Source organism: Myotis nattereri (genome assembly GCF_964212035.1).
Source record: "Myotis nattereri genome assembly, chromosome: 15".
Classification (NCBI taxonomy): Eukaryota; Metazoa; Chordata; class Mammalia; order Chiroptera; family Vespertilionidae; genus Myotis; species Myotis nattereri.
The window spans coordinates 29,702,181-29,837,304 of NC_138090.1; the positions used below are offsets into that span (position 1 = coordinate 29,702,181).

The window sequence follows — 135,124 nt, forward strand, 5'->3', positions numbered from 1 at the left end:
CACATACCTCGGTTGCAGGTTCAATCCCCGCCTCCAGTCAGGGAGCATGTGGGAGGCAACCAGTCGATGTATTTCTCTTACATCAATGTCTGTCTGTCTGTCTGTCTCTGTCCCCTCCCTCCCTCCCTTCTACTCTCAATGTAAAAGCAATGAATAAAATATCCTCAGGTGAGGATTAACAAAAAACAAATAACAACAAAAAACAAAAAACAAATAACAACAATAATATACCTTTATTAAGGTACTAGAGGCCCAGTGCAAGAAATTGGTGCATGGGGGAGGGAGGTGTCTCTCAGCCCAGCCTGCACCCTCTCCAATCTGGGACCCCCTTAAGGGATGTCCAACTACCCATTTAGGCCCAATCCCACTGGTCAGACATCCCTCTCACAATCCAGGACTGCTGGCTCCAAACCACTCGCCTGCCTGCCAGCCTGATCACCCCCTAACCACTCCTCTGCCAGCCTGATCAACGCCTAACTGCCCTCCCCTGCCGGCCTGCTCACCCCTAACTGCCCTCCCCTGCTGGCCTGGTCGCCAATAACTGTCCTCCCTGCAGGCCTAGTCCCCCCCAACTGCTCCCCACCCCCTGCAGACCTGGTCACCCCTAACTGCCCTCCCCTGCAGGCCTGGTTGCCCCTAACTGCCCTCCCCTGCTGGCCTGGTCCCACCCCCCAACTGCCCTCCTCTGCAGGCCTGGTTGCCCCCAACTGCCCTCCCCTGCTGGCCTGGTCCCCCCAACTGCCCTCCCCTGCAGGCCTGGTTGCCCCTAACTGCCCTCCCCTGCTGGCCTGGTCCCACCCCCCAACTGCCCTCCCCTGCAGGCATGGTTGCCCCCAACTGCCCCCCCCCTGCTGGCCTGGTCCCCCCAGCAACTGCCCTCCCCTGCCAGCCATCTTGTGTCCACATGGGGGCGGCCATCTCGTGGGTTGGAGTGATGGTCAATTTGCATATTACTCTTTTATTAGATAGGACTAGAGACCTGGTGTACAAAAATTTGTGCACTCAGGGGGTCCCTCAGCCAGGCCTGTTTCCTCTCACAGTCTGGGACCCCTCAAGGGATGACCACCTGCTGCCTTAGGCCCACTCCCTAGGGGATTGGACCTAAGTTGGCAGTCAGACATCTCTCAGGTAGCCCAGGAGCCCTCGGGGGATATCCACTTGCCAGCGGGGAGCAGGCCTAAGCTGCAGTCGGACATCCTTAGTGCTGCTGAGGAGGAGGGAGAGGCTCCCACCACCACCGCTGTACTGGCAGCCATCAGCCTGGCTTGTAGCTGAGCAGATCTCCGGCTGTGGGAGAGAACTGACCACCAGGGGGAAGCTCCTGCATTGAGTGTCTGGCCCCTGCTGGTCAGTGTGTGTCATAGTGACCAGTCATTCCCAGTCATTCTGCTGTTAGGGTTAATTTGCATATTACCCTTTTATTATATAAGATAATTGAGATGCCACAAAATTCACCCTTTTTTAAAAGTACACACTTCAGCGAGTTTTAGTATATTCACAAAGCTGTACAGCCATCACCACTACCTAATTCCAGAATGCTTTCCTCACTCCTAAAAGAAACTGTACCCGCCCTAACCTGTTTGGTTCAGTGGATAGAGTGTTGGCCTGTGGACTGAAGGGTCCCAGGTTTCGATTCCGGTCAAGGGCATGTACCTTGGTTGCGGGCATATCCCCAGTAGGGGGTGTGCAGGAGGCAGCTGATCGATGTTTCTCTCTCATCGATGTTTCTAACTCTCTATCCCTCTCCCTTCCTCTCTGTAAAAAAACCAATAAAATACATTTAAAAAGAAAGAAAGAGACTGTACCCATTTAGTGGTTACTCCCTATTCTCCCTCCTTCAAGCCCTGGTAACCACTAATCTACTTTGTGACTCTATGGATTTACCTCTTCTGGATAGTCCATGTAAATGGAATGTGTCAGTCAGCTTAGGCTGCCATAACAAAATACCATAGACTAGGGACCTTAAACAATAGGAATTGATTTTCTCCTAGTTCTGGAACTTGGAAGTCCAAGATCAGGATGCTAGCATGATTGGGTTCTGGTCAGAGCCCCCTCTTGGCTTGCAGACTCCGCCTTCTTGTGTCCTCAAGGGAGAGATAGAGGGAGAGGGGTCTCCCTCTGATATCTCTTCTTGAGAGACTTCATTTCTTTATATGGCTGAATAATATTACACTGAATGCATATACCACATTTTACTTACCCATCATCAGTTAAGAGACATCTAGGTTGTTTCTACTTTTGAGCTATTGTGAATAATGCTGCTATGAACAACTGCATACAAGTTTTTATGTGCACGTTTCATTTATCTTGGGTTAGCTACCCAGAAGTGGCACTGAAGAATCATATGGTAATTCTATGTTAATATCCTCATTTCTTCCCTTGCTCCTTCATTCATTCAGATAACCTGGGGCAAACATCTATGCGTTCATTCAATTTTACTGTGGGCCAGACACTCATATTTGTGGGTGGAATAGTGGCAGGCTGCGCCAAGGAAGAGTTTTCCTGGAGGAGGAAGATGGGGTGAGGAAAGGCCTGCTCTGCTCACCATACCCCAAAATCCTGTTACCCCCAGAACCACCTTTATAATTTGCAGTGTCTATTGCAAAATGAAAACCTGGGCACCTTCAAAAAAATGATTAAGAATTTTAAGGCAGAAAGGTACTAGGTGATTCCACGTGAATGGTCTGGACTGCAGGAAAGTTGATGGAAGCGGGCCACCTATGTTCTACCAGCCTGCGAGAGGCCACCTGAAGTGGGGAGACCTGGCTACCTGGGGTTCGCAGTCCTGAGACACAGACATTGGGGCTGGGGGGCTGGGAACTGAACTTAAATCTCAACTGGAGGTCTTCGGGCCTGGGAGATTCTTGATGTTCTGGAAAGCTATAAAAAGATTCTTGAAGTTGGAAAGCTGTAAAAATACTCCAAATACATTATACCCTTCTGATCATGAAGAGGTTACATAGCATTAAGCTGATCACATGTAAAAGACACAGAGCTATGGAACCTGACAGAAATAGTTTAAAATGTTAAGCTTTGATATTTGAACTCATTATCTCAAAAATGATTAATTTTGTTAAAGTGATTATATTTAATACAGCAGAAGCCTATTTAATACCGTTCAGGAAGTATTTTTAAATGTTTAGTCTTTGATATTTAACCTCAATATCTCAAAAATGATTACTTTTTGTTGGGTGCTTACGTTTAACAGAACGAAAGCTCTTGAGTCTGACGGAAGCAGTTGAACTCCAATGGCGAAACCACCCTCCCTCTGCAAAGTCCCTCTGCAAAGGGCGGCCCGCCCACCCAGTACGCAAATCCGCGGTGCGTCACGTGACCACGCGTCGTGGGGCGACCGCCACGCACAGGCTCAGACTCGCCCCCGGGGGCGGGGCCTCCTGAGGCGCTTGCGCAGTGAAAGGCTCGGGCGTCCGCCGCGCGGAGGCGGGGAGGCGCGGAGCGACCGCGCGGAGGCCGGAAGGATGGGGGCGAAGGGCGGGGCACGCGAGGGAAGCGAGGGAAACCCACTTGCCCGTAGAACGACCGTCGCTGCCTGATGACGTCGCACAATGGCCGGCCCCCGCGGGTAGTGGAGCCCGTTTGTTCCGCTCGCGTCGCGCCTCAAGTCGGAGTCTGTAAGGAGCGGAAGGGCCGAGGGACGCCTTCCCCGCGCCGCCCCCTCCCCAGCGGAACCGTGGCCCCCTCCCCGTCCTCGCGCTGAGGTAGGCGGCGGGGCGGGTGGGCCGGCGGGAAGGAGGCCGAGGCGGCCAGGCGGGGATCGTGGTGGCGGCGCGGAGTCCAGGCCCGGGGAACCCGCCGCCTCCGCCTCCGGGCAGCGCCCCGGACTGCCCGCCCCCGGCCGAAGCGTGGCTCATGGACCCGGGGTAGAGGACGCTGAGACAGGCACGATCCCGCGTTCCGTCCGCGGCAAGCTGGCTCGGGGGGGCCCTGGAACCCCTCAGAGCCCGAGCTCCCCGCGGCTGCCTCCGCGCCCGGCGGCGGGGTTGATTCTCCTAAACCTGTCATTTCTCTTCCGGGACATTCGCGTGGCACGTGTGTGTCGCCCACAAAGGTGTGTGGGGGGGAGCACGTAGGTTCTCCTTGCAGAGGCGGCCTTCCCGGCCCGGGGATGAGCTCTTGGGAACTTTGAGCTTTCTGAGCCTCCTGGAACTTGCTCTCAGCTGCCCAGTGTGCACAGGCTGGAGGCATTGGCTGTGCCCGAGACGCGCACCGCTCTTCAGAATAAGTCACTTCCTTGCCCCTTTGGTTTGGAGCTCAAAGAATGCCCGTCCTTGGTAGAAACTAACTACAACCACGATGCTGGAAGGACCTACTGCCAGGCTTGCTCCTGCTGAAACTTAAGTTTTCCTAAACACTTAATGACAGCCGAGTTTGCTGGGTAGAGTGGTTGATCATTTTAAATACCAGCAAACTCAATTGCAAGAGTAGATCAGTCTTCGCATCCATTTGGGGAAAAGAGAAGAGGGTGTTTGACGTTTCAGGTACTGTTCCGAGGCATAGCAAGGGCTCTCATCATTTCTCCCTTGAGACCTTCTCCATGTATATCCCTCGGAGTGGTCCTTGCCCGGAGCAGAGGTTGCGATTATCAGGGTGAGCCTGGATGCAGGCTGATTCCCACTTCCAAGCCCTGAGAAGGGATCTTTGCCTGATAATTTTACAGACTGTTATGTGTGGAGCCCAGTCGGCTCTGGTAACCAAATGTGTCCCTAAAGCTGGAACTCTTCTCTGATTTGGGGTGGGAAATGCTCCAACTCTGTAAGAAAGCTTTGTGGAATCATTCCAGAGAGCAAACAGGTAAGCTGTGGCCTTGCTCATGTTTAAAAGGTTTTTGCTTTTGTTTTACTTTTTCAACAGCTATAGATCATTTTAAGGTGAGTGCTTCCTCCCTGAGTTTTTTTGGTGGTCAAGCTTACTTTGGGGGTGGTGTTTTTCCGCAACCTTGCCAGCCTTCCTTTAGATGTTGTATGTACATGACGTTATGAAGCAGAATTTTAACCAGATGTACCAGAACTTAGGCATTCAAATAGGGGCTCTTCTATGTAAAATTGTTAGCCTGAAAGGTTATGCTTGTATGTCATTGGTGTTCCTTTACCAAAACCTCCTGTTTTGGTAGTAAAATAGGTAAGCCATATGAGAAAATGTATCTTATTTAATAGTCACACCCCATGTTTGACCCAAAATTGTCTTACCTTGGTAACTCACCTCACTTATCAGACCAGGCTCTGAATGTCTTCCTGCAGTTTCTCAAAGTGACCCACCTTCAGAAGAGGAAGATTTGCTGCCACTAAAAGCTCCAGGAGAGGGTTCTGCAGGTTCTAAAGGTTACTCAAAAGAGAAGTTCCCAAAATGTTCTGTACTTTAGCAGTACCGTTGGAATTGGTGTGCAGCCTCCAGGGTGATTGCTGGGAAATGAGACAGCAGCTGCAATGCCTGAGTTCTGGTATAGTCTTCTAAAAATTAGACACTTATTTCAAATTTATTTCTGGTATGCAACAGGTAGTTTATCAAGTAAAGAGATTTTTGTCATTCCTCATCACTCACCATCTGCCAAATGCAGTAGTCAGTGGGAACACAGTGATGAATACTTGTTATTCTGTTCTCTAGGCAAGTTCACCATTTTATGGATAAAAGAACAAAAGAATTCGTTCTTTTTTAAAAAAATACATTTTATTGATTTTTCTTACAGAGAGGAAGGGAGAGGGATAGAGAGAAACATCAATGAGAGAGAAACATCGATCAGCTGCCTCCTGCACACCCCCTACTGGGGATGTGCCTGCAACCAAGGTACATGCCCTTGACTGGAATTGAACCTGGGACCCTTCAGTCTGCAGGCCGACACTCTATCCACTGAGCCAAACCAGTCAGGGCCAAAAGAATTAGTTCTAAACTTTACCAAGAATCCTCTATTACAGGATGATTGTGTGAGAACAAACAAAAATCTGTGCACCTGGCAGTTAGTGAAGACGTGACCAGAGGACCCTCCATTTCATTGTCTACACTTAATATACCACATGGTTTTCCTAGCACCCGAAAGAGAGCATGCACTTAAAAGAGTTTTGCCAAATTGAATTAATCTCAAATTAACTTAGGACACAGACGCCTAGAGAGATGGTTAACCTGCCCAGAGCAGACCGTGGAACACAAGCCATCTTCTGACCCCCAGTGACTCTCCTCTTCATTGCAGCCAGATTGACTCAGGTTGCTTCTAATAACAGGGAGATAGATTCTTTGGCACATTTCTCTCTGCAAGATGTTCACCTGTGAGCAGCCTCAGATTATAACTCCCAGATGACCCCACAGGGCCTCCTAGGGTGACTAGATATCCCCATGTGCCTTGGACAGCCCCTGTTCATGCTTTTTTTAATTAACAGTGCCCCCTTCCAGTCTCAAACATGTTCCAACTTAGACAGTAAATTACATGGGAGCTCTGCTACTAAGTGTCAGATGTTTGCTGAGCCCAGAAACTACAGAAATGAGTGTGACCCCTTCCGTTCAGACCCTTCATGGGGTACAGGAGGGCCTTCCTACAGACTTTGCACATAGTCTCAGTACAGTATGGTAAGTATGGATACATAACAGAATAATGTACAATATACTTAGGGCAAGAGTTCTTAATCTGTGGGTCATGGGTGGACCTCAGGAGGTTTTGAATTCCCTAAAATAGAAGATGTATTGTGTGTGTCCAGATTTTTCTAGGGAGGGAAGCTGACCCTTCATCTTATTAAAGTAATCCTTGCTCCCAAAGGCTAAGCACCGCTGACATAGAGAGCACCGAGCCTTGCCTGATAGTAGCAGGTGCACTCAGGACCTTTGGCCACTCCTGTCTGTTCCGTGCTGAGAACTACCTTTTGAGAGTTGGGAAGTTATCTTTGCATCTTTAGAATGTTGAAGTAATTCCCATAGTTCAAACTGTGGAGGGCATTCCTATGTAGTTTAAGTATCTTAAGATTCAAACTTCAGCCAAATTTAAAATCATAAAACGGTGTCATAGATTGGATCTCCATGTGGTCATCACTATTTTTTAACTAGTAGTCTGTATCAATATGTTAACTTTTACTTTTATATGAAAAGGTGTGTTTTGGTTCAAGAAGGGCTAAGATAGGAGTATAGTTGGATCAGCACAAAACTTTGGAAGAAAGAAAAGAAAAGCAGGCAAGATCTACTGGTGCAGAAGTCCCCAGCTAATGCTGAGCTGTGTTCCAAAAAAGAATTTATAAAATCAGTTTGGAACTCAGGTCCCATTTTCCTATAGGAACAATGGCAAAAAAATGGGAGTTAGTTCCCAGGCAGGGAGCAGAAACTCATTTCCTGCAGAGGCTAGGGCTCTGGGACTGAGTACTTGCTTGAGGTGCAGCTCTAAGTTGCAGTCTTGGAATAGCCATTCAGTGGCTAGGTAGCCTTGGTTTCCTTATCTATGAAGGGGACCATCACTTATTTGGAAGGTTGATGTGAGGAAATTGATCAAGCGCCTGACACAGAGTAGTGGGGTCTCAGTGGACAGTGGTAGCTGTTGAATTTTTGCAGAAGTTTTTTTAAATAATAGAGTCTTGCATTAAGTAGATTCTCAGATATTTGCTGCATGAAATAGTGAATGAATTACTCCTGAGTGTAAGAGACCTGAACTGTACCTGACAGGGGTGAAAGGAGTGTGGCTATTGGAAGTTGAGGATTGCCTTTACTCATCTTCACATTAATTCAGTTTAAATTAAAACATGCTGGGCAGCCCTGGCTGGGTGGCTCAGTTGGAGTGTTGTCCCGTATACAAAAAGTTTGGGAGTTCAGTTCCTGGTCAGATTGCATACAGGAGGCAACTGTTTCTTTTTCTCCCTTCCTCTCTACAAAATAATCAATAAAAACATATCCTCAGGTAAGGATTAAGAAGAAAAAAATGTGCCAGGCACATCATCAGGCTCATGTCATCTAATTGTTGCAATGGTCTTGTACAGTAGATACCGTTATCCCCTTATTTGAGATGAAGAAACTGGGGCCTGTCGAGTTTACATAATTTCCCCCAAGATCCTTAAAGCTAGGAAACAATATAGCTGGGGGCTCAAGTTCTACCTCAGAAGTGCACACTGTTTGCACTAGCCCATGTACCCCTGCAAAGATACAGTGTACCAAGAGATAAAGTCCCATGTTACTTGCTCACTTCTTGGATTATTTGAAGTTTGGCCCTCTTTTTTCATTTCTTACTCTAATGTAAAAAGCAATTTGGATTGGATCTAATCAAACAATGAAACCAGAACAAACCAATTTGCACCTGGGCCCAGGAAGAGGGCTGTTATCAGGTTATGAGAGTTTGTGGCTGTGAACAGATAGTATGTTGCAAGGCCAATCACAGGCTTGGGGCGGGAGGAGGTTCTGCAGAGTATTAGTTGTGTGTTTTTTAAAAAAAACTATAGTTTGAAAAGACATTCAGTTTTGGTTGATTATGAGGTAGATTTGTGTCAAGGTCGCCATTAGACTATAAAGTATGAAAATCAGGATTTGGTTTCAAGTAGTGATGTATAGGTTCAGTAATCAGTTTCATGTGACTGCCTGCCTACAAGGTACCAGGTGCTAGCTTAAGCAGCTGGGGAGTTGAAAGTCCCTGCCCTTCTGTGAAGATTTCTTATATACAGTGTAACAAAAAGTATACAGATAGGCATAGGGTATCATGCACAAAGGAAAATCTTATGTGTTTTATTAATATCATTAAACAAGGGACCAGCTGCCTGCCACCCCACCCCCACCTCCTCCCCCCCTCCCCATCTAGAACAGTTAAGAGTATAGGGGGGCTTTAACAGCCAGCCCTCTCCTTGGTAGCTTTCTCGTCTTTGCTGATGCCCTGGACTATGGAAGTGTGCTGTGTGCAGTGACAGGCTCTGTCTGCACAAGGAGGCCGGGAAGTCACAGGAGTAGTCTTGTATTTTCATTTTCAGCAGAATATATCATACAAGGACTAACTTTTTAATAATTTTTTCCAAAGTTCTACCTCTGGGTAGTGTAGTTTGAAGACTAAAAATTGAATCATTTTCAAAACTACATATTTAAATGACTGAATGAATTGATTGGTTCATAAATTTCTATTACTGCTAATCACATAGTTTATTTATAAAGTGATGAATTATAAGTGATTTGCCCTGATGTGTGCTTACAATATTTTACATTAACAGCCCAAAAGGGGGAACAAGAGGGGAGCATCTGTAATACTCTCGACCATAAAGAATTTCTTAAGAAATCAATAGGAAAAGATTTTCCTGATAAATGCAAAAAAAAAAAAAAATAGCCCCCAGAAAAACAACTGTAGGTTTAGTTATGTAATTACATATAATAATTATATATTTAAGGTTTGCAAATATATTTGTGTGTATGTTTCCAGATCTTGCTGAGATGTCAAGCTGCATGGCTGTGACATACATTATTTTTTTATTGATTTCAGAGATGAAGGGGGAGAGAGAGAGAGAGAGAGAGAGAGAGAGAGAGAGAGAAAGAAAGAAACAGAGAAACATCAGTGATGAGAGAGAATCATTGATTTGCTGCCTCCTGCATGCCCCACACTGGAGATCGAGCCTGCAACCCAGGCATGTTCCCTGTCCGGGAATCAAACCATTGTCTCCTGGTTTATAAGTTGACACTCAACCACTGAGCTACGCTGGCTGGGCCATACATTATTTTAAATTAAAAAATTTGAAGAATCAAGTGACCATTTAACCTTTCACTATTACTAATATTTCAAACTAACTCAGTGGTGGTGACTAGCTATACCTTTCATTGGTGAATGGTGGTTGCTTATAGACTGTTTGGTGTTGGTTTCATGCACTCACACTCTTACTCCACTTTGTACAATCTGTGTTTAAAACAAATGGAATAGCCCGGCGGTATGGCTCAGCAGTTGAACATCAACCACAGGAACTAAGAAGTTGCTGGTTCGATTCCCAGTCAGGGCACTTGCCCAGGTTGTGGGCTTGATCCCCAGTAGGGATGTGTGCAGGAGGCAGCTGATCGATGACGTTCTTGTCTCATCAATGTTTCTCTCTATCTCTCTTCCTCTCAAAAATATGTTTTAACAAAAATGGAACAATGAAGTGGGAAAACCAGAAAATATTCACTTTATAATTAAATCTAGATTAGTAAAATAGAAATGAAATCTAAAAATGACATGTTAGTCTTTTGACAGAAAATACAGTTGACCCTTGAACAACTCTGGGGTCAGAGGTGCTGACCTCCTGAGCAGTCTAAAAGCCAGGGATAACTACTTTATATGCTCAGATTCCCAACCGAAGAGTTAATCCTTGAACAATGTGGGTTTGAACTCCATGGGCCAGTTGAAAAAACCCACATATAAGTAGACCTCTGCAGTTCAAAACCATGTTATTCAAGAGTCAACTGTTCTTAAATATATAAAATGTTCTGCCAGAGTTCTTTTCCACAACATATCTGTATTAGAACACTGGATCTTGACTTTACTGTGAGAATCACAGGGTACATAAATACCTTCCGGGGCCTCCATTGGCAGCTCCAACATATAGGTCTGTGGTGAGGCCCAAGATCATGCCGAATGTATCTGATGAGGAAATCAAGGCCATATTTAGAGACTTGCATTTAGGAACAGGAGACAGCCTACAACCTGGGGACTCTTATTAAAGATAGGCTGGGTTTCTGTTATAGACCCTTCTGTTATAGACTCCAGAAAAAATGGTTAGATGCATGCCTTCAGCTTCGCTGCCTTATTCCATAATGCACATTTTCTTGAATTTCATCAGCAGTCTAAGAATCCAAAAGGCTATCCCCTTGCAATGCATATCTTATCACTCATTTTCTATACTTTCTATTAACTGTTTGAGTTGCACTAGTGAGAAGAAGTACATCAGGTACCTTCCTGCCAGATTGCTGCAGATGTGAGGTACTTAGCTCACAGCTTAGCAAGCACAGTTCATCCTCGTTAAGATGCTGTGTGTGATAGAACAGCTAACAGTAGTGGTCTGTGAAGTGGGGATGGGTTTGGAGGAGTTGTGCAGGACCAAGCAAAATGCAGATCCTGGTCCCCCCTGCAGGTCAGGAGTAAGTGTGGGGGCGGAAAACCAAGGCAAGACTCACTTTACGTTTTGATAAATGATATGAATTCATCTCCCCTCTCTCTCTTTTTTTTTTTTCCTCCCAGAACTGTGGGTACCGATGGATGTGGCTGAGAGCCCTGAACGGGACCCTCGCTCTCCAGAGGACGAAGAGGAGGAGCAGCAAGGGCTCTCGGACGATGACATTCTGAGAGAAAGTGGGTCTGATCAGGATTTGGACAAAGCTGCAGGGAGGGCTTCTGATTTGGAGGATGAGGAAAATGCTGTTCTAGGACTGAGCCAGGAGGAAGAGGAAAGTCGCTCTGATGAGGAGGATCAGGACCAGGACTCTGAGCCTCAGGAGCTGAACAGGGGCCCTACGAGCCCCCCTCATGCAGAGGAAGTGGATGGGGGGGAGGAAGACCGTACAAGTGATCTGAGGGACGAGGCCTCCTCAGTCACCAGGGAACTGGACGAGCATGAGTTAGACTATGATGAGGAGGTCCCTGAAGAGCCAGCCCCCACTGGGCAGGAGGACGAAGCAGAGAAGGCTGGGGCAGAGGAGGATGAGGAAAAGGGAGAAGGAGCTCCCGAGGAGGAGGGAAAGGCCGATGTCCACAATGTGGAAGAAAAGGAGCCCCTGGAGGCAGCCAAGGAGAAAAAAAAAGAGGATGACGACGGAGAGATTGATGATGGGGAGATCGATGTGAGTATCCCTGGGTTGCAAGTGCGTGTAGATAGAGCCCAGAAGGACTTCTTGCCACCAGCCACACCTTGGCCTGGTGCCAGGAGGAGAGCTCTTCATAGGATTAACTTAGCCTCATTTCAGAACAAGGAGGTGGGATGGAGGAGTGCAGGGAAATGAGAGGATTGTCTGGGAGCAGTCGCCATGGTAATTAGGAAGTGCTAAATTCAAAGAGAAGTGGTCTAGATTCAGAAAACTTCTGCCAGTTGGTAGCTGGCAGAATTTCCATGGACCCTCACTCATCTATCTGGTGCTATTGTATTAGAATGCCTGGCCCAAATGTTTTAAGTTTTGGATTTTTTATTATTATTATTCATTTCAGAGAGGAAGGTAGAGGGAGAGAGAGAGAGAGAAACATCAATGATGAGAGAGAATCATTAATTGGCTGCCTTCTGCACCCTCCCTCCCCCGCCCCACTGGGGATCAAGCCCACAAACCAGGCATGTGCCCTTGACCGGAATCGAGCCCTGGACTCTTCGTTCCATAGGTTGACGCTCTATCCATGGAGCCAAATCAGCCAGGGCAGTTTTGGATTTTTTTTAACAAGTGAAGAGGAAATTTCTCCTTTTCTCTTTGCTATCTTTAAATCCTATTTGAGTTGACATTCAACCAGAACCATCATGAATCTTTGGTCCTAATCAGGTTCTTGAGACTGATGAAAAGACTCGAGAGGCTTCCTTCAGTTCTGTCTAGGCATTTTTCTTTGTCCCACAGCTTGTCCTCTGGTGAGGGTCCCAGCTGGGCCAAATAAGACCCTCAGGATTGGATAAAATGGGGTTCTACACCAGAACACCTCAGGTTTTGATCAGGCTATCACACTTTTTTATAACTTATTTAAATCTAGCCTTCAGGTTCAGGAAAAGGTAAGATTGGTAATATATCTTAGATATGGGTAGTTTGGGGTTTTATCACAGATAAGCCTTTTGAAAGAACTTTAATCATGATATTTAAGAAGTTGAGTTTTGGGGCAAAGAGTCTGAAGTTTTTAAAGTTCCCCAGGGAAGGAAATTCTGCTTATCTAAGAGTCATCACAGTGACAGGTGTGTAGAATATCTCAGAAATGTTTTGGGTTGGGAGGGAAAAGGTTACTCGTTAAATACTTAACCACAGGTTTACTGTAAGTACCACACTTCTCTAATAGCGTGTGGTGGTGACCATGGAGTGCCTAGTGAATTTGTAGGGTTTTAGACATTGCTTATCTGACTTTAGTTCATAAGAACAGAACTTTACAGGGCATGTGTGGGGTTATAAGCTTAGAATTTTAGATTTTTTTTTATCATCTCATAACTAAGTGTAATCTCCTGAGTTAATAATAATCTTTGTTTAATCTTTATTTTATTTTAATCTTTATATTATTTATTAAATAAATAATCTTTATTTTTTTTCATCTTACCCAAGGACATGTTCACTGATTTTTAGAGAGAGAGGAAGAGAGAGAGAAACATCGATTCAGCTGCTTCCCTCACATGCCCCAACAGGGAATCGAACCCACAACCCAGGTATGTGCGGTTGGCTGGGAATATAACCACAACTCTTTGGTGTACAGGACAGTGTTCCAACTAACTGAACCAGCTGGCCAGGGCTATTATCTTATTTAAAAGGGTGTTGTTGGAACATTATCATGCAGGTTCCCTTAGGTTTTGCCAGCTATACTTCCCTTCCACTTTGGGAAACTTCAGTTCTGTCACGGAGTTGGCAAAGGGGAACATGGTGTCATGACACTCAAGTTATCAATGTGGATGAACTTTTGACCAGTAAATGGTCATTGGTTGAGATTGCTTGTGAATTTGGTGTTTTAGCCACTAGGGAATGTTGGAGAGCTCTAGATTGTGGCCTAAGGGTTCTGGACAGTTCATTTCCCATTAAGAGAGGACCAGTCATGAACTCGCTTTGCTTCAACTGTTGAATAAGTTTTTTTTTTTTTAATCTTTATTGTTGAGATTATTATAGATGTCCCTCTTTTTTCCCCCCATTGCCTCCATCCACCCAGTTCCTGCCCCAGGTCTTTGCCACCCTATTGTCTGTGTCCATAAGTAATGCATATATGCACATAAGATCTTTGTTTAACCTCTTCCTGCCCACCACCCGCCTCCCTCATCAGTCTGTTCCATTTCCATGCCTCTGATTCTATTTTATGCACCAGTTTATTCTGTTCATTAGATTTCTCATTCATTTATTTTGATTTTTAGATTCAGTTGTTGATAGGTATGTATTAGTTGCCATTTTATTGTTCATATTTTTTTTTCTTCTTCTTCCTCTTCTTAAAGAATATCCTTCAACGTTTTATATAATACTGGTTTGGTGGTGATGAACTCCTTTAGCTTTTTCTTGTCTGAAGCTCTTCATCTGATCTTCCATTCTAAATGATAGCTTTGCTGAGTAGAATAATCTTGGTTGTATGTCCTTACTGTTCATCACTTTGAATATTTCTTGCCACTCCCTTTGGGCCTGCATAGTTTCTGTTGAGAAATCAGCTGACAGTCAGATGGGCATTTTCTTGTATGTAACTAACTGCTTTTCTCTTGCTGCTTTTAAGATTCTCTCTTTGTCTTTAGCCCTTGTCATTTTAATTATGATGTGTCTTGGTGTGGTCCTCTTTGGGTTTCTCTTGTTTGGCATTCTCTGTGCTTCCTGGACTTGTAAGTCTATTTCTTTCACCAGGTAGGGAAAGTTTTCTGTCATTATTTCTTCAGATAGGTTTTCAATATATTGGTTTCTCTCTTCTTACACCCCCATAATGTAAATGTTGGTATGTTCGAAGTTGTCCCAGAGACTCTTTACACTATCTTCATATTTTTGGATTTTTTTTCTTTTTGCTTTTCTTGTTGGGTATTCTTTGCTTACTCATATTTCAAATCATTGATTTGATTTTCAGAATCCTCTAGTCTACTGTTGAATCCCTCTAAATTATTCTTTATTTCAGCCAGTGTATGTTTAATTTCTTAATTTCTTTTTCATTTTTTTTGGAGGTTTCTAGAAGATTCTTGAGTAACCTTATAACTGTGGTTTTGAACTCTATATCCAGTAATTTGTTTTCTTCCATTTCTTGCACTTGTGACATGTTTCTTTGTCTCCACATTTTGGCTGCTTCCCTGTGTTTGTTTCTGTGTATTGGGTGAAGCTGCTATGTCTCCTTCAGTTGGTGGAATAGTCTTGTGTAGTAGGTGTTCTATAGGGTCCAGTGGCTCAGCCTCCTCAGTCATCTGATCTAGGCACTCTAGATGTGCCCCTTTGTGGGCTGTGTGCACGGTCTTATTGTAGTTGAGCTTTGATTGCTGTTGGTGTCACTGGGAGGAATTGACCTCCAGGCCAATTGGCTGTGAGGACCAGCTGCGACTACAGTGGAAGAGCTATTGTGCAGGAGACACCTCTGTGGAGCAGGACTTGCTTCAGTGGGGCTTTGGTGCTCACTGAGTCTGCCCCTTGACTGTGTTGCTTATGGATGTGTAGAGTTGTAATCTGGTATGGTCTGGTACTAACTGCTAGGTACACGGGCTCTTAGGTTTCCAGGACGTACAAAGTCAGCTTCCTGACCCAGCTGCAGCGAGAGATTTTAGCCTGGGTGACTAAAATCTATTCATATGCAAAAGGGGCTGGACAGGCTTGGGTGGGGTTGTAAGTTGGATGAGGCAGGGTCTTAGGGAATCACCAGGGCGGAGCAAACAGAAATGGCTGCCAGTCAACTCTGTGACTGGGGAAGTCCCAGCAGAGGAACAATGATCCCTGTGAACACCTCTGTCTAGGACAGTGATGGCGAACCTTTTGAGCTCGGCGTGTCAGCATTTTGAAAAACCCTAACTTAACTCTGGTGCCGTGTCACATATAGACATTTTTTGATATTTGGAACCATAGTAAAACAAAGATTTATATTTTTGATATTTATTTTATATATTTAAATGCCATTTAACAAAGAAAAATCAACCCAAAAAATGAGTTCGCGTGTCACCTCTGAAACGCGTGTCATAGGTTCGCCATCACTGGTCTAGGAGAAGGTCGACCCGGAGTTCCTGCCCCGATGCCAGATAATCCAGTCCTCGTCATATGTGTCTGTGTTCCCCAGAGCCTCGCCCTGGTCCTGGAGCTCAGAGGAAGCAGGACTTTGTAAGTTCAGTTCATGGTGCCAGCCTTTTTGAGAGGAACAACTGGGTCTCCAGCAGCCTTTGTGTCACTGAGCCCCAATCCACACTGGTTTTTACAGCCCAGAGTTCTTACAGCCCTGAGCTGGTGGTCTGGTGTGGGGCTGGGACCCCTTGCTCCTCTGGGCGGCCTCCCTCCACAGAGAAGATCTCCCTCCCAGTTAAAAAAGCTACACACGTGGGTGTCAGACCAGCCCATTGCGCACCTTCTACCAGTCTCCACGTGCTTCCTTCTTTACTTCTCTAGTTGTAGGACTTCCATTCAGCCAGCTTTCCAGCAGTTCTGGATGATGGTTGTTCTGTATTTTAGTTGTAATTTTGATGTGGTTGTGGGAGGCAGCTAGTACAGGCATTTACCTACACCACCATCTTGTCCTTCTGAGTAAGTTTTAAGAGGAAATTTATCTACTCTTCTGTCTTTCCATGGCCGTATGGGGTCAAGTGTCTCCCTGCTGGTCCCAGGGGACTTTGGCGTCATCCCACCAATGGGTTTTTCTACTGCACTTAGATGTGGTGGTGTGGGACATTGAGTTGAATTGAGCTGTCCCTGAAAAACACCCATCCTCTGGAGATTTGTTTGTTTCTCCTAGAAACAGCATGTGAAATAAAAATTCAGTTTGGTTTCTTACCCACTCAGATCCCATGGTTGATGGGTTGGTTTGGCTTGTTTTGCCCTGCATGACACCCTCTCGTAAGTGGCCCTACACGTGGAAATAGTCTGCTGCTGAGGAGACCTTGAGAACATAGTTTCTTTCAGTCGCAGGAGGCAGTTTCCTTCCCACACCCCAGACTGTGCCTCCTACTCAAGTCACCCCTGCAGGTCTGTTTTCTTGAGCACAGCACTAGTAGGCCCAACTGTGTGCCAGCCTTTTCCCAATGCACTGAGGATATTGACAGGTTAGAGCAGAGTCTCCCCCCAACTCAGGGACAGGCAGACCTCACCATGGGGAGGCACTGATGACGTGGGCCCTCACAACAGCACACCTGGCCTGCAGTTGCCCAGCTTCTTTCCAGGATCCTCCCTATTCTTTAAGTGTTGGTGTAAATGTCACCTCCTTACCATAGGCTCTACCTCCTGCCCCTGCCTCTCTGTTGCACCTGGCACCTTTATTGTACTGCTACAGTTAAATTAACTGGGTCATTAGTATGTTTGTTCCTGTCACTTCCCACCTCTCTCTTCCCACCTCCAGGAACACAGTTCCCTATTTCTGAGACCTACTGGGGTGGCTTCCTCAGTATCCCCAGGACCTGGTACATTAGGGGCAGCCAGTAACTGCCTTCTGAGCAAATAGAGAAACCTGCTGCTTAGGGATATGTTTAGTTTGAGTGCCGTTGAGATGTAGAGTGGCAGTGGGCAGAAGGTTTACACTGGAGAGCCATTCTCATAGAGAGGGCAGTTTAAGCGCTGGTTGTGGGTGACCAGCACCAGCCCTAACCACCATTGGGAAACCCAGTGTTAGACACCTATCAGCTTGTACATCAGAATGACTATTGCTGATTCGTTTTTCCTGCTCTCTCTCTCTGCCAGTTCTAATCCTTCATTTCCTGTCAGATCTCTGCTTGAATGTGTGCCCTGTGTCCCTACAAGCACACTATCCTCTTTCTTTCCCAACATGCCCTGTCCCCAGCCCCAGCTACATTTCTCTGACAGAACAGGGAACAAAGGTGTGTACTTGGGTCCATGAACAGCCTACTTCTGGCAGGTCTTTGGTCTGGTCCCCTTTAGTTTTAAATCTCTACAAAAAGTAACTTCTGGTCCTAATGGAAACTATACATTACAGAGGGCTTTTTCCTGGTGGCTTTCAAGCGCAGCTCTGCTATCAGGGTGAGCCACCTGGATATTATGGGGAGGAAATGTGCATTCAAAGAGGCCCCTGAGAGGTTCCGTGCACAGTAGGCGTCCTGCCAGCAGGCTGAATCGAGATGTTCACTCATGGTTCAGAAGGCCCCTTCTGCACATGTGGCTGCTCCGTCTCCTCCCTCAGTGTCTGGCCCTGCGTTGCTGGCAGCAGCTGGGTTTGAAGAGTCTAGAACACCATGCCACTATCCTCCTATAACTGAGAAGCTCTTCCCTCTGTCAGGTGCATCGTCCTGCTTTTCTCCCTTTACATTGTGGGTCACTGGGACAAGGTGAACTGATTTGGGGGGAATCACCCCCACCCTCCCCAACTTTTCCACTCTTGGAAGCTTCCTTGATAGTGCTATGAATTTGTACAATAAACCCTTCTGCATCTCTGGTTATTCTCTCACCAGAATCATTTCGTCCTTTTGGGTTTGATGAATGGATCAAATGACCTTTGTGGGTCGTTGATTCACCTCTACAGACGTGTCTTCCCACCTATAGTCTGTCCATCCTCTCCTTGGCTTGTTTATGTGGTTCTGTTTTTATATCTTACTTGTCATTCAGTTAATAGAACTTTGATGATCTGGAATATATCATCTCCTTGGGGTGTATGTTTTGTTCTTTTTATCCAAGATTCTCATACTGGTGGGGTGGCCTCTCACAGACAGCAGGACATGTCCTGAGTGGATAGTCCACGTGACTCCTTGGTCAGAAGTGTTAGCTCTCAATCTACCCACATACAAAAAATACCCCCCCTTGTGACGCATCTCCCCACAGAAAGATTACTGTGACTGTTCAGGTGCTGCTTCAGGCCATGCTGTATCATCTTCCTAAAATCAAAACATTTTGAATTCCCAAATCATCTGGCTGTGAGGTTTTGGGGTAAGGGATTATAGACCTGTGTTGTTACCCCATTTTACAGATGCAGGATCCAAGGTGTAAGGACTTGCGAGTGACAGTGTCCAGGTGGTGCCTACATCTCTGTTCTGGTGCGTGTGTGCGAATGCCAAATCTGCTTCTGCGCACAGCAGCACCATGCGGTGACCATGTCCTTTTCTTCCATTGCTATGGGAGCTGCCCTGTTGGAAACCAGTTTTTACATGAGTAATGTATAGGCTTTTTTTTAAAAAAAGGAAAATAAAAACCTGCTCTAAGAAGCAAGCAGAAACAACTTATGCTACCATTGCTTAGAGATAATTGTATTTTGGCACATTGTCTCTGAGGTATTTTTCCATTAAAATAGTGATTGCTAATTAAGTACGCACTGTTCATGTTTTATATAAGGCACGTGAGCTCTCTGAATGCATCCCTGTTCTGCTAGAGGAAATTGCCATACCATCAGAATTTGAGCGCGGGCCTTTCATCCAGTCATACGTATTTTATAAAGGCGTTAAAGTTGAATGTGCCCTGTGCATATTGACCCTGAGAAAGTGCAGATAGAGGTATGCCAATGAGCCATGGAAGTTCCTTAGATTTGTAAACTGTAGAGGGCTTTGCACATTCCCCCAAGTTAGAGATCTGTACCATTTTAGCCATGGGGGTGATGTTTGCTGAGAACTTCACAGGCACTGTCCTTCTCATTGACCCACCAATTTGCTTCTGGCTGGACCACTAAGACCTCTCCTTGTCCTCTGCTATCTGCTGCCTCTGCTCTAGGTCACGTGCTCAGGAGGCCTGAAGTAATTCACAGACATTATTTGATGTAACAGCCCTCAAACAATGAACATTGTGAGTTTGTCTGTAGAGATCCCTTTCTTGAGTTGTATTTGCATGAAACTCTATAAGATTAAGAACTCGTTTTAATCATCTGTCACTTGGAAAAGTCATGTTAAATGAATGGTTGGTTGAAAATTCAGGATTTTATATTGTTGAGTGATTTATTGATTGTTTTTTGTTTTTTAATTAAAATAGAGACCATAAATGCAGCAAACTAGTGTGTACAGCCCTTTGTTTATCCTGGCAGGTGTGGGGATTAGATGACAGTGTTCTCTATTCATTGGTTTGACATTATATTGTGTGCTTTACTGTGCATTTCTAGGTCTGTTTACTGATCGTTTTTAGAAGCTGCATATACTCCTTATGGTTCATGTGACTGCTTACCAATCTTAAGTTGGGTAGATGGTTCTTCTTTTTGCTCTTGCAAATATTAAAAGTAACGCCTTTGCAGAAATACATACCTCTTTAAATCTGATCTAGTATACTACTATGATCCTGACTTTGAAAAACTATTATTCTATACTCATTATTTCACTTCCATGCATTAATTTTTAGAAGATTTGAATGGGTTCTAACCTATCAAAAGGGCTTTGTATTTTTAATGAGAATAGAGAGAATCTGCTTTAAACTTAGAGTTCATGTGAAATACCACATTAAGGCAGGATAGTAATCATTACTATGAGAAAATAATAAGCAAATATTAAGACTTAAAGAAATTCTAGGGTTGGAGAAGATGGGGAGATGTTCAGAGGGTACAAACTTGCAATTATAAGGTAAATTCTAGGGACCTTAAAAAAGTGAATGTGAATAAATTTAATCTTTCCAAAAAAATCATTCTGTTGGCTCTCTTATGGGATATAACAAGTATCTGTTCTTTTTGTTACAAGATGCTTTTTAATAACTCAGATTTTCAAGGCAGAAATTATATATCTCTTATTTAAGCTTTAAAAATAGTCATCCTTGCCCTGGCCGGTTTGGCTCGGTGGATAGAGCATCGGCCTGAGGACGGAAGGGTCCTGGGTTTGATTCTGGTCAAGGGCACATGCCCGGGTTGTGGTCTCGATCCCCAGTGGGGGGTGTGAGAGAGGCAGCCAGTCAATGATTCTCTCTTATCATCGATGTTTCTCTTTCCCTCTCCCTTCCTCTCTAAAATCAATAAAAATATTTTAAAAAAATAGTCATCATAAATCCAGGGTTTGACTTTAGCATTTCTGCATTCAACAAATACTTTTTATTTACTATGAGCCCAGCACTATGCTTGGACCAGCAACACATAGTGAGCAGACAGACACAGTCCTGTGAGCTCCATTGAGCGGGCCATGATGGTGGTGACCAGTGCTACAGGAGGGGGTTGTGGGGACCATTGTGAAGGGAGATGGGTTCCCCGAGGAAGGGGGCTCAAGCTGCGATCTGAGAGTAAGATGTGTTAAGAGAGGAGGGAAGCCTTGGCCAGTGTTGCTCAGTGATAAGACCTTCGGCCTGCTCACCCAAGGGTCGAAGGTTTGATTCCCAGTCAAGGGCATGTACCTGGGTTGCAGGTTTGATCCCCAGCCCCACTCAGGGTGCATGCAGGAGGCAAACAATGGATGTGTCCCTCTCACATTGATTTTTCTCTTTCTCCCTTTCTCCCTCCCCTCCTCCCTTCCTCCCACTCTCTAAAAATCAATGGAATAAATCCTTGGATTTTTAACAAACAAAAAAAATAAAAAGGGAGAGAGGAGGGAAGAATATTGTCTGCTTGGATTTTGAAAAGATCACTGTGCATTGTAGGGAGTGTGTGGGAGAGATTGGGGGGATACCAGTTAGGGAGTGCTTCCCCTGACCAGGTGAGACCGGGTCATATTCTGGAAGATGGTGGTGCTACAGGAGATGGGGTGAGTGACCTCCAGAACTCTGCCTGTGGGACCCCTTGGATTGATTACACTAGGGCACGCTCAGACAGGCTGGGATGTTTCATCCTGGACAGACCAACAGAGATATCAGTATCAGCAGGGCAACTGGATCCCTACTTGGGCTGGGGGTGACCCTGGGGTGGGGGGTGGTCTCATCTGAGAGGCACAAGTGAGCAGGAGTCTACAAGTGACCAAGGGGAGTAGGTGGAAGTCTGTGTAGGTAGGTCAGTGGTGACAGACCCTGCGGTAGGGGGCCCTGGGGAGGGCACAGAGCAGTGGTCCAGGTTGTGGCTGTTCTTTAGGGTTGGAGTTAAGCTCCCATGTTATTCTAAAGTTTGAAAACCAAGATTAAGAACTCTGGGCTGAGAAAGGCCTAGATCTGAGATGAAAGGTGGGTGCACAAAACTGGCGAGGTGGCATTGCCAACCTGAGTCACCTAACTTCCCTCCTCCCCACCCCCAAACGTTTAAATAAGAGGAAGTTAGTATTGAATTTTAAGGACATATGATATTTTATTCTAAATGTACAAAATATTAAAAACCTGAAATGTAGCCATATCCTGCCCGGAATTGGTAATTAAGAGAAATATAACGAAACCCAGGTTTGGCCCATGGGTTACATGCTTCATAGTGTCTTTACTCAATATTCTTTCATGGAATTCCTCAGCCTTATAGGTAAGCTTTGAGATTTCCCATTGTGTGGGTGAGGAATCTGAGGTTTGGAAGATGAGCATGAATGAATTGGTGAGTGGCCCAGACATGGTCTTATGACAGTATCCTTTCTGGTTTCATGCCTGCTGGAAGATACCCCTCCTTCCTCTTCCCTCTTGCTAAGATGATTCCCTCTGCAAGTCACATTGTCCTCTGTTTCAGGATGATGATCTGGAAGAGGGCGAAGTAAAGGACCCCAGTGACAGGAAGGTGAGGCCTCGTCCCACCTGCCGATTCTTCATGAAAGGTAATTATCAGAGTGAGGGGCCTTTGGATGGCCCATTCGTGTGGCCTTGGCTTTTTCTGGGACTGTAGTGGTGGTTCAGCTTTGTCAAGTGCCCTGGAGCCTGTGTTTGGCTATTCCTGGGGTCAGAGTATGACCGTTTGTGGTGGCAGTGGTGGTGGTGGTATTGATGTGAAACAATAGATTCTTTTATTTGTCCTTTAATCACTTGAATGACTAACTCAGAGGGGAGCCAGTCTAGTCATTTTCACACTTGTGGTTCCAAACCCAGTTGTTTATAACAGACCCATGACTTTAATGTAGACAGTATCAGTCATTTTTCTAAGTGGTTCTTTTTATAAGGCCAAGTGCCCTAAGTACCGGTTTTGACATTTCCCCACCTCTATAAGGAAAATTACCACTCTTCCGCAAGATGAATTAGAAGTATATACTTCATTTGAAATGGATTTCTAAATAGCAAAGGGATGGCCTCTGAAAGCAGCAAGGCTCCCTCTCCTGAAAAGTAAATGATGTGAGTCAAGAAGCAGTAACAGGTGGCAATATGATAAAATCTTGTTGAAAAGTCTGGACTAAAGTCTTGGGAGATTTGGAAATGGAAATGAGACTTTTCCATTCTTAAGGTTTCTTTATATGCAGCAGTAGTTTGGGTATGTCTTGTAATTTAGCATTTTCCTTGGATAAGTAGGAAGATGCTTTTCTCTTAATTTTACTCTGACCCTTGACTTTGCTCACTGACCCAGCCTGCGTGTACCGTCTAAAGTTCACAAGAGCTTCCTGTACTTCTTTTCCAGATGTTGTGACACCATTATCCACTCTTCTTCCACCAATATCAAATTCCATACCATTCAGAGACCAGGTTAAAGGTACAAAATATACAATATTCACTCTCTTTAGTCCCTCAAAGTCCCCCTGCTCCAGAGGCCAGACTTCTTTCTCCTGGACCCAAAGTACTACTGTGAAGCGAAAAGGAAGGGAAGGCTTGCAGGGGCAGAGAGCCGTTGTGAGCCTTAATAATTAGAGGCGTTGATGAAGCTCGAGGGAGCTGTGCGCTGACCGCACGGGAAGGGCGGGATTGCAGGGGCACAGTGGAGTCCCATCTCATAGAGAGGCAGCTCTGCACTTCAAGCGGTCCTTGAATGACCCCATCCTATCCCTAATACTGAGGGATGACCTGATGATGAGGGTGCATGGGAGCTGAGGGAACAGCACACTCAGGACCCAGATCACCTTGCACCTCAGGGCTTGTGCACTTGGCCTGTGCTATTTACATGTTTATTGTTTCTGACAAGCCAAAAACAGTTTGACTTGCCTGTATGTGATGGGCTCTACCATGCCCAAGAGGGAACAGCCAGCAGTCATGTACTGTAGAGCAGACATTACATCATGAGCAGCACAGCCACCCTAAGATAAGCATGCAATACATTTTAGAAAGTATATGAAGTGTCAGTATTTCAGAAACTTTAGCAGAATACCTCCTTTTCATAATGATTTAGAACACATGTCACTATATCTCTGAAATTTCTAGATTAAAGCAGTGGAGCAAATATGTACACATAACATAAATATAGTTGCAGTCATTTCCAGTTAGCACTGTTCACAAGTGGGGGTCAGAAGCCTGGCCAACTGGTTAGAACTAGCCAGAGACTCCCACAGCGGGGGCAGCAGTATCCACCATTCATGCCAGAGAGGCTCTGGTCCAGTGCTGGAGTCACACACTGGAATAGTTTCCAGAACTTAGCGAGAGAAGCATGCATATAAATGAAGTTGTTGCTGGAACTGCAGATCAGCATCATGAGGAGATTTCCGATGGACAAGGACAGGACACCGTCTCCATGGATGCCCCGGGGTCACCTCAGAATAGGAGCGAGGCTCCTCCAGGGTCAAACTTGAGTGCTTAGTTTGGATTTCAGGGAATGAGACCAGTGGGTAAGGCTTTCTGCACTAGAAAAATCTAAAGCTAGTGGCAAGCAGCCTTTTTGCAGCGTAATTAGGCACGATCAGTAACTTGTTTCAGGAATATTTTTTAAAATATATTTACCTTTCCTCCTATACTGTTTGTTTATTCTACGGAGAATTCTAAGTAAATGATTTGTTTGGGTTTTTTTTGTTTTGTTTTTAGTGTTCTAGAACATAGCTCCTGATTTTCTTAGTTATAAAAAAGTTTTGGGATGTAAATGATTTTGCTTACCTGCAATTTGCAAGTTTGGTGTTAAATTGAGGTGGATATGTTTACGTTCCTTCCAATAGTAGAAGTCATTTAAAAAATGAAGTTTGTTGTGTTTGGCGAGGATGCATAGAAATGGAACCCTCATACACTGCTGGTGGGAACATAAAATGTCAGCTCCTCAGAAAGTGAAGAATAGAGCTACCATATGACCCAACAATTCCATTCTGGGTATCCATCTAGGAGAAATGAAAACATCCACACAAAAACTTGTATATGAACATAACAGCATTATTCATAATAGCCAAAAAATTGGAAACAACCCAAATGTCCATAACTGATGATGGGTAAGTAAAATTTGGTTTACCCATACAACGGAATATTATTCAACCATAAAAAGGAATAAAGTACTGATACTACAATATGGGTGAACATTGAGGACACTGTGCTAAGACTGCATATTGTAAATTTTTACCTGTCCAGAATAAGAAGCAGAAAGTAGATTAGTCATTGTATAGGCCAGGGGGTGGGAACAGTGAGGGGTGATGTATAATGAGTACAGGGTTTCCTTTTGGAGCGATGAGATATTCTGGAATTAGTGCACAACTTTGAATATACTAAAACTCACCGACTATATACTTTGGGTTTTTTTCTTTTTTTTCTGACTGTATACTTTGAATGGTGATATTTTGTGGTATATGAATTCTATCTTAATTTGGGGAGGGAAATTCTTTTTTAAGTTTGTTAACTGTTTCTGTTACAAGTTGTGATCTTCAGATTAATTATTTAATTGCCCAAATGGACACTTTCGTATTTGTGACCATTGAAAACAAAATGTATTTAGGCAAACAAATTGAAACATTTTAAAACATCAATACTTTGTTTAGGGTATATTTTTACCTCTCTTATATTTATGTTGAATCATCAATACACTGAGTTCTAGTCACAAAGGCATAAATAGCATTTTCTTTAAACTGTGCCCTCCTTTGGATTTCTGATTTCCCCAGCTGTCAGTAGGGCCTAGCCCTAGCCTATTCTGTGAGCCAGACCTCTTTGTCTCAGCTGCTTCCTGTTCTCTTTTTGTTAATTGTGATAAAATATTCATAATATAAAATTTACCATCTCCACTTTTTTGTTGTTGTTGTTAATCCTCACCGGAGGATATTTTTCCATTGATCTTTTTTTTTCTTTTGAGGGTCCATTGATCTTTTAGAGAAAGTGGAAGAGACAGGGAAAGACAGAGAGAAACATCGATGTGATAGAAAGACATCAATTGGTTGCCTACTGCACGCACCTGGACCAGGGCCTGGGCCGGGAAGGAGCCTGTAACCAGGGTATATGCCCTTGACCAGAATCGAACATGAGACCCTTTGGTCTTCAGGCTGATGCTTTTTCCACTTAGCCGAACCAGCTAGGGCTCAACCATTTTTAAGTGTACAATTTAGTGACATTGAGTGCATTCATATTGTGGCCATCACCACTATCCGTCTCCAGAACTCTTAATCTTATAAAACTAAAATTCTGTTCCCGTTAAACACTAACTCATTCTTCGCTTCCCTCAGTCACTGGTAACCATCATTCTACTTTGGTTTGTATGAGTTTGACTATTCTGGGTGCTAATGTAAGTGGAATTACACAATATTTATCTTTTTGTGACTATCTTATTTCATTTAGTATAATGTCCTCAAGGTTTATCCATGTTGTTGCATGTGTCACAATTTTCTTTTTAAGGCTGAATGTGTATATAGACTACATTTTGTTTATCCATTCATCTGTCGATGGACATTTGAATTGCTTCCATCTTTCAGCAATTGTGAATAATACTGCTGTGAACATAGGGGTACAAATATATTTTTTAAGACTCTGCTCACATCTTTTGAATATATAAACAGAGATTGCTGGATCATTTGGTAGTTCTGTTTTTAATTTTTTCAGGACCTGCAACACTGTTTTCTACGGCAGCTGTACCATTTTACATTCCCAATAGTACACAAGGGTTCCAGTTTCTCACATCCTCACCAATATTAGTTATTTTCTGATTTATTTTATACTAACCATGCTAATGGATGTGAGGATGGTATCTCTTCACCTCGTTGAGGTTTTTATTTGAATTTCCCTATTATTAAGTCTGTATTTATAGTCAGGCATTGACCACCATTCACTCACAGTTAAATAATGCCAATTGTAATTAATGATGTCTGTGATAGAGCAGTAAAAATTATAATTGTTTTACACTTGAGTGTAGGTCTTTTAAAAAAAACACACAATTTCAACAAGGCATAATTACACACCATAAAATATGCTTGTTTCAAGTGTACAATTCAGTGGTTTTTAAATTAAATATACCAAGTTGTGCAGCCACCACCACAATCCAGTTTTAGAATATTTCATCATCCCAATAAGAGCCCTTAGTATATGTCTTTATTATATTCAGTATGACGAAATTGGAAGTGCATATGGAGCCCCTCTGCTGCACACTGAAGTGCAAAGGTATCATCTCCAGTGAGGGCACGTTTGAGGTTTGCACTGTGAGCTGAGCCAGCCGCTCTTCCCATGGAGCGCGTGTTCACTTGCAGGAAGGACCGCGACATACCAAGGTGGTGCAGAACCAAGTCTTCTCAAAGACTCGCCAATGAGACTGCTACTTCAAGGAGAACAGCTGACAATAACTGTTGCTAATGGTAAAATTTGAGCTCTCAAGTAAAAATTAGAATTGTGGAGAGCCAAAATCTCCCCTGTGAGATTGACAGCTTTTTTATTTTCAATGAACTTTTCCAGACATCCACTGGGTGTTGTTTAAAAATCATACCTAGGTAGAAAATCCATTCACAGTTCAAGATAGACTAGTGGACTGCAGTGAAACACAGTTGTGAAAGTTTAGTGATAAGGTTACAGATCCCACATTGTGGCTAGCTGAAGAAGCATTCACTTGTTGAGTTTGGTGTAGCTTCAAAGAACATCTAAGAGTACATGAAAAAGCTATTAAAATGCACCTTCCTTGACCAGCTACATCTCTGCCTATGGCTGGATTTTCAGTCAAAACCTGGCACAACAAATTGAATGCAAAAGCAGACGTGAGAACCCAGCTATCTTCTATTCTGTGTCAGCATTAAAGAGATTTGCAAAAAGGAAAATAATGCTACTCATATCACTAAGTATTTTCTGCTCTTCATAAAACATCCTATATAATAAAAGGCTAATATGCAAATCGACCGAATGGTGGAACAACCAGTCGCTGTGATGCGCATTGACCACCACTGACCACCACGGGGCAGGCGCTCAACACAGGAGCTGCCCCCTGGTGGTCAGTGCAGTGCCACAGGGGGAGTGCCGCTCAGCGCAGCAGTAGTGGCAGGAGCCTCTGCCACCTCTGCAGCAGCGCTAAGGAACCCTCAGGAGATGTCCACCTGCCAACTTAGGCCCGCTCCCCGTAAGTGTCGTGCACCAGGCCTCTAGTATTATATATTAGGTCTTTAAGTTTTCTCAGTTTTAATTACAGTAAATATCAATTTAACCTGTACAGTTAAAATATCAGTTTAATCCATTCAAACAAAGGCTCTTTGGGGTCCTAAGACTAAAAAGTTAGAGGACTGTTGGTTTTAAGACTGTTATTTATAAAGAAGCAGTCCAGAAATTATTTTAAATTTTTTAGCTACCATAATGAATTTATTTCTTAAAGAAGTTAAAATATCTCAGAATACTGCTGGATGTGACTGTTGATGTCTACCTACTTCTGACAGTTCTCTGTGACAGGGGAAAGGAAGGGATACAGGAGTTCTTGGGGTTATATCATTGCAGTCTTTTATGCAATGGTTCTTTGGATTTGTGCCTGTTAGAATACGCATTTGTAGAGCTTAGGTGTGTTCTTAGTGTTTAATTATTAGACTTAAGTACTTTAAACTGCTTTATTTTCACAATCTGATTATTTATTGTCTATTCCAAGTTATTTAGACTAACAGGAAATTGGAGTGAGGAATATTTAAATAAGACCACTATATTTTATTTAGAAATAAGTTTTTGTTTAAAATTCTAGCAGTACTTTGTATGGAAAATAGATACTGTAAAATTATTTCAACTGTTCTAGTAGGATACATGTACATACAGTGACAGCACAGCCCAAAACAGTAATCAGCACTACACTATGCTGATCAGTGGAACCAACAATCAGCAATTTTAAAATCTGGCAGTGTTTCTGGACCTCCCACACACACATGCTCACACATGCCCGTAGACACAGCGTGCTTACTGCTTCTGACGTTTCACATCATGGGAGAGATGGATTCCTTGGGCTAGTGTAGTGTGTGAGTTGTGACCAGTGGGTTGCTGGCATGGGAGATGTGGAATTCATTTCCTGTCCTGTGTCAAGCTAGTTTCCTTGATTTCTAATGCGGCCCATTAGGTTTCCTGCATATATTGTCTGTTTCACTGATAAGAGTTTGGGTTTATTGCTGTTGAGCCTGCAGGTTCCTTTTTTTGTAGATATATAGTAAAAAAAAGAAAAGCAGGGTTCAACACAAAGTGTATAATATAACCAGGAGAAAATAGGGATGGCTACACTGATTTGATTGATTGATTGATTGATTCCTCAATAAATTGATAATTGCCTCTGTGGAGGGCCTGGAGGCATAGAGACTATGCTGAATACCTTTTAGAGAAATTTTTTGTTTAAATGAATTCCTTTTATTTCATTGAATTAATGAAGTATTTCATATAAAATATACTATAATGTTTATTATACAGGCATAGAAAATAATAAATGAGTAAAATAATTACTAATGTGCCCACCATCCAGTTAAGAAATAGAACACTATCAATGCCTTTGAAACCCTGTTTCAAGATGAAGAAACCTGTCACCCTAGCCCAGTGGTCGGCAAACTGCGGCTCGCGAGCCACATGTGGCTCTTTGGCCCATTGAGTGTGGCTCTTCCACAAAATACCACATGCGGGCGCACACAGACAGTGCAATTCAAACTTCGTGGCCCATGCGCAGAAGTCGGTATTTTGTGGAAGAGCCACACTCAAGGGACCAAAGAGCCGCATGTGGCTCGCGAGCCACAGTTTGCCAACCACTGTAGCCGGTTTGGCTCAGTGGATAGAGCATCAGCCTACCGACTAAAGGGTCCCAGGTTCAATTCTGGCCAAGGGCACATGCCTGGGTTGCGGGCTCATCCCCCCCCACCCCCCACCCCCCGTCCTCCAGTAGGGGGTGTGCAGGAGGCAGCCAATCAATGATTCTCTCTTTTCATTGATGTTTCTATCTCTCTCTCTACCTCTCTGAAATCAATGAAAAAACATTTTTTTAAAAAAAGAAACTTGTCCCACTGAACTGCCTGCCACAGCTGTTTCCATTTCTTCTGTTCTCTTCTGGCTCATATTCGTATCCTTATATAATTGTGAGCCTATTCATTCATCCAGTCAGAATCATAATCCACATAACTTCTGTGTTTGTGAAGTTTCATTCAGAAGCAGACCACTATACGATTTTAAAACCAGAAGATCGAATTTTGCTTCCATTTCTTGAATTTTTTTTCCCAGTAGCTTTTGTTTTGTTTTTGTTTTTCCCAATAGCTTTTTTAAATTACGAAAGTAATATATGCTAATGAAAGTCAAGACAATCCTATATAATAAAAGCATAATATGCTAATTAGACCGGAGGTCCTTCCTGATGACCTTTCAGACGGACGAAGCGGGAGCTGCGAGGGCAGAGGTAGAGGTGGCCGCTGCCACAGGCAGGGGCGAGGCCTCGGTATGTGGGGGCTGAGAGTGGCGGGGACCAGGCCCCTTACGAATTTTGTGCATTGGGCCTCTAGTAAAATAATAAAAGTCTTTCTCCTTCCACAGTCCCAGTAGTTTGGGGTGTATACTTCCAGACATTTTTTACACAAAATTTTACTTTAAAAGGGTTAATGGGGTTTTACTCTTCCAACTGCTTTCTTTTTGGCTTCTCTTTGGTGGCCAGGGGTCCAGACATACACTCAACAAGGATCTTAGCAACCTAGGAACCGGGGGCTTTAAGGGGTTGGGCTTCTGTCACTCACCAGTGTCTCAGAGGGGCACATGTCCCTGCTCTTGCCCCTTATTTTCCTCATGTGTTTCTTCTCATCTACCTTGTTCCTCTTTTCTCCCCTTTCCAATATGAGTGATACAATATCCTTTTTGTCAGTGTGCTAGCTTGTGGGTAATGTTATGTTTTGAAATTATAAAAGAGCAATATAACAAATACCCATTTATCTATCATCCAGATATATATTAGGTTTAAAAATTACGGGAAAGTTGTTTATATTCATACTTTTATGTACTTGCAAATTTTCTACAGTGAGCTTTTACTTTTTTAACTTCAGTATGAAATTCAATATGAGTTTTGTAAGAGTCAAATGATGAACTTGATAGTGTTTTGAGATTTTTTATTTAGATATGTGACTGCATCGTCTTTTTCTTTAACCCTCCTGAGACTCGGGGATTTTGAACCCCCTGTAGCACAGCATCTCCCCTCTGACTTAAATGTGATTTCTCAAACACTTTTAGGAATTTTAAAAATTAATCTGTCATTTTTCCATTCCCAGAGAAGCAATTTTAAGCATGCTTTATTTCATATTTAATTTAGATCAGTATATTAAGTTGGTTTTAATACAAGATTAAGAATTCATAATGTTTAAAAGGTAAAATTTAGCTTTTTCCCAAATACCAAATTATTATTTCTCTTTAATTTACATTGCACAAGGAAAATCGTTTTGTTGACAAAATGTTCAAATGGAATATCGTGTTAGAAGTGAATATATATTTTTAAATACTTTATTTTTTTTTTAAATATATTTTATTGATTTTTTACAGAGAGGAAGGGAGAGAGATAGAGAGTTAGAAACATCGATCAGCTGCCTCCTGCACATCTCCTACTGGGGATGTGCCCGCAACCCAGGTACATGCCCTTGACTGGAATCGAACCTGGGACCTTTCAGTCCGCAGGCCGTCGCTCTATCCACTGAGCCAAACCAGTTTCGGCTGTTTTTAAATACTTTAAAATTTAACTACAAGTTAACCCATTGAAAATGTTTTTTTAAAACTAAGATATTGTGTGCCATATTTTTAAGCCTGTGTACATGTTACCTACTTTTAAAAAATTCAATTTTTGAAAGTGATTTACTCACTGATTAGATTTAAAACTTTGACGTCTTCCCTCCTGTGCTGAAAGGTAAGTGGTTTCCTTGAATAATCCTGATGATCTCATCACTGAATAATATTAAAAGATGACTTTTTTTGTGTGAAGTATAAACACCTAATATATTATCATTGTTTATGTGTTTTAAGTAGCAGAAATATAATGAAATGGTTTGTGAGGCTTTTGATAGGAAAAATGCAAATTTACAGAACTGATAAAGACCACCAGGGGACAAGCTTGGAGAATTCTGTTCGTTTTTATGCTTCTCGGTTTCTGTTTCAGTATGAGTGGGTTTGAGTCAGAATCTTGGTTCTTTATATGCACCTGTGACCCTCACTGGGGGTGTAGTGTCTCTGAGCAGTAAATCCACAGAGCAGGGGCCGCCCTTAACTGTCTGGAAAGCTCTTGGACTTTTCTGTTTTGAGGGGAAAATTATTCATATGATGATCTTGGAACAGGGGCTGTTTCCTCTAATACATGACCAGTCCCCTTCAGAAGCTCTTTAGGAACTACTGCTTAGTCCCCAGCTGAGGGTCTGGTCTGTGACTATTTAAGCCTGCCTGCCAAGGACCTGGGTGTGTATGCGAATGGGGTGAGGGGCTCAGGCACACACACACTTGCACTGCAGGTGATTGGCTCTGGCCTGTCTGTATTCAGGTTCATGCACCTTACAGGGTGGAGGGTGACACCAATAACCTATGAGTGTGCTCAGCAAACTGTCTGGCATGTCACAGACCATCGGGAAAACCTAAGCAAAGCAGACAGGAAGCTAGCCTCATGCACATGAGCTCTTGTAGACACATTCTGACCTAACTTTTGTTTCCTTAGGGAACTGTACCTGGGGAATGAATTGTAGGTTTATACACCCTGGAGTCAACGACAAGGGCAACTACTCCCTAATCACCAAAGCCGAACCTTTCCCGCCTAACGGTGCCCCACCTCTCGGACCTCACCCACTGATGCCTGCCAACCCTTGGGTGCGTGAACACTTTTTTTTTTTTTTAATTTTCAATCCTCATCTGAGGATCTTTTTTCCATTGAATACTAGAGAGAGTGGAAGGGAGGGAGGAGGGGGGAGGGAGAGAGAGAAACATCTATTGGTTGCCTCCTGCACACACCCCTACTGGGGCTGGGAAACCTGCAACCGAGGCACATGCCTTTGACCAGGATTCGAACCCGTGACCCTTTGGTCCGCAGGCCGAAGCTGTAACCACTGAGTAAAACTGGCCAGGGCAACACCTCTTTTTTTTAATTGCTAGCAAACCGACATCTAAGCTGTTTCTGACCCTCCAGCTTAAGGCACATTACTACACCTTGGGTAAAAGGCATTTTTGTGATGTCAGTCACAGAGCTGCCTTCCAGATGCTTCCAGGTGTTTTTGCTCTCATTTCTTTATAGATTTTAAAGTTTTGCTTGCTTTCTCAACTTTTTCCTCTCATTTTTTAATAGGGTGGGCCAGTAGTTGAGGAAATTTTGCCTCCACCCCCTCCAGAACCCCCCACAGAGAGTGCCTGGGAACGAGGACTTCGGCATGCAAAGGAGGTAACAGAATTTGGCAGAAAACCTGAGAAGAAAAATACTAGTGGTGGTCTGTGGGCAAAATAGCATTTCCTTGATCCAGAGACAGTGATCAAAAACTCAGTAGAGTCTCTGAAGTGAGGGGTATATTTCTATGACTTCTTTGAAGAGCTAGAGAATGGAAAATGATTTCTAACTGTCTGAGGCATGCTAGGTCGTGACCAAGCCCAGAAGGCCAGGGAGTCCCAGCCTAGAGCACAGTCTCCTGTCTTTCTGTGGCTTGGCAGCATTGGACAACACCGGCTGGTGCTACAGCTCTGATCACTCAGCCATTCCCCAGAGTCATCACGCACTGCTACCCCCAAATGGGCAGTCTTTTGGAGAAACCATCCTCTCTCTCAAGCCAAGGTGTCAACTTGGGCCTGCCCTCTTCCCACACCTTTAATCCAGGTCACACTTTGGCCCTGAATGTTCAGGCTGCTTTCTGAGCCCCTTAAGTTGGTTTCTCTTCAGTGAAATGACAGACTAAACCAAAACCATTCTCCCTCCCAGAGCACATACTTCACTGCCCCTCCTTTCCTCTGAGACTTGAATGTCTCCTTGTGCCTTTTCTGCCATGAGCAGACTTACTTTCCTCTCCACACTCAGTCCTCATCATTGATGAATATCTGGGGCTCCCTGGTTCAAGGCCAGGACTATTACTAGGAAGCAACCATCTTCATCACCCTTCCCAAGATATGAGTAAGCTCTATGGTACTGCTTAGTGGGCCTGTCCTGACTGCCAGATGCAGCTCTGTGCAGGGACAGGGCACTCCAGTCCTGCAGAAAGGTACATGGGATCCTTCGTCTGCCAGGGATAGAGCTGAGGCACACCTTGCCCACTGAGCACTCAGCCATGCTGCTCAAGCGGCACTGGCCAAGCCTCCGTGGGTCAAATCGAGACAGGTTTCCCTTTGTTTTTCCTAACAGTAACTGGTGTTGGCTTCTTCTCACAACGGTAGGTTTTAAAAAAAGCAACCATTCGAAAAGAACAGGAGCCTGATTTTGAAGAGAAAAGGTTCACTGTGACCATTGGTGAGGATGAACGGGAGTTTGACAAAGAAAATGAAGTTTTCCGAGATTGGAATTATCGGATTACAAGAGATGTCAGAGACACAACGTAAGGAATGGTTTGCCTTTTCATTCCCCTTTGAAAGAGAATTAAGTTGTCCCCAACTGTGTGGGGCTTGGGTCCTGGAAAGCAGCAACATGTAGGTTCCCCAAGGCCTGTGGGGGCAGGTGCCTATCCACTCTCCCCGGACTGAGAATGCCATCCCTGAGATAATTTCAGATGTTTTGCAATCGACTTTCCTCAGTATTTTGCTTCCATGAAGGAAATGTTTTAGTTTTGTGTCAGGGCCATGTGACTGGGAGGGCTCATGCCCATTTGGGCTCCTACAAGTTCTGAGAGTTATTAACAGCCGTTCTTAAAGTCCCATAAGTCTTTTCCTCACGTCTCCCCAAGTTACCCAGGCAGGAACCAGGAAAACCTATGAAATTTGTCACTAAAATCCAGGAGCGTGGCAGGTGTGACTTTTTTCGTTGTAAATGCTGTCTTTGTTGTTTGTTCTACCAGATATTTTATTACTGGTCTTTTAAAAAATAATTACAAAGGAAGTACATGTGGTTGAAAATTGTCAAATCTTTAGAAATTGTGTAACATGATAAGTACAGCACTTTTCCCCAGTGCTGGTGGTCCATGAGGTCCGAAAGATTGGCGACTGCTGGTTTAAGGAAACCTTTGGCGCAGTGGTTGCCAACTGGTGGTCCATGAGGTCTGAAAGGTGGCGACCACTGGTTTAAAAAGTAGTTAAGATTTTGCTTCCTAATTGTGTGTAGGGAAAGTGTTAGGTCACAGACAGGAGTGTGTGAGTGAGAATTGCATTTGCTGCCTGGGGCATATTGCCACAGGTCTTAAGGCCTCACCTTTTTCTAGTGTAAGTGAAGGTGTTGACACTGCCCTTGTCTGGGGGGTGTTCGTGGGAGTTACAGGAGCTAGTTATACAGATCTGCTCTGAGTGTGGTGCTTGTCAGTGGTGAGAGAAGAGGCTTTAGAACCACATGGTCCATCCTTAACACTCTGTTTCCCATTCTGGCTAGAGCATGGGCCCAGGAAATGTGCCTGATGGGGAGCAGTCTGGCACGTCTGGTTCTGTGGTGGCCTCGGCTGCACAAGCAGCTGTGCTCTAACCCTGCCCCGTGTTTGCTGCCTGCTTTCTCTGACAGGAAAGGTTGATGCTGCAGGACTCTCAGACTCTGAAGCTTCTGAAAACGGGCCCTTAGAGCCAGGTTTTTACTTGTGTTTTGTTTGTTTGTTCAACATTTGCTGTGACATGCACGTGCCAGGCCCCATACCCAGACCTGGTCCAGACATCTGGGATCAGGGTCTTGAAGTGTGTCAGGTAGGAAAGTGCCCCAGCTGTTTCTGATGGCAGTCAGTGAAAGGGCTGTGTTAGCCAGGGTTCACCAACAGAAACCACCTGGCTATTTTAATGGAGAGCATTTAACATAAAGACATGCTTCTAGGTGGCCAGAAGCAGAAAGAGGTAACAACTGCAGGAAGTGGCTGCCATGGTGGGGAATAAGGGGGCTGTTAAAACAGAATTTACCCAGTGACACAGCAGGCCCTGTGATCAAGGTTACAGCCCAAGTGGGGAAAGGTGGTAAAAGGCCTGAAAGCTGTGGCTCTCCGCGAGTGGTATCTGGACCAATTAGCAGCAGCATCTGGGAGCTTGTTGGAAATGCATTCTCTCAGAGTCGCCCTATCAGAAGTTCTAGAGAGGGTGGAACCCAAATGGCTGTTTTTAGCAAACCCCCTAAGTGATTCTGGTCCCCAATGAAATGTGAGAACCACTGATTTCAATTCAGAGACATCAGCTGTCAGACCTGATGCTGAGTTGTAAGGATAGAAAAACTCTGCATAGTTGTCACATGGAACCTAGTTACTGTGGTTGGTTCTGGTCATGTGGAGCTAGGTACTTGGTTGTAGTACCCATGGGAAAGCTGCCCGGTCAAGAACTCCTGAGGAAGTATTCTGAGATGGTAGAGGATGGGAAAATTATTATTTTTTGCTTGTTTTTTTGTTTGTTTGTTTGTTTGTTTGTTTTTTACTTGCTTTTGGAATTAGAAAGAATTTACTGTCTGGCCGGCATGGCTCAGTGGTTGAGCACTGACTATGAACCAGAAGGTCATGGTTTGATTCCTGATCGGGGCACATGCCCCAGTGAGGAGTCTGTAGGAGGCAGCCAATCAGTGATTCTCTCTCATCAATGATGTTTCTCTCTCTCCCTCACCCTTCTTCTCTGAAATCAATAAAAAATGTATTTAAAAATAAAGAATTTTGCCTGACCGGTATGGCTCAGTGGATAGAGCGTCAGCCTGCGGACTCAAGGGTCCCGGGTTTGATTCCAGTCAAAGGCATTTACCGTGGTTGCGGGCACATCCCCAGTAGAGGGTGTGCAAGAGGCAGCTGATCGATGTTTCTCTCTCATTGATGTTTCTAACTCTCTATCCCTCTCCCTTCCTCTCTGTAAAAAATCAATAAAAAATATATTTTAAAAATAAAGAATTTACTTAGCAAGATCACTTAGTAAAAATAATGCTTTTCTATTTTTATTTTTATTATTTTTGTAGAACAGCAAGCAAGAATTTATTACATGCAGCAAAAATACATTTAGGGCAGTGAAATAAGGAAGAGCATAGAAGCAGCAACAGGAGAGCCGAGGCTAGGTTGCTTTGGCTCACTGGGAAGTCAGAGAAAAGGAGGCCTTGAAGACAAGTTCAGGGGGTTAGTCTGGGACGAGCTAGACAGGCCACATGCCCAGGGCCTAGGAATGCACCCTTGCCAGCACTCATCCTTTGAGATTGTGTCTGAGGAGGCAGTCATTGCCAGGTTGAGTTCATGACAACATTTTATGGACTCGTGCAGATCCAGGCTCTGTGAGCTGGTGGGCAGCCCAGGCTTGGTTCTGAGGGAGGCAGCTGAGGGAATGCCACATGCCCTTTAGTTCAAGGAACACTAAAATTGAGAAATCCTGCAGGAGAGGGGCCATTTTCATTTTGCTTAGTTTCCCCAAAACAAATTTGTCCACACTCCCTCCTTTGAGACTGCATATACCCTCACGCCTTTTTGGAAAAGTGTTTTCTGAGGTCTTCATCGGCTATGTATTGTGTTGGTTTTGTATTTTTAAGGACACAGGAAAAGTCTGTGCCTCAGGGACTGTATTCTCTCCTTTCTGGGTAGCAGATGTGGTGCTGCAGTTATTGATGGTTGTCATTAAATATTATATGAGTGGCCCTAGCCGGTTTGGTTCAGTCGATAGAGCATCAGTCTGAAGGGTCCCAGGTTCGATTCCGGTCAAGGGCACATGCCCGGATTGTAGGCTCGATCCGGGGGGCGAGGGGGGGGGGGGGCATGCAGAAAGCAGCCAATCAGTGATTCTCTCTCTTTCCCTCTCCCTCTCTGAAATCAATAAAAATATATTTTTAAAAATATCATCTGAGTGGTGTGAGGTTAGGTTGTTAGAAAGATGTCCGACTGTTTGGGATGAAAAAGAACTGTCATTTGGCAGAGCCAGCCTTGGATTATCTCTGCCAGGGGCACTGGAAACACCAGAGGAGAGATTTCCTAGAAAGCAGCCAGTGGAAGGCCATGAAGATGCCTAGAGATGGCCATGACTTTTATGTCTTTCAAGAGTGTTTTGAAAGTTTTCCTCAAGTAGGTTCTGCATATTTCTGGTCAAATGTTTTTGTTACTAAGTATTTTTTTTTAATATATTTTAATTGATTTCAGAGAGGAAGGGAAAGGGAGAGAGATAGAAACATCAATAACAAGAGAGAATCATTGATCGGCTGCCTCTTGCACGACCCCTACTGGGGATTGAGCCTGCACTCCGGGCATGTGCCCTTGATTGGAATTGAAACCAGGACTCTACAGGCTGATGATCTATCCACTGAGCCAAACCGGCTAGGGCTGTTCCTAAGTATTTTTTTTTCTTTCTTGCTAAAATCAAGTTTTCTCTACCTTCTGTCTCCTAACTAGTTATTATTTGTGTATATTAAGGCATTGGTTTCTTTTTTTTTTTTTTTAATCTTTATTATTGAAAGTATTATGTCCCCCTTTTACCCCCATTGACCCCCCCTCTAGCCCTCCCTGCCCCAGGCCTTTGGTTTCTATATGTTAATTTTTCTCAAACTGCCAGCATTGGCAGTGCCTTCAGCACAATGGTGTGTCATTAAGGAAGCAGCAGGCCTCCTTGCCTTGTCCCAATCTTAAAAAATTTCTCTCCTGTTCCCCTGAAGTAAGATGCTGGCTTTATTCTAGAGTATATTAAGAAAGCATTATTTCCTATTTTCTTGAGTATTTTCATCAGGAAGAGGTATTGAATTTTCTTCATCTGTAGATGGAATCCTTTTAATTTTCTTTTTAGGTGTATTATCATATGAGATTTACTCATAAATTTCCTAATATTGACTCAGCCTTGCATTCCTGGAATAAATCCCACGTAGTCATGCTATATTATTTTCTTAACATAGTATTGGATTCTTTTTGTTAACATTTTTATGTAGTATGTTTGCAATACTATTTTTAAGTGAAAAGATTTCCTTTTTTTGTTTTTGTTTTCAGACTTGAGCCTTATGCAGATCCTTATTATGATTATGAAATAGACCGGTTCTGGCGTGGCGGGCAGTATGAGAATTTCAGGGTGCAATATACAGAAACAGAACCGTACCAGAATTACCGGGTAAGTAGGACTTAGATTTGCAGCTCTGAACTTCACTGATTGATTTGTTAAAATTGCCCGCTTTTTTTATTTCTAGGACTTCATGTGCGCTTAATTATGTCAGCACAGTGTACTAATTCCAGTCCATTGACTGAAGAACTAATGCAGATCCACATATTAAATATGTGGTGATTTGAACAGAGACTTTCTTGGGTTTATCTATGTTCTTTCCTTTTTTTTAAATTACACTTGGTGATTGGGGTATTGATACAAGTTGCAGGGTGTTCCACCCTCTTAAGCATATTACTTTTTCAGGCTCCTTAGTAATATCATTTATAATTGTTATGCTTAACCAATTCAGTACATTCCTTTGGGCCTCTGCCAACCATGTCGTTGTCTAACAGAGAGCTGGTCTGTAATAGTACTTCTCTTGAGAGTCTAGTGTACACAGTCGGTCCTCGGGTTACGGCGGAGATCCATTCCTATGGCGCGACATAACGCGATTTTTGCCTAAGTCAGAACCCACTTACACAAGTACCTACGTCAGTCGCATGGAGCACATACGCAGCAGTAGTGAAGTGAAATAATAAAAAAAATTTAAAAGATGACAATTCCTGACCTTTACTTGTGGTAAATAAATATTAAAAAACATAAAGCACATATGTACATATGTCAAAATGACAACTTTTTTTTTTTAAATGCAGGAGGGTAGGAGCCTTTTTGTCTTTTTATTATTTATTTATTTTAAATATATTTTATTGATTTTTTACAGAGAGGAAGGGAGAGAGATAGAGAGTTAGAAACATCGATGAGAGAGAAACATTGATCAGCTGCCTCCTGCACACTCCCTACTGGGGATGTGCCTGCAACCCAGGTACAGGCCCTTGACCGTAATCGAACCTGGGACCCTTGAGTCCACAGACTGACGCTCTATCCACTGAGCCAAATCAGTTAGGGCAACTTTTTTTTTTTTAAATAAATGGGAGAGGGCAACGTAACCACGAAATGACACATCGAGTCTGACATAACCCGAGGACTATCTGTATTTGTGAATATATGTTCTTCAGCCTTTAAGTTGAATTAGGGTGATATGAAAAAGCTGCTACTAGAAAGAGATCAGTTAGAAGCAGTTTAGTAGTTTTTATGCTAAGATTTATGTGATAGTCATGCATTTTTAGGACCAAAGGAAGGTGACTTCCCTGGGAACCCATCAAATGGCGAGCTTATGGAGAGACAAGGACCCTGGTTGGCCATCCGTGCCCCTCTACCCAGTAGAGCAGATTCCTCACTAGGGTTGGGCTATAGGGGTGCGGTGCCTCGTGCCAGGCAGGGCTGCCTTGGAATATAGCAGGGACCTGCTGGAGTCCCTTTCCACCACGTTCCCCCCACGGTGGGCCAGCAGGAAGGTCAGGAGTGCACTTCACTTCTTCCCAGCCACCTAAAGCTCAAAGCCTGCCAGTGTGCTGTGATCTGGGCATTATTCACTTTTAATTTTGAATATTAGAGCAAATATATGAATGAGAACAGAGTAATAGTTGAAAAAGATGTTTAAGGATTATGCTTAGAAAAACAAGAGCCACCATTTTGAGGTGCACTCTCTGTTTCAGACACCACTGCGCACAGTGCTTTGGATGCCTAGGCCTGAGCCTGTGCAAAGTCTTGGTTGTCTCCACCCTACATGTGAAGAGCTGAGGCCAGGAAGGCCCACTGGCTCATATGCTGGCAACTAGGACTCACACCAGCCCTTGGATGCTGAGGAGGTTAGAATCAGTGGTTGGAAGAGTTCACTCTTAGGTTGTGTTGCACCCTAAGTTAGCATCTAATCCATTCTTTAACATTGTGTTTTAAGGAGAAACCGTACAAAATTACCACCAGAGATTGTTCCCTAATCTTCATTCACTTGCTCTTCTGCATTTTCTTTGTACTTTCCATTATAAGTGTTTCAATCGCAGCTGGCGTGTGTTTGTGTGTTTGGCTTTTCAACAAAGGAACGGGAAAGGGAAAGAGAGCGAGAGAACAGACAGCGAGAGCGCGAACGGGAGCGTGAGCGAGACCGAGAACGAGAGCGCCGGCAGCGGGAGCGGGAGCGGGAGCGAGAGCGAGAGCGCGACAAGGAGCGGCAGCGGAGGAAAGAGGAGTGGGAGCGAGAGCGAGCCAAACGGGACGAGAAGGACAGACAGCACAGAGACCGAGACAGAGAGAAAGAGCGGGAGAAGGAAAAGGAGAAGCCAAAGCCCCGCTCCCCACAGCCACCAAGGTAGGCCACCCAGCACTGGGCTCCTTGCTGGGTTGTGGGGCCGGAGGAAGGGCCTGCAGCTCCACTGTCTTGGCCCTGCCTGCTTCCCACAGCCCTTTCCCTGCAGTCCCAAAGTAAGTTGCTGAAGAAATGTTAATGTTTTTTGATTAGTAGTTGCTGCCTCGTCATGTAACATGTGTGTTGTGAAGCATGCACTGTGTGCACCACCCTATTATTTTCCTAAATCAGTAAAGTCCTGTATTCCCAGTTCATCTGGGGCTTGAGAGAAGAAATTAGATTGTGCATGTTTGTTGCTAGCCACAGTGTGGTGCTCTAGCAACTAGAATGCAGGACCTTGAGTCTCCAGGTGGACTGCTGGCCTCTCCACTTAATTTGTTCTCTGTGTGGCAGTGAGGACATGCTCCACAGTAAAGGCCCAAAGGGCAAGGCAGGCTCAGGCTTCGCACAGCTTATTTTTCTTTTTAAACATATTTAAATACTGGAGCAGGAAAGGTGGTCCTCTCTAGAAAATCAGAGAATTAGATGAAATTTAGTGTGTGCTTTTTACAGCTTTATTGAGGTATAATTCTCAGACAATACAATACACCCTTTTAAAATGTACAAATTCATTTGGTTATAGAGCATTCATGGACTTGTGGTGCTATCACCACAATTTTAAAACACCTTTGTCCCGCAGAAAGAAACCTTGTACCCATTAGTAGTCACTTCACATTTTCCCCAAACACCCATCTGGCTCCTGGCAACCACTAATCCACTTTCTGTCTCTGGATTTGCTTATCGTGGACATTTCATATAAATGGAATCCTATATAATAAAAGGGTAATATGCAAATTGACCCTAACAGCAGAACAACTGGTCGCTATGACACACACTGACCACCAAGGGGCAGACGCTCAACACAGGGCAGCGCTGCTCAGCCAGAAGCCGATTCAGAGCCGACCTAAGCCATCAGTCGGACATCCCCCAAGGGCTCTCAGGCTGCCAGAGGGATGTCTCACTGCCAGCTTAGGCCTGATCCCCTAGGGGAGCGGGCCTAAGCTGGCAAGTGGACATCCCCAGTGGGGTCCCGGACTGCGAGAAGGCGCAGGCCGAGCTGAAGGACACACCCACCACCACCACCACCCCGAGTGCACGAATTTTTGTGCACTGGTCCTTTGGTCAAAATATATGATCTTTTGTTTAACTATTCGTTGAACATTTGGGTTGTTTCTCCCTTTTAGCTGTCATGCATATGAACATTCATGTACACCTTTATGTGTGAACATGTTTTTTATTTCTCTTGGGTGAAAACCTAGGATTGAAATTGCTGGGTCATGTGGTAACTATCTTTAACTTTTTGAGGCACTCTAGACTTTTCCAAAGTAGCTGTAACATTTTACATTCCCACCAGAAATGTCTGAGGGTTCCAATTTTTTCCTCATCCTTGCCAATACTTGTTATGTATCCTTTTTATTATAGGCATTCTAATGGGTATGAAATGCTATTTCATCGTAGTTTAATTTGCGTTTTCTCTGATAACTAAGGAGGTTGAGTATCTTTTCATGTGCTTATTGGATATATATATATATATATATATATATATATATATATATATAATCTCCTTTGGGAAAATATCTATTCGGATCCTTTGCCCATTTTTAAATTTGATAGTCTTAAAAACTCTTTATAGATTCTAAATACAAGTCCCTTATCAGATATCTAATTTGCAAATCCACACCCCAATTCTGTGGTTTGTCGTTTCACCTTTGTGATGTTTATTTTCTCTTTTTAAGGGGAGGCCTCTTATTTTTTCCAGCTTTATTTAGTTACAATTGACATAAAACATTGTATAATTTAAGGTGTATAATGTGATGATTTGACACATTTATGTTGTGAATGATTAGCACACTAAGGTTAGTTAACACCAGCATCATCTCACATAATTACCTTTTTTGCGTGTGTGGTGATAAAATTTAAGGTCTACTCTCTTAGCAACTTATATACACAATACAATATTGTTAACTCCAGCCCTAGCTGGTTTGGCTCAGTGGATAGAGCAGCCGTGGGCAAACTACGGCCCGCGGGCCGGATCCGGCTCGTTTGAAATGAATAAAACTATTGGAAAAAAAAGACCGTACCCTTTTATGTAATGATGTTTACTTTGAATTTATATTAGTTCACACGAACACTCCATCCATGCTTTTGTTCCGGCCCTCCGGTCCAGTTTAAGAACCCATTGTGGCCCTTGAGTCAAAAAGTTTGCCCACCCCTGGGATAGAGCATCGGCCTGCAGACTGAAGGGTCCCAGGTTCGATTCCGGTCAAAGGCATGTATCTTGGTTGCAGGCACATCCCAGTAGGGGGTGTGCAGGAGGCAGCTGATCGATGTTTCTCTCTCATCGTTGTTTCTAACTCTCTATCCCTCTCCCTTCCTCTCTGTAAAAAATCAATAAAATATATTTTAAAAAATATATATTAACTCCAGTCACCATGCTATATGTTAGATCCCAGAACTTATTTTATAACTGAAAATTTATATAATTTGACCAACATTTTCCCCACCCCCTAGCACAGTGGTTCTCAACCTTCTGGCCCTTTAAATACAGTTCCTCATGTTGTGACCCAACCATAAAATTATTTTCGTTGCTACTTCATAACTGTAATGTTGCTACTGTTATGAATTGTAATGTAAATATCTGATAGGCAGGATGGTCTTAGGCGACCCCTGTGGTTCGACCGCCAAAGGGGTCACGACCCACGGGTTGAGAACTGCTGCCCTAGTACATGGCAACCACCATTCTTCTCTCTATTTCTATGAGTTTTTAGATTCCAATATGAAAATATACAATAAGAACAGAGTCTTTATCTGGCTTATTTCACTTAGCATAATGCCCGCAAGGTCAATTCATGTAGTCCCAAATGGCACGGTGGTCTTTTTCATGGTTGAATAATATTCCATTGAATATATTTACCACTTTTTTTAATCCACTCATCTGTTTGTGGACATTGGTTATTTCATGTCTTGGCTATTCTGAATAATACTATAGTGAATATGGGAGTGCATATACCTCTAGAGTTATTTCATTTCCTTTGGATATATACCCAGAAATGGAATTGGATTGCTGGATCATATGGTAGTTCTATTTTTAATTTCTTGAGGACTCTACATACTGTTTTTCATAGTGGCTGCACCAATTTACATTCCCACCAGCAGTGCAAGGTTCCCCATTCTCTATATCCTCATCAACTCTTATTTCTTGGATTTGTTTGGGCTTTTTGTTTGTTGGGTTGTTTGTTTGCTTGCTTGTTTTGGATAATAATCATTCTAACAGGTGTAAGGAGATAACTTATTGTGGTTTTGACTTGCATTTCTGATGATTAGTGATGTAGAACATTTTTTCATATATCTGTTGATTGTATGTCCTCTTTGGGAAAATGTCTATTCAGAAGCTTTGCCCATTTTTAAATCTGACTATTTGGCATTTTGCTATTGAGTTGTAGGGGTTTACAAATATTTTCTTCCATTCTATAGGTTGTCTTTTCATTTTGTTGCTTGTTTATTTTACTGTTCAGAAGCTTTTAGTTTGGTGTTGTCCCATTTGTTTATTTTTGCTTTTGCTGCTTGTGCTTTAGGTGTCCTATAAAAATTGCCAAGACCCATATCAAAGAGCATTTCCCCTCTGTTTTCTTCTAGGAGTTTTATGACCTCAGGTCTTACCTTTAAGATTTTCATTCATTTCAAGTTAATTCTTGAAATGAATAGGAGTCCAATTGCTCCTCCTCCTCCTCCTCCCCCTCCTCACCCTCCCCCTCCTCTTTTTTTGCATATAAATATCTAGTTTTCCCAGCACCATTTATTGAAGAGACTGTTCTTTACCTATTGAGCATTCATGGCTCCCTTGTCAAATATAAGTCGACCTTATATGCAAGAATTTATTTCTACGCTTTTGATTCTGTTCATTGATCTATGTTCCTTTTTTTTTTTTTTTAATCTTCACCTGAGGATATGCTTACTGATTTTAGAGCGAGGGGAAAGTGGAGAAAAAGAGAATGGAAAAGAGAAAATCATCAGTTGAGAAAGAGCATCAATTGGTTGCCTTCTGTATATGGGATCATGCTCCAACCAACTGATCCATACTGGCCAAGGCTGATCCATATCTGTTTTTATGTCAGTACCATACTGTTTTGCTTACTATACCTCTGTAGTATAGTTTGTAATTGGAAAATGTGATGCCTCCAACTTTGTTCTGCTTTTTGAAGATTGCTTGGCTATTTTGGTTCTTTTATGGTTCCATAAGAATTTTAGGATTTTTTTTTTCTATTTCTATGATCAGTGCCATTGAAAATTTTTTTTAATATTTTTTTAAATTTATTTCAGAGAGTAAGGGAGAGGGAGAGATACATAGAAACATCAGTGATGAGAAAGAATCATTGATCAGCTGCCTCCTGCAAGCCCCGCATCGGGAACCGAGCCCGCAACCCAGCACGTGCCCCAACCGGAATCAAACCTGGGACCCTTCAGTCTGCAGACTGAACCAAAACACTGAACCAAAACAGCCAGGGCAATGCCATTGAAATTTTGATAGGAATTGCATTGAATCTGTAGATCACTTTTGGTAGAATGGACATTTAACAATATTAATTCTTCCAGTACGTGAGCATGGAATATCTTTCTATTTATTTGTATCTTTCATCAGTGTCTGGTAAGTTTTATTGTACAGGTCTTTTATCTCCTTGGTTAAATTTATTCCTAATTATTTTTATTATTTTGGATATACTTGTAAATGGGGTTGTTTTGTTTTCAGATAGTTTGTTGTTAGTGTATAGAGCTGCAGCTGATTTTTTTTTTTTTAATATATTTTATTGATTTTTTACAGAGAGGAAGGGAGAGAGATAGAGAGTTAGAAACATCGATGAGAGAGAAACATTGATCAGCTGCCTCCTGCACATCTCCTATTGGGGATGTGCCCGCAACCCAGGTACATGCCCTTGACCGGAATCGAACCCGGGACCTTTCAGTCCGCAGGCTGATGCTCTATCCACTGAGCCAAACCGGTTTCGGCCGCAGCTGATTTTTATATGTTGATTTTGTATCCTGCAAATATACTGAATTCGTTTATTAGTTCTAACAGTTTTTTGGTGGATGAAACCAGCTTTCATCCCTTCTTTTATTAATATATTTTATATATATATATGTATATATATATATATACATATATATATGTGTGTATATATATGTATATATATATATATACACACACATATTTACACACACACACATACACACGCGCGCGCGCGCACGTGTGTGTGTGTGTGTAAATATTGATTTCAGGGAGGAAGGGAGAGGTAGAGATAGAAACATCAATGATGAGAGAGAATCATTGATTGGCTGCCTCCTGCACGGCACCCACTGGGGATCGAGCCCACAACCCCGGGCATGTGCCCTGACTGGGAATCGAACTGTAACCTCCTGGTTCATAGGTTGATGCTCAGCCACTGGACCACACTGGCTAGGCCAGCCGTGGGCAAACTACGGCCCGCGGGCCGGATCCGGCCCGTTCAGCTGTTCTATCCGGCCCGCGGAGCCGGAAGAGCGGAGGGTTCTCTTGCTCTCCCCTCCGCTCCTTCACCAGCAGCAGTGTTAACATGGCAACGTCGGGAAACACGGCCACAGCTCCTTCTTCTGAGTCCAGTTTAAGAACCCATTGTGGCCCTCGAGTCAAAAAGTTTGCCCACCCCTGGGCTAGGCTGTCATTCCTTCTTCTTGATCTTCTCATTCAACAAGCTCCTTTCCTGTATATAGTTGTGTTTCTGAAAGTAAATGTTAGGACTGTAGTCCATCATTTTAGAGTTATTTATGGCTACAGCAGGATATTTAGTTGTGATGTTTTTATTTTTTATCTGAATTGCAATGAGTTGGCCTCCCTAAATTAGTTGTGTGTGTTTTTCTAATCCTCACCAAGGATATGTCTATTGATTTTAAAGAAGACGGGGGGCGGGGGGGAGAAACATCGATATGAGAGAAACATCCATCAGTTGCCTCTCATATGCACCCCGACCAGGGATTGAACTCACAATCCAGTATGTGCCCCAACTGGGAATCGAACCTGCAATCATTTTTGTGTATAGGATGACACTCCAACCAACCGAGCCACCCTGCCAGGGCTAAATTTATTATATTTTTTCATGCTTTCCTAACATTGGGCAAAGTAATGTGCTTACAGAACTTTCAGGGTAAATCACATATTTTAGATATACTGAGAGAGTTCATTCTTTAAAAGGCTGTTTTGATGAGTCTTTCTGTTACAATAATCACTCTTTTTTAATTTAAATTCTTTATTGTTTAAAGTATTACATATGTCTCCTTTGTTCCTCATTGACCTCTCCCCGGCCACTCCCACCCCCCAGCACATGCACTTACCCCCCTACTATCTGTGTTTATTGGTTACTAGAGGCCTGGTGCACAAAAATTTGTGCACTGTGGGGGGGGGGGGGTCCCTCAGGCCTAAGCTTGCAGTCAGACATATTTCTGGCAGCCAGAGAGCTCTCGGGGGATGTCCGACTAAAGGCTTAGGCCCCCAAGGGAGCTGTGATGAGGAAGCTGGGGTGACAGAAGAGCCATGCTGTCCCACCCCGCCGCCCTGGGTCAGGTCGCACATGGGACGCCCGGGCGGGCTGGCGGATCACTGCTGCCCCACCCGGCCGCCCCGGGTCGGGTCACACACGGGATGCCCGCCGCCCAGGGTCGCATGTAGCAGGCCCAGATGGTGGCAGGGCAGGCGGGATGGCGCTGTCCCGCCCCACCGCCCCGGGTGGCAAATAGCAGGCCCGGATGGCGGCGGGGCAGGCGGGATGGCGCTGTCCCGCCCTGCCTGTGGTATGCAAATTAGCCACCTTCTTTGTTGGCGGTTAATTTGCATATCGCGCTGATTAGCCCATGGGAGGCATAGCAAAGGTATGGTCAATTACCATGTTTGTCTATTATTAGATAGGACTAGGGGCCCGGTGCATGAAATTCGTGCACTGGTGGGGGTGTCCCTCAGCCCAGCCTGCTCCTTCTCACATACTGGGAGCCCTCAGGGGATGTCCTAGTGATGGCTTAGGCCCAATCTCTGCTCCCCTTGGGGATAGGGCCTTAGCCACAGTCTGGCCTCCCTTTGTGGGAGGTGACCAGCTGATCAGGGGAAGACACCAGCCCCATCACCCCACTGCTGCACCCACTGCCAGTCACCGCAGTCACCAAGGTGTTTTCATCAACACGGACTCCCATCCCTTCACCATGAAAAAATGACAACTTTCTTTAGGCATTTTCAAGATGTGTCTTTCAGATAATAATAATTTCTTGATTATTTTTTTTATCCTCACCTGAGGATATGTTTCCATTGATTTTTAGAGAATGTGGAAGAGAAAGGGAAAGACAGAGAAACATCAAAGTGAGAGGAACACTGATTGGTTGCCACCTGCATGAGCCCTGACCTGGGCCCCGGCCAGGGAAGAGCCGGCAACCTAGGTACATGCCCTTGGTCAGAATTGAACCCAGACACTGCCATCGGTAGGCCAAGGCATTATCCACTGAGCCAAACCGGCTAGGGCAGGATATGACATTTCTTAGCTCTCCAGCAACGGACCTTCGTTTTTTTTGCCAGGAGTGTGGTGAAAAACCCTAGATCACCTTTTTGGATTCTTATTACCCAAGTTACTAAGAATATTACCAGTGGCATACAGGGAGCTTAACCAATGAGCAGTCAGAAAAGGTGTTTCCTCTGTAGTTCACACCAATCGCTGGCTTGGCCCCACCCCCACCCCCCAACCCAGGCCTGATGCCTCTGGCCTAGGCTTCAGGCCTGGGCAGGGGACCCCCATATCCCCCCTATCACCGGCTCCGCCCCCCACCCAGGCCTGATACCTCAGGCCCAGGCATCAGGCCTGGGCAGGGGACTCCCAGGCCTGACGCCTAGGCTAGAGGCATCAACCCCCATCACCCTCAGATCACAGGATCGGCCCCTTGCTCAGGCCTAATGCCTGGGCCAGAGGCGTCAGGCCTGGACAGGGGACCCCCAGACCCCTCCGATTGCCGGCTCCATCCCCCACCCAGGCCTGACGCCTTGGCCAGAGGCGTCGACCCCCATCACCCTCCGATTGCAGGATCGGCCCCTTGCCTAGGCCTGACACCTCCGTGTCAGGTGTCAGGCCTGGGCAGGGGACCCCCATATCCCCCGTTCACCGGCTCCGCCCCCTGCCCAGGCCTGATGCCTCTGGCCCAGGCATCAGGCCTGGGCAGGGGACTCCCAGGCCTGACGCCTAGGCTAGAGGCGTCAACCCCCATCAACCTCAGATCGCAGGATCGGCCCCTTGCCCAGGCATCAGGCCTGGGCAGGGGACCCCCATATCCCCTTGATCACTTGCTCCGCCCCCCGCCCAGGCCTGACGCCTTGGCCAGAGGCATCGACCATCGTCACCCTCCGATTGCAGGATCGGCCCCTTGCCCAGGAATGACCCCTCCACCAGAGGTGTCAGGCCTGGTCAGGGGACCCCCATCTTCCCCCGATCACCGGCTCCGCCCTCCGCCCAGGCCTGATGCCTCTGGCCCGGGCGTCAGGCCTGGGCAAGGGACCCCCATCTCCCTCTGACGCCCACCCAGGCCTGACACCTCTCGCCAAGGCATCAGGCCTGGGCAGGGGACCCCCAGACCCCTCTGATTGCCGGATCGGCCCCTTGCCCAGGCCTGACGCCTCCACCAGAGGTGTCAGGCCTGGGCAGGGGACCCCATATCACCCCATCACTGGCTCCGCCCCCCACTCAGGCCTGATGCCTCTGGCCCAGACATCATGCCTGGGCAGGGGACCCCCAGACCCCTCCGATTGCCGGCTCCACCCCCTGCCCAGGCCTGACGCCTCCGCCAGAGGTGTCAGGCCTGGGCAGGAGACACCCCCCCCATCTCCCCCTGATCATCAGCTTCTGGGGCCAGCCTGCGGCCCGGGATGGCGGCTACGCTGTCCCGCCCTGCCTGCAGTATGCAAATTAGCTGCCATCTTTGTTGGTGGTTAATTTGCATGTTGTGCTGATTAGCCCATGGGAGGTGTAGCGAAGGTACGGTCAATTACCATGTTTGTCTATTACTAGATAGGATGCTTATATGCATGCATACAAGTCCTTTGGTTGATCTCTTATTCTCCCCTCCCACCTTCCCCTGCCTTCCCTCTGAGGTTGGACAGTCTGTTAAATGCTTCTATGTCTGTGGATCTATTTTTGCTCATCAATTTATGTTCATTATATTCCACAAATGAGTGAGATCATGTGATACTTATCTAGTAATCACTCTTTAAATTATCTTGGAATTTTGTATATTTATTTGAACAGAAAAGCTTGATTTTTATGTTTCTATTTTTGGTCCTTCTGAGCTAGTAGGTCGGGACTCGGGAAGCTTGATTAAGTGAGTTCTACCCAAAATCAGAGACAGCTTTTTTCACCAAATTAGGTAGGTCTGTTCTCTCCCCTCTCCCCTCATCTGTCCCCCATTTCTGACCTGGGTTGTTCCCTTCTTTTCCTCCCCCAAACTTTCACTTATGCTTCTTCTATGGGCCTCCATCCCAGCACCAACTGCCATCAGCAGAGGTGGGGCGCTCTGGTCACTTGGTCTGGATTCAGCCTGTCTCACTGGTGCGGGAAACACCGGCTGGGCTGAGAAAAAAGTGTATCCTGTTTAATTTCTTGACTCCTTACAGACTAAATTATCCAGAACTTGCCCGACTGATAAAGATGAAGATAAATAGTTGTCTGTCATGCATTCATATAGACATCTGAATGGGTAGGATTTAGATAAGTACAGATGAATACAAATACAATCCTGAATTAGAAAGAAGCATTGTTGAGCCTGTGTGAACCTTACTCTGTTTATAGTCATAGCTGTGTATTCATTGTGGGGACCAAGGATGATGGGATGTGGAGAAATGACATGAAACCTAAGCCAGTGTTCATAGTCTTGGAAATTCATAAAATGTATTCAAATGACAAGCCCTCACCTTGGAAACCAGAAGTCTTAATGATATCTGCCCACCACTTGAAATAGTACAGATTTATTTTTCCTGTTCACTCAGAATTTAAAAGGTAAGTTGTTAGTAGTTACATTTTACCTCTCTCAGGTTTACCTGCTTATGGTTAAGTTTAAATATGTTTTCAAAATCTGAGGATTAAAGTGATGGGTCTTTTATCCCCAAGTGTCGTCCCCACCCCCCACCCCCACCCCACCCCCCGCCAGGGAAAACTTATTCCCACCTTCCCTTGGAAGGACTGTCATTGGAAAGCCCTACTCCATCACAGCCACCCTGTCAGGGTTCTGGGATTTGCTCTGGCCTTGTTGATTCAACATGTGTTGGCATGTGCTACAGGCCTTCTGCTCAGTCCTGTGAGAGACACAGTTGAGAAATGGGAATGGGAAATACAAGTTAGATCACATTCTTACTTGTGCGTAGGTCCATAAGAGAGGGCCACGCAGCATGGTAGAGGTTGGAGGAGGGGTTACAGCCAGCTGGGTGGATCGTAAAAAGTAATGATAGTCCTTGGAGGGGAATGCACGGGACTTTACTCAAGGTGGGCATTCCAGAGGGAGGGAGGGATTGGGATTCTTCTGCTGGCAAGCATCCACCCAGGTGAGCTGGGACTAGGAGCCTCCTGTCTTGTGTGGCATAGGGCAGGAAGGGATTCAAAGGCAGTGTGCACTTGGAGGCCAGGCAGGAGGGGCCCCCGGGGTAGTCCAGGAAAGGGGCGTGGTGGCCCCTGAGTGCACTTGGAGACTTCCGTGGCCAGTTCTGCTCAGTGTTAAGGAAGGTGAGCATTGTAATGTTCCACAAAAGTTCCTGGATGAAATAGCACAGAGGAGCTGCCATGAAAAGTATTCCGAGCTTCTCCAAACTGAGTGTGAGTTCGGTTGAGAGAAAGTCCGTGTACTTCGAATTCCCTTTCTTTGAAATATTAGATGTGTATCCTTTTTTTATTTTAGAAATGAACTTTCATTCTTTTTATCTTTTTTTACCTTTGACCCCAAACCTGGCAGTTGCCCAGATCGGAGTTTCCAGACATGCTCTATGGCCACCTTGCATCATTGGCACTAACACCTGTCAGTGATGTAAGATGTGAGCTCCTCCTGAGTTGACTCAAGGCCCCTTTGCTGTGTCTTGTTGTGACATTTTGTTTGACAGTCATAGAACAGATGATCTCTGCTCCTTGGAGCCTCTCTCCATGGCCTTGAACAAAGGATCGGGTGCCTGGGAGATAAGATTATGTCATACCTGTGCCTGGTAAGGGCACTTCTTCCGTCAGAGATTACTGAAGAGTCATCCTTCTCCCTCCATCTTTCCCCTTCCTCCCTCTCCCCCGTTTAGAAGTGTTATGCAAATTCCAGATCTATTCCACTGGCTCTTGATGGCAGTACTTCTGGCTGAGGTCCTGTCTTACCAGCTGTTTCCATTCAGTTGGGTTTTCTTCCCATCTACATCTTCGTCTTTGGTGGGTGGCATGGCAAGCCTGTTGTTTTCCATTTGGGTGTAGTTTGTCTCTAGTTTTCCAGGCTCTCTTCTGGGGTGCTGTCATTCAGTGAGAGAAGGGCTTCGGCTTCCAATGTCTTGCACTCTCAGAAAGCAGAAGCAGCTCTACTTCTCTGCCATCAGCTTGAGGCACCAGAATGACTTCACAGCCTGAGCAAACTTGTTTGGGGTCCTGGCTCATGGACTCCATGGTCAGAGGTGCCAGCCTTACCAGGATTTCCAGGGCCATCAGCCTAATCCCTGCTCTCTAGTTATTGTTCCCTTACTGACTGGGTCATGTTTAATTTGCTACTGTGCACAGGACAACTTCTGCTGGCCCTAATGGTGTTTTGTATAGATACTGTTGAGGACTGATATTTGTGGCGTTGGGTTCTGTATGAGCTACTTTAGACTCCAGCGCCTTCGTTCAGTGAGCAGGGGCACTTCTCCTTTGGAGGTTCCTATAAGAGATGAGAACATGTCACTAAAATCAATTACTAGTAAAATCCCTGAGAGTATGTACTTGCTAACGGTATTAAAAGATTTTATTTGCAGAAACGGAAAACTTTTAGGTAATGTTTGAGGTGTTTTCTGTAATACATGTAAACCATGATGATTTAAGAAAGTTTGGAAAACTTTCTGAAGAATAAAGAGAAAAGGTAGAAAAGATGACCTGGAGATGACTGCTGCTGTTGCAGCGTGGGCCCATTGCCACACTGACTGTGCTTGAGAGTTTGGGAGCATACCTGATTTGCCTCTTCCCTCTACCCTTCCCCAATATAATATGAACATTTTTCCCAAATGGAACTTTTATTTAAAATATATTTTCTATTGATTTCAGAAAGGAAGGGAGAGGGAAAGAGAGATAGAAACATCAATAATGAGAGAGAATCACTGACTGGCTGCCTCCTGCACACCCTACACTGGGGACTGAGTCCGCAACTCAGGCATGTGCTGTGACTGGGAATTGAACCGAACCGTGACCTCCTGGTTCATTGGTCAATGCTCAACCACTGAGCTACGCCGGCAGGCCCAAATGGAACTTTTAATGAACTTTTTATTGTTAATTCAGTCATTCTTTTCAAACTTAAAATAGATACTTAAGTTTGCATCCAAGTCTGAAAACATTACTTTCTGGTTTGGGTCCCCAAGTCAGGGGAGAGAAACCAATTGAGGTTTAGCTCATTAATATTTGACTTTAGTGGTCTGCAGAGTGACTCAATAACACAGTGATCCCTGATCTTCATTTTGTGCCAACTGCATGATTTTACATCCAAGTACCACCTATATTCGTGCACGGGACGGCCTGGCCGGCAATCAGGGCCTATTGGGACTTTCTGGCTGCTGGCCGGGGCCTCCCTTCCCCAGCTGCCAGTTGCCAGCCGGGGCCTTCCTTCGTTCCGCACCGCCCTCTGGTGGTCAGTGCACATCATAGCGAGTGGTCGAACTCCCGAGGGGACACTTTGCATATTAGCCTTTTATATATATAGAAGATTTTCAGGGAGAAGTGGAGCCAGCTGTATGCTCCCTCTGTGTAGGGCTTGCTCTGGAGGTGGTATGAGTGTTCAGGCCCATCCATGGCACCAGCCCAGAAAATGAAAGATTTTTAGGGACACCTCCAGGTCTTGTTCCAGCACTGTTAAAGGAGCCAGCCTTTTTTGAAACCCATAGTCTTATCTCCAGAGTGAATGAAAGATTCTTCCTGGTGAGGAAACATTTCCTCTAAAAGATTATGGAGGCCTGTGTCGGTCACCTGTCTGTGATCTCAAGTGATTTTCTTTTCTATGCTGTGATGGGGCAGGGTTTAGCATTCTTTCTCTTTCCCAGTCACTACAGCAAGAACTTTCAGTACTGTCACAGCTGTGTCATGAATCATTCCCTTGATTTCCATCTGTTCCTCTCTCCCTGTTAGAAGGACTGCAAGTTGATAGAGCTGGACCACTTTGATGACTAATGAAAAACCTAGTGACCAAGGTGTTCCATTTCCTGTTGCATTTTTAGAATAAGAACACAGGAAGTATAAATGTGAAAGCAGCTCCCTGGTGGCCTATGACAGGCTGGAATCCTCAGACAGGTTTTGCTTCCTTCCTGGATTACTCTTCCAGGAAGACATGCTTATGAGGTATTGTGGCAATAGCTCTCGGGGTTTGGGCCAAGATAACAGAGATTTTATGCCTCAATTTAGTGTGTCCTTAGGACAGTTTTTAAATGTTGGGTGTTGCTCCTGTTATGTTACTCTTGGCAAATAGTAGGCATGGAACTTGCTACTTGGTGGATTGATTAAACAGTTCTGAAAATATCAACAGATAATGGTTTTTATATGTTATGATATAATATAACTAGATGTTGAAATGCTGGTGAAGAGAATTTATAATAGTAACTGAAAACCTACCCCAAAAAGGCAGGACCTTTTATGAAGAAAACTATTATCCTTTGCTGACACCCACAAAAGAAGACATGAATAATTGCAAGATGCTATTAATAAGTTTAATAACATTCTAATCTAAAGCCCAGTGGAGCCCTAACCGGTTTGGCTCAGTGGATAGAGTGTCGGCCTGGGGACCAAAGGGTCCCAGGTTCGATTGAGATCAAGGGCATGTACCTTGGTTGCGGGCACATTCCCAGTAGGGAGTGTGCAGGAGGCAGCTGATAGATGTTCCCAACTCTCTATACCTCTCCCTTCCTCTCTGTAAAAAATCAATAAAATATATTTTAAAAATAAATAAATAAAGCCCAGTGGAACTGGGGGAGCAGGGTCTAACTGTTGCTAAAGATCTTCTATGGATAAACAGTGGCAGGACCTACCAAGAAGTCGTTGGTCAGAGTTTAAGAGTGTTTGGAATTTTAACTGCAGATGCTTTTCAACATCCCAATAAACCCATTATAAATTGAAAATAATCATCATTCAGCCCAGCCAGTGTGATACAGTGGTTGAGCATCAACTTAAGAACCATGCCGCAACCGGTTTGGCTCAGTGGATAGAGCGTCGGCCTGCGGACTGAAGGGTCCCAGGTTTGATTCCGGTCAAGGGCATGTACCTGGGTTGCGGGCACATCCCCAATAGGGGGTGTGCAGGAGGCAGCTGATCGATGTTTCTAACTCTCTATCCCTCTCCCTTCCTCCCTGTAAAAAATCAATAAAATATATTTAAAAAAAAAAAAAAAGAAGAAGAACCAGGAGGTCACGGTTGGATTCCCATTCAGGGCACATGCCCAGGTTGCAGGCTCGATCCCCATGCAGGGTATGCAGGAGGCAGTTAGTCAATGTTACATTTTTACATCGTTGTTTCTCCCTCTCTCTCCTTCTCCCTTCCTTTCTCTCTAAAAATCAATTTAAAAATATTTTTTTAAAAAAGATAACATCCCATCACAAACGGTTTAGAAAAGAGGAGCTGGTTAGCCAGTGCTTCAGGAATAGTCGAAAGAAACTCTAGATCAACTAAAAGAAAAATGCAAGTATGACTTGGAATGGAGACAGACTTTATAAGCCTATAAGAAGCTACCCAAGAAAAGGAAAAGGAATTTCTTTGACAGTTAAAATGTTATGTTCTATATGTTAGACACCATCACCCAAAACCTTAAAAAACAAGTAACCTGGGAAAGGGTTCCAATTCTTTGTAACTGAAGAGCTTACGAGAAAATTGGCCAAGAACAAAACAGACGACCAGAACTCACAGGTGTCAGGACGTATAGAAGACAGAAACTTCCAGCCTTGGAGGTACCAATAGGAACAAATGGGAACCAGTATTTGCCGTTGTTGGGTTTCAGTCAGTCTCATCAGTCAAACAAAATACTGGGCTACATTTTAACGTTTAGCAAGAACAAGGTTTAGTATGAACCATCTAGACTTTGAAGACCCCACAGTTGCAAGCATTTAGGGTTTATTTTTCTCTGGTGGTGCTTACGGTGTTTCACTGGTAACGCAGGAACCCAGCATTGTTGAGAGTCAGATAAAATGGACACCTCATACTGGTGGGGTTATTATAAGTCGGTTTTTCACTTTAGGGTAAAATGTTGGACAGTCTACCACAAATCTGTAAAATGCTCGTTTGTTTTGACCCACTGGTTTCACTTCCTAGGCATTTGACCTTAAAAAAAAAAAAAAGATGTCCGTAAGATTTATATATAAAGGGTCATTTTAATGTTATTTGTGTTTTCTAAAAGTTAAAAAAACAGCTAACCGTGTGGAAACATTCAGATTATGTAACATCTGACAGTGAATTGCCACACAGTCGAGAAAGACCACATCTCCACAAACGGGTGACAGGAAGAGCTGCTCCTGCCTAGCCCAGCAGTCACAGGCAGGTCCCAGCTGTGTCTAGAGTGAGTGTGAGCACACGTGCAAGCGTACATTGTAGGAAAAAAGAGATGGAGAGGACGTGCCGAGATGCGAAATCTTGGCTGTCCCTGGAGAGTTGAGATAGCAGGACTTTTATTTTCTTGTCTTTCTGTATTTTTAAAAAATTTTGAATGAACTTATAATATTTGAATTTTTTTTTAAATATATGTTATTAATTTCTTACAGAGAGGAAGGGAGAGAGATAGAGAATCAGAAACATCGATGAGAGAGAAACATCGATCAGCTGCCTCCTGCACATCTCCCACTGGAGATACGCCCGCAACCCAGGTACATGCCCTTGACCGGAATCGAACCTGGGACCCTTCAGTCCGCAGGCCGACGCTCTATCCACTGAGCCAGACTGGTTTCGGCAATATTTGAATTTTTAAAAATCACAGGTCCAGCAGATACCTTCATATTACACTGCTGTGGGTGGGAACTCCACTTCGGCTCATGTTTAGGGGGGATGTTTAGGTTTGTAGGTGTTTCTGATTTGGTGCTGAGCTTCTTCCCAAGGGCTTCTGAGCTTCCCACTCCCACTTTCTCTGCACCCTGAGCTCATGGACAGTGGTGGGTGGGCTCCCACAGTTGGGACCGCGTGACTGCCGCCTCCCTTCACTCACTCCCAGTTCTCCAGTGCAGATTGTGGCTTTCACGTTTAGGCCTTGATTTGTTTCCAGTTGGTCTCATCTGCCCACCTGTAGTTAGTGTTTACATAGTTTGGCCAGGAGTTAGAAGAATTGCTATTGAGCTCAGCAGAGTCTCCTCTTGATAACCTACCAGCCCTCAGTTGGACACTGGGGTTTTAATCAGGATGTTCTCTGGATGAATTAAACCAGTGTTTTTAAGACTTGGGTTTGTTAACTCACAAAATTTCTAATAAAAAAAAAACTTTGTTATCCTTTAATTTCATAAGTATTTATTGTGTACCAGCTCTAGAGAATATGTGTTAGATAAGGCTGATTCCTTCCCTGTCATTCTCAGAGCTTACACTCTATTGGGGAAGATAGGAATTCAATAAGTAATATACTACAAAAAGGAAACACCAGTATAGTTAGATACAGTGAAGGAGAAAGATGGGTGTTCCCCTGAAAAAGACACATGTGAGCAGAAACCATTTATGGAGAGATAATTATTGTTCCAAGATAATTATTGTTTTAAGTGGAATATCTGCTACCTCTTGTAGATGACCCATTATTTTTCAGGCATTTCTCAGATAAGCCACTTAGATCATAATCTCACATCTCAGTTTCTTTCACAAAGTAGCAATACTGTCAAATGGAAGGTAGCCTGAGAATTGCTAACCTCTCTGTGTTTTTAGCCGACAAGCTGAGCCACCAAAGAAGGAGGCAGTCTCCGCTGGGCCACAGGTGAAGCGAGCAGATGAGTGGAAAGACCCTTGGCGCCGGTCCAAGTCTCCCAAGAAGAAACTTGGTGTATCGGTCTCTCCTAGCCGTGCACGAAGGCGTCGAAAAACGTCAGCCTCATCAGCCTCTGCCTCCAATTCCTCCAGGTAAGGAGGCAGGCTGGTGTGAACAGCTGGTTCATAAACACACAGGAGTGATATTGTCATGGTCTGGGGAAAACTCAGTAAGACTAAACAGGCATTTGTTGGTCTCAACTTACTGAGTAACTGGGTGCTACAGCGTTAGCAGCAAACTAGACTGGCACTTAGAACCATGTTACAGCTTCACATATTGAGATCAGCCAGGATGCGGGCAACTCAGAGTAGAACACAGACCTGGCCAGTGAACCAGGGGCGGGGGGCAGGGAGTGTTTGGAGAGAATGCTTGCCTGGGTCACTCCGGGAGAGGCACTGAGAGGAGAGACCGATGGGAGCCAGGGTTAGCAGCTCTGAAACCTGTGTATATACTAGCTCTGCGCAAACAAGTGAGGATGTCATGGATGGTGAGAGCTGGGTCTCTTCCCTGCCAGAAAGAGACACTACAGATCGGAAAGGGGACCCAGGGGAGCCGCAGTGTTAGACGGGAACTGGAAATATCAGTGTGGAGTCAGGGTTCACTACATGCACAGATGGACAGATAGAGAAATATGCAGGCACATGTGTGCACAGACACCTGCACACACAGGCACATGTATCCTGGCTCTGTACACTGAGGGCCTGGGAGCTGTGTCACAGCAACAGTGAGATACACAAAACAAAACAAAAAAATAACAGTGAGATACCCAGCATCCAGGTCTTGGTTTCTAAACACCATTCCCACCAAAAGGAGGGTGGGACTAAGCATGTCCACAAGGGTGTCCAAAGGGCAGGTGTGTCTGTATGAGTGTGGTGGGGTATATGTGAGTGCGGGGAATATATCTGTGTGTGTGTGTCTGTGTGAAGGGAGTGCGTATCTGGGTAGGTGTGTGTGTTTGGAGGAGGTTGTATCTGTGGAGCAGGTGTATCTGGGTCAGTGTGTCTGTGAGGGGGATGTATCTAGAGGGGTGGGTGTGTCTGGGGGGTATATGTGGGTGGGTGTATCTGGGTGAGTGTGTCTCTGTGAAGGGGTATTTATCTGGATGTGAATATAGCCCTGTTGTATCTGAGGACAGCAGGCCTGGCATCGGTGGGCAGGGCAAGGTAGAGAAAGACCTGGTCTCTCTTCTCTCCCCCTTGATGCTCTAGGTCGTCTTCACGGTCCTCCTCCTACTCTGGCTCTGGTTCGTCCAGGTCTCGGTCCCGGTCCTCATCCTACAGCTCCTACTCTAGCCGGTCTTCCAGACACAGCTCCTTCTCAGGCAGCCAGTCCAGGTATGTCCCCAGAGCTTATTGGGTGTGGCCCAAGTCGTCCCAAGTCTCTATCCTGTGTGTGTGTGTGTGTGTGTGTGTGTGTGTAGTGCATATCTGGGTGTGTATGTCTCTATGGCATGTCTCCATCCTGACAGTGTTCTTCCAGGTGCTGTTTTCAGAATAGTCTCACCAAGTTACGTGTCTTGTGGTACATTCTACGGAATACATAGTGAGGGGCCAATTAACAAACTGCATGCGCTGGGAGATCTTAACACACAGTGCATATCAGGGGACAAAGCACCTATGTTGGCCTGTTCTGGAAGCATGCTATAATCAGAAATCAGGCATCACACACATACAGACACCCATATACATACCCACACGTACATATACACACACGCTTCTTTGGGAAGCATATCACTAGATGTTTGGGGAATAAGTGGACCTGTTTATCTTGCAGTGGTTTGTTGTCTCACAGTGGCACTACTTCCTGGCAGCCAATCTTACTTTAGGGCAGTTGTCAAGAGGATTAGAACAGCATTAGATCGTTAGAGCTATTAAATCTGGTAGTCAAGTTAACATTTTAAGTGGGCTGTAGAACAAACAGTAGATGATATGTGGGCCTGTTTTCCACGAATGTTGAATCTTGTGCATATCAATAACCTTGAAAAAAAAAAGCAAACCTGTCCTGGCTGGTGTGGCTCAGTTGGTTGGGCATTTTCCCATGTACCAAAAGGTTGCCGGTTCAGTTTCCGGTCAGGGCACACGCCCAGGTTACAAGCTCTCAATCCCCAGTAGGGGACATGCAGGAGGCAGCCAATGGATGTTTCTCTCATCGGTGTTCCTATCTCTCTCTCTCCCTCTCTCCCTTCCTCTCTCTATAAAAAAATCAATAAAAACATATTTAAAAAATAAAGAAAGAAAACCTTTTTCTAAGTGTGTCTGGAGGGTCAGCTATGGGTCCTAGGGCCTCACAATTTTCCTGCCAGAAGTTGAAGCAGTACCAAGAACAGCTGCCAGTCATGGAATGCTGCCTGTAGGAGATGAGGTGAAAGACAGAAAGCTATTAATCAGAGCATCAACAATGGGAGTGCCGGGAGCCGGTCCATCCTTGCTGTTTCAAGGGACCTGGCATATATGGCATACTGTTCTTAATATATTTGCTCCCCTTCTTGGCACTATGTGTTTTAACCAAGGTCTCTGAGAAAGGTTGTTACCCAAGGTAGGGATTTTCCCCTGAAGTTAGGGAGGGAATAAAACCTCTTAACTAAGTGCCAGGTGGGTAATTAATCACTTTAACTATGAACAATCATGCTTAAGCTACATAATCTTTACTCCCTGGAATGGAGATAAGAAACGCCCTAACCTTTGTAATAGAGATTGATAGGATTGAATCAACTGGTATAAATACAGATGTAACAAGACAGCAAGAGAGAGAGAGGGAGACAGAACCTAGGCACAGAACCTGCACAGAACCTACACAGAACGTTCTCTAGAGACAGAAGAACTTCGCTGGAGAGAACATGGCAAAAGATCCTGGACAGAAACTGGCCTCAGAACCTAGAGACAGAACCTAGCGAGAGAACATGGCAAAAGATCCTGGACTGAACCTGACTACAGAAATTGGCAAGAGAACCTGACTAGAACCTGGTGACTGAACCTGGCTGGAGAACCTAGACAGAACCTGGCTGGAGAACCTAGCGAGGGAACATGGCTACAGAACCTGGTTGGAGAACCTGGAGAACCTAGCAAGAAAACATGGACACAGAACCTGGCTGGAGACCCTAAGCAGAACCCCTCTGGAGATCCTAACCAGAACTTGGCTGGAGATCCTGGCTAGGCTGCTGATCAACTGAACGCTGCCTCTGTGTCATTCCTTCTTCGCCGACTCCGTCCACACCTTTGGGGACCCCTGGACCCGCTGGGGCTGGACCCCGGCATGGGAGAAACCTTGTATGGCTTCATTTAAGAAACAAGGCTGGTAAGCTGCAGGAAGAAGCCTGAGACTAAGCTGGGAAACTTGGAAATTTTAGAAATCACATGTGGAAGTTACCTACAGTTTTTCTTGTATGTATTCAGTGGACACGGGAGAGATTAAGAAGGCCCTATGGCATTGAGTCTCTAAGGTCAGGGACAGGACTGGGACAGCTACGACAAGGCCCAAGGCTACAAACAGCAGACAAAAGAACCACCTCAGCCTGGTGGGCTTGCCAGGCTCTTCATGCTGAGTTAGGTGTGGAGGGGAGGGGGCTGCAAGCACGAGAGTCAGCGGAAACGCGGTTGCTCTTTCAGGAGGTGGACCCCAAGGAGGATGCTTGGCCTCCTCGTCATCCATTTCTAAAGAAACTCCACTCAGGACACAGCCCTGTATACTGAACCAGTTTCAGATATTTTTAGTTTGGAAATTAGCCATTTCCACAAAATTAGGTGCCCTTTTTCACCACTTCCCTTCCCCGTGACTTGTGTTTATACTGTTCCAATGTCCATCACTCAGCACACCTCTTCCCTGGCTCCATGCCTCTGCTGGCTCCTAGGCAGGCCCATGTGTACCTGAGAGCATGAGCAGAGTGCCCCCCTGCAGCACGCCAGGTGGGCATTGGCTCTGCAGCAGCCTTCTGAGGAATGGGAACCAGGGATGAGGTTACTCTGAGGAGGTGACACTCCCACCCCCACCATGTGGTGATTCCGGGCTGCACAGTGTTACAGAAGCTTGGAAGTGAACCTGGCATTCCTTCCTGTCTCCTATGGCAGGCTGCCCAGCCAAAGGCAGTGAGTGTGAAGACAGGAGAAAAGAGCATTTTTCCTATATAGCTCTGTCTCTATACATTGCAGCATGTGTGACTGCAAAAGCCCAATCTTAGCTTAGCTGTTGGTGTTGCTTGGCTGAAAGTGTCAAAAATCTTACATGACCATTTCTAAGTAGGAGAAAAATACAGCAAACCCATAAACCTTTTAAAGGGTTGCCTCCTGTGTGATGTTGTGTGAATCCTGAATGGTGGGGCCAGCAACCTGGCCAGGCCATGCCTCCACCCAGTCCAGCACTTCGTCCATCCTTCTGACCCCTGCAACTTGTATCCAAATGAGCTCACTTGTATCCTTTAGCTCTGTGGTCAGCAAACTGCGGCTTGTGAGCCACATGCGGCTCTTTGGCCCCTTGAGTGTGGCTCTTCCTAAGCCTTAGGAGGACCCTAATTAAGTTAATAACAATGTACCTACCTATATAGTTTAAGTTTAAAAAATTTGGCTCTCAAAATAAATTTCAATCATTGTACTGTTGGTATTTGGCTCTGTTGACTAATGAGTTTGCTGACCACTGCTTTAGCTGGAACACTCCCTGGGCCAGACCAGTCTCTGCCGCATAGCACTGTCACGTCTGTGTGTGGGCCTGTGGTGCTGGCCATTCCTGGGGCCACCCACCTGAGTGGAGGTGCCCCACTAGGCCTTCCATTTCTCCCATGCTGCCAGGGCCTGGTCAGGCTGTGTGTCTCCTCATTGTGGTTTCATACGCACACAGAGAGCAGAGCCTGTGCCCTTCAGGTCCTGCCCATGCTTATATGCCCCACGGCTCAGGGCCTCAGAAGGACTCACCAGTGTTGTTAGCAGCTATCCCCTCAGCACTCTCCTTTCCCCTCTGGCGATATACTTTATGAAATGACCAAGAACTGTCTGAAATCCTGTAAATAAGTAGGAATCTGAGGCAAATAAGTAGAAATTCATGGTGGCCTCTGTGAATTTGAGGTGGCATCCCCAGCATGCTCATACTTGGACAAGGGCACTGTGGTGCTCCCTTTTCACACTTCTGTTTACTCCCTAGGTCCCGATCGTTTTCCTCTTCCCCGTCCCCCTCTCCAACGCCTTCTCCACACAGACCTTCTGTCCGAACCAAGGGGGAGCCAGCTCTGCCTCCTGGGAAAGCAGGGTAAGTGCTTAGTGGTCAGGCCAGGCTGACTCAGCATCCGCCTCCCTCCCTCATATCTCATATGTGGACAAGCCCCAGGGGAACTGTAGACAGTACCCTTAGAGGTGGGCGTGTAGACCTAGGGGCCATGTACTGTTTGGGGGTGGTAATGTCCGTGCTCCTTGGGGTTCCAAAGAAGTGCAGCCACCAGCCCCCCTCTTACCAGGCATTCAGGTGGGAGGAGGTTCCTGTCACGCTCAGCCTTGGGGCTGTGTCTGCAATGCATTGAAAGGAGCAGCCTACCAGACTCTGTCTCCTCTTCACCTTTGCTGCTCCTGGAATAAGTCACATTGATCCTTCTCAATAGATATGGCTCATGGGAGAAGTTAGAAACATATAGAACTATACGAACACCTAAATTCTATAACACCTGACATGTAGTTCTCAGCCAGGCACTTTAGGGAGGTCGGTGGTTAATTCTCTGTGACATCAATCCTGCCACCTAAGGGGCAAGGCAGCCTCCATGTGAGCAGACTGGACCTGCATACCTGCCTTGGGCCCTGTCCTTGTGATAGCCCCTGCTTCCTGACTTGTTCTTATAGTAGTTACTTGTTTAGTGGGGAAAGAGCCCATACCTGCTGTATAATAGGCTTTGAAATGCTGCATACTACCAGTGTTTTATCCTAAATGGAGTGAGCTAAAAGGCCTCAGAAACACTTAGGGAATCCTGAACAGCTAACTTTCATAAATGAACTAGAGGCCCAGTGCACGAAATTCATGCACAGGGGGTGGGGGGTCCCTCAGCCTGACCTGCACCCTCTCCAATCCAGGAGCCCTCAGGGGATGTCCTACTGATGGCTTAGGCCTGCTCCCCATGGTTCTCTGCTCTCTGCAGGGCCTGCCTGCTCCACACCATGGCCATGGGCAAGCAGGCCCTGCTGGATGCTGCCTGCAGGCTGCACTTGCCTGCTCCCGGGTTGCCCTGGCGATGGCCAAGCAGGCCCTGCTGGGTGCTGCCTGCAGGCCACGCCTGCCTGCTGGTTGCTGGGGAGACGCCGCCAATGTCCCGCCCCAGCCACTATGGGCGCCGCCATTTTGTCGTGGAGTGATGGTTAATTTGCATATTACTCTAGATAGGATTGTATTGAGATATAATTTATGAACAACACAACTCATCCATCTACATTGTACCATTCAATGCAGGTTAACAAACCTGTGAGACTGCACAGGCCAGACACTCCAGCCCCTGCAGTGGCTGTTCCCCTACCAGGACTTCACAGACAGTCATGCAGGATGCATGCTTCGCTTCTGCATTTTCATCAGCAAAGATTTGACTCCCCTCTGACACTGTGCTTTTGACCAAGACTTTGTTTCCTGCTGAGATCACTTTGTTGACAGGGTCTCTGATAGGCACGTGCTCTGTACTCCATCTGAATCAGGAGTGCTCAGCACCACTAAAACAATTAGCAGATAGAAAAAAACAAGCTTTGGGGGTTGTTTTCTTTACTGCAGTGTGGTTTCCACATGTGAACATGCTGCAGCACCCTCAGGGGCCACCCCCACATGTGGGACAGGAGGTCTGGGGGAGCACAGCGCCAGCTCTCAGCGATTCTCAAAAGCTCTCAGATGAGCCATCTTCTTGCTGCTGACGCACCTCCGGCTCCCGCCTGTCGGGAGAAGTAGGCCTGAAGCTTCAGAAACGTTCCAAGAGCCCACCTGGCCTTCCTGGCGATGCACCCTGGAGTCACACCCTGAGGTCGTTGGCTGGGCTCCTCCACCAGGTCTGACCTCTTTGCATCTCATGACACAGAGAGAAGATGGTGAAGAAACCAGCCCCACCTCCAGCCCCACCACAGGCCCCCAAGACCACTGCCCCCACCCCTGAGCCTGCCAAGCCAGGAGACCCTCGGGAAGCCAGGAGGAGGGAGCGCCAAGCCAGGACCCCCCCCAGGAGGTAAGCACACTACTCTTGGGGAGCCTCATGGGGATTTCTGTCTCTTTGGTGCCAGGACTAGGGGAGGGGATCTCCTGGACAAAGCAACCCAGGCCAGGAACCCATTCTATCCCTGATCTGTGAGGTTTGGGGCTAGTTAGGCCACCTCACTGAGCCTGTTTCCCCATGGGAGTCATGAGCCCATCTCACTGCTCCACCTGAGGTGGGAAGGCACTCCCTTGACAGCCAGAATCTTCCCTGGAAAGAGGCAGTTGCGGGATGGGGGGAAGACACTGAAGAGAAGTTTATTTTTTGAGAAGAAAAAAATGCACTTAAAAGAAAATAGAGACCTACCCACTTCTGAGTCTGTGGCAAGTTACTGGTTAAACATCTGTCTCGGACCAGTGATTAGCCCTGGTTTTGAAGAGAGACTGTCTGCCCTTTGTCGAGTCTTCAGAGATGTGACGGGACTTTCGATTGTGTTGCAGGCGGACCATCAGTGGCAGTGGCAGTGGCAGCAGCTACAGCGGCTCTAGTTCCAGATCCAGGTTATTTTCAGCATCTCTCTGGCCCCAGTCCCCATCAGCTTCTTTGCCCCTGCTCCTGCCTCCCAGTCAGGATCCAGGACCTTAGGAGAGGTCACCTCAGGTGTGAGCCTTTCCCCCCATCAGGCAGCCTGTGGCTAACAGCTGATAGCTGTCAGTCAGTGCTGTTCAGGAGCAGCGTGGCTGGCTGGCTATCTCCACCTGGATGCAGAGAAGAGAATGGACTGATGCTCACAGAGTAGGGAGCCTGGTCCAGTGGCTCCAAGCATGTGGAGGGGCTGGGACGCCCTCTGTCCCCATAAGCCCCTGGCAGGCTTGAAGCCAGGGTGCTTCCAGGTCAGGACTGAAAGAGGCTCACATGGAGGCTTCGTGCTCATTTTGTGTGGAGGGTTGGGTCCTGCCCTGGCCTGTTATGCCTGAGGCTGCTGGGGACAGCCTTTTTTTTTTTTAACCTGAGAAAATAAGTAGAAAAGAATTCTGTTATTTGGGTGTTTAAAAAGAAAACAGTATTGATCAGTCCTTAGGTCCCTTAAGTCAAACTTTCTCTTAGTTCTAGGCAGCAGGTGGTTTATATACATTTGCCCAAATCTTTCTAAATAGGTTTAAAGACCTAACCTTTAAAAAAAAAATCTTGGGCTTTCTTTCTTTCCCCCTCCCTTGTCCAGCATCTGACAACTTTAGAGAACAGTGATTGGTGTTTTCTCAGAGCTAAAGAGAGAGTACTCAGCAGACACTGATGTAGCAGCTTTGTGCATTTCTTTTTTTTTTTCTTTTTTTTTTTAATATATTTTATTGATTTTTTACAGAGAGGAAGGGAGAGAGATAGAGAGTCAGAAATATCGATGAGAGAGAAACATCGACCAGCCGCCTCCTGCACATCCCCCACCGGGGATGTGCCCACAACCCAGGTACATGCCCCCGACCGGAATCGAACCTGGGACCTTTCAGTCCGCAGGCCGACGCTCTATCCACTGAGCCAAACCGGTTTCGGCAGCTTTGTGCATTTCAAGTCCTTGTGCAACATGGGCTGTGAAAGAACCAAGGACCTGTGAGATTGGCCGTCGTTGCATACTTTCCTGAGACATGCCATGGTTAAAGCCATCTCCCATCTAGTGTCTGGTGTCTGCAGGTTGAAGCTCTCCCTGTGTTGTGCATCATTAACCAGGACTCTCAGTTCTATCATCACTAACTCTTGAGTCACGCTTACTCATATGTTCTTGTCCAGCAAATGGTGTGAGCATCTACACACTATGTGGCACCTTTAAACTACCCAGAGTCCCCTCTGAAATTTCAGGTTTGGTGGGTACACGTTCCTTAAACTGGGAATTGGGGAAAATAGACATAGGAATGCCCCCCTCTACCCAATCAACCCGTCCTCAGTCAGAGACATGGGCTTTTATGTGTCTAGGTCCTTGAGCGTGAGCAGCGTCTCCTCAGTGTCCAGCGCCACGTCAAGCAGCAGCTCAGTGCACAGCATGGACTCGGACGACATGTACGCAGACCTGGCCAGCCCTGTGTCCTCAGCCAGCTCACGGTCCCCCACCCCAGCCCAGACCAAGAAGGAGAAAGGTATGGGGGCTCCTTGTGTCCTGGCTGTAGTGGCTCCAGAGGAGAGTCTGGCTCTTCGTGGAAGGAGGGTGCATGTAGCCTCAGTCAGCACTGCGTGCAGCTGGTCAGACGAGCATGGTGACTCCCAGTTTCGTCCCTGTGCACATGTTGCCTGCTTGATAATGCACCCCTCCACCGAGTGGCACTTAGGAAACCGCTATCTAGTATCAGTGACCATGACCAAGCATTTTTTGTCAGCAGGAAAATCTAAAAAAGAAGATGGCGTTAAAGAGGATAAGCGGAAAAGGGATTCATCCACACAGCCCCCCAAATCCTCAAAATCTTCCACAGGAAGTAAATCCTCCCAGCAGCCCACAACTCCCCAGCAGGCACCCTCTGGACAGCCCCAGCAGGGTACATTTGTGGCACACAAGGAGATCAAGTTGACACTGCTGAACAAGGTGAGGCCCTAGGCCAGGGGTGGGCAAACTTTTTGACTCGAGGGCCACAATGGGTTCTTAAACTGGACCGGAGGGCCGGAACAAAAGCATGGATGGAGTGTTTGTGTGAACTAATATAAATTCAAAGTAAACATCATTACATAAAAGGGTACGGTCTTTTTTTTTTTTTTTTTAATATATATTTTATTGATTTTTTACAGAGAGGAAGGGAGAGAGATAGAGAGTTAGAAACATTGATGAGAGAGAAACATCGATCAGCTGCCTCCTGCACATCTCCCACTGGGGATGTGCCCGCAACCCAGGTACATGCCCTTGACCGGAATCGAACCTGGGACCTTTCAGTCCGCAGGCCGACGCTCTATCCACTGAGCCAAACCGGTTGCAGCAACGGTCTTTTTTTTCAATAGTTTTATTCATTTCAAATGCGCCAGATCCGGCCCACGGGCCATAGTTTGCCACGGCTGCCCTAGGCACATCTGGTGAGAGCTCCAGGGAGCCACGTACCTTCAGCTCATCCTGGGACTGAGACCAAGTGGGGACCAAATGGCCATTTGAACTTGGTAGCCAGATATCACCCCTGCTCATCTGCCTGCCTTGATGGTCAGCCCTGTGGGAAACAGGCATGTGGCATAGGGTAGATGGGTTCTATAGCATGTCCTGGGGCATCGGATCATCCCCTGGTGGGTGCTCTCCCTGTCCTGAGAACCCAAATCTTTGGCCCTCCTCCCTGTGCCTGGGCTGGCCAGTTCCCACAAGTCAGCACTGGCAAAGCAAACTTGGCTTCTGTGAGTTGATGTTCCCAAGGACCCATGGGGCCGGAAGAGCAAGAAGCTGAGTCTGCTAGAGTCCTTTCTCTGGCTCGTGGCCCCCACAGGGAGCACAGCATCTTTGCTGGCAACTTCACTACAGAAAAAGGCCCCAAAACCATGGGCTTTGCTTCACTCAGGACCACAAAGAGGGAGCCCAGAAGAGGGGAGCAGAGAACAGGTCCTGGTGTGAGGACGTCACACTATGTTCCTTTCACTGTGTTCCTCCTGGTGGCCAGTAGCTCAGACCCTGTGTCCTCACTGTTCTCCCTCCATCTTTTCAGGCTGCTGATAGAGGGAGCAGGAAGCGATATGAGCCCTCGGACAAGGACAGACTAAGCCCTCCTCCAGCCAAGCGGGCCAACTTATCCCCAGACCGAGGTGAGCTCAATCCCTGCAGGGGCCTGACGGGCAGAGGGACCAGGACCTCATCCATTATTTTAAAACTAAAGGCCCAATGCACGAAATTCTTGCATGGGAGAGGTCCCTCAGCCTGGCCTGCACCCTCTCCAATCCAGGACCCCTCGGGGATGTTGGACTGCCGGTTTCAGCCCAGTCCCCACAGGCCAGGCCGAGGGACCCCACTGGTGCATGAATCCATGCACAGGGCTAGTATGCATATAAGATCTTTGGTTAATCTCTTCCCACCCACTCCCTTCCCTCTGAGATCCATCAGTCTGTTCCATGTTTCCATGCCTGTGTGTTGAGCGTCTGCCCCCTGGTGGTCAGTGCACGTCATAGCTAACAGTCAAACAGTTACTTAGGCTTTTATATATATAGATATTGAGGACCCCAAGGAACTTCTCTGATCTTGTGAATTATCAACACAGTATTAGAAGTTAAAACTAAGAAAAAGTTTTATTTTTTTCAATGTTTTAATTTCAGAGAGGCAGGGAGAGCAAGAGAGAGAGAAACATCAGTGATGAGAATCATTGATTGGCTGACTCCTGCACGCCCCGTACTGGGCATCTAGCCCATGACCCGGGCATATGCCCTGACAGGGAATCAAACCGTGACCTCCTGACAGGTCAATACTCAACCACTGAGCTACACAGGCCGGGCTTTAATATTTATTTATAAGCTACTCTATTTGAATACAAATAACTTTTTTTTTCCATGAAAAATAACTAGGAGTGGCATTGTTTTTTGTTTTTCTAACATCTGGTTGGCAGATAACGGCTGGGTACTCATCTCCAGTGATAGCACAAAACACAGGGGCTCCGGAAATTCCACCCTGGGCTGTGGGAAAGGAGGGCACAGTGAGTGGGCAGGGCCTCGGTATTAGTGAAAAGCGTCTGACTGCTAAGTGGTCTGTTCAGATGCTAGCTCAGGAAACCTGGAACCCAAATTGGAGCTCCGCTTTCGGGGTTTTCCTGGGCTCTCAATCTGACATGATCAGGGCCCCCCCCTTCCTCCTTTCTCACCAGCTCTGCCCTTCTGCTTCTTCCTTTAAAAATGAGGAAGCTGTGCTGATCTGTCACATCTCTTTGGAATGGGGTCACTAGCATCAGTAAGGCTGCACCAGACCATGTGTAACTGGGACCCTGGTCTTACATTGTTTCAGGTTCTCGGGACCGGAAGTCAGGTGGGAGATTGGGCTCTCCCAAGCCAGAACGGCAGAGAGGCCAGAATTCCAAGGCTCCTGTGGCCCTGCCAGACAGGTGAGTGCTTGCCTGTGCCATGGCCACACTACGTGGGCTCCTTTGCCCCGCAGACCCAGAGGTACCTGGGGAATGTCTTAGATCTGGAGGCACGAAGGCGGCCCAACACATGTCTCACTCTACACCACCACCCCCCCCCCCCAATTGGGCCCTGGAATGAGGAGCAGCCTAAGGCACTCAGCTCACAGCCTGAGGTGGGGGGTCAGTTTTGGGGGCAGATGGTCACAGCTTTTTTGTACCTTCCATTTCAGGCATATGAAGTAGGAGTAATTTTCTTTTCCTTTGGAAGTCGGCTCTGAGTCCCTGTGCCCCTACACCATGCAGTTCAGGATCAAGGGTTGGGTGGGGGAGGATATGGGGAAGGCGGGCACAGGACTCAGAGAACTGTACAACCCTCTACACACATCTGGGCCTCAAGGCCTCGGGGGTCCTCCTAAGTCAGCAGTGTGGGGTTTCAGCTCACCACAGAAGGAGGTCGCATACAAGGTCCCGAAGCAGGAGGGGGCAGGTCAGCAGTATGCTTAGCTTGACCCTGGACACTTCTTGACCACTCACTGGGTAGAGGGTGCCTTCTGCCTGGCGGGTACAGCTTACAGGGTCTAGGCCCCCAGACTGGGCCTCATGTCCCCCGCCTGGCAGGAAGCTCAGAGAGGAACAGGCACTCGGACCCCTCTAACAATCTCCCCACCCTCGCAGGAAGCGTCAACTGTCACCCCAGTCCAAGAGCTCCAGCAAGGTCACAAGTGTGCCTGGTAAAGCCTCAGACGCCGGCACTGCCGCCTCCACGGGCACCAAATCAGGGAAGGCCAGCACGCTGTCGAGGCGGGAGGAGCTCCTAAAACAGCTCAAAGCCGTGGAGGACGCCATTGCTCGCAAGCGGGCCAAGATTCCCGGGAAAGTGTAATGGGCCCCGCGGGCTCTGCTCCCCTGCCAGAGGCAAAGACTTTGTGTTTTTATAAATAGGGTAAGCGCAGCCATTTTGGATTTTGCAGTTAATGTCTTATTTTGGCTGTGATTCTTTTTAAAAATTAAAAAATAAAAAAAAGTTTCTCAGCTGGAAAAGAAGCCACACACACGTAATGAAGATGACCTGAACCTCAGCATTCTCCCAACCACACTGACCAGTCCTTCCCAGAGCAGAGACAGACAGGCAGGCGGCAGCTCCGAGCGAGGACATGGCACAGTTTTATGTAAATTTTAAGTCCCAGATGCCCGGATCAGCCGGCCCATACATTTTTTCTTCCCCATCTTCTCTTCCTCCCTCGGTTAGTCAGGCAAGTTCGCGCCCTGCTGTGTGCCGTGTCCTCACCACACGGCTCTCCTACTGTGGACAGGAACACCTAGTGCTACTGAGCAACCTCGTCCCCACCCCTGCCCATCCCCAGGATCAAAAATATATATATATATATATTCTTGACTAAAGTCTGACTGGGAAATAGTTCCTGTCTTTTATTTTAAGCATCAAATTGTTTTAGTTGATTTGAAAATGAAAATATACAGAAAAGACCAAAAAAAAAAGGCCATGGGTATTGTTGGGCGTCTGTCTAATGTGGAGGGTCTTTTTTTGAGGGGTCTCCTAAAATAAAAATATTTTGATAAGCAGCTATCTTGCCCTGGTGGTGCTGTTTGCATTTGCCTGGGCTCCACACCCCCTACCCTCCCCATGGCACCGGGCTCTGCCACCTCACGGGGCCCACCTGCTCTTTAGGGGTCCCTGGCTGATGGAGGCTGAAGACATGGAGTTCACCAGAGGCCCCTGTGCCGTTCCCTGGAGCCTCCAACCCAGAACAGTAATTGCTCACTCGCCTGTTAGCCCCAGCTCTGCCCCGGCCCCCAGGGAGTGCTGTTCCTCAGCTTCTCACAGTGGAACTGGCTCTGGTGGGGCTTTGTGAACACCTTTCCCAGTAGAGGCCCTGGGGCTGCAGAAGTCAGGAAGGATGCTCCTCAGGCCAGGCTGTATCATCCATCCCCAAAGCCAGTTCCCCACTCAGAGCCTTAGATGCGCCAGCCAGTCCCCCCACACCACTCCGTCCGTCCACTGCAGAGCAGAAATGCCAGCAGTTCTGAGAGCAGCAGCCCTGGCAGTGCCCACCGCAGCCTGGAGCCGCCCCAGTGGGGCCACGACCAGGGCGGGGATGGGGGACCTGAGTGCTCGCTCAGGGTCCTTCCTAGTGGGATTAAACTCAAAGTGGTACCATAGGCCTCCGGGTGCCCTGCCACCCTCAGGTTATCATACAGCAAGTACCATAAGGACTTGTGGACAAAATGCCCCCCAGAGCCCACGCTGCTGCCCCCAGTTCCAGCTCTGCTTCCCTTCCCCATTCTCTGCCAGCTCCCCAGCTCCATGGCAGTCCCTTGCCAGCCTATAAGGACCCTGCCTACCAGTGTCAGGCAGCAGCCTGGGGTTCTCATCTGTTGCCTGAGCTGCGACCAGCTTACAGGGTGCAGTCCACGGCGCCCTGCCCCACAGTTATACAGCAATTACACTGGACAGGAAAGCTTGGAGGGGGCTAGTGTGGGCTGGCCATGCAGCCAGGCCTCCTGAGTGTACTGTTTTCATTTCATGTCTATGCTCCTCGCATAGCACAGGACACCAGATACCTCTTACGTCACAGCAGCCTCAGTCAAGTTTTAAAGGCTTATTTGGTTTGCCTTTAGGTCAAAGCCAAGTGCAAAGGGAACTCCCATTTTCTGAATGAGTAGCTTCCAAGGACACGAGTCAGAACCCAGGACAGCCTGTCCCTGTGAGTTCTGTGCCCCAAGCCACTAGGCCCTGCAATCCAGCTGGGCAGCAACTGTCCCTCTGAGCCAGGAGCCCACAGGTGAGCCCACTACATAGTCTGTCCTCAGCCCTCCTTGTTCACTCCACCAGCCCCTTCTGGTCCCAAGAGGCTGACCTGATCCTGACCTCTAATGCCTCGGCTGGAGCCATAGCACTAGGTCCCTTTGACCCAAGCTAGGTGTAAACTAGGAGCTCACCTGGGCTAGGCTGGGCAGGTGGCTGTCTTGGGAGGAGCGAGGACCACACCCAGAGCCAGCTCTTCCTCTCCCAAGGTCTAGTGGAAAGAACATTTCGGATCAGGCAGCTGAGAAAAGGGAGGCCTCTGTTGGATGGGATCCTCAGGCATCTTTGCCCTCAAGGGAATGTGAGGACTGATCCTGACAGGTGGTTACATGCAAATAGTGGGAATAATTATGGGTTTCTCAAGTTCCATCTCTATCCACCAGTCTGCTCTTCAAGTGTCCAGAACATTGTGGATCCCCTTCCCTCCAGTCCTCACTCCACAGCCAGAGGGACTGCACATGCTAACCCCTCCCGCCTGCCTGGAGCCTTTGCACATGCTGTTTGGGTTCCTGGAACTCTGACCTGACTCATCCTGCTTCCTCTCAGCTCAGGCCAGCTGGCCCCATCCCTCAGTCCCTCCATGCCTGCTGCCACAGCACTGTTCTCAAGTGTAACCCGGGAAGCACTAGGCAGGAAGCTCCTAACACTGGGCCTTCCCGAGGAAGGGGTCAGGATCTCCCAGCCCCTGCTGTTCCCTCAAATCCTGGGCCTCCACCTGCCCCCTCCCCATTCTCTGCCAACTCCCCAGCTCCACGACAACTCCCCTGCGCACCGAAAGCCCCCGTGAGCAGTGGTCATCCTCCCTCAGCAGGGGCGGCTCAGGAGCTCTGGCTGAAGGCAGGCCCTGGGTGAACAAGCAGGGACTCCCTCCCCACCCTGGACAGCATCCCCCTGGACAAGGATGAGGTAAAGAGGTCATTCCTGCAGCGCAAAGTGCTGTGGGAACAAGAAAACTGGTTGTGTGATTGACCACAGGCAGGGCTGCCTGGGGCTCAGTGGTTGGGAACGCCATACCCTCCAGGGAAGGGGGGGCCAAAATTGTCACCCCCACTTCACAGATTAGGGAACTGAGCCCTGCTGGTGGGCCTCCCTCCAGGATAGGTGACAACTTCAAGCCTGGAGCCCAAAGAGCCTGGAGCAAACCCCTCTTGCAGGCCCACTTGACTGCTTCTGTCCAGTCAGGGCTGGAAGGGCCCCGAGCCACTGACTGGGCCACACAGGTCCTTGGCGCATCTGTCCTTGTGTCTCCTGCTTTTGCCTCCCCGCCTTGGCCTCTGCCTTTTCCTCTGCCCTGCCTTTCCTCTGCCAGTCTGTTCCTGGATTTGTCTGTGACTCTTTGCACCTGTCTCCATCCATGCCTCCACCTTCTAAATCTCCTCATACATTCTTCCTGCATCTCCATCCTCTTGGTTGTGTGTCTCTGGGACTTTTGGGGGTGTGGCCATTGGGGTGTGGTACAGTGGATGTGGTTTGAGGGGGGTCTTCCTGCCACCACCTTCAGGACGCCCTCCTGCCTTCCTCTGGCAGCGCCTTTCCAGTCTTGCCCAACCTGGGACTTCTGCACTTGCCTCAGCAGCCCAGGAATGAGGCACCGCCCCAGTCCACCCTGTGCCCTTCTGGCCTCGGCAGGCGTTGCTGGACCCCTGACTCTCAGTCCCTGGGCCAACTTCCTCCAGGAAACCGGCCTTCACGCCTCTGGGGCACGTGCTGGGAGTTCCCGGGCCCAACGTGAGGAAGAATGAGTATGAATTCAGGGATGAGTTTCCTCCACCCAGTGCAGCTCCCGCCACCCACCCAGTCAGCTGTTCAGAACAGAAACAGGAACACAGAAAATGCAGACACCCGACCAGATTGGCCTGGGCAGGGGACACCCCCTGCTCCCCCTGCAGGACTCAAGCATCCATGCATTCCTTCGGGGTGGGGACACCCAGGAGCCTGGTACAAACAACAGTTTTATAGCCTTTTCATTTCCTAATTGAGCACCTGCATGAATGCAGCTGGACTTGTCAGCCCAAAGGAAGAGCAGTGCTGCCCACTGGCCTCCCTCCCTCTGCTCCCTCCAGCTCTGACTCAGCCCTGGGCCTGCCTCCTTAGTGCCCCTGCATGTGGGGACATTGTCACCCTGTTTTTCCCATGGGGGAGTCCAGGCTTATCTCCCTTTTGTTAATGGAGCACCTAAGTACCTGGGCAGGGTGTGTTGGGGCCATTGTCCCTGTCCTCAAGGGGCTCACACTACCTTTTGGAGGCAGCAAGAAGGGGCTGGGATTTTTCTGAGACCTCCAAGTGCCCCAGCAGGGAGACAGGTCAGTCCAGCCTAAGGAGGGTCTCTCTCTTGACCGGACCTAACCCACCTGGTAGAGGGAGTACTGGGCTCAGTTGTGTCGCCCTGAAAAATATGTTGACATCCTAGCCCCGGTACCTGTGAGGAACGTGTCCTCATCTGAGAAGTGGGTCTTTGCAGACATAATGGAGGTATGGGTCTTGAAAGGAGAACCTGATGGATTAGGCTGAGTGTCCTGAGAAGACACAGACACGGGGGGAGGGCCATGTGAACAGGAAGGCAGAGTCTACAAACCAAGGACTCCAAGGATCGCCAGCAGCCACATGCAGCTGGAAGAGGCAGGGAGAATCCTCACTGAGAACCCAGAAGGAACCAACCTGCTGACACTTGGATTTGGGATTTCTGTCCTCCGGAACTGTGAGGGAATAATTTTCTGTTGCTTTAAGCCTCCTAGTTTGTGGTACTTTATTATGGCAGCCCTAGCAAACTAATGCAGAGGGTGAGCTTCCCATTGCAGGAAGCATGCAAGCAGAGGGTGGGTAGGGGCACTGTAGGAGAGGCCATCCTGGGGACTCAATGCATCTCTCCATCCATCCACCCATCATTCAGAATAATCCTCACCTGCTCCCCAGCGGGCAGCTTAGCCCTGCTTACAGGTGCAGGTACTGAGGCCCAGAGAGAGCAAGTCCTTCCCCAGAGCCACACACTGCTGAATGGAAAAGCTGGGAGAGCCCGGGTGACCAGGGGCCTTCTCCGGGCCCTCCCCTCAGGGGGTCTTCATGCCGCATCAGTTATGCAGTTTCAAATGTAAGGAGAATGGCAATGTCACGGTATGTACATTCTGGCACCTGCCAGCAGGCGAAGAAAGACACCCCACCCCACCCCTGACTCTCCTCAGCTGGACATTTTAGACTCTGATTTGAGACCAGGAGAGACAGGCCCTCAGCCTGGAGAGTGCCCATGTACCCCAGGCAGCCCTCTCCAGGATAATGTTCAAACCCCATTCAAAACCTTACAAGATCTGGCTCCAAACTCCTTTTCAGGATAACAAAGGCAGCCCCAGCACCCCTCTTCCCTCCAGCGTCACTGAGTGGGTGGGATGCAGGTGGGATCCTGGAGCCCCTTACATAAAGCCTCCTGACATAGGTGCACTGCACTCCAGTTTCCAAGGCACGCCTGGCCTGTGTGCCTGCTGGTTGGAGTGTCCTCCCATACACCAAGGTGGGTCCGTTCCCCTTCAGGCCACGTGCAGGAGGCAGCCAACCGATGCTTCTCTCTCCCTCTATAAATAAATAAATAAATAAATAAATAAATAAATAAATAAATAGTAAATAATAAATTATTTCCAAGGCATTTTCATCCACTCCATCTCAATCATCTTAGCTTGAACTTTTGTTTAAGAAAAAGGAAGGAAGGAAGGAAGGAAGGAAGGAAGGAAGGAAGGAAGGAAGGAAAGAAGAGAGGGAGGGAGGGAGAGAGAAAGAGAAAAAAGAAAAGGGAAAGGAAGAAAGGAAGGAAGGAAGGAAGGAAGGAAGGAAGGAAGGAAGGAAGGAAGGAAGAAAGAAAGAGAAGAAAGAAAACAGATGCCCAAATACATGGTGGGCTAAAGTAGCTTTACAGTTGTTCATATGAAAAATAATGCAGTAATTAATAAAGAATAAACTCTATGTTTCGACTACAACTGTAAACCTACAAACCTACCTTTGCCCACCCTGTAGAAACCTGAAGATGCTCACTGGCCCAGCCCCCCAAGTCTCTCCTGGAACTTCTCCCACCTGTGCAGGTAGAGACAGACGCTAGTGTTCGCCTGACCTTCGACATCTTAGATGAGAAATGGAACCCACCTCATGTCCCCTGCCGACAGGAGAACGCCGTCCTGGAGGAGCACTGCTACGTGGGATGAGCAGGCTCCGCCAGGCACCCAGGTCAGCGGGTCCAGATATAGACATACCAGTGGAATCAGAAGCGAGCTGCAGAAGGCTCAGCAAAAACCCTTCACACAAAGTTCAAGAATGTTACGTAGGCAGGACCTGTTTTCAACTCCATCCGCAGGTGCTTAGCCTGGGCTAGAGTCCCTCTGAGTGGAGGAGGGCGAGTAATGGGACGTGAGGGGGTCTGGAGTGAGGGGCGGGCTTCTCCTTCCCTGGGCTGAGAGGAGGGGACAGTCAGTAGAGACCCACAGGGAGGGAAGAAGGAGGCTGGGGCTGGGCACTTCCCAAGGAGGAAGCAATGGTGCCGGATTTTCCCCAGGTGTGGCCAGAGGTATAAAGGGCGCTGCCAGCTGGCCACGGCCAGGTCTAGCACCTGGTGCACTCCAGGGCCACAGCCAGGTGTGCTTGCGACTGCACCGGGCACACACCAGCTGCTCAGAGTCCAGCCGCCACCGCCACCATGGAGATGGTGAGCCGTCTCTCCCCACGCCCCCACCTGGAATGGTGCCATCTGGCCCAGAAGGACTGGCAGTTCCCTGAGCTCCGGGCTAATGATGTTGGGATGGGGTCCAGGAAGCCCCTCCAAATCTTGGGGCAGGAGGGAGCCAGGACCCAGGAGCTCTGGTCCACTGGGGAGCTTGGGCTAAGGGTCTAGTAGCCTCTCTAGGCTTCAGTTTCCCCAGCTGTAGAGAGTGGGCTATGCCCTACCTTTCCACAGAGAACAGGGCAAGCCAGGGTGGCAGTGAGGTGCCTTCTTCACTGGACACTCCCTGACAGCCCACCACCTGTTTCACCAGCTCCTCCCTGGCCTTCTGCTTCTGCTCTGGCTATCTGCCGGCCTGGCTCACCATGGTTCCGCACTCTGGGGAGGCCCCCACAGCCACACTCATGGGACCCCACGCTGCTACTCAGCCGAGGAGCTGCCCCTGGGCCAGGCTCCCACACACCTACTGGCTCGAGCTGCCAAGTGGGAGCAGACTTTGCCAGTAGCCCTGGTGTCCAGCCTGGAGGCAGTGGGCCGTAGGAGGTGGCAGGAGAGGCCCCCAGCTGGAACCCAGTGTCCGGTGCTGCAGCCTGAGGAGGTGCTAGAAGCCGACATCCACCAGCGCTCCATCTCGCCCTGGCGATACCGGTGAGGGCTGGGCTCCCTGGGCACTGGATCCCCACGGTGGGCGGTGGGCTGCTCCCTCCCCTTTCCGGGCACTGGCTTCCGGAAGGCTCTGCGAGTCTGTTTCACCAGTTCAATGGGATGAGCGTTCTGACCTCTGTCCAGCCAGGGCCCTGCCCCGGAGGGTGAGGCTCCATCCGATGAGCTCCTCCTTGCCACTGTTGTCTCAGATCTTAGCTCAGACCTTGGGTACCAGCGTCCCCTAGGAAAATCGGGGGCCCTCACTTGAGCCCCTGCAAGGGTTGGGCTGGGCTCAGAGGGCGGAACGGAGGGAGGCCTCTGAGAGGGCACTGGAGACACGGGCAATCATCCCTTACTGGGCTCCTGGCAGCCTGACGCTTCAGCTCTCACTCAGGCCGGGAGCAGCCTGGGCGTGTGGGGCAGCCATGGGGTACAACAGGAAGGGGGGAACAGGCCTGCTGAGGCTCTCGGCAGGGCCTCACCAGTCTTTCCCGGCAGTGTGGACACGGACGAGAACCGCTACCCACAGAAGCTGGCCGTCGCTGAGTGTCTGTGCAGGGGTTGCATCAGCGCCAGGACCGGCCGCGAGACAGCAGCGCTCAACTCTGTGCCGCTGCACCAGAGCCTGCTGGTGCTGCGCCGCCGGCCCTGCTCCCTGGACGCATCCGGGGTGCCCACGCCCGGGGCCTTTGCCTTCCACGCGGAGTCCATCAGAGTGCCCATCGGCTGCACCTGCGTCCTGCCCAGGGTGGTACGGTGACCACTGGCCTCAGCTGTCCCGCTGTGCTGTGGGCGGGATCACCTCCCAGACTGGACAGTGGGAATCTCTCTGCAGAGAGAACCCCTCCTATTTATGTGTATTTATTGGCTATTTATATGCCCTGGGTGGCCCTGCTTCTGCTGCCCAGGGTCCCTGGGCGGGTACCAGGGCTCCACGCCTCTAGTTTGAGGGAAGAACAGTGAAGATTGGGCACGGGAAGGGCCAAGTGACCCTGCGCTAGTCAGCCCCCTCTCCACATTGTTACCTTTCCTCACAGACAGTGGGCTAGAGGAATGTTACTTTTCTATAACTTCTTAAAACAACAGAAAATGTGTTCTGATGGCCCCCACCTTGGTGGTCCCTCTGGGATCCCCCAAGCTCCTTTCCCCACCAACCCTGTATTTCTAAAACTGTTTGTTGTAAATGTGTGTTATTAAAATGATAAACACTCCCTGGAGCACAGCATCCACGGCACAAACTGCCTCCTCACCGCCCTTCTGCCTGGCCCTGGCCCCCAGATGGCCCTGTGGCCCGATTCTGGTGTGTCCAGAAAAGTCTATGTAGGAACCCCACGTACGACCAGGTGGGGAATGAGTTTGTAGAGTGGAGCACAGGTGTGCCCTGCTGGCCCCTACAGTTTCCACCTGGCGATACCCCCTAGCGATGGCTCTGGGGCCCGGGGATGGCCCTCACTCCCACAGCCCAGCCGATGTGATGTAGGCCGGCCCTCCTCTACTGACAGGCCCAAGGCGTGGCCAAACCTATGCAATGACAGTGAGCACCCTCTCCACCCCTGGGACATACATCTCTGAGGGTAACTCCCAGGAGGGTGGCTTTGCAGCCTGGGTGACTGCCATCACCTTCAGGTATCTGAGTCATGCTCCCCAACCCCAGCAGAGCCCCAGGCAGCTCCAAAGGCCGCCCCATGTCCCAGGCATCCCCTTGGGCTTCTGTTCACCACTGGTGACCTGCCAGACCAGGGGCAGCCAAGCAGGCCAACACTCCCAGGCCAGGTGCCCCACTGGCTACCTGACAACCCAGCCTGTGCTCTCACTGCACAAGTCCCGTATCTGCCCGTTCAGGCGCATTACTGCTGGAGGCGTTCAGTTCAGGTTCCAGGAGTGTGGCCTCAGCAGCTGTGGAAGGGGCCCTGGGGCAGCCTGTGAGGCACAGGCCCAGCCAGCTCCAAGGCTGACTTGGGGCCGTGGGGTTTCACCGATTAACGCCCATTGTGTGCAAGTGCCTGGGAAGAGCCTGGAAGGACTGTGAGATCAGCACGTGTTTACTGAGCTTCTGTGTGTGGGCACTGGGAGCAGAGCAGTGAACAAAGCGGACAGATCTCTGCCTGCCCACACATGGGGGTGACTGACAACCACAGGACAAGCAGTAAAGTGCTCCCTCGGTGGACAGTGATGCAGGGAAGGGACAGGGGCTGCAATTCCAAACAGAGGGTCAGGGAGGCCGTGGAGGCCACCTGGGCAAAGGCCGGCATGGCCAGCCAGGGATCTGTGTTCCAGGCAGAGGGAATGGCCTGTGCAAGGCCCGGAGAAGGCAGCCTGTGTCTGAGGGTCAAGGGTGGTCAGTGTGGCTGAAGCCGAGGAGCAGGCAGTAACTGGGGCCAGGGAGTAGAGTTTCTGTCCTAGACTGTGGGAGTCTGTGGTGCTGAGTGGGTGCCAGCAGGTCAACTGCAGTGCTGGAAACTGCCTGCAGGGACAGGGCAGAGTGGGAGGTGACAAGTAGATTTATGAAGACAGAGCCCAAAGGGGGCGTGGGGGTACATACAGGGGTGTCAAGGGGGCCTGTGGTTTTATTGTCCTGGAGGCTGGAGTGGCCATTTCCTGGGGCAGGGCTGGTACAGTGGAGTGTTGGCCCTGGAATGTTAGAAGACCCCCAGTTCTGAAAGGATTTGCTGAGAGCAGGTGGGACAAACAGGAGGCAAAGGGTTTAAGGGCTTTTCCAGACTTTGGGGGAGTGAGTGCCCAGGGAGAGCCCATCGAGGAGGAAGGGGCTTCCAGGCTGGGGTATGAGCTAAAGGCAGGCAAATCTTGGGGCTCCTGGCTGGGGAGCAGCAGGCAGTGTCCTGCTGGGAAGGGGCTGAGAGGCCTGCTCTCAGCAAATCCTACTTTCAGAACTGGGGGTCTTCTAACATTCCAGGGCCAACACTCCACTGTACCAGCCCTGCCCCAGGAAATGGCCACTCCAGCCTCCAGGACAATAAAACCACAGGCCCCCTTGACACCCCTGTATGTACCCCCACGCCCCCTTTGGGCTCTGTCTTCATAAATCTGCTTGTCATCTCCCGCTCTGCTCTGTCCCTGCAGGCAGTTTCCAGCACTCCACGGCTGGCCCTCCTGGGGCGGGGGGGGAGGGAGGGGGGGGGGCGGGGGGAGAGGGAGAGAGAGAGAGAGAGAGAGAGAGAGAGGAGAGAGATGTCTGGTGTGTTTGCAGCCTCAGGACTGGAGAGGCAAGGGCAGACCTGAAGCCCCCACAGCCGGCCTGGCCATCCTGGGTGGCACCCAAGGTGAAGGCTGCTGGGCTCCCTGGGGCCTCCCCTTGCTCCCCTGCTTTCCCACTTCACTCAGCTGCTCAGGTGGACTGGGGGTTCTTGAAGGTGAGTCTGGGCAGATCCAGGAGAGCTGGTGGGGGCACACACTCCCTCCTCCCAGGCCTGGGAACTTCATTGCCAGAGTAGAAACTCAATACTTGGAATTTCAGAAACTGTATTTCATGGAATAAAAGATGCTTGTGATTTCAAGTACCATTGAGAAAAGACAGGCTTCTGGGAATGACACCAAGAGAGGGCCTGTGGTTCCGCAGGGCAGGCAAGGGGGTACCTCTGGGGTCTGCGTGGGTCCCCCCACTGAAAAGCGACATGAGACAGCAGCCACTCGGAGTAGTTCACACAACCTCATCGGTCACGGGGATAGGGTTTTCCTGGGGGCCACTGGAGACTCCCGCTGCCGCCTCGTCTTCCTCCTCACTGGGCTTCTTGCGGGCCTCGGCTGGGGGCCGGGGTGGGGGGTTGCTGGGTGGCTGCTTGATGGTACCCCCCACCTGCGGCCGCTCCTTAGGCTTGGTTTCGATGGGAGTCCACTGCTCACCACGGGTGGCCGCCTGCAGGACACAGAGTGGCTGGGCCCGGGGGGCCTCTGGGGTCCATCCCCAACATAGCCCCCACCCCTCTCAGGGGACAGGGGGCCCTGCAAAGAAGAGGGAGCTAGGAATCCCTGGGTTTCGGAAAGACCTCCTGGAGGTCACTTCCAGGTACACATTCCCAGACACCCCCAGGAGCAGGACAGGGAGGTCAGGCCAGCGTGCCCATCAAACTGAGTCAAGAAGCCAGGCAGCACACAGGGTGGAAGAGGCCTAGGAGGGCAGGGGCCCACTCAGCCTGGAGCCTCCCCGAGGGCACCCAGGCCTGTTGTGGGGTGGGGGTCGGGGAGCATCACTGACATCCCCATCGCATGAGCAAGGACACAGGCTCCTGGCCTTGGCTCAGCCCACGGGTGGCTGCAGGGACTGAGGTGTCAACAATCAGCAGGGCTGACCACAGACAACACTCACCAGCAGATAGATGCCACTCGCTATGGCCAAGCAGGCTGTCCCCAGGATGGTGGCAAGCAGGAAGCCGGCTGGTACCGACAGCCTGGGGGGAGGGGGAGAGGATGGGAGACTCAGAAGAGCAGCCCAGGGGTTTGCAGGGGGTCCAGGTCTTGGGCAGAGGCCATAAGATCTCAGGACAAAACCGACCGTAAGTGTGCTGTCCCCATGAGCCTGGACTCAGGGAGCACCTGGCCCTGCCAAGGCTGGGCTTTTAAGTTTGGGTCCCTGGAGCTGTCCTCTGCTTGACTTGTACCCTAACAATCTTGGGGCCCTTGCGCTTGGTCCAGCCGTTGTGCTGGGGGGACGCCCCAGCAGCTGCAGGGACACAGAGTGTTCTGGCCTCTGCAGTCACCACCAGGCACGTGCGTGCGGGAGCAGAACTACCAGCTGAGCTCCGTCTACCCCAGAACCCTGACTGTTCCTGTTTAAGTTGCTAAGGTTTGGGGTGAACTGTTACTCAGCAAGAGATGACAAGTACAGGTTTGGGGAACCTCTGGCAGAGCCTGGGACCTGGGTTTGTTTGGAAAAACAGCTCGGCTGAGAGGGACCGCACTTGCCCCCAGCGCCCCTGCCCAGGCAGCCAGGCCAGGAGGGAGGATCTCCCCAGGAGCAGGCGGGGACTCACACAAGGTGCAGGAAGGCCCGGACGTAGTAGTTCCTGGAGAGGGGCCCGAACAACTTCACCACTTTCGTCATGTACTTCTGTCCGCTAGACCAAGTGAGGAGGGAAGACAGACGGTTTACTCAGCAACCCCACCTCCCACCCTGCCCCAGAGTGCCCCAGCTTCTTTCCTCAGGGGCCGTGGGCCACAGCAGGTGTGCAGGCAGGCACCAGCCTTGGTCTGCCCGGGAGGATAAATGGGTTGGTGCTGGAGCTTCGTAGTGTCCTGGGATGAAGCCCAGAGCAGGTGGGGGACTCACCATCTCTCCATGGTGGAGCCCTTTCTCCTCTTCCCCCGGGGATACTCCAGCAGGCAGACGAACACTCCTGCTGCACTGAAGCTATGGTTAAGGAACAGCCCAGCTCAGCCAGAGGCGCCACAGTGAACCCCTCTGCTGATGAGAAACAGGGGTGCAGCAGCCGCCTAGAGCCACGTCACGGGCGAACAGCCAGGTGGGATTCGATGGGTCTGGCCACTTCACTGCCTCTCCTGCATCTCCCTCCCCGATGCCTGTCTTGGGTTTCAGAGGACCTGGAACAGCCAGCCTACAGGGTGGCTGATAAAAGAGGGGACAGAGAGGATCCCTGGGGGTGCTGACACCTCTCACTCCCTGCCAGCGCCAGACAAGTCAATGCCCTGCTGAGCCCTGGCTTCCAAAACTACAGCTGAGCCTATGCTGCTGGGTCTAAAGGGCCAGGACTGTGAGCAGCAGTCCGCAAACTGTGAAGTGCTGTGCCCCCAGAAGCCCACTAGTGCCACCCCTGGCAGTGCCACCTGCCCCATGGGGTCTACAGTGGGAGGATACATGGAGTAGGCGCCAAAGTACCACTGGGTGAACTGGCCAGCAGTGGCCACGATGCCGCCCGTGATGAGGACTGTGGGCAGAGAAGCAGGTTAGTAGAAGCCCTCACCCATGGGAGAGACATGCCCCCACCCCATCCTCGCATGCATGGCTGGGGCCCACGGGCGGCTGTAGCCACCTCCCCTGGTGCTCCCCCTCCCACAGCTGGGCCACCTGCTCACCACAGAGCTGCCCTTGAGTCCCTCAACCAGGAAGTGGACTCAGGTGGCTGCAGACGCCCACAGATAATGGAGGATGCCTTCCCCTAGGAAGAGGCACGTGAGCTGGGGAAGGGGTGAGGCTGGTGGAGCTGGGCCTGTGTCCCTGCCAGCTCACAGCCCTGGGCAGGAAGAGGGGCCTGGACACTCTCGAGCGCTGTGACCCCTTCGTTGAGTTTTTGCATTTAAAGACTGCGCCGCTGACAGCTGAGGTGGGGTCTGCTCCACGGATGCCTCTCCTCGTGGCATGGTGTTCCTGTTCTGTCTCTATTCCTGTGTTTCACCTTCCTTTCACTTTTGTCTGATCCTGATAATCATTCATGCTTCTTTGGTTAGGACTTGTCAGCTACCCCCTCCCTTTGTTTTCAGCTCTGTATGATCCCAGTGGGCCTTCTCTCCCCAGTAATTTTTTTTTTTATTGTGGTAAAATATACATAACAATTTCAAGGAACAATTCAGTGGCATCAAGTACCTTCACACTGTTGTGTATCCATCCCCAGAATTTCTAGCAATATATATTGAAATATAATTTTTACATACAGTATAATATAAAGGCATAAGATTCCCATCAGCCCAGAAAGCTCTCTTGTGCCGGTCAACACGGGAACCCTAGATCTGGCTTCTTTAGCTCAACAGGTTGTCAAGATCATTCATGTGGTCTGGGTGAATCACTAGCTCATTCTTTTTGTGTAGTTTTTTATTGTATGAATCAACCTCAATTTATCCGTTCTTCTGTCTATGGGAAATTTCGGTTGCTTCCTGTTTTGGGCTATTACAAATAAGCTAATATAGCTAAATTTTTAATATTTTAACCAATCTGATAGTGAATTTAACAGATTTCATTGACTGTGATTGCAGATAATTTGAACTTGTTTTATCTTATTTTGTGTTTTCTCTTTAACAAGTGTCCTTGTTATTCCTCGGACTTGATTGAACTTTAATTTTAAATTCTTCTTCCTGAACCACATGTGGGCTTTAGACTGTTTAACTTCAATCTCACTCCCAAATTACCCATTACTATTAATTATTTACAGACAATACTTAGTCACTAATGTCTTCATTCTTGCATCCCAGTCCTTCCTTCTGGATTCAGTTTCCCTCTTGCTGAAGTACATCCTTTAGTAGTCCTTTCTGTGAGGGTCTGTTAGCAGTAACTCTTTAGATACTTCAAAATGCCCTCATTCTGGAATAACAGTTTATCTGGATACTGAATTCATGCTGTCTCAATACTAAAGATATTATTCCATTGTCTTCTGGCATCTATTATTGATGATAAGTCTGAAATCAGTCAGATACTAATCCATTTTATTCTCTGGTAAATGTTAAGTTCTTTAATGGTCTGTATTTTCATTACAATGTGATAAGAAGGGGTTTAAATAAATCCCTTTATTCTGTAAGGAACTTTGTTTTCTTGTTAAATTCTGGAATTTCTCATCCATTATCCCTTTTACATTGCCTCCTTCCATTCGATTCTCTCCTCTGAAACTGCCATTATATAGATGTTGGGTCTTCTTGTACTATTGTACATGACTCAATTACTCTCAGCTGCATTCTGTGGTTTCCTCAGATCCACCTTCCATTTTCTCTTCATCTCTATATGGTGTTTAACTCATCCATTGACCGTTAATGACTTTATATTTTGTTTATTTCTGGACATCCTGTATTAGTCATTTTTTGTTTTGTCCTGTATAGTTTTCTATTCTTTTATCTCTTTGAACAGTTTCAAACACTCTCAAGTTTAAACATGTACCCATATTCTCAAGTCTCTTCCTAATGGCACCAGGTCTGGGGACATTCTCCAGTCTATGGTGTCTGCTTCCTCAAATGGTGGGTGTCTGTGAGCTACGCCCAGCAGGGCTTGTCTTCCTGTCAATCCGTGTGCCCTGGTTGAGGAAATGCCCTTACAGAACAGTTTCACATTTGCCTCTATGGGTCGATAGGCTTCTCCAGTCCTGGGTGGACTTTATCTGAATTTCTTGGTCAGTGGTCCTTATATTAAAGGGTAGGGCTCAGCCCTCACCCCATGCACAGCACAGGCCTGAGCTTCTGGGGGTTTTGTCTTGGGACTTTCTTCATCAAATGGCAACAAATGACAAGCTTCCTTGGATGGGACAGTTGTCCAGTCTGTTCTTACACAGGCAACCTTTCCTAGCTCTGGCTGGAAGCATGCAGCTCCATTTCAGCCCTTTTTCTACACAGAGGCCCCCAAATCCCCCTGGGTAAAAGCCTGAGCCTCTGTCAGTCCCGATTCCCCAGGCCTCTTCCTTCCACCCCAGCACAGCACCTTGAAACCTCACTGTTTTTGTTGCCTGATTTCCTATTCTTGGAGTTGAGCTCAACTATGTAATAACTCTTTTGGTTTGCTCATCGTACTTCTATGAGTTGTAAGAGAGAAGGAAGGGTGTTCTCCCCATGTGTTCAGTCAGCCTGTGGTCTACTTATCTTTGGGGATATAATTTTCTCTTTTCTAGCCTGTTTTGTTGCCTGCCATTAGCAAAAGGGGAGCAAGATACCACTGGTTGGCCAGGAATGCATGAGCAGATAGCACTACAGTATACTGGGACTCTTATAGGTGCAGGGAACTAGACAGATAAGGCCTGAGCCCTCAGGGGGCTTATGGTCTCAGGAGGGAACAGAAATAAACATCCAACACCGCACTAGAACAGGGACTGTGACAGAGATGTCCAGGTGCTCCCGGAAGACTTCTCTGAGTAGGTGATATCTGAACTGAGAAATGAATGGAGGAGCCAGCCATGGATATTTCAGACAGAAGGAAGTGCTTCTGCAAAGACCCTGGGGTATGTCCAGGAGATCCGGGAACAGAAAGGATGCCTGTGCAGCTGGAGTGACCGTGAAGGGAGGCGGGTAGGGGCAGAGCAGTCAGAATATGGCTTTTCTTCTTCACAATCCACTGCGGTATTTTCAGCAGGAGGTGACATGTTCTGATTAGATGGGATTTTCTGCAATAAAAAAGCCTGTTGGATGCACTTGCTATTAGGGCCTAGCCAGGCCTGAGCAGTCCCAGGTGCCTGCAGTTTATTCTGAGTCGGGAAAAAAAGTCAGCAAGAGGAGGAACTCAGAGTGGGAAGGGCCCTGGGAGACCTTCCAACAAACTGCCTTATTTGATGGTGGAAATGGAGTCACAGCTTGTAAATTCTCTAGGACTTGACTTTACTGTCTATAAAGTGGACATAAGAACAGCTCTGGCCTCACAACACTGAACATTAGCTAAGGAAGGAAGGGACAACCTGCACACAGTGGGCATGCCATGCGTGGGGACTGCTAGGAGGATCACTATCGGCACGCACTGGGACTAGAACCCGGGCCTCTCAGAGAGCTCCCAGTAGGAGCCCTGTCACCTTCTACTTCCTGGGGGTAGAGAAGGGGTTGCGGAGCTGTAGGACAAAGGGAGGCTGGTCTGCAGCAGTCTAAGGCCTCACAGCCTGTGGCAGGCAGGGGGACAGCCTGGGGACAGCTCTGGGAGAAGCGAGAATGATCTGTGCCTGGCTGTGGCTCAGTGGTTGAGCATCCACCTATGATCCAGGAGGTCACAGTTCGATTCCTGGTCAGGACGCATGCCCGAGTTTCAGGCTCAATCCCCAGTGTAGGGCATGCAGGAGGCAGCTGATCAATGATTCTCTCTCATCATTAATGTTTCTAGCTCTCCCTCTCCCTTCCTCTCTGAAATCAATAAAAAAATTTTTTTAATGATTTAAATAATAATAATAATAATAAAAAAGAATGATTTGACCCACTGAGCTCTCAGTACTCTAGGTTCCAAAAGGGATGACCTGCCTGCACACAGAACAGACCACTGAGCCTCACCAAAGCTGCTCACACCAAAATGTGATCTTACAGTTTGAGGCCAGAGGGACTTCGTTTATGTCTACTCTCTTCCCTCCCAGAGCTTTGCCAGGCTCCTCCAGTCCCCAGCTGGCAGGGGGGTCTCAGGGTGTTTCTCAGGGCAATGGTGGCGGGCTGGGACCCTGCTCATCACCACGTCCCCCACAATCTTCACTCCCACTAGGTGCAGGTCCTTCCTGGGAGTGGCAGGTCCCCGGAGGCGGGCAGTGCCTCTGGGCAGCTTCCTCTTGCTGCCGCCCCTGCCTGGGCCCAGCTCACCCACACCTCCTGGAAGGTTCCCTTCCCGGTACAACACAGGGTGCAGACCGCACTGCTTTCTTCACCGGAGCTCCTGAGCACAGGCTCAGGGTGCCTGGGGGCCTGTCATCCTTCCCCAGATGCAGTCTGGAAGTTGAGCTGGGAGGGTTCCCTCTGGGCACTTTAGATGTCCTGGAAAACTCATAGCTGGAAGGGGTGCGGGGAACGCCCCTGGCGACCCCTGGGCGGAAGCCCCACTCCAGGGCAGAAGGAGTGGGGGGAGCAGGTGGTCCCCGCCCAGTTTTCCCAATCCTCGAGGGCGGTGACTCTCCGGAAACCACCCGGGACGACAGCCTCTTCCCCCAGGGCTGCAACTTCCTCTATCTGGAGAGGTCCGGGCGGGGTGGAGAGGTGAACAGGGGACCGCAGTCGGGGGAGGGGACGGGGGCACGCGGGTCTGCAGTCGCTGAAGGGTTCCCGGACAACCTCCGCAGCCCCGAGGTGTCCCGCGGCCGGGGGGTCTCCACAGGGGTCTCGGGGCCCCACCTCCAGGCTTCAACTCCCACCTCCGGCCTGCAGCCCGGAGTCTGACTCAGGACTCTGGCTCCCCGGCCCCGGCCCCGCCCACCCGGTCCCTCGGCCCCCAGCCTGGGGTCTCGGCGCCCCAACTGCCCCAGCCTGCAGCCTCGGGTCGCTGATTCCCCAGGTCCTCATCGCCAGCCCACCCCATCCCCTCCGCGCAGCCGGCGGTCCCTGTGCCCCCAGCCCGCCCCGCCCCGGCCCGCGTGCCGAGCCCGGCGCACTCACTCAGGCCGGACGCCAGCGCCTGCTCGTTGGCCCACATGGCCCACTCGATCTGCCCCATTCCGGCGGCCGACGCGGCTGGCTCCGCTGGGACACTGAACCCCGCGCGCCCGCTGCCTCGCAGCCCGGAGTTCCGGCCCCACCCCGCCCCCTAGTTCCCGGGGCAGTCCCGCCCCGCCCGGCGGAACAGCAGTGCGTCCCGAGTTCCGGCCCCGGCCCCGCCCCTAGGAGACAGGCTGGGTGAGCCGGGGAGCCACGGTGGTGGGCACTCAGGAAGCCTGCCCGACGCCTTCAAGCTTGCAGGTCCGAGGGGCCCTCGCCTCACCTCCTCCAGCGCCCCGGGCCCACCGCAGGCCGCACCCACCTGGATGCCCGCGTGGTGCTGGGAGTCTGCTCTGCCAGCTCCACCGCAGTCAACCTGGAGCGCCCTAAGCACTGCCCGGGGGAAGGGGCCCTGGAACCCGCTTCATTAGGCAGTGTCATCCCAAAATGCTGAACCTCCTGCAAGTGCCAGCAGGGGCTCCTTTGGAAGGTGTGAGCAGGCCAAGTTCCTAGGGGGTTTAAAGGTCCAGAGCCATGCCCACTTCAGGGAGAAGAGCCTCAGACAAGGAAGGAGCCTGAGCCTCGGGCGGGGCTCCATGTAAGTCAATGTTTGCTACTTAGGACAGTGGCAGGTCCAACCCTCACTTCCTGACCCTGGGCTAGCCAGGTGTGGTGGGCAACCCTCTGCCCAGAGGACTAACTTAGGGTAGGAGAACAAGGTGTGCAAAGCTGGGAAAATCTAGAATGTCGGAGTGCTAGGTCCTGTCCCTTTGTCATTTCCCTCCTCTGCCCTCTCCCTTAAGGGTCAGCAGCAGCATCTGACCCTCCTGGGGTGGAGGCAGGGAACCCGGAGGCAGGTCAAAGGGCACCGGTGTCCACCCTCCTTTTCCCACAAGCTGATGGTGCTGAGCTGGGAGCGTGGGGAAGAGTGCAATGACTCGCACACTAATGTAAGTACAGCCATTCACAGAAGTACCAGCCATTCCTGGGTTCCAGAAACCATAAGCTTCTGGGCTGAGGGAACCTTCCCGAATCAGTGCCGTCTGCACGCGTTTCCCACTTTTGTAGACTGGAAGCTTCAAGCCAGACCCGAACCCTGTCCCCATACCTGTCAGAGCCCTAGTGACCGTGTCTGCCATCTAGTGTGGCCTGTGGCCATGGGAGTGGCTGTGTGATGAATACCCCACCGCAGGCTGGGCAACTGAAGGGGAGCTTTGGGTCAGAAGGCAGCTTCTTCAGGAGCAAGTCAGCAAGTGGGCAAGTTCCAAGTTCTTTGGCAGGAGAAGCACATGGGCCGTGCCCTCCCCAGCCCTCCCGATGAGTGCTGCCCACTGCCCACACAGGGATGCTGGGTACACAGGAGCACGCCAAGCCTGATCAGCAATTCTGGCTTTATTCCCAGGTGCCAGGGCTCCTTGTGACAGTGGGGCTTCCGTAGAACAAGGCATCTTGGGCTGCTCTCCCATCTCCCTCGGAGTCACAGTCCTGGTCTTTTTATGAAGAAACATTCTCTCCACACGCAGCGCTCTGAGCTCTGGCAGAGGAGCTAGGGTGACCCTCATGCTCAAAGCACTCTGTAGAGGGATCCTGAGCTTGCATAAGTTGCTTACTGAACAGTGACCAGTCCTCCAGCTCCAAAGAGGGATGCCAACTCCCCGTCATCTCAGTGAAACAGCTCCTGTTTCGGCGAGTGAACGTAGCCCCAGAGCTCAGGGTCAGAGACCCTTCACGGGGGACACACCAGCAGCTCAACCCAATGGGCTGGATCCACCAGGTCCCACATCCCATCCCAGCCCTCATCTCAGCACAGCACAGGCAGGAAAGGTGAGGCACTTGGTGGGGTGCCTGTTCCTGGCCGCCTGGGAGCCTGCAAGTGGTCACTTCACTGCCCCCACTTGGCCATAGCACACTGACCAGCCCGGGGCCAGGTAGCCACCCTCCAGTCCCAACAAGCATGGCACAGCTGCTGCCACACCCAGCTCCCCAGTCCCAGCAAAGCAGTCCCTTTTCCAAGTGGTGGCCAGGGCTCCGCTCAAGGAGGCGGTCAAACTGTTGGCTTCGGTAGGCCGTCCAGGCCCAGGAGGTGAGCGTGAGGGTGGTCCAGGATTTGAGGCCCGGGCCCCACCTGGCAGGTAGAGAAATCAATGTTCAGTTGGGTGACAGGGAAGGACAGGTGTACCCTCCAGCCTCCCAGGAAAGTACAGGTCAGAAGCTGACCACCGTGTGGTGATGCCCTGGCCCTGTGCCCAACTCCCTTAGGCAAGAGCCATGTGGTCCCAGCCTCCACTACCCAGACTTGAGTGAAAGGTAGAGACAGAGAGTCTCTTGAGGCCTTGGAATTGAACCATCTGAGTGAAATCCTAGCTCAGCCACTGAGCAGGGATCCTGATCTGCTTCCAGTGGGTGAGCACTGAGGGTCCCCAGGATCCCCATCTCCATGGCCAGCCCTGCCCTCTCCCCTGAGCACTGGGAACACAGCCCAAGTCACAGTGTGTCCTGAAAGCAAGTGAATGAAACAAACCAGTGGACCAGGTACCTTGAAATTGCTGTTATTCTTGACGAAGTGGGGATAAAGGGAACCCCTTCACTTGGTTTCACCTGGTAGACACACTGGGTCTAAGGCTATGAAGCCCGTGTACTGGATAGAAACTTCCCTGGGTGTGCTGGGCAGTGAGGGCCCCAGGTCCTGGTGTTGAGGACTGGTACCAGGCCTCACCTGAGTGGCAATGATGTATTTGATGCCGCCGGGGGTAGGATCCATGCCCAGTGCAGCTTTAAGCTCGTCTGAGAGCGGGCCAGGCTTCACGGGCAGCCCCTTCAGAAACCTGGGGAAAGGAAGGCAGGAGTGTTGTGTGTCCATCGACAGGAGCATGCAGTCCAAAGTCAGGAAGGGTGTGACTGACGATGGGTACAGGGTTTCTTTTGGGGTGATAAAAAATTCTCGAACCAAAAGAAGTGCTGGTTGCACAACAACGAATATACTTAATGCTGCTGAGTTGTACACTTCAAAGTGTATTTCACCACACATAAAAGCTGAGCAGGGATGACCACGGGCCAGGCTGGGGTCACCGTGAAGGGAGGGTTTCAGGAAACCTCCCTGAGGTTTTGGATTCACCCATGGCCCGTGGCTACTGCTCCACCCAGTGGGGTAACAACTTAAATGCCTCAGTTCAGGCATGAGTCCATCACTGTGTTCCTCTGCCCACCACCCACTGCGGTGACAAGGGCCATGAGTACAGAGCTTCTGATGAGGGCACCCCCGGCCTCCCAGGCCATCATGGCTGTCCCACTTGGTAAGGAAGTTAGTATTCTGGCCTCCCACCCACTAGCCACCAGTGCTGCCAAATTATAGTACTGCCCCAATTATGGAGACAGGTAAACCACCTCCCCTTTCCAGTACCCCTAACAGGAAGGTGTCCCCACATTGAGAAGGGACCATTAAAACGGGTGCGAAGAAATCCAAATGCTCTGTCCCCACTGCGGGGCTGTAGCCACTGTCCACACAGGAGCCACGATGCCATGTGCGTGGGTGTGTCTCTGTCACGGGCTAAGGCATGTGATGGGAAGTTCCCGGTCACAGCAAGGCGCACTTGGTGACACACTGCCTGTGGTCCAAGGGGATCTACACTTCTTGTGGGACTCCCCGTTCAGCACCACAGCCTCAGGAGAAGCTGTCCCTGATCCCAATAGGAGACCCTGCTCCTCCCTCCACGGCTTCCCAAGTGGGGGGACCCACAACTCACTTGTCTCCGTTTGACTCAGGGGGAAAGCTGTGCCTCACGGCAGCCACAAATTCAGCCACAGTGTCGTCCAGAGTAAAGATCACCGCGTTGGGGCCTGCGTCAAATGTATACGCCACCTGGAACCCATGCAGTCAACGTCACTATCTGGACAGTGGCTCTGCCTGGCCCAGACCCTCTAGACCAGCGGCCGCCAACCTTTCGGACCTCATGGACCACCAGTGGTCCTCGGGCCACCGGTTGGCGACCACTGCTCTAGACTGCCCAGAGACCCAGGGCCTCCCACAGCACCCGCGAGGACAACCCCGAGTAGAGCAGTGGCACTTCTGCTGGACAACTCAGAACTGAGGGCAAGGGGGCTCCCCAAACCAGTGCTTTAAAGTGCAGCCTGGGATCCCTCAGTGGGTCTTACAACCAAAATGAAACAGAGTGCGACGGAAACTATTGCTGCTCTGCACGCAAGAGCATGAAGCAGGTTCCGTGGCGCTCTGTCACCGACAAGCATGTGCTGGTTTTACTGAAGATCATGGCCTGAGGCCCACTCTGTGGGATTCTGGCGCTGCCCCGGCCCCACCTTGCCTTGGTCTGCCCATGGTGGGCATTGAAGCGGTGCACCAGGTGGATGATACGCCTGGAAGTGTCGTTGAGATAAGAGATGGGTGGGAAGGTGTCCAGGCAGGTGGCATGGAACTGGTTGCTGTCCTTCATGGTCAGCTCACCAAAGCCCTGGAAATTTCTCTCTTTGACATAGCGGATCATCTCTGCCATGCGCGCCGGCACCACCGCCTCAGCCCGGAACTGCAAGACACAGGTGCTTCCCAATGAGGTGCTGGCTGCTTCCCAGCACAGCGGCCTGCGGGTAGGGCCTCCCCCAGGCCTCAGCATTCATACATCCAGGAGAGCAGATGAGCTCAGTTGCAGAGGATGTGGGTGGAGCCTGGCATGTATCCTGACAAGCAGGTTGTTTCCTGGGGAGCTGACACCTGCCCCAGTGCCGGCCTTACCCTGAGCAGGGGGCTGGTCTCCACGCTGGTCTGCATGCCCACTGTGCTGCCAGTCAGCTTCTTCTCAGCGCTCACCTGTACCGAGGGAGAGATGGCCTAGACCTCACACCCAGGCCCCAGCCCTGAACACCCACCCTGTCCTGTCCCTCCCCTCACTGGTACAGGCAGGTGGAGGCCAGCACCTCCTGACCATGGAGGCCTCCTGACTGGCAGAGATGACAGTCCTGAGAACAGCAGCATATAGATCAGCAACGCTCTTACTACATGGGAGTCATTCCTGAACGCCCTGTGAAGAACCATTTCATCACTCCCAGCTCAGCCCAAGAGGTCCCCGCACTCCACGGCTGTCTCACTCACCACAAGGATGAGGACTCGGAGTTCAGGCCAGTGTGATTCAGGGGCCACCTGCTGGGCAACGCTGTCCTTCCCATCAGCCTGCTCCCCCATCTGCCACTCCACGAAACCGCCGTAGAGACTCCGGCAGGCGCTGCCTGAACCGCGGCGAGCCACTTCCGAAAGGTCACTCTCGACGCCGTAGACTCGGGCCAGGGCATAGGCTGTAGGCACAGGAGGGAAGGTGGACAGGGGAGAGGGACTAAGAAATGCTCAGCACCCTAGGAGAACGTGCCTTACAGGAAATTAACAATTCTGAGATGACAGAGTTTCAGCCACCAACTCTCACGGTTAGCATTCACCTACTCACCCATGTGGCCACCCACACGCTCACACACACTCAGCATTCCCAAAGGCGCGCTCTGGACATACAAAGACCCCTGGAGCCCGTGGAGCTGCAGTGGAGGGGAGCCACTCTTGGGGACCTGAATGACTGAGTGCCAAGGGGCCAAAGTTTCTCCAAGGAGTGGCACAAAATTGGGCTTTTAGGGGTGCTGTTTGGGGCAGGAACCGAGGCACAGAGGCCTGAAAATGTACACGCTTGGAGTAGCTGGCATGCTGGTTGTGAAGGAGCAGGGCTGGGCCTGGTCAAGGGTCTGATGCCAGGATGCACAGCTGGGGTCATAAGGCAAGAGCTCTGCCCAACACTGGCACCTCTCCCGGCTTGGCTCACCCACCCCCCGGCTCCTGAAGGTGCCGGGATACATAAGCCAAGCCAAGCCAGTAAGCATCATCCCTGGGGTTTTCATGGGCCACTGATCTCATTGGCTATGAGGACGGTGTGAGCCCACTGACCGCCACTGTGGTAACCAGCTTTGCCCCTAAGTAGGGAGATCCTACCAGAGAGTGAACCAACAGAGGTGAGCAAGACAGGATTTCATAGGAAGAAATGGATGCCCAATGAGGCGGTGGGAGAGTCTGGAGCCAGCTGCACCAGAAGGCAGCTGCACTCCTTGGAATTTTGTTACGTCCCTACTTTAGACGTAAGCCAGTTTGAGATGGCTTCTGTCACATACAACCTAGAGGGTCTGATGTATGGAACCCTCAGAAGACTTTAACGTTCAGATGTGTGAGACAACCAAGGCCTCAGCCTCTTGAGACGAGGGCTCCCCGAAAGCTGCAAGAGCATGAGTCTCCTGTGGGCACCCACCGAGGCAGGCATAGCCTGAAGCTGAGGAGGCCAGGCCTGCGGCTGTGGGGAAGTTGTTCACCGATGCGACGTGGACCTTGTAGTTGAGGCTGAGAGGCAGCGGGTCCTCCTCATCACCACTCCTCCGCTTTCGGGCCAGGCGGCGGACTGTGGGGAGGGGGAGATAGCCACTGGGCAGAGCTGCCCTGACCTGCTCCTGGCATCTCGCCTGCCAAGGGTCAGAGATACAGCTGACACCGGGCCTCTGCCTCAAATTTCTGCAGGCCTCCTTGTTCAAGAAAGCCCCAGACCCCAGACCTGGCTGTGCTAACAGGTGTCCCCAATCCCCGGGGGGCTCTCGGAGCCAGGTGGGGAGGGAGCAGCACCTGCTGTGCTCAGACTCCGCCCAGAGTAAGGAAGAGAAGGAGGGGAAGGAACAGGCTGGGACTGGCCCCAACGTCCCAGGTGGGACCCCCACTCACTCTCCCTCAGGCAGGCCTGGATACGCGGCTGCCCTATGTCCTCTTCCCGGCCATTAAGCCAAATCCGGTCCTCAGTGAAGTCCTTGCTAATGACAGCTGTCGTAGTGGTTTTTAACTGGGAAAGAAAATGCAGGGCCACCTCAGGGGCAAAGCACCCCTTTTTGCTGAGGAGGCCTTTCCTGCCATGGCCTATCACTGTCACCCACTCAGGGGCAGGGACAGCCTTGCTGGAGAACAGGAGGTTGAGGCCAGACAGGAGGGGGGTCAGGCAGTGTGGTAGGTAGGCTCAGCCCCAAGCCTGGTTTCCCTATACAGCAGCGGTTCTCAACCTGTGGGTCGCAACCCCTTTGGGGATCGAACGACCCTTTCACAGGGGTCGCATAAGGCCATCGGAAAACACATATATAATTACACATTGTTTTTGTGATTAATCACTATGCTTTAATTATGTTCAATTTGTAACAATGAAAATACATCCTGCATATCAGATATTTCCATTACGATTCATAACAGTAGCAAAATTACAGTTATGAAGTAGCAATGAAAATAATTTTATGGTTGGGGGTCACCACAACATGAGGAACTGTATTAAAGGGTCGCGGCATTAGGAAGGTTGAGAACCACTGCTATACAAGGTGAGGCTGATGCTTCCATCTCCCACAGCAGAGCCACTGGGCCGGGCACGAGTGTGAAGGGACAGATCCTCAGAGACCTGGGGGTGCATGTGCGATGAGCATTCCTAACAGTGGAGCATGGAATGGACACTGTTCATGGACTGGGGATTTATTACTATCAATTATTAAACAAAAGTTTAGAAAATTTTTATTTTGGTGTTTATTGTCAGCCCATACTAACCTGGTCCTGGTGTAAAGTGACACTGAGGGAGGAGTTGATGGGCAGGATCAACTCCTCATCTCGCTTTCCCCCTGGAACAGACAACCCAAGGTAAGCTAGTCAGTTTCCCAGCCCCGCAAACCAGGGCACTGTTGCCTCCACCCACCAAAGCCCCACTCGTCCCCACTGGTGCTTCCCTGTCACCCCCTCTCCCATACCACAGTTCCCTACCCCCCTGGACCCTGCTCTCTCACTATGTCCTCTTCCTGCTGTACCCACACCTGCAGGAAGCCCTCCTGGATTGCTCCCCGCTTCACTATGCTCCAGGTCCCAGAGCAGAGCTGGAGGCTAACCATCTTTCTGCTTCATTTTTTTGTTTTATCGTCTTTCACCCATTGGACAAGTCACACTGAAGTGCCTACTGGGTACTGAACGCTTGACTGGTAGGCTTTTGTCTTTTCCTCCCAAACAGGAGCAGCCTCAGTTACTGAAAATACCTCAAGTCTCCCTGCTCATACTCCCTGGAGACACCCAAAATCACCCCGCTGCTGCTGAGCACTTCTACCTCCGTATCTTATGGCAAACAAAGTAAACTTTGTGGAAATTTCAAAACTCTTTGTTAAGCACACACAATGTGCTGCATTTTGGCTTGGGGGAATGGCAGAGTTACGGGAGGTAATAAGGATTCATACCCGGCAGGTGATCTTTGAGACCCAGAAAGAGTCCCCATCAATAAACCCAACTGATTTTTTATAAAAATACAAAAGCAATTCAGTGGAGGGACAGCATTTTTGGCAAAAGCTGCTGGAATAACTGGACATCCATAGGTCACCGAATGAACCTCCACCCAAGTCTTATACCTTATACAAAAAATAACTCCAGATGGATCACAGACTTCAATTTAAATTGTAAACCTTTTAGGAGAAAATCTTCAGGTTGTAGGGCTAGGCAAAGAGGTCTTAGACTTGACACCAAAAGCATTCATGGAATAACTAATACACTAAACTTCACCAAAATGTTTTAAACTTTGGCTGTTTGACAGAACTTGTTAGGAAGATGAAAAGATAAAGTATAGAGTAAGAGGAAATATTTGCAAACCACGTATCCAACAAAGAATCAGTATCTAAAATATAAAATGAACTCTCAAAAACTCAGTGGTAAAACGAACAATTCAATTAAAACATGGACAAAAGACATTAAGAGACATTTCATCAAATAGTATACAGAGATGGCAAATACGCCCATGAAAAGGTCAGCCAGCAGAAAAATGCACACTAAAACCACAACGATGTGTCCCCTAAAACAAAAAACAGTGACATCACCAAATGCCAAAAAACAATGTAAAATGGTACAGCCACTCGGAAAAACAATTTAACAGTTTCTTTTTTAAAAAAACAACTAAACATGCAACTATGACCTAGCAATGGCACTCCTGGGCATTTACCCTAGAACAGCGGTTCTCAACCTGAGGGTTGCAACCCCTTGGGGGCCGAATGACCCTTTCACAGGGGTCGCCTAAGACCATGGGAAAACACATATATAATTACATATTGTTTTTGTGATTAATCACTATGCTTTAATTATGTTCAATTTGTAATGAAAATACATCCTGCATATCAGAGATTTCCATTACGATTCATAACAGTAGCAAAATTACAGTTATGAAGTAGCAACGAAAATAATTTTATGGTTGGCGGTCACCACAACATGAGGAACTGTATTAAAGGGTCACGGCATTAGGAAGGTTGAGAACCGCTGCCCTAAAAGAATGAAAACTGATGTTCACACAAACATCCATACAAACAGCTTATAGCAGCTCTATTCCTAACAGACTAAAGCTGGAAGCAACCCAGCTGCCTTCCAACGGGTGTGGACCTGTGGCTGGGCCGCACCAGGGGGCAGGACTCGGGACTAAAGGAGCAAAGCACTGCTGCCACTACCATGAGCCTCCAGAGATTACAGTGGGTGAAGTGGGTCAGTTCCAAAACGCTACGTGCTGCGTCCATTGTTCATTGATGAAGTATTCTTGAAAAGAGAACATGCTAGAAATGCAGAGCAGGTCCCAGGTGGCTGGGGTGGGCGTGACCGTGGGAGCTGAGTCCCACCTGAGGGATGGACATCTTGTGTGGACCATGTCCATCAAGTGTCCCGGGACTCGAGAAGATATACGTCCTATGTGGGCTGTGTCCCCACCTCCGCGGGTATGGACGTCCCGTGTGGCCAGTCCCGGAGTGGATCCGGGGCATCGCATGCCGCACCACCGGGCCGGGTGGACCGCCGGAGTGAGTGCTCACAACTGTATATGGACCTCCAACCGCGTTATCACCTCCTCCACCGCCCACCCGCGCCGGGCTGGAGGTCCCCACGCGCGCACTCTCGGCCCGCGCACTCACAGTACTTGATGACCGCGATGTTGACCGGCGCGGTGCAGGTCACCGCCAGGTACGGCTTCTCCGAGGCCATGGCCGAGGAACACTAGCGACCCCAGCCCACAGCCGCCAGGCTTCGGAACCCGCGCCCCAGCAGGCCTCGCCATTGGCCCACGCGGTCCCAGCTGTTCGCACGTTGTCCAATCAATGGCGGGTTCTTCCCCACGCTCCACCTCTCAGCCAATAAGCGGGATCGAACGATGGACTGCTGAGGCTGAGCCCGCCCCCCTGTCCCCGGCGTGCGTGCTCGGGCTCTGCGTCAGCACAGAGCGTGCCCAGGCGTGGAACCTCCGGTGACGCGCGGTCGCGCAGGCGCGGGGCGTGCGCAGGCGCAGAGCGGCGGCCTTCTAGGAGCGCTGCGGACCCGGCGGTCAGACCTCCCCGGTGGGCGGCTGAGCAGGTTCCGTCCAAGGGGTTCTCCTGGCTGAGAGGAGGCTGAGTGGGGCGCGGGAGCAGCTCGGGTCGAAAGGCTGTGGTGACCATGCCAGAGTGCCCCCGGTTCCCCAGCACAGTATCTCGCAAGGCCTTCCCCGCTTCCCCGGGATTTCGGGCCCGCCACCCAGTCCGCCCTGCCGCCTGGGGTCTCCTGGCGCCCCGCCGCCCGGGGTCCCGCCGCCCACGCTTCCTCACTGGCCCTGTCATCTGGGGGTCCCACGAGCTCCGCATTCTGACCTGTGCCGCTGGGTGGCAGCTGCTAAGCATGAGAGATAAGCGCTTTCAAAGCCCACTCTATTTATTTATTTTTTATTATTGCTTAAAGTATTACAAAGGGTATTACATATGTGTCCTTTTTTTCCCCCCGCCCTTGACAATCCCCTGGCTTCCCCTACCCCCCAGTGTCTTATGTCCACTGGTTATGCTTATATGCATGCATACAAGTCCTTCGGTTGATCTCTTACCCCCCTCCCTCCTGCCCCCCAACCCTCCCCGGCCTTCCCGCTGCAGTTTGACAATCTGTTTGAGGCCGCTCTGCCTCTGTATCTATTATTGTTCAAAAGTTTATAATGGTCTCTATTATCCATGAATGAGTGAGATCATGTGGTATTTTTCCTTCATTGACTGGCTTATTTCACTTAGCATAATGCTCTCCAGCTCCATCTCTCTCTTTTTTTAAATCCTCCCTCAAGGATGTGTGTGAGGGTTTTTTAAATCCACACACACACACACACACACACACACACACACACATATATATATTTAATTGATTTCAGAGAGGAAGGATGAGGGAGAGAAACATCTATGTGAGAGAGAAACGATTGGTTGCCTCCCAAACACACCCAGACCAGGGATGGAACGGCAACCTAGGTGTGTGCCCTGACGGGATCCGCGGGCCCTTCTGTGCCCAGACAATGCTCCAACCAGCGGAGCCACGCCGGCCAGGGCCCCGCTCTCCTTTTTTAAGCTCCATATAAGCAAGGATTACTTTTTTAGGGGTTGAAATGGGTTGCCACATAAACACGTACATGGGCTTTTCCCTTGTGGTATAATACACATAAAGCTCATCAGTTTAACCACTTTAAGTACACAGTTCTGTGGCATTAAGTAAATTCCCACTGACATGCGACCATCACCACTATCCATCTCCAGAACTTTTTCATCATTCTAAACTGAAACTCCTTACCCATTGAACAGTAGTAACCCCATTTTTCTCTTCCCTTTATAAAAATTTATTTTTAGCTTTAAAATGGTTCAGACTGCAGTCAAGATATTAAGAGAAGTAAGAGTAACACAAAGTTCAAAACAACCATGAGGTACCATCTCACACCTGTCAGAATGGCTATCATCAACAAATCCACAAATGATAAGTGCTGGAGAGGATGTGGACAAAAAGGAACACTCGTGCACTGCTGGTGGGAATGCAGACTGGTGCAGCCACTATGGAGGACAGTATGGAGTTTCCTCAAAAAACTAAAAATGGAACTCCCATTTGACCCTGTGATCCCACTCCTAGGAATATATCTCAAGAAACCAGAAACACCAATCAGAAAGGATATATGCACCCCTATGTTCATAGCAGCACAATTTACCATAGCTTAAGATCTGGAAACAGCCTAAGTGCCCATCTGTAGATGAATGGATTAGAAAACTGTGGTACATCTACACGATGGAATACTATGCTGCTCTAAAAAGGAAGGAACTCTTACCATTTGCAACGGCATGGATGGAACTGGAGAGCATTATGCTAAGTGAAATAAGCCAGTCAATGAAGGAAAAATACCACATGATCTCACTCATTCATGGATAATAGAGACCATTATAAACTGATGAACAAAAATAGATACAGAGGCAGAGCAACATTGAACAGACTGTCAAACTACAGTGGGAAGGGCAGGGAGGGTTTGAGGGGTGGGTAAGAGATCAACCGAAGGACTTGTATGCATGCATATAAACATAACCAATGGACATAAGACACTGGGGGGTAGGGGAGGCCAGGGGAAGGTCAAGGGGAGAGGAAAAAAAGGAGACATATGTAATACTCTTTGTAATACTTTAAGCAATAAAACAAACAAAAAAAGAGTAATACAACGTCTCCCACCCTGGGCCCTATTACAGTGTCTTTGTGTAATTTTCTCCCAATATTTTATGCAAAATACAGGTACACCTTGGAGATGTTACAGGTTCGGTTCCAGACCACTGCAATAAGGTGAGTCACAGGAATTTTTTGGTTTCCCAGTACATACGAGAGTTATGTTTATACTATACTGTAGTCTATTAAGTATGCAATAATAGCGTTATGGCCAGAAAAACTACATATCTTTTTAAAATAAGATTTTAATTTTTCAATTACAGTTGACATACAGTATTGTATTAGTTTCAGATGTCCAATATAGTGATTAGATATTTAACTTGTGGACGAAAGGGGCCACATGCTGACCTGACAAGCTCAGGGGAGGCCTGCATGGCGGTCTTGCAAACTCAGAGACCTAAAGTAACCACAAAGGATGGTCTGAAATGAAACTTTGACTAAAAGCAGTGATGGTGGGCAGCTACATCCTAGACCAGTATCTTCACTGACAAGGTCAACCTTTAACCTTAACTGAGCTTATCTGTCTTTTAGCATCTATGACAACATACCCTTGAAATGTCTGGGTAACTTGTAACTTCCCTTTTTCTGGAGCCCCTGGGGCACACCTAAATGTGCTGGGCCCCAGGACAGATACCACAAATTTCTTCATTATCATGTTAATTGATCCTGCATCCACCTAAGTATGTGTCCATTATTTTACTTTTTAGCCAATCCCAGGGTTTCCCCTGCTTTGCTTTATCCCTCCTCCTTAATCTATCACCAATGAATTTCATGTAACCCACCTATGTCCCTCCTTTGATTGCAATGTGTAAATACAAATGTAACCCCGCCATTCTCTGGAGCACTATCTCAATTCGTTGAGGTTCTGCTTCCCGGCATATGTCTACAGTTTGGCTCAAATAAACTCACAAAAATTCTTTACAGGTTTCAATGGTGTTTTTTTATGTTAACATGTGCATGTGCAAGTATTTCTTTTTTAAAAAAAATCTTTATTGTTGAAAGTATTACATATGTCCCCTTTTTTCTCCCATTGACCCCTTATAGCCTACCCTGCCCCAGGCCTCCACCACCCTATTATCTGCATCCATGGGTTATGCATATATGCATAAACGTTCTTTGGTTGATCTCTTCTCACCATTCCACCCTTCCCCACCTTCCCTCTGAGATTCGACAGTCTGTTCCATGTTTCTGTCTCTGGATCTGTTTTGTTCAACAGTTTATTTTGTTCATTAGATTCTACATTTGAGTGAGATCATGTGATACTGGCTTGTTTCACTTAGTATAATGCTCTCCAGGTGCAAGTATTTCTATAGGAGAAATTCCTGGACTTGGAATCGCTGGGCCAAGTGGAATGTGCCGGACGTAATTTTGACAGCTGTGGGCAAGTTGCCTCTGGAAATTGAATGTATTGTTGAAGTCTAGTGTGCATACTGTGCCAGCACAATGGCTCACCCATCAGTATGATGGGTGAACAGTGGTATCTCACTGTTGTTTACACTTGTATTTCAGATGATTATTATAAGTTTTTCTTGCAACCACTTTTCTGTTTAATGCAAAGCCTCTCAAATTTATCTTGAAGAATTAATGGTTGATTGCTTTGGACAATAGTCATGGTGTATTCTCTGAGCTACGGAGAAAAGGGTTGAAAACAAGTCACCCGTGAACCCCAGTAATTTATGTTCTGCTGTGATAGTGATGGGAGGGAGAGCACAGATATTTATTAAGCATCTATTTTGTGCCAGATACTATGCTAGGTGTTATACCTCCATTATATGGGCAACTTTTCTATTTCACTGTTTATAATCAGTTTATAATCAAAGTATCAGAAGATGGGGCCTTTGGGGGGTGGTGATTAGGCAGAGCCTTCATGAATGGGATTAGTGTCCTTGTAAAAGAGCCCACAGAACATTATCGCCCCCTCCACCATGCAAGGACACAGCAAGAAGACAGCCATCTGTGAACCAGGAATCCGGCTGTCACTATACACTGAATCTGCCAGCACCTTGATCTCAGACTTCCAGCCTCCAGAACAGAGAAATCAATGGTTGTTTAAACCCCCAATCTAGGGTATTTTTTGTTCTAGCAGCCAGACTAGACTATTATATATCCACTAGAGGCCCAATGCACAAAATTCGTGCATGGGTAGGGCCCCTAGGCCTGGCTGGCGATCAGTCCCGATCTGTGGGGAGACTGGCGGGGCGAGTGGGGCGGGCCCCCACTGGCATCCACCTTGGCTGGCTGGGGCCTGTGGGCTGGGGGCAGCTCCTGCTTTGAGTATCTGCCCCCTGGTGGTCACCGTGCATCATAGCGACCGGTTGTTCCACTGTTGGTTGATTTGCATGTTAGGCTTTTATTATATAAGATGATTTAAAAAGTTAATTACTGCCCTGACTGGTTTGGCTCAGTGGATTGAGCGTCAGCCTGCGGACTCAAGGGTCCCAGGTTCGATTCCGGTCAAGGGCATGTACCTTGGTTGCAGGCACATCCCCAGTGGGGGGTGTGCAGGAGGCAGCTGATTGATGTTTTTCTCTCTCATAGATGTTTCTAACTATCCCTCTCCCTTCCTCTCTGTAAAAAAATCAATAAAATGTATTTAAAAAAATAAATAAAAGGCACACTTTCTGATCCTCTGGAGACTGTTTACCTGTTTACAAACTGTTCACCTGAATAAAGTCTCTCCTTTAAAAAATAAAAATTAAAAAAAGTTAATTACTGCCCAGTGGATGAGCATTGACCTGTGAATCAGGAGATCATGGTCCAATTCCCAATCCAAGGTTGCAGGCTCATTCCCCAGTAAGGGTTGTGCAGGAGGCAACCATTCAATGTCTCACTCTCACATCATTGTTTCTCTCTCTCTCTCTTTCTCTCTCTCTCTCCCTTCCTCTCTCTCTAAAAATCCATTCTAAAAAGTCAATTAAACAGACTGTTCCAGTCTGTTCCTCACCAAACCTGAACCTCACCTGCTCTCCTCCAGGTTCCACTCATCAAAGGCAATCACTTTTAAGTCTTTTATTTTCTTCCATGTTTTTAAATGATCTGTGTATTTTTAAAAAATATATTTTTATGGATTTCAGAGAGGAAGAGAGAGATAGAAACATCAGGATGAGAGAAAATCATCGATTGGCTGCCTCCTGCACTCCCAGCACTGGAGATCAAGCCTACAATCTGGGCATGTGCCCTGACTGGGAATCAAACCATGACCTCCTGGTTCATAGGTTGACAACCACTGAGCCACACTGGCTGGGCTAACCTGGTTTCTTTTTTTTGTTTCTCTCTTTTTTCCTTCCTTCCTTCCTTCCTCCCTTCCTTCCTTCCTTCCTTCACATCCTTTAGCATTTCACATTTGCCTAACTTATAAGTGGCCATGTGTCCAAGTCATGGTTCTATAATGATTAAAGCATGATATGTCAGGTTATTTGAATATAATTATTTTTTTTAATAATCCTCACCTGAGAATAGTTTTTCCATTGATTTCTAGAGAGAGTGGAAGAGAGAGGGAAAGACAGAGAAATATCAATGTGAGAGAAACACATAGATTGGTTGGTTACCTCCTGCGTGTGCCCCGGCCAGGGCCCAGGCTGGGGAGGAGCCTGCAACCAAGGTACGTGCCCTTGACTGGAATCAAGCCCAAGACCCTTCAGTCCACAGGCCATTGCTCTATCCACTGAGCCAAACCAGCTAGAGCTGCTACTTTTTAAAACATCCTCATTTGAGGATATGTTTTTATTGATTTTCAGAGCAAGAGGAAGAGAGAGAGAGAGAGAGAGAGAGAGAGAGAGAGAGAGAGAGAGAGAGAGATGAGAGAGAAACATTGATGTGAGAAACATCTATCATTTGCCTCCAGTACAGACCCCGACTGGGGATTGAACTCACAACCTAGGTATGTGCCCTGACTGGAAATTGAACCCCAACCTTCTGGTGTTTGGGACAAAGCTCCAACCAACTGAGCCACCCAGCCAGGGCTGAATGTAATTACTTTTTGAAGTAATTGTGATCACAAAACATCATTTTACATGACGAGTTGTACATCATTTGAAATTACTCAAATGATGTATTTTTGTTGTTGTTAATCCTCACTTGAGGATATTTTGGGGGTTGGGGGTGAGGAAGAAGAAAAGAATAATAGGAAAGAAGAAAGCATTGACCTAAACTAATCACTACATGAATTACTTTGTAGCTCTTATTATGAGAAATCCTCATTTGGGGTGCCAAAGGGCAGCTGTACTCTGAAAAAACAGTATTTTGTTATTTTTCAGTAGTCAGTAATCAACCAGTAAATAATGTTTTTGATACTTGCAATTGTTACATATAGAGTATTTTTGTTAAAGGTGAATTAGGCCCTGGCTGGGTAGCTCAGTTAGTTAGAATGTCTTCCTGATACACCATGGTGGCAGGTTCAGTCCCATTAGGACACATACAAGAATCAACCAATGAATGCATAAATAAGTGGAACAACAAATCTCTCTCTCTCTCTCTCAAAAATCAATTTAATAGCTCTACCTGGTTTGGCTCAATGGATAGAGCGTCGGCCTGCAGACTGAATGGTCCTGGGTTCTATTCCAGTGAAGGGCACATGCCCGGGTTGCGGGCTTGATCCCCAGCAGGGGGCGTGCAGGAGGCAGCCAATCAATGATTCTAGCAGGGCCCAGTGCAAATTGAAAATGTGGGTCCCTTGTTCCAAAAAGCATGAAGAATTCCAAGATGACAATAGCAGAGTGCTCACCCAAGCACAGTGGGTCCTCTGCATGGCCTGTCGCATTAAGGAAGAGACTCGAAAAATCTGTTTCTGCCAGTACCTTGGCCTGAGGCCCAACCTTGTCTGTTTGCATAGTCCTTCCTCCTCTCTTGAAATTCCTCACGTTTTTCAGTACTCCAGGTGCTCCTTCCTTCCACTTGTAGATTCCATTCATAGCTACCTGTCTGCTTCTTGGAGGAAGGGAGGCTGGAGTTGGAACCCCTGCTCTGCCATTGGCCAGTGAGCCTGTCGCAGGCCTAGCCTCTGAGCACAACCATTTCCAACTGAATCCTTTCTCTTGGGAGCCTGTTCGGAGGTGACAGGCTTGGCAGGGAGCAAGCACTCAGCAAATGTCAATTGTGTCCCTTTTCTCTCCGTTAGAGAAAGAGCCGTAGAAGAGAGGACCTTATTTCTGGATTTTTAAATTCCTTCTTTATTCTGCTTAGGAATTAGTCTTGGGTATGCATGTTGGGTGTGGAATTGATGTTCTAGTCAGAGCCTCCAGGGAGCCTCTGAGACAGGGTGGGGCAGCCAGAAGGCTGGGGTGCCGGCCCTCATGCCTGGGCAGCTGAACCCCTGGAGGAGCTGCTGGAGAAGGAGGGCGGGCTAGACCACAGGCTTCTAAGTCTGCTCCAGGGAAGGCAAGCAATGGCTGCTGCTTGGGGAAAATCAAGGAGCCCATCACATCAGAGTCCACCACCCTCTGAAAGAGTTGCTGTCCCTAGTAGGAGAGAGGCGCGAGAAGGATTCCTGAGTCTGGGGAAGGCTGCTGGGTTCAAGTCCCAATCCAGCCACTGTAGCAGGAAAACCCTGGGCAAGTCAGTTCACCTCCCGTACTAGCGGGAGGACTGTCTCATTTTTGAAGTAAGATTAAATGGTTCTGAAAGGAAGCTCTTATTGCCTGGTTTATACCCCCTGAAAAATCCATGTGTTGAAGTCCTAACCCCCAGGGCCTCAGAATGTGACTATGTTGGAGACAGGGTCTTTAAAGGGTCATTAAGTTAAAAATGAGGTCAGTAGGATGGGCTCTAATGCAACATGAGGGGAAATATAAAGACAGACACGCACGGGGGATGACCATGTGAGGACACAGGAAGAGGACAGCTGTCTAAAGGCAAGGAGAGGCCTCAGGAGAAGCCAGCAGACGTGCACACTTAACTGTAGGCAGTGACAGGGATCCTCTGTGCATCTCCACCTGCCTCAGGTGGCCCCTCAGCACCCCTGCTCGCATGTATTCTGGCGAATCATCAGGTGCCTTCCAGCTGCCTGCCAGCATCCAGCTGCTGATATTCCCTTGAAGGTTTGTGGTTCCAGTAGAAACGGCTGAAGCAGAGTGCAGAAGGCTGCACGTTTATTGAGCACCTATTGTGTGCCTGGTGTTTCACTGGGCAGGTTGCCTGTTACTTGGGCTCCTAGTCCAGCTGTTAGTAGGTGGACATCACACCTTGCTCAGGAGAAATCCTTTCTAAATCCACCTTTGGAGCTACTGCTCTGCCGCTGCCCTTTGATCTCCTTCTTTCCTTTCTCCTGTGCTGGTTTCTGTCTTGTTTCTCAAACCCTGGTCAGCTCTATAACATGTTGAGCACTTCCTGTTCCTTACACTTCCTTCCAGTCCTATTTTCCTTCTGTTTATTATACCTTCTCTTCTCTTCTCTTCTCTTCTCTTCTCTTCTCTTCTCTTAACCCAGCGGTTCTCAACCTGTGGGTCGCCAACCTGTGGGTCGTGACCCCTTTGGGGGTCGAATGACCTTTTCACAGGGGTCGCCTAAGACCATCGGAAAACACATATATAATTACATATTGTTTTGTGATTATCACTATGCTTTAATTATGTTCGATTTGTAACAATGAAAATACATCCTGCATATCAGATATTTACATTACGATTCGTAACAGTAGCAAAATTACAGTTATGAAGTAGCAACAAAAATAATTTTATGGTTGGGGGTCACCACAACATGAGGAACTGTATTAAGGGGTCGTGGCATTAGGAAGGTTGAGAACCACTGTCTTAACCGGTGGGTGAAAAAGAACCAGCTTCCCACCCTTGAATTCCAGAGCTCCACATGCTTTCTCCCAGGTCCAGGTAGCCACCCTTCCTGCACATCCTGGCGGCCCTCGTCCTGGCCCCCGTGTGGAGCACCGTCTGCCGTCCTGGTCTGGCACCCTAGTTCTGCTTCCCAAGCGAAAGGAAAGCTCGGACTTTCTCACTGGGCAGCGAAGATGACAGCCTCTGGATCCAGAGAGCTTTAAATCCCAGCTCTGCCCCCGACCTGCTTAACCTCTGTACCTCAGCTTCCGCACCCATAGGAGAGGGATAAAGCCTTAGAAGGGTCATGCCAGTGTCACGCCCGGGGCAATCCACAGTAAAGGTTGGTTATTATGGTCCTCCAAGAAGCTCTGGGTGCCTTTCAGAAGAAACAGAATGTTCATGTGGTTAAATCAATGAGTAACTCACATGCTTCTCCAGCTTCCAGTTTTCTAAAGCGAGGGCTCCAGACATGCCACCGCTGACTGTACACACGTGGCGAGGAAACTGGCCAGCTGGGCCGGCCGGCTGGCACCACCACCCTGCACTTGCCCAGGCGTCCTTCTGCCCGAGTCACTCACCACGGAAAGTATTTTCTTCATAAGAGGACGTGCACTCAGCTCACCCGCCTTCAAGCTGGTGCGCCCATTGTCCTGCACACAGCCCGTCTGGGCAAATGGACCCAGGGCTGGTTCGTGTGGCCCCGTGAGCAGGAGGCTTGCTTGCCCTGCCTCCTGGGGTTCACTGTGGCCATTAAGTCTGCACTAAAGAGAGACTTCTTACCAAGGCTGAGAGGAAGCCACGATTGTGAGATTAGCCCCAGAGATGGGTTAAGGGAAAAATGTTTGATTTAGACTGAGCCTTGCGTGTTCCCTGTTTAGTATCCTTTATTCCCTTGATGTTTTCTGAGTGAGTACTCTGGATCAGATACAGGTTGGGCGTAGGGGGGGGGGGGGACAGAAGTTGCTACCATATGGTGGGGGTTTGTGGGAGAAACTGGCCTTGTGCTCAATGCCAAGGTCGAAAGCAGGTTGCAGAGCTGATCTGGAGGTACAGGGTAAAGGACAAATCAAAGATGGAAATTGTGAGAGTGTGCACTAAGGTGAGAACACTGGGGATGGAAGTGAAGAGGCTGGTCTGAAGGACTCGGGTGAAGTGACTGACATGGGTGTGGGGATGTGGGGCTCCCAGCAGCGAGTGTGGGACCGTTCTCCCGCTGAGGCAGTGGGGCTGTGATGAAGTCGCATGGCCTCAGGGATTCATTCCCAGAGTTCGTGGACAAAGCAGAATACACACATGGCGTCACCCCTAAGAACCCTTAAAGTCACCCGTGAGGTAGAGCGCAGACCCTCTCTCAAGCTTTTCTCCCAGCACTGGGGTGAGCGGCTGTTTGGCATCAGTGGGTTCATGTCCACATATTAAGAGTCCCACGTGGAATAGTGATTCTCAAGCTCTGTGTCTCACTCTTCAAAATTATCGAGGACTGCCCTGGCCCGTATGGCTCAGTTGGTTGGGTGTCATCCCCTCCACCCAAAAGGTTGCTGGCTCTATTCCAGTCAGGGCACATGCCCAGGTTGCCAGCTTGATCCTCAGTAGGTGGTGTGCAGGATCGATCAATGTCTCTCCTCCCTTCCTCTCTCTCTAAAAATCAATAAAAAAATCTTTTAAAAATTAGTGAGGACCCTAAAGAGCTATTATTTATGCGGGGTGCAACTATCTGATATTTACCTATATTAGAAATTAAAATGATACTTTTAAATTTTATTTTAAAATATATTTTTATTGATTTTGGAGAGGAGGGGAGAGAGAGAGAGGAACATCAAGGATGAGAGAGAATCATTGATCGGCTGCCTCCTGCATGCCCCACCGCAGGATTGAGCCCGCAACCCAGGCATTTGCCCTGACTGGGAATCAAACTGTGATCTCCCTAGTTCATAGGTCGACGTTCAACCACTGAGCCACGCTGGCTGGGCAATTGATAATTTTTAAAAGATTTATTAAATTTATTTAAAATCATCATTAAGGAACCCATCACATGGTAACGTTTTTGTGAAAAATAGCTACTTTCTGAAACAAAGGTTCCAGATGTTGAGTGGCCTTGTTTGCATTTTTGAGGATCTCGTCAGTGTCTGCCTCTATGGCGACAGCAGCTGGGCTCTCCCGCCGGCCTCTGCTTTGTGCTGCTTTGGTGGGTGCAGAGGAGCCCCCGCTGCTTTTGCACTTTCGATATGTGTGCCAAACAGTGAGAAGTCTCCTTCAGCGTAGCCTCAGGGGTCTGAGGATCCCTGTGAGGTCTGCTGGCATAGGGGTGCTGGTTCTGTGAGGGGGGAGGAAGTGATGGGACCGCGGGACAGCAGGCCACGCCTCACCCATTGTGCCGGGAGGGTCCTGGGGGACAGCAGGCCATCCTGGCTCCATTCTCAGTGAAGGAATAGCAGCAGGGTCAGGCTCATGACTGTCCTCACTCTCAGCCTTTTCTTTCTGGCCAATTCAAAAACAGTTGCAATTCAGAAGGTGAACAGGCAGATTTCACAGATTTCACCTGTGATCCCATGACCACCCTTACGCCTCTCCTCTGAGTTACCATAAAGGTGTCACTTATGTCCTGGGCCCCAGGCCTGTTCCCAGGGGAAGGAAATGGGTGCTGGTGTTTTGAACTGGATAAGCAAAACTGAAATGATTAATGACCAGTTACAGTTGATCCTGACAGGGAAAACCAAGGAGAGAAAACAAGAGGTGCCCTGAGGGACAGGTGACGAGTGCTCCAGTGTCGGGTCAGCCGGGGGAGTGCTGACTGTAACATCCAGGGGGGAGAAGGGGCCTCCCACTTCTCTACTCCATACCCAAAGATGGTACACCCACACCTAACAGGAGGGACATGGTTTGAATTCCTGCCCCTCGCCGCTCTCGCCCTGCACACCATCCATACTTTAACTCTGTCTAGGGCAGTGGTTCTCAACCTTCTGGCCCCTTAAATACAGTTCCTCATGTTGTCACCCAACCATATTTTCATTGCTACTTCATAACTGTAATGTTGCTACTGTTATGAATCATAATGTAAATATCTGATATGCAGGATGGTCTTAGGCAACCCTTGTGAAGGCAACCCTTGTGAGGCAACCGCCAAAAGGGTCGCGACCCACAGGTTGAGAACCGCTGGTCTAGGCCTCTACTGGCACCTGTGGATGCCCTGACAGGTGCCACGCTAGCTTTCAGGCAGCTCATGGGCTGGAGCGGGGCAGCTGGAGGGGAGAGTTACTTCAGCCAGAACTTGGTGATCAAGAAATCGATTCTGCCCTAGCTAGTTTGGCTCAGTGGATAGAGCGTTGGCCTATGGACTGAAGGGTCCCGGGTTCGATTCTGGTCAAGTGCATATGCCTGGGTTGTGGGCTCAATCCCCAGTAGGGGGCGTGCAGGAGGCAGCCGATCAATGATTCTCTCATTGATTTTTCTGTCTCTCCCTCTCCCTTACTCTCTGACATCAACAAAAATATATTTTAAAAGAGAAAAAGAAACGGATTCTAAGAGGAGTTGAGATATAGGGTTTGTCTACAGGTAAAGTTAGCAGTTATATTTTATTTTCCGTACCTAAGAGCCTGTTTTTACTTTTGTGTTTACTTGGCACTTTCCTGAATTCTGAAATAGAGGTCAGCAGGATTCCTTTGTTACAGACAGAACCCAAGGCTTCCTAATGGAATTGGCTCAACCCCGACATCCCTGGAATCAGGGCGCCTCCCTTCTGGACCTGCACAGACACCCTTGTTTACCAAGAGCCCTGCAGGCTCCTCAGCTCCAGCAGGAGAGGGAGGGTGCTCCTAGGCCCCCCATCAGGTCTAGCCTCTCTCTGAGCTCCTCTGGGTCTTGGCAGCCAGAATGTTCCTCCATCCACAAGGTGATGAGGGCCTGGAAACTTTTGTTCCATTGAACTTTGCCAGGGAGCTATACTTAGCTATCAAGTGGAGGCCAAGAGTGGGTTCTCTGAGTATAGATAGTAACAAGTGGGCTATTTTCAGAGAACCCCCAAATATCCAGGCCAACATGGTATTTATAGAGCCCTTCGGGGTCTGGAAGGGAAGGCATAAGCTTAGCGTGGCTATAGTTTCAAGAGGGGTTTCTTTCAACAGGGAGTGGGGTGAGGGACCCATTACTGAGGCGGGGTGTCCCCCTCACAGCTGTTGGCAGGGCTGGAGCTCAGGCGGCAGGCACTCGTGTCTGTGAGTCAGGGAAGAGGAGGCCTGCGGTGCTCAGTCATTTTCTCCTGTGCACTGTGGTGTCACCCTGTCCACCTGTCACGTGCCACCTGGGAGCACTTTTCTTGCTGTGAAGCCGCTGTCCCCAACTTGGAGAGCCCATTACCTGGTTTTCTCTTGTCTAGAATCCTCTTGATTTCTTAGAAGCCTGCTTTGCTCAGATTTAACCAGGCTGCAGTCACAGCACCTGCTTCCCACACCATAGGTCCCAGCTCCCGCCTTGGAGAGGGGGCTCCCACCACATGCTGGGATAGTGTGATCAGAAGGCTTTCTTTAGGGAGAAGACGGAGTGTGATGAGTAAATACTTGAGTAGGAGGGAGCCACATAGCAGTCCCCCGAGAAGAGAGTTGGCCATGCCAACATCACCTGGGAATGAACGTGAACAAGCCTGAGACCTTTTTCTTTCTTTTTTTTTTTCATATATATTTATGTGTATATGTATATATGTATATATATGTATATATGTGTATATATATTTAATCTTTATTGTTCAGATTACAGTTGTTCCTCTTTTTTCCCCCATCGCTCCCTTCCACCCAGTTCCCACCCCACCTCATGCCCTTACCCACCCACTGTCCTCGTCCCTAGGTGTACGATTTTTGTCCAGTCTCTTCCCTCACCCCCAACACCCCCTTCCCCCCGAGAATTGTCAGTCCACTCCCTTTCTATGCCCCTGATTCTATTATATTCACCAGTTTATTCTGTTCATCAGATTTTTTATTCACTTGATTTTTAGATTCACTTGTTGATAGATATGTATTTTTTTAAAATATATTTTATTGATTTTTTTTTACAGAGAGGAAGGGAGAGGGATAGAGAGTTAGAAACATCGATGAGAGAGAAGCATCGATCAGCTGCCTCCTGCACACCCCCTATTGGGGATGTGCCTGCAACCAAGGTACATGCCCTTGACCAGAATCGAACCTGTGACCCTTCAGTCCCCAGGCCGATGCTCTATCCAGTGAACCAAACCAGCTAGGGCGAAAGATATGTATTTGTTGTCACTTTGTTGTTCATAATTTTTATCTTTACCTTTTCCTTCTTCTTCCTCTTCTTAAAGAATACCCTTCAGCATTTCATATAATGCTGGTTTGGTGGTGATGAACTTCTTTAGTTTTTTCTTATCTGTGAAGCTCTTTATCTGACCTTCAATTCTAAATGATAGCTTTGCTGGGTAGAGTAATCTTGGTTGTAGTTTTTTGCTATTCATCACTTTGAATATTTCTTGCCACTCCCTTCTGGCCTGCAAAGTTTCTGTTGAGAAATCAGTTGACAGTCGTATGGGTACTCCCTTGTAGGTAACTGACTGTTTTTCTTTTGCTGCTTTTAAGATTCTCTCTTTGTCTTTTGCCCTTGGCATTTTAATTATGATGTGTCTTGGTGTGGTTCTCTTTGGATTCCTTTTGTTTGGGGTTCTCTGTGCTTCCTGGACTTGTAAGTCTATTTCTTTCACCAGGTAGGGGAAGTTTTCTGTCATTATTTCTTCAAATAGGTTTTCAATATCTTGCTCTCTCTCTTCTTCTGGCACCCCCATAATTTGGATGTTGGTGGGCTTGAAGTTGTCCCAGAGGCTCCTTACACTATCTTCATATTTTTGGATTCTTTTTTCTTTTTGCTTTTCTGGTTGGGTTTTTTTTGCTTCTTTGTATTTCAACTCTTTGACTTGATTCTTGGGGTCCTCTAGTCTGCTATTAGATCTCTGTATATTATTCTTTATTTCAGTCAGTGTATGCTTAATTTCTAGTTGGTCCTTTTTCATATCCTTGAGGGTCTCACTAAATTTCTCAGAGATTTCTAGAAGATTCTTGAGTAACCTTATAACCATGGTTTTGAACTCTATATCCAGTAGTTTGCTTTCCTCCATTTATTTCGTTTGTGACATGTTTCTTTGTCTCTGCATTTTGGCTGCTTCCCTGTGTTGATAGAGTGGCTTTCTGTGCTAGGTGTCCTATAGGGCCCAGTGGCTCAGCCTCCCTAATTACCTGAGGTGGACACTCTTGGCTCACCCCTTTGTGGGCTGTGTGCACAGTCTTGTTGTAGTTAAGTCTTGATTGCTGATGGTATCACAGGGAAGAATTGACCTCCAGGCAAATTGGCTATGAGGACCAGCTGTGTCTACAATGGGAGAACTGCTGTACTGGAGACACCCTTATGGAGCAGGACTTGCTTCAGCGGGGCTTTGGTGCTCACTGAGTCTGCCCCCTGAGTGTGTCGCTTATGGATGTGAAGACTGAGACCCTGTTCTGATTCTCATTCTATAGGTGTGGAGAGGGGGCTCCGGAAACCCAAATGTTAAATGGGCTTCTGAACTAATCCTAACGATCAGGGGAGAGGGCAGGGTGGAAGCTGTGAGCCCCAAGGTTGCCGCAGGCAGCATGGCCGGTGGGAGACGTGGTGGCCTCGAGGTATGACTGTAGCCATGTAGCTTTGAGTGGGACGTCCCCCCATTCATTCCATGTCAGTTTCCTGGCAGGTGCCCGGGCCTTTCCTCACCCCTCTGCCAACCGGTGCTCCACTGCCCTGCCCTACACCAGTCCAGATATAAATATAAGAGCATTTTCCATGGGCCGGCACAGAGGGCAACATTCAACTTTATTTTAGGCCTGTGAAATTCCCTCCCTTCATACCCAACAGGTGCATCGCCTCATTTAGATATTGGAGCCCAGAAATAGAACACAATTTACAATATAGCTTCCTTCAGGCATCTGGATGCTATTTTTTTTAAAGCCTTCTGTGAGCTGGCCAGGCACAGCACAAACACTGGCTGGAACTTTCACCTTTGCCAGGCTTGGGGAGAGGCAGAAGGGACAGGCGCTTCAAGAGACATTTTGGGGGCAGGATCATTCTGTTGGGACACAGGCCTGTTCCCAGCCCTACAGGGCCCCCTGACAGGATGGTAGAGAGGAGGAGGACAGACACAGACACTAGAGAGGGGCCAGATACTGAGCAGGGGGACACAAACCTTCAGAGGAGGTGTTTCTAGTAACCCTGGCAGTAAGAGTCCCCCTGCCCCTCGGTTTTTTGTGGACTGGAGGAGATTAGGATTCGGCTCTCCTTGCCTTAAGCCCAAGCACAGGACCCACCTGGCATCTCTTGGCAAACCATGTGTTATCAGCTGCTGGGGTATGAATGGTGTCCCCTCAATTTATATGTTGAGATCTTAACCCGCAGTACCTCAGAATGTGGAAATAAGGTCATTGCAGATGTAGTCAAGATGAGACCATTCCAGGGTGGATCCTAACCCAATATGTCTGGTTTTCTTATAAAAGGAGGAAATTTGGACACAGATGGACGCAGGCAGGGAGAACACCATGTGAAGATGGAGGCAGAGATGGGGTGATGCTCTACAAACCAAGGAACATCAAAGATTGTCAGCAGATCAGCAGGCCCGGGAGAGGCCTGGACCGTCTCCTCAGCGCCAGAAGGAACCAGCTGTGCTGACACCCTGACTCAGACTGCTGGCCTCCAGGACTGTGGGAACATGAATTTCTGTTGTTTAAGCTGCCCAGCATGTGGGACTTCCTTATAGCAGCCACAGCGAACGGATGCATGAGCTAAATGGGACATTCCCAGGCTCAGAAACATCTTCAGTCCAGTGGCTGAGACAGTCTGGTGTGGGCCAGGTAGGGGCTCCCCTGGGTGGTCTGCTTCATCAAGGTCACCGTGGTCCAAAGAAGCCCAAGACCAAGGTCAAGTTTCCTCTGGGATGACCCAAGACCCCTCCAACGGCCACCATCCAGGGCTCTTCACCCCTGAGGAGCATCAGGTGGAACCTGTGGTGGGGGCCATCAGGGCTGGGACTGCGGCAGAGGCGGCTGCAGAGTAAGATACTTGGCACCCAGTGTGGTCCTGGAAAAGCTCCTGAATGCTGTCCACGCAGAGGAGGCTCAGCAGGTCTGGTGGCTCCAGGCTGAGAGGGGGGCCTCTGCACGTGCTGTGTGGCTCCATTCCGGGCCCAGGACCAAGGGCCCAGCTCTCCCTTGGCTGGGGCAGCGGGCTGTCCTTCCTGCAGAGAGGAGCAGGTGTGCCTCCCAGCAGCAAGGGCTCAGTCCGTGTCCCTGACTCTCAGGCCTCCTTCGGTCCTGGGTGCCGCCTTCCCTCCAGGTCCTGCTGGAGATGGTTAAGACACGCTGGCAGGAGGCAGGACCAGACCAACAGGTGACCACCCGGAGGCCCGGGGGTGAGAGGAGTCCACCTGTGAGAAGGCAATGACGCCGCCATGCTGGGGCAGTGGGGGCAGGACACTGGGTGGGGAGAGGAGGTTCTTATGTGTGGGCATCTGAGTCGGTTTGGGAAGGTTTGTGTGTCCAGGGTGGGGTCAAAGGTCTGGGCCACTCACTCAGGTCACAGATGCCTGCAGCCTCAAGAGAGGGTGTGCAGAACAAAGGTGACAGTAGTGAGCAGGCGTGGAGACACGGCCCTGGGTGAGGTGGCACAGTGAAGACATCCTTGTGGTGATCGCGGAGAGGTGTGCACATACAGCGAGGTTCTCTCTCCTAACTTAGACCGTGGGGGAAATGGCGCCCAGCCATGCCACGCTCACAGCCCACCCCGCCCTTTCTTCTGGCCTCCGTTTCCTCACACTTCTCTTGCAAGCCCTCACTCATCCCCAGCCCGAGCTCATGCCCCTCAGTCATTCCACCGTTGGATACTGTTCCATCACTCGTCTCTTTCTTCCAGAAGACACCGCTGTTCACCTGGACCCTGCCTCCTGCAGCCTCACTCCCCGTCCCGAAACAACATCACAGCTCGATGCCCTGATCCCTATTCTCCTCCTCTGTGGCCAGGGATCTGGCTGCCTCTGGATAACTTCTCAGAACTCAGGCTCCTCCACCGACGCGGGGGACCGGGAACACGCAGAACCTCAGAGGACATAACAGGCCTGAGCACATGGACTCTTTATTGCCCCACGATGTGGATGGGGGCCTAGCTGCCTGTCCCCCTGGTGCTGCTCCACCTTAGGGACAGCCTAGTGAGATGGGGAGGGTGCGTGGCCCAAATCCCAAGCCAAAGGCAGAGGGAGGTGGGCCTTGAGGTAGCTCCGCCCATGCAGGCTGGACTGTGCATGCGCTCGCACAAGTCAGACTGTTCACGAGGAGCTGCGGAGAGATCCAAGGGCAGCTCCATTCGTCGTCTTAATGGCAGGCATGGTCCATGCTGGCGACAGGCCCCCAGCAGCCTTTCACTCTTAGAGAGACAGAAGCTGAAACCAGGGCAGGTGGAAAACAAAACAGCGGTTCTTGTTTTGTTGAAAGTCGTCCCCTCTGAGTGGGCAGAGGGGGGCAGGAGACCTCCACGGGCCCTCGCTCGTCCTGACGGCCCGCTGGGCTGCTCTGGTTCAGAACAGATGCAGGTGGTGGGCAGGGGACGCGCCTGAGAGTGGGAGGCTGAGCTCCTGCCCTCCCGGCCTGTCTAGCTCCTCCGAGCACACCAGGCAGCACGAGGCTGCCAAGAGGGTCGCCAGCCATGGTGTCTCTGGGGTGAGGTCTTGTCCCTCCGACAGCACCAAACCCATGCCTCTCAGGGACCGGGGCAGCAGCCAGACTCCTCATGCCTCACCAAGAGCGACATGCGGGAGAAGGTCTTGGCGCAGCTCTTGCACTGGTATTTCTTGGTGTCAGAGTGTGTCTGCAGGTGCGCCCGGAGGTTTGAGCGGTCGGCAAAGGCCCTGCTGCAGTGGGAGCAGGCATAAGGCTTCTCACCTGGGGGAGGGAGAGGGGAAGGCAGGTGAGTGACTATCTGGGGTGTCCTGGGAAGACACCCCAGGGTTCCAGTGCCTCTGTTTATAAATGAGTAACTCCAAATGCTTACTCAATTCCAGTTCATTTATCTTCATCACCCCCTCTTTAGGGCAGAGTGAAAGGAGCCCTAGCCCCTGACCCAGGAGGAGGCACTAAGGCCAAGAGGCCACACAAGCGCCCAAGGCTGGGGCTGCTGGAGGTTGGGCGGAACGATATACCTCACCCTTCCGAAGAGCCAAGGTCCACACTGCTCTTTGCTCATCTCCCGCAGCTGCTAGATCTTTCTGTTTCTGTCAGAGCTCTCCTGGGGCCTGTGCCACCCAGATCTGGACGTGAGAAGCACGGCACCTTCTGGCAGCTGTGCCACCCACTGAAAGCCAGTGGTGGAGACCAGCGAGGCTGCCGCAGAAGGCGGGCTGGAAGGAGTAAGCCCTCCTGCACAGGAGGCAGGCATTTAGGAAGGGCTAACATCCTGTATCCTCCAGGCCTACTGTTGGAACCTTGGCCCCTGGGATGGTTCTGAAAAGTGCAAAAAGAAGGGTCATTGAGAGTCACCTCCTCTCTGCTCGTGAAGAGCAGCTTCCAGTCCTGCAGCCCTACAGAGTCCTGAGCGCCACCAGCCTGCAGTCCCCCCTGCCCGACACCCGGGCACACTCCCAGCCAGCCAGCCTCCGGCGGGGACTCCCACCCTCCTGGCTCCCAGAACAAAAGCACCGAGCCTCTGAGATGTGTGCCATCCTCAGCGAAGGGTCAAGGAAAACGGCTCCTTTCCAGCCTCCACCCCGGTGTGGCTCAGAAGATTCTAGTTATGGGGGGCCGCCTCAGCCACTGGCTGCCCCTGTACAGAGCAGGCCCCTCCCGCTCGTTCTGGCAGTGTATTGTAATCTACGGCATGAAAAGCTGAGGCTCTTAGGTCGCCTTCCACTCCCTGCCCATGTCCTTTCCTTCCTGTTTCTGTCTTTGTCTTATCTCCACAACTGCCCTTCTCTCCTCCATTTCCTATGGGCTCCTGGCCACCCTCTCACCCACGGACAGGTTTGCTCCAGCTCCCCAAATTCCAAGTGAAGTCCCAGCTGTCGTCTCTGCCCTTCAGATAGATAGGCTGTGATGCCCAGGTTCTTACTCCCAGCCCAAGCCTTTCTGGCTCCCTTCTCCTCCTGTTCCAGAATTCTAGAAGGCCATGGAATGTAAGAAATCAGGTCCCGCTGAAGGCCGTGCATTCTACGCTTTGCTGGGCATTATGGGTTGAATTGTGTCCTCCAAAAAGGAGTCGTCCCCGTCCTAAACCGGTATTTGGACATAGCGGCTTTGCCGATGCCATCAGGTTAAGATGGGGTCACACTGCAGTTTGTGGGCCCTGATTCAATGTGACTGGTGCCCTTATGACAAGAGGGAGATTTGGACACAGACGCACAGGGAGGAGAGGCCACGTGAGGTCGGAAGAGGAGGTTGGAGTGATGTGGCCACAGCCAAGATCTGCCTGGAGCCCCAGGATCTGGAAGAGGCAGGAAGGGCTCTCCTCTAGAGCCTTTGGAGGGAGGCAACCCTGGAACACCTGGGCTTTGGGCTTCTGGCCTCCGGACAGCGGGCGGGGGCGTTGCTGATGTCTTGAGGCCCCTCCCCCAAGATTGTGGGACTTTGTTCTGCAGCCCCAAGACACAAATCCACAGGAGAGCCAAAGCTGTGAGAATGTCCGTCTTCTTGGCCATAAAATTGCCCCACTCCTCTTTCTAACCTCCAGATCCCACTCCCGCCCCACCCAGACCCCTCTGTGGACCCGTCGCTGTCCTACCTGTGTGGGTCCGGATGTGGCCCTGGAGCAGCCAGGGCCTGGAGAAGGCCTTGCCACAGATGGCGCAAATGCAGGGCAGTGTGTGCGTGCGGATGTGCATTTTGAGGGCCCCCAGGCTGGAGTACTCCTTGTCACAATACTTGCAGGTGAAGCAGCGCTGAGCCTGCAGGTGGCAGTGCAGCTGCCGGTGCCTGGCCAGCCCAGCCAGTGTGTGGTAGAGCTTGTGGCAATGGATGCACTGGAAGCCACCTGGGGCACAGGGGGCCTGCTCAGCCCCCAGCAGTCTATCTGGAGGCTGGTCCCCTTCTGGGCCTAGAATTGGGGGCCACCGTGTGGGCAGAACCAGCAGTGGGGGCAGATTGAGGTGGCTCAGGCTGTCTTTGAGGGGTATGCTGGGAGCCCGGCCAGCACAAGGGTCCATCAGGCTGACTTCCAAGGGATCTGGCTCAGAGGTCCCCCGAGCTTCTGGGAGGGGCAGGGAGATGCAGGTGACGACAGAGGTGTGGTCCCAGTGCTGGGCAGGGTCAGCAGAAATGGGAGGGGCTGCCCTGTCTGGGAGAAGGAGGGGCACCATCAGCCCCCCACAGGCAGAACAGGAGCCATTGATTTCTAGAAGGGCAGAAAGAGAGAGAATGGAAAGGTGAAGACTCAGTCCCAAAGTGTTGTGTTCTCTTCCATCTTGGGTCTAATTTTAAGCCTACCTTCTAAGCCAAGCATGTCAAACTCAAAGGCTAACATGGGCCAAATAAACGAGGCATGTGGCCCATGGGCTCTGAGTTTGACATGCTTGCTCTAGGCCAGCCGTGGGCAAACTACGGCCCGCAGGGCGGATCCGGCCCGTTTGGAATGAATAAAACTATTGAAAAAAAGACCGTACCCTTTTATGTAATGATGTTTACTTTGAATTTATATTAGCTCACACAAACACTCCATCCATGCTTTTGTTCCGGCCCTCCGGTCCAGTTTAAGAACCCATTGTGGCCCTCGAGTCAAAAAGTTTGCCCACCCCTGCTCTAGGCTCTCAGAAACTTGGCATGAAGGGAAAGGCCTGAAAGATGGAGGGGTCAGCTGGGGAAGTGACGATGGCCCAGGAGTCTAGAGGAGGAATCTGTTTCTCTTTAAGAACAAAAATAAAGAAATATCTTACAGCAGCGGTTCTCAAACTGTGGGTCATGACCCCTTTGGCGGTCGAACGACCCTTTCACAGGGGTCGCCTAAGACCATCCTGCATACCAGATATTTACATTACGATTTATAACAGTAGCAACATTATGAAGTAGTTATGAAGTAGCCAAGAAAATAATTTTATGGTTGGGTCACAACATGAGGAACTGTATTTAAAGGGCCAGAAGGTTGAGAACCACTGCCTTACAGAATCCCAAAACAGCCTTCATGGGGCCAAGGAAGACTCCCTCACTGCCGGGCAGGGTGGATCCTCTCTCTGAGTCCCTTTCCACCTCAGGACCAGCTCACAGTGCATCCCCCAGGCTGCCACGCAGCATGAGTTCAGAGCCCTTGGCAGCAGGCCGCCATGTAGACAGGCAGCCTCCGGCCACCTTCTGATTACTCCTCAACACCCTGACAGGGTGCACGCAGCCTCCTGCCACGTCTCCTGGTCCAGAGAAGCTGTCCTCTGACCTCAGCCTGTTGCTCCTGTGTTTGGGGGCCAGCGTGCCCCACTCTTGACCCAGAATGGTGGGCCCCCAAAGTAAACAGGTTAGTTAGTAGGTGAGAGTTACATTCTGCATCTCCCCAAAGCTCAAATCTCTAATGTGTTGAAATGAATCCCTGGCCCCGATTGAGAGAGGAGGGGTGGGGGAGCGGAACAGAGAGAGCTAATGGGCTGCCAGGCTGTTCTCGGACAGTCCTCCACTGGGCCTTGCAGAGTTGCCCAGATTTGCCCATTCAAATAGCGAAGGGGGTGCACTGTATGACTGAACTCTACACAATGGTCTTTAAAGTTTTAAAATTATGGCCCAAGTAAATTCAAGTTTCCGTCATATATGCCTGAAACAAAACTGTCCTTTATCTGAAGCACCACACTTTGATGGTTTCTATTCTGTTTTATTTTTTTAAATCAAGCCCGGCCGGTTTTGAGCATTGACATATGAACCAGGAGGTCTCGGCTTGATTTCTGGTCAGGGCACATGCCTGGGTTGCAGGCTCGATCCCCAGTAGGGGATGTGCATGAGGCAGCCAATCGATGATTCTCTCTCATCATGGATGTTTCTCTCTCCCTCTCCCTTCTTCTCTGAAATCAATAAAAACAAATTTAAAAAACAAACCAAAAACCCCTGTCCCATAGTGTGTATAACAGTAAACACTACCGAATGTAAAAGACCTGCCTGATCTCTGCGATTAGGAAGTTCTTTAAAAAAAAAAAAAAAAAAAAATCGCCTGTGGTGACTCTCCTTTGGTTTCAGGACCCCGAAGTGAGGCTCCCGGTCCTGAAAGGCGCCCCCTGGTGGCATCCGTGCCTCGGTACTGGTCAGAGACTCCCCACGCTGGGTTCTGAGAGCTCTAAGGCTCTGAGGTGCCCTGGCCCCCACAGTGTCCCCGCTTCCCCTCTCCCACTTCCCCTCTGAGTCGCCAAGCAGTCTCCCAGGAGGTCTTGCCCCAAGAAGCTGATGAGCTGGGGGAACAGCTCTAACCACTCTGGAGGCCTTTGCCCTGGGACCTCCCCGTGCCCCTCTGCCCAGTGGGTCCTGGACTCCCACCTCCCGACCGCGCCTCCCGGGGAGAGGAGGGCAGCCTCTTAGCCCAGCCTGCCCTGGGCAACCTCCACTGGGGTAAGGAGAGGCGGAGGTAGACCCTCAGGAGGGGTAAGGAGGCACGAGAGGAGCCCTTGGGACGCGGGACGAGCTGGGCCTTGGCACCACCGAGCCCACCCATGGTCACTCTTCCCGGCCCCTGCGGCCACCACCCACGCCAGGATGTTCCCCCGGAGACCTTGGATGGCAGCCCCAGGTGGCCTCTGAGTCTCCACCATCCCTGGGACCCCCTCCCAAAGCTCCTGCCCCACGGGTTCTCTCATCTGGGATGGGCGCGCCGGGCCATAGGGGGAGAGCCCAGAGTGATTGGGAACCTAGAAACGTCTCTAAGTGGGGAGAGAAGCTCTACTCGCTCCGCTGGACTCAACAACCTCCCTCCCTCCAGCCTTGCTGGTGAGCTACCGCCTCTCCTCCTCACCTGGGACAGATGTCACCCGCTCCCAGGGGCCTCCCCCTCCTGCCCCGCGGGAGCCTGAGCCCTGCGCAGGGGCTGGGGAGCCCGGCAGCCCCTACCTCTCTGAGTCTCCAGCTCCCCGTAGTTGGGGACCCTGTGGCTGGAGTGCGTTTTCACCAGGAAGGAGCGCGGCATGGTTCCTCGCGGGTGCAGGTCCCGCTTGCGAATCCACAGAAGGCGGGTCCGCAGCGCCGCGGCAGGTGCGGGCAGGGTCAGACTCATTAGCATAGCGCGCCGCCTCGGCCAATCAGCGCGTGGCGAGGCCGGGGCGGGGCGGGGCGGGACCGCGGGACCAGGCTTCGGGGCCACGCCCAGGACAGGTGCGCGGCGTGGGGGCAGGAGCGCGTGGCCGGCGTGTCCTGCCCACGGGACCTCCCTGGCGCGCGCCCTGAGTCACGTCGACCCCTGGGGCCTGACGCACCCACTAGCCGCAGACTAAAGGGCGGAGGTCAGGGCTGGGTGGAAGCCCAGCCGGCTCCATGCACAGGGAGCGGGACCTTGCGTGGAACCCAGCCTGGGAGAACCCTGACTCCAGCCCGTTAACCCGCCCCACCTCCTGCTCAAACCCGCAGCGGTAAGATTGATAAGCTGGACGCCAACAGCTATAGTGGTGACCAATGGGGTCAGCAGGCCTGGGCGAGCCGGGCCCCTCCCTTTCCAGTGGGCCCCTTCCCCTGGAGAGAGTGCTCAAAGAGTTGGCCCCAGGCATCCAGAAAGGACACAGCCTGGAATTCTGGAATTCCAAGGGGTCCAAATATGTGGTTACAGGAAGTTTAATCAAAGAGGGCAAAGCTGTGCACTTTGCAGCAGCCTGTCTGTGCCTTTGGGCAGCATGTTCCTCCTTCCGTGTCCTTTGGAATCCTGAGTGCCACAAAGAGCAGGGTGTCTGGTCCCTTTGGATGTGGACATTTCAAGAGTTCAGGGGTCAGGTGCGGCAGTCTCTGGGCGGTGGACACAGCACCTGGCTGGCCCCCTGAGAGCCACAACCCTGTAGCAGGCCTGCCTTCCCAGCAGAGCCTTTTAAGGCCCAGGTGCTGCACCAGAGGAAGTGAGGAAGGACAGTGTGGGCTGGGGAGGGCGTGGTAGTTATGGCAGCGAGCCTGTGAAGAACCCCTGCAGAGACCGTGGGAGGCGGGCTGTGTCACACAGTGCCTCACATTCCCACAGTTTTGCAGATGAGAAAACAGGCTCTGAAAGTCTGGGAAGTGGTTAAATTGGGAACAAGACCCACCCTTTCAGCCTTACTGGAGGCGCGTGTATCCCAGGAGGGCGCGTGGTAGGGCAGGTCCTGCACAGACAGGAGAAGGCGCGAGTCTCTCCTGTGGGCCATGGCCTGGCACCACGCTGCCACACATGTGGCTTTCTGAGGACACGTGACTGCCTTCTGCTTATTCACCTGTTCCTGGGCCTCGAAAGGTTTCTATTTATACCCTCTCTTCCTTCTCTCCCTCTCCCAGACGTAGATAAACTAGCAGATACCTGGGCCAGCCTTTTGCCCATACTGTCCTTCCTCACTCAGCCACCCATTGTGTGGCCACCGGCCAAGATGACCTCCTTAATCCCCAGGGAGATGCTCTGTTATTTAGGGAAGCTGGGGCACTCCTGTGGAGAATCTGCTGATCTCATCTTGGAAACGCACCAGGGACCCGAGGGTCCTCGGAGCACCTTTGGGTTAAGGGCCATTGACTCCTTCCCGGGGCCGCCATAACAAAGGGCCCGGAGGGAAGTCTCCAATCCCTACTAACATCTCAGAACTGCTCTCCTTTGTTGGCACAGACTGACTTTTGGCTGTGGGGACCCAAATGGTACCAACAGAAGAAAACCTCAGCATTTACCTTCCCTACGCGCGCAGCCCAGGGAGGGGGGTCCCCATCTGGTCTGCTCTGTGTCCTTCTGTCCTCAGAGGGCTTCTGTGCTTGGCAGGGAAGCCTCACATCTCGCCCTACAGTGGGGAAATACGCTTCTAACCACCCCCTCTCTCACCCAGAGCTGGACTGGCAGGGAACCGAGGTCACCTTTCCTTCGAAAACCACAGCAGTCTCCCATGGGCACCTGGGGATGTCAGCTTCCAGGAGCCAGGCTGCTGCCCCTCCCGTCGCTGTCAGTGTAGGAACCCCACCCCCCTGAGCCAGGTGGGAGCCAGCCCTTGTTGCTTTGCAGCACCCGCATTTGCTCAGGTCCACAGTGGAGGTTCAATAATGCTTGTCGGACTAGACGGAAAGCATCGAGTCCCCAAATAGCATGGCCCCAGACATGCTAGCATGTCCCTGAGGGTTAGGGGTGTGAGCCTGTTTGTGCTCTCTACTGCAGACACGTGTGTGAAGGTCCAGGCCAGGGGTGAGCCTGGCACCAGGACTCTTGGAATAGTGCTCAGAACCAGGTCTTGAAGCTGGGGCTCATCTGTCCCAGGTCCTGAGCAGATGGCCCTTGCACTGGGGGCACCAGCCACTGTGACAGTGGCCCCCAGTATCAGTGTGTGGAGCTTTTATGGAGGGAGGATGGGCATGGAGGGGGAAATTCTGACTTGAGGCAACCTCACGGCTACCCAACGTGATGGACACATGGAAACTTGGGCCCAATGCTCCAGCTCCCAACAGCCGGTCAGAGAGGTGGCCAGTGTGTGCTTGGTCACCCCCAGTGAAGGGAAACTCACTACTGCTTACAGCTGCTCATTCCATTGGGACATGATTGTTAGAGGTGATACTGGTTCTTAAATAGAGGTTCCGTGGACATATCCCATGTGACACTGGGTATGAGAGGGAACATTGTCCTCCACACGCCGCTCAGAAGGCAGGCAATGGAGGCCTAGACACCGCAGGGCTTGTGATGTTGGATGATGAAGAGGGTCCTGGGGGCTGGGGCAGGACAGGTGAGAACTGAGTGGTGACTGGACAGGAACACGCTGTGTGCACATGTGTCAGTATGTGTGCATGCTGGTATGTGCACGCATGCCGACCTGCCTCCTGTACAGGCACACATACAATATTTTGTATACGTGTGTACATGTGTGAGATTGCAGGAACTGTTCTCATGTGATACAGAGGTCGGGCATCAGCAGGTGAGCCCTGGCCTTGAATGGAGGGGTCTGTTGGGTCCACAGCTCAGTTCCCAGCTCCTCACCCCACTGAATCCTCTCTGCAATCGTCCCCAGCAGGTTATCATAAAGACTCACAGGCCATGTGTTGGGTGGCTCTCTCTCATAGTGATGGACTGGACAGGACAATCCCACTTGCTGATCCTCCCTCAGTGAAGTGTCTGAACCTCGGCACACGTGGTCTCGAGTTCACTCAGTCAGTGTGCTGTGCTTCTCTCGCGCACCCAGCCACCAGGACGGAGAGCAGCAAGGCCTCTCCTGTCCTCGAGGGTTGCTGGAGCGGCGTCTTGGCTGCTCTAACCTCCCCAGCAGCTTCCAGCCAAGGAGCTCAGCCCTGCCAGCCAGAGCGTGTCGAGGACCCCAGAATGCACCTCCAGGGCCTGGGGATCCTGTCAAACTCGGCCAGGCCTATGGCAGGCTCTCTAGAAGCCACTGACTGCGGGATCCGACATGCTGGCCACCACGTTCAGCAGAGCCCAGCGGCTCTGTCCCCGGGCTGGGTCAGGGCACCAAGCTGGAGCTTGTTAGGTTAGGTGGCTCAGGAGGCGGCGCAAGAAATAGAGTCCAGTGAATCAGAAAAGAAAGGAAAGGAAAAGGTTTATTCTGCGTCCCCGGGAGACCCACGTACCCCAAGGACAGGGCACGTGGATTCACGCCAACAGGGAGGGGGGCGCTTTTTTTATACTGCGGTTGGGTGAGGGGCGGGGACATGAGCTGAGGAATTCTCTGCTGCAGGGAATGGGCGGAATATTCAGGACGAAGTTCTTATCTGTGTGGGGGTATGTGAATTCAGGGAGAAGCAGGTATCTGTGTCTGGCACCTTGATCTGTGAGAAATTCCAGGGGAAGTCCATTATCTTGTCATGTCTGCATGTATCTGATCCTGGGCTCTCTCCGACCTAACATCCCGGCCTTTTGGTGATAAGGGACGGCGACTCGTTCTGGCTGCTTCCAGCTGACCACGGGCGGCGAAGAGGGGGGCAGTTAAAGGCCAGGGTTTGGCAGAGGCAGGTCGGAGGGGAGCCGAGCGTAGGGATGGAGCAGGAGCTGATTCACAGTCACTCGTGACATCTCCGCGATCCGGGAGTGGATGAACTTGAGGAGGCAGGGGGCTAGGAGAAAAAAAGACACAAATGAGAATCAGGGGCCCTATCATGGGTAGGACCCAGGTGGCTAAGGGGCTTTGGAAGCAGTCGGAAGGAGAGTTGTCCTGGAAGTGTCTTGCATGTAGTTCTTCACTCAGCTTAGTCAGGGTCTGTACGTTTACGTTTTGCTCCAATACTGCGGACTCGATGTAGTAACAGCATTCTTCCTGAAGGAATATGCAGGTTCCTCCTTTTTCTGCAGTCAGAAGGTCTGAGGCGAGCTGGTTCTGCAGGGCTACTTGGGCTACTGATGTCACTTGTCACTGTAGGGAGGCTAAAAAGAGGCGGTAGTAGACTCCAGGGCTAACTGGAGCTTGTCATTAAAGTACTGAGCAGTGACCAGACTGTTCCTGAGGGCCCCCCAGTGAGGCCTACTGAGGCAGCGATACTCACCCCTAACATGACAGGGGGGAAGGCAGCCCGGCGGGTCCAGGGATGGGATGGAGGGAACAACCAGTGAGCTCCGACTCTCCATACGAGGTTAGTTGGGGAACTACTGTGACCACGAAGCAAGGCCCGGGGTCAGAGGAGTTCATGCAGTTCCTTAAGGTGCCGTTGCACCAAAAGAAGGTACCTGGGCTGGCCTTGGTGAGACTGGCTGCAGTGTGGTATGACAGTCTCTCCCGTGGCAACCCCATAGGTGTTGACATCTTGATTACATCTGTCTGGGTTCCACTGCCAGGTGACTTGTTTGCTGTTCTGGTGGTGGGTTTCACGGACCTTGAACCTCCACACATAAGTGGGTGGGAGTGGGTGTAGGTTGCTCAGGGCCAGGAGGAGAAGGAAGGAGGAGGGGAGGGTGGTTAAGGCAGACCTTAGTGGGGCCCAACACCTCACATTTATAGATATCATGCTGCTCCGGGTTCCTCTTGAGTCTGGAGAGGCGGTGCCAGGACAGGTCGTCAAGCTGGGGTCGCCAAGCAGCTTGGCCACAGTGGGGACTGTGAGGATTACAGTGTGAAGTCCCATCCACCTAGGCCCCAAGGCTTGTGGTTGTAGGTTCTTAAGGAGGACCGAGTCACCAGGGTGAAGGGCTGGACTTGGGAGTCCTGGTCGGCCGGCTCTGGCTTGGGCAGAAACCTGTTCTTGTGTTCTCGGAGCAATTGCCTGGTTAAAGACAGATATGGGAGATACGTACCCAGGAGAGGGGGATCAGTAAGAAGACGGTGGTTGAGCAAGAAGAGCCAAAAGGGCTCAAGAAAATGGGGCTCCTTGGTGTAGCCGGAGTTTGGTCAGGGCCATGGGCAGGAGGTCCGGCCAGGAGCTGCGAATTTCTAGAGAGAGTTTAGTTAGATGGTTCAATAGGTTGGAATTGAGTGGCTATGATGAGGGTTTGAGCCAGTGACAGATATCCAGCAGGATGTAGAGGAGGAGGGATTAATGTTGGAGAGTAGATGGAAAGTTGTGTTGATGAGGGTGGGCATAGGAGTAGGCCCAGGGTTCATAAATAGAGAGTGACACTAGAGGATTTCCCATCCAGACAGTAGAATTGATGATTCCCTCATCATTCCGTGTCTGTTTCACCTGAAAATATGAAAAACCTGAGCAGAATCGGAGGGTCCCTTGCCAGGTAAGAGCCCGTGAGGAATGATGGGTCATCCGGTGCTGGATGGTGTCGCCGAATCTTCTTCGGGGATGGTGGGAGACACTCGGTGAGCCTGAGAGAGGTAGGTATTGCAGCGAAAGTGGGAAGAAATGTTAGAATGCGCTGATATCCAAGGGAAAATGGAAGGAGCAGTGGAAGCCAGGGACCTGGAGGCTGGAGAAAAGGCGGAGAGAGGGAGGGAGCAGGTCGCGCAGCCTGTTCCCAGGCCTCTAGCCGCTTGGATTTTAAAACTGCCGCATTTTTTCTTTGGGGAGAGTGGAGGGGGATGGGGCGAGGTCAGAGCAGTTTTCAGTTCAGAGGAGGGGACAGTTGTGGCAGAGAGAAGGAGAAAAGGCGTTCACAGCGAAGACTGAGCTAGGCTACTGTGGTCTGGGACAACTGGGCCCCATGACGGGACGCATGGCAGTGGGGAATCGGTGTCCCTGTAAAGGGAGGGGGCCAGGAGTGGGAGGAGCAGGGAAGCTGAAGGGCTCAGAGTGACTGCAGAGTGGCCACTAGGATGGTGAGGATGTCTCGTCCTAACAGGGGCATGCTATCATCAAGGAGGCAGGGAAGGGGTCCGGTGGCCAGAGGGCAGGTGGATTTGCCGTCAATACCCATGTCCGAGATCTTGGAAGGATAAAGGGGCCCTAAAAAGGAGGGCAGGACAGAGAAGGCAGCCCGGGAAGGTGACCTACTACCTTCATTGTGACCCGAGGCTCAGCAAGGGTGATCGGGGTGGTCGAGTCAGGGCGTCTTCAGTCTTCAGCCAGTCCCAGCATGGCCAGTGGCGGTGCATCATGGCCCGGAAGGGTGGTCCCCTCACGTGGAGACGTAAGGGGCCCACCACTTTTCCAGGGGCAGTCACTCTTCCAGTGACCATTTTGACCGCATGCCGGGCAGGGCTTGGTCGGGGCTCGGGGCCAGGGGCACTGCATTGCCCAGTGGCCTTCATTTCCGCATTTGAAGCATTCTCCGGTGGCGTTCCTTTCGTTGCACCCCCACCGCGCACGGCCCCCTTAGGGCCATGGCGGCTGCTGTCCACCTCAGGGCCACAAACAACTAAGGCGTGTCTGCAGGTCCACCTCCTGTGGAAGGCAGGCCTCCCATTCTGACTGTGCCTGCTCCTCCAGGGCATTAAGAACCTGCAAGGCCATTTTTCACTCGATCTCGGACCTGGGTCTGAGGACCAATAAAGACCTTAAAGGTCGGGTTAGAGAGTGAGGGGCATAGATTCAGACTATGCCCTCAGTTCCTGGACGGGACTATGGCAGGGGTAGAATGGGCGCAGAAATGGAAGAGGCTGTTCTGGAGCTGACGTTCTTAGGATTTGGGCTCTAGGGGAGAAGGAAGCTTCTCGTTAAGAGGGTCTGAAGAGAGCACAGCTGCAACCTCTCGCAAAGGGAACTGGCCGGCCACCGGTGAATTAAAGTGCTGGCAGTCATGGTGGCGGAGTTACAGCGGAGCGCACAGAGGAAGGCGGGCGGTTAGACCTTACAGAGGGCACTGTGTGGGGTACTGGTTACTAAGGCAGGCTGTAAGGGAAGGGGAGAGCGCGGGAGAGGTGGCCTGGGTGGGCCTGGGAGAGGTATCGGCAGTTCAGTTTAAAAGCCGCAACCTCCCAGGGGCAGAACGGAGGAGGAAGGACAGAAGGAAGGTAGAGCCTATGGAGGCGTGTGTGTACCGACTGGGAAAGCAGGCAGGGGCGGCAGGGGACTTGAGTGTCCCGGTCCCGCAGTGGCTACAGGCTACAGCGTTAGCAGCTGCGGCGGTGCGCGGACGGACGGACTGCTACCGACTGCGCGGCGGCGGCGGAGGTGTGCAGGGACGTGGGTTTGTGAAAGGCGGTTTGAGTTTTCGGCCGCTGTGGGGCAGGGGGAAGAGGGGAGGCGGGGCCAGTGGGTCGACGGAAGGCGTGGCTGGAGGAGAGTCCAGCAGGGAGGAGGAGGGGAGAGTGTGGACGGACAGGGGCACGAGGCCGGTGGGAGAGCGGCGGCTTATGCCAGGGGAATTCGGGGGAGTTCTCCGGTGGAGGGGGTGAGGGGACGCGGAGACGATGGCGGTGCCGTCGCCGCGTCCCACACACAGCACATGAACTCACCCCCACATGCACCACACACACCGCGGGCTCAGCGGTGCGGGGAGCGGCACGGAGGGAGGAGGAAGGACAGGAGGAGGAGAGAAGGCAGAAGGAACTGTGGGGGGAGGGACGGGGAACGCAGAGAGATGGAGAGAGGCTTAGAGAGACTGAGAGAGAGACTGAGAGAGAGAGCCTTGGGCAAATTTCCCAGTTCGCTGGCAGAAATTACTGAGATCGGTGTGACGGTAAAGTCAGGGTCCCGTTTTCATACTGAGGACGCAGGTCCGGGGCAGGCCCAGCGTTTAGCCAGATCAGCGAGCAGGCACCCTAGAGGTGTGCTCAGGTCAGGTTTGGAATTTGGATTCCCCCTGTGCTTGATCCTCGTGGCCTGTAGCGGGGCTAAAGGCTGGCGTCCCAGCGGTTTAACCCACGCTACGGAGGGACGGAGGGACCGTGGGCGGGGTAGAGGCGTCCCTGCTACCCCCCCAGGTCCGGAGGAGCCTTCCTGGAAGGGTCCGGAGAGGCAGTCTCTGACGTGGCCACGTTTTACGGACAGAGATGCCGGCTGCCACATGGGACCGGCACGGGGTGGGGCGGGACTCACCGCTGATGCTGCCAAAGTGGGAAAAGTTGCTGAGCTGAAGAGATGAGGTCCTGATGGGTCCAGAGCCACGAGGAGGGAGAGGCGGGCACCCAGAGCCGTGGAGGGACGGCCAAAGGGAGTGCTCGCGCCACCCGGGTTTCGAGGCACCAAATGTTAGGTTAGGTGGCTCAGGAGGCGGCGCAAGAAATAGAGTCCAGTGAATCAGAAAAGAAAGGAAAGGAAAAGGTTTATTCTGCGTCCCCGGGAGACCCACGTACCCCAAGGACAGGGCACGTGGATTCACGCCAACAGGGAGGGGGGCGCTTTTTTTATACTGCGGTTGGGTGAGGGGCGGGGACATGAGCTGAGGAATTCTCTGCTGCAGGGAATGGGCGGAATATTCAGGACGAAGTTCTTATCTGTGTGGGGGTATGTGAATTCAGGGAGAAGCAGGTATCTGTGTCTGGCACCTTGATCTGTGAGAAATTCCAGGGGAAGTCCATTATCTTGTCATGTCTGCATGTATCTGATCCTGGGCTCTCTCCGACCTAACAGAGCTCACGCCCAGTTCTTCCCCACGTTCCCTACTCAGTGTGTGCTGACAATGAACTGACAGACTTCATTAGGAGTTGAAGCATTTGTCCCCAAAACATGTTGGAGTACCAACCCCAGCACCCGTGGCTGTGGTCTTATTTGGATATGGGGTCTTTGTGAGTGTAGTCAAGATGAGGTCATCAGGGCGGCCCCAGTGTGATGACTTGTGTTCTGATTAAAGGGAAATGGGCAGATGGCGAGGGCACAGGGAGGATGCCACGTGAAGCCGACAGCTCAGTGACGCCCCTGTGAGCCAAGGCTCCCGGAGGCTGCTGGAGCTGGAGGGCTGAGAGCAGGAACAGAATGGGTGCTCCCCCTCAGCCCTCAGAAGGAACCAGCCCTGCCGACACCTGGACCTCTGGCCTCCTGAGCAATGGGAGGTCTGTTCCCATGGTGGAAGCCCAGTTGTGGTTTGTGTTACAGCCGCCTCAGGACACTCACCCAGACAGCAGCCTTGCTCTCTGCGATTTGCAATTTGCTACGAGGGCCTAATCAAGTAGAACAAACCACAGCGCCACAAACCCATGCACCAAATGTCTCAGAGTTTCTAGAAAAATACCACAGGGATGCTGTTCGCACTTCCCAGCGGCCTGTGAGCCCACCCACCCTTCCTCTCCAGGTGCTTCCACAGGTTTGATAGCAGAATCCTGCGGGTCGTGCAGGTCCACGAAACAGCCTGCCAGCTCCTGCCTCTTCCGCTCCTCAGTTGGAGAGGAGCCCACAGCAGGCAGGGCCCAGCAGCTGGCCGAACCTGAGGCTGTGAGGGCTGCACTCAGAGGAAATACCTGTTTCAGCCCACCTTGTTCCCACCCGGTCGCCTGTCCTTCTCCTTGGCTGAGACTCAGGCTCTGGCTGGGAGGCCAGCCTCTCCTCCTTGCTTCTGGCTGCCAGAGATGCGGTCCTGAGGCTGATTGTGCAAGGGCACCTGGGACCCCTCAGCCCTGGAGTGTACGGCCCTGCCCCGTGAGCGGGCTGACTGCAGCTGTGTCATGATGAAGCGCCCTCCCTGCACCAGACCCTGGGTGGGGCAGAGGTTCTCAGGACTTGTCAAGATACACTAGTAGGAAGAGTCCATGTCAGGCCCTTTGCCTCTGTGACAGGTTCTCAGAATCTCTTCACTCAGGAAACGGGAACAGTGACTTCCGCCTGTCACCGCTGGGGTGTGTGAACCTAAATCAAGATGGCCCCCAAGGGACTGGGGAGGTACAGCTCTGGTGGCAGGTGTGCTGGGCCCCTGATGATGAGATGAAGCAGGTAGCCCCGCTTGTTAGTTCCTTGGTACCAGGCCTCTGTATACACTTGTATTTCATGAAAAGACTGGCCTGGAATCCCACAACCCAGGCTGAGCCAAGCCCACCAGGAGCTGCTCCGCAGTGGGCCTGTGTGGCTGTGCCCAGCCATACCCTGTATGTCCGCCCTGCTGCCCGTCAGTGCCCAGAGCTGGTGGCCAGATCTCAGGAGCCCCGGGCTAGTGATGGGAGCCCAGCCTGGACCACGGGCTCCGTGCTCTGGGTGTCCTGCCTTTGGCGGCTGGTTGCCTGTCCCCCTCCTAGCAGGGAACCCAGAGGCTCTTTCTAGGCAGCAGGGTGTGCCTAACATGAAAGGCAGGGGCTGACACCTCCCACCGGGGGCACTCCAGGGCATAGGCATAAGGGGGCCCTGACCATAAGGACTGTTTCACTTTGTGCTGAAGAGAAGAGCTGCCGGGATTGTCAGGGTGGAGGAGACAAAGCAATGGGAGCCTGAATCTGAGGCCACACGCTGGGCGGCAGGAAACCTGGGATGCGGCTGTGTGGGGGCTCTGGCCCTGGCTGCCTGTAGATTTGTGGTGAGACCTGAGGAAGGCCCTGAGGGGCTGGCCTGGGTGGGTGTGTGGCTTTCATCACAGCTGTGGT

General features: G+C 49.6%; 5 protein-coding genes across 11 annotated transcripts; 2 read left to right on the forward strand and 3 right to left on the reverse strand.

Annotated features, from left to right (window-relative positions):
- The first annotated feature begins 3,422 nt into the window (after nt 1-3,422).
- Nucleotides 3,423-72,222, forward strand: ZC3H18 (zinc finger CCCH-type containing 18). Of its 3 annotated transcripts, XM_081106986.1 has the most exons (19): nt 3,438-3,719; nt 11,162-11,760; nt 22,259-22,343; nt 23,132-23,203; nt 32,489-32,637; nt 33,110-33,202; nt 34,180-34,337; nt 38,844-38,961; nt 40,929-41,197; nt 58,357-58,548; nt 59,665-59,790; nt 63,584-63,688; nt 65,478-65,621; nt 66,089-66,148; nt 67,554-67,714; nt 67,955-68,154; nt 69,245-69,341; nt 70,525-70,621; nt 71,318-72,222. In XM_081106986.1, exons 2-19 carry the CDS (start codon nt 11,176-11,178, stop codon nt 71,523-71,525), a joined length of 2,919 nt encoding a protein of 972 aa, XP_080963112.1. In that variant the 5' UTR covers nt 3,438-3,719; nt 11,162-11,175; the 3' UTR covers nt 71,526-72,222. The 3 variants fall into 3 exon arrangements, with proteins under 3 accessions (XP_080963113.1, XP_080963114.1, XP_080963112.1); XM_081106987.1 differs by lacking the exon at nt 23,132-23,203 and having other exon boundaries at nt 3,423-3,719; nt 67,952-68,154; XM_081106988.1 differs by lacking the exon at nt 23,132-23,203 and having other exon boundaries at nt 3,423-3,719.
- A 5,055-nt stretch (nt 72,223-77,277) lies between these two features.
- On the forward strand, nt 77,278-80,031 carry IL17C (interleukin 17C). 2 transcript variants are annotated; one of them, XM_081106991.1, is made up of 3 exons: nt 77,278-77,672; nt 78,476-78,810; nt 79,306-80,031. In XM_081106991.1, exons 1-3 carry the CDS (start codon nt 77,574-77,576, stop codon nt 79,565-79,567), a joined length of 696 nt encoding a protein of 231 aa, XP_080963117.1. In that variant the 5' UTR covers nt 77,278-77,573; the 3' UTR covers nt 79,568-80,031. The 2 variants fall into 2 exon arrangements, with proteins under 2 accessions (XP_080963117.1, XP_080963116.1); XM_081106990.1 differs by having other exon boundaries at nt 77,466-77,799.
- Nucleotides 80,032-82,270: 2,239 nt separating this feature from the next.
- Nucleotides 82,271-89,944, reverse strand: CYBA (cytochrome b-245 alpha chain). Of its 4 annotated transcripts, none has more exons than XM_081107041.1 (6): nt 89,800-89,944; nt 84,638-84,707; nt 84,092-84,166; nt 83,796-83,879; nt 83,132-83,213; nt 82,271-82,681 (listed from the first exon to the last, which is right to left on the reverse strand). In XM_081107041.1, the coding sequence occupies exons 1-6, from the start codon at nt 89,855-89,857 to the stop codon at nt 82,466-82,468; spliced, it is 585 nt and encodes a 194-aa protein (XP_080963167.1). In that variant the 5' UTR covers nt 89,858-89,944; the 3' UTR covers nt 82,271-82,465. The 4 variants fall into 4 exon arrangements, with proteins under 4 accessions (XP_080963167.1, XP_080963165.1, XP_080963166.1 ...); XM_081107039.1 differs by having other exon boundaries at nt 82,271-82,767; XM_081107040.1 differs by lacking the exon at nt 89,800-89,944 and adding an exon at nt 85,040-86,355 and having other exon boundaries at nt 82,271-82,767.
- A 1,273-nt stretch (nt 89,945-91,217) lies between these two features.
- Nucleotides 91,218-99,970, reverse strand: MVD (mevalonate diphosphate decarboxylase). The gene is made up of 10 exons (XM_081107043.1): nt 99,814-99,970; nt 97,442-97,512; nt 96,587-96,701; nt 96,126-96,272; nt 94,940-95,139; nt 94,583-94,657; nt 94,158-94,376; nt 93,582-93,697; nt 92,555-92,663; nt 91,218-91,963 (listed from the first exon to the last, which is right to left on the reverse strand). Exons 1-10 carry the CDS (start codon nt 99,881-99,883, stop codon nt 91,883-91,885), a joined length of 1,203 nt encoding a protein of 400 aa, XP_080963169.1. The 5' UTR covers nt 99,884-99,970; the 3' UTR covers nt 91,218-91,882.
- Nucleotides 99,971-118,275: 18,305 nt separating this feature from the next.
- SNAI3 (snail family transcriptional repressor 3) lies at nt 118,276-124,377 on the reverse strand (the record flags this gene model as incomplete). The annotated part of the gene is made up of 3 exons (XM_081106863.1): nt 118,276-119,093; nt 120,925-121,533; nt 124,209-124,377. The coding sequence occupies 3 exons, from the start codon at nt 124,375-124,377 to the stop codon at nt 118,912-118,914; spliced, it is 960 nt and encodes a 319-aa protein (XP_080962989.1). The 3' UTR covers nt 118,276-118,911.
- Between the last annotated feature and the right edge of the window lie 10,747 nt (nt 124,378-135,124).

Bases quoted from the DNA above. Each gene is read 5' to 3' on its own strand.
- CYBA (XM_081107039.1), bottom strand. From the start codon at position 89,857: ATGGGGCAGATCGAGTGGGCCATGTGGGCCAACGAGCAGGCGCTGGCG. The intron at 84,708-89,799 runs GTGAGTGCGCCG...CTCTGCCCACAG, and splicing joins GGCGCTGGCGTCCGGCCTGA to TCCTCATCACGGGCGGCATC. The intron at 83,880-84,091 runs GTGAGTCCCCCA...CACTTGGTCTAG, and splicing joins GGCTCCACCATGGAGAGATG to CGGACAGAAGTACATGACGA.
- IL17C (XM_081106990.1), top strand. From the start codon at position 77,581: ATGGAACCCACCTCATGTCCCCTGCCGACAGGAGAACGCCGTCCTGGA. The intron at 77,800-78,475 runs GTGCTTAGCCTG...CTGTTTCACCAG, and splicing joins GTTTTCAACTCCATCCGCAG to CTCCTCCCTGGCCTTCTGCT. The intron at 78,811-79,305 runs GTGAGGGCTGGG...CTTTCCCGGCAG, and splicing joins ATCTCGCCCTGGCGATACCG to TGTGGACACGGACGAGAACC.
- ZC3H18 (XM_081106986.1), top strand. From the start codon at position 11,176: ATGGATGTGGCTGAGAGCCCTGAACGGGACCCTCGCTCTCCAGAGGAC. The intron at 11,761-22,258 runs GTGAGTATCCCT...CCTCTGTTTCAG, and splicing joins TTGATGATGGGGAGATCGAT to GATGATGATCTGGAAGAGGG. The intron at 58,549-59,664 runs GTAAGGAGGCAG...TTGATGCTCTAG, and splicing joins TCTGCCTCCAATTCCTCCAG to GTCGTCTTCACGGTCCTCCT.
- MVD (XM_081107043.1), bottom strand. From the start codon at position 99,883: ATGGCCTCGGAGAAGCCGTACCTGGCGGTGACCTGCACCGCGCCGGTC. The intron at 96,273-96,586 runs GTGAGTGGGGGT...CCCTCCCCACAG, and splicing joins CCAGGCCTGCCTGAGGGAGA to TCCGCCGCCTGGCCCGAAAG. The intron at 95,140-96,125 runs GTGGGTGCCCAC...CTGTGCCTACAG, and splicing joins TTCAGGCTATGCCTGCCTCG to CCTATGCCCTGGCCCGAGTC.